Here is a 144,179-nt window from a genome sequence, read left to right on the forward strand (position 1 = left end):
CTGTTAAATAGCCATCACTAGCCGACTTCCACCCAGTTACGCAACCCTGCACCTTAGCTGCTTCCTATATACATAGACTTAGAATCACTGGCCACTTTAATAATGGAACACTAGTCACATTAATAATGATCATGTTTAAATAATGTTTACATACTGCTTTACTCAGATCATATGTATATACTGTATTCTACTGTATTTTAGTCAATGCCACTTGTCGTGGAAGATTCAGAATTTGTTGGTAACATATGTAAGGTGTTTTTATGTTCATCAAATGGGTGTAAGTTACTTCTCATCAGAATGGTATTTTTGTATAATGCTGTGGCGAGGTTGCAGTTATCTGTTCTATGTCAAAATTAAGTTGCATGGGCCGCTGAGAGGGGAGAGGTCAAAGTGTCATCATGTGTAAACATATCTTTCACTCCCTACCTTTTTCTAGTGGAGAAAGGAGGGTGGCAGTGTCTGGAATCATTCTATGCTCCCTCTAATGTTGTTTCTATCTTAACCTATAGCCTCATTCTCCTCTCTGTGAGTTTGTCCAGGAGTTTGTATTTAGAGTGGATTGTATCTAAATGACAATTTGATATATGCCTGTTGATTTGGAGGATTGGTTTATGGTTCTGGGGTTTGGGAAAGGAGACAAAGCTGAACGATGAATTATGTCTATGCTGTCTGACTATGTGTGATCTTTGCTATAAAGGATCCCATTTTGCCATTGTGTGGGAGCTCTCAACTTTTCATTAGAGATACTGAAATGTTGAACGTCAAAATGCTGTATAGCTTATATGATTAAAGATGGACTTTTATAACTAACTCTGACTTGTGTGTGTGGTCTGCTCCCATGATTTGGTAAATAGAGGGCATTTCCACGACACACTCCGACATTGCTCAATCTAATGTTTATATATGTCTTAATTCCATTATTTTACTTTTGTCTATTGTTGTGAATTGTTTTTAGATACTACTGCACTGTTGGAGCTAGGAACACAAGCATTTCAATACACCCGCAATAACATCTGCTAATATGTGTATGTGACCAGTAAAAGTTGATTTGATTTGAAGCCACTCCTGCAATGTCTTGGCTGTGTGCTTAAGATCTTTGTCCTGATGGAAGGTGAACCTTCGCACCCAGTCTTAGGTCCTGAGCGCTCTAGAGCAGGTTTTCATCAAGGATCTCTCTGTACTTTGCTCTGTTAATTTTTTCCTAGATTCTGAGAAGTCTTCCAGTCCCTTCCTCTGAATAACATTCCCACAGCATGATGCTGCCACCACCATGCTTCACCGTAGGGATTGTGCCAGGTTTTCTCCAGACGTGGCGCCAAAGAGCTCAATCTTGGTTTCATCAGACCAGAGAATCTTGTTTCTCATGGTCTGAGAGTCTTTAGGTGCCTTTTGTCAAACTCCAAGCAGTCTGTCATGTGCCTGAGGAGTGGCTTTCATCTGGCCCATCCATCTTCCATCTGGCACATCTACCATAAAGGCCTAATTGGTGGAGGGCTGAAGAGATGGTTGTCCTTCTGGAAGGTTCTTCCATCGCCACAAAGAAACACTAGAGCTATTTCAGAGTAACCATCAGGTTACATCCCTGACACTTCTCCCCTGATTGCTCAGTTTGGCCGGGCGGCCAGCTCTAGGAAGAGCTTCCATGTAAGAATTATGGAGGCCACTGTGTTCTTTATTTTTATTTATTTTTTACCCCCTTTTCTCCCCAATTTCGTGGTATCCAATTGTTTTAGTAGCTACTATCTTGTCTCATCGCTACAACTCCCGTACGGGCTTGGGAGAGACGAAGGTTGAAAGTCATGCGTCCTCCGATACACAACCCAACCAGGCCGCACTGCTTCTTAACACAGCGCACATCCAACCCGGAAGTCAGCCGCACCAATGTGTCGGAGGAAACACTGTGCACCTGGCAACCTTGGTTAGCGCGCACTGTGCCCGGCCCGCCACAGGAGTCGCTGGTGCGCGATGAGACAAGGATATCCCTACCGGCCAAGCCCTCCCTAACCTGGACGACACTAGGCCAATTGTGCATCGCCCCATGGACCTCCCGGTCGTGGCCGGTTACGACAGAGCCTAGGCGCAAACCCAGGGTCTCTGGTGGCACTGCAGTACAGCGCTCTTAACCACTGAGCCACCCGGGAGGGCCACTGTGTTCTTGGCGACCTTCAGTGCTGCAGAAATGTTTTGGTACCCTTCCCCAGATCTGTGCCTCGACACAGTCCTGTCTCGGTGGTTTTTGGTCTTGGTTTTTTCTCTGACATGCACTGTCAACCATGGGACCTTATATAGACAGGTGTGTTCCTTTCCAAATCATGTCCAATCAATTGAATTGACCACAGGTGGACCAATCAAGTTGTTGGAACATCTCAAGGATGATAAATGGAAACAGGATGCACCTGAGCTCAATTTCGAGTGTCATAGCAAAGGGTCTGAATACTCATTTAAATAAGGTATTTCTGTTTTTTTATACATTTGCAAAAAAAAATGTTTTTGCTTTGTCATTCTGTGTAGATTACTGAGGAATTGTTTAATTTAATCCACTTTAGAATAATGCTGTAACGTAACAAAATGTGGAAAAAGTCAAGGAGTACTTTCCGAAGGCCTTGTATGTCTTAAAAGAAGTACTGACCATGTTTGGATGTAGCCTTCCTATCTTTCAATCTAGGTGTGCTAAGTATGTTAGCTAAGCTAGCTAGGTGTGAGTACTAGTTAGCTAGCTAGCATAGCTAACGCCAATGCAAGCTGTTTGGACCCTCTGCCCCTAAGCCCTTTATCAAGTGGCCACTTACTACTGATGTTTTCAATAGCGATCACTGGAGTCTGCAAGTGTTTTGGCATTGAGACAATGCGCACTTGAAGTCCCAATTGCCACTATCAGTATTCCAAAATTCTAAATCCATTCAGGAGCATCGTCTCCCATGACCTGTCTTGCTATTGTCCGCTGTCTCATGCATTGTTTCAAGTAATGTCAATAGTATTTCCCTACATGGCCAGCCCACCAATTAGGCAGGATTAGGCATATGTCTTGAGCAGCAGTTTGAAGAGGGCGGAATTTTCCGAGCTAAACTGACCAAGACGCGCCTCCAACTACGCATAACACCTCATGTAAGGGCTATTTAGGTGAGTGCTGTTGCCGCCCCAAGGAAAGCAGTGCCGACTTTGCCAAAGGTAGGGGCACACAATATTTAGCTTGACCGTGACCTGCGTTTCTCTCCAGGGTGCTGTTGGAGAGGCTCAGCAGCACTCCACCAAAATCATGTAGCTTATGGTAGAAAGAGTAGTAGCCCATGTGGTTTTTCTGTAGCCCATAGACTGGAGACCACATGTATTACAATGTCATGAGACAGACACTTTTTAAATCATTAACTTATTAATGAGGAGAGAGAGTGCAGGAGAAAGTCAACTAAAAAGGCAAGTGGGCTTTGGAGAGACTGCAGCATAATCAACCAGTGGTGGACAGCAAATGGTTCTAAAAGTAATTAATTTCAACAATTGTCTTCATTTTAATTCGACATCACTACCAATGAGGTCTTTGTTGGAGACTATTTCTTCCTATTAAAAAAATAAGTCGTAGGCCTACATGTTTGGCAGACACAATTATGCTACCCATAGATTTGTTGGTATAGCCAAATCCTCCAATACTGACACCATGCACTCCTTAAATACCGCAGTGTCTGGGAGGGGCTTGGTGTGTTTGTTTGAAACCAGAGCTCTAATTTGAGTGAGGGTATGCCATACCATTTGTTAAAGAAAGGCAAAAAGGATATATACTGTGTTGTTAGCTTTATATTCTTTAAAAAGTATCCAGATTATATCAAGCGTTCTATAACAATGCTTAACTCCGTGATGCCTTATGCTAGAAACAAGCTTTGAAATTCTCACGAAAGATGTGACTCAGATGCATTTGGGGATATTGATTCATCTCTATGACATTCTGAAGCTGAGCTGTAGCCTTCAATATTCAAAAATATACAAAAAATGGACTATTCTGTCCCTATTAATTGAGCTTTTCACTTTCTGAAAAGAGATGTTTAAACCCAGGCAGTTTTTAGGGAAGCACTTCTGTTAAGCAATAGACGAGTAGCCAGCAGTCGAGCCTTTGGATGGAAAGCTAACTTTTGAAAGTTCCATACTTAGATTCATAAGCATGTCTAACATGCTGACCAGACCGGACACGTCGCATGCGCGACCGTTGCAAAATAAATGTAGAAATCCATGTTATTCAATTATTGCAAACACACTGCTCGCGCGTGCCAACGAGCGTCTGCGATGCCAAGGGCTAAAATAGAACTCATTCCTATTTCTGACGCAGATCGCGCTGCAAGTCCTGCCTCTCCCATCTCCTCATTGGTTTATAGAAGCAGGTACCCATGTGCCATCTCCTCAGTGGTTATACCCAGGTGGGTGATTGAAAGACGAACTGTTGCCGGTCGTGGTGGTAATACTATGAAAGTTTAGATGCCGATCACCATATAAGTTAAAACATGAAAAAGCCTGGAAGGAGGAGAGATGACTAGAAACGATTTGGTTGGCCGTTTTATGTGTGAATTAATTGTTGGAGTAGAGGACCTTGTGCATTTCAGGTGAAATAACAACTCAATGTTCATATCCCAGGACAAATTAGCTAGCAACAGCATTCTAGCTAAATAGGACAAATTAGCTAGCTAGTGCAAGCTAACTAGCTAAATTGACATACATGTTTAATGCTTTTCGACCTGCCCCCAAATTAATGTCATTGGTTCAGAGTTTGTTTTGATATTTTAACCTGCATGTCGTGATCACGTTTGGTGTGAGGGGACAAAATAAATGTATGCACGATAGCGCGCGCGCAGTCGGTCTGGCTAAGACCAGGCACACGCACGGCTCAAAAGCAATTACTTTAAATCTAGCAGATTGTCTTTTGAGCTCCCCTTGGTGACATCAGCAGACAAGTTTCCTATCATCTGTCGTCTAGTAAGGCGGCCTGGATTCCAGGCCCTCTGGGACGAGGTGGGGATGCTGGAAAACAAACTGCAAGAGGGACCTCAGCAGGGATTGGCTTTAACATGTGCGCCAATTACAGTGAGCACAGCGTGCGTCCTTTTCCAAACACCGCTGAGCACGCCACACGCTCCCTGAGGAAACATCTGGTCCTGTACACTCACACTCCTCCACTCCCCACAGAAACACATTGTTCCAATACATACACATCCACAGATATTTTATTTTTTTACCTTTATTTAACTAGGCAAGTCAGTTAAAAATAAATTCTTATTACAATGACCCCCTACCCCAGCCCAATTGTACGCCGCACTATGGGACTCCCAATCACGATCAGTTGTGATAAAGCCTGGAATTGAACCGGGTCTGTAATGACACCTCTAGCACCGAGATGCAGTGCCTTAGACTGCTGTGCCACTCAGGAGGAATAGATACATGCACTGTACATGTGTATGAGGTGTGCGTAATCTGACAGCGTAAGAAAGTATTCTTATTTAATTACTTTAATGATTGTAATATGTATTGTACTGTAGACACCATGGTTGGCAAATTGCAGGCCTTTGAAATGTGAAAAAATAATAATAATACTAATTTAAATATAATAGCTGCTATTTGTTCAAACCAGCCCTATGGAGTTGTAATTTATCTCAGTTTAATCCAACTACCAAATCAGACCTGCAATGTATAGAGAGGGGCCACCTGCTCTAGTTAAACAATACTCTGCAGAGCTTTGGTCAATTCAAATTGAAGGCAGTCAATTCAAGATAAAAATATATATACATTAATTTTTAAAAATTAAACAACTTTTGAAATAAATAGCATCTACTCCTCAGTTTGTCATTAAAACGTTGAATTGTTATTTAAATGTACTTCCTGAATTTACTGCCTTCAATTCAAATTGAACCCAGCCCTGATACTCTGATAACATTCATGCAAAGTACACATCACTCAAACCTCCCACCAGCTGTTTGACAAATTACTTCAAAAATTAACAATGATTACATTCATAATAAGCCGCAAACCCCGTTACGTACCTATCACAGTTTGAACGCCAATGAATTTGATTTCTCTTCTCATCAGTGCTGGTGAAGAGAGAATGACGTACTGCCCTCAGCACTTAGCCCTTCCATGTTGGCAGGTTCCTAAACCCTTCCACAAATAACACATGTAAGAGGAATTATTTAGAGCAGGGGTGTCAAACTAATTTTGTCCCGGGGGGACGCATTCAGTCTTCAATGTGGTCCGGAGGGGCCCTGAAAATGGGTTATATTTCCTTGCAGTCAGTATTTGCTAAATAAATTCCTCAATTCATAGTATTTCCTGCCTGTCTAGCTTTGATTTTGGGCAATATAAGCAAGCTGGACACAGTCAAGAAACTGTATGAATGTAGGTCCATTTTCATTTGTACACAGTTTCAATTTGGTTTTAGTTATTTGAAAGTACACTACCGGTCAAAAGTTTTAGAACACTGACTCATTCAAGGGTTTTTCTTTATTTTTTACTATTTTCTACATTGTAGAATAATAGTGAAGACATCAAAACTATGAAACAACACATATGGAATCATGTAGTAATCAACAAAAAGTGTTAAACAAATCAAAATATATTTTATATTTGAGATTCCTCAAATAGCCACCCTTTGCCTTGATGATAGCATTGCACACTCTTGGCATTCTCTCAACCAGCTTCATGAGGTAGTCACCTGGAATGCATTTCAAATAACAGATGTGCCTTATTAAAGTTAATTTGTGGAATTTCTTTCCTTCTTAATGCATTTGAGCCAGAAGATAGCCCTATTTGGTAAAAGACGAAGTCCATATTATGGCAAAAATTCTCAAATAAGCAAAGAGAACAACAGTCCATCATTAATTTAAGATGTTAAGGTCAGTCAATACGGAAATTTTCAGTCGCAAAAACTAACAAGCACTATGATGAAACTGGCTCTCATGAGGACCGCCACAGGAATGGAAGAACCAGAGTTACCTCTGCTGCAGAGGATAATTTCATTAGAGTTACCAGCCTCAGAAATTGCAGCCCAAATAAGAGTACAAGTAACAGACACATCTCAACATCAACTGTTCAGAGACTCTGTGAATCAGGTCTTCATGGTCAAATTGCTGCAAGAAGCCACTACTAATTGACACCAATAATAAGAAGAGACTTTCTTGGGCCAAGAAACACGAGCAATGGACATTAGACGGGTGGAAATATAGTTGAAGTCGGAAGTTTACATACACTTAGATTGGAGTCATTAAAACTCATTTTTAAACCACTCCACAAATGTCTTGCTAACAACTGTAGTTTTGGCAAGTCGGTTAGGACATCTACTTTGTGCATGACACAAGAAATTTCTCCAACAATTGTTTACAGACAGATTATTTCACTTATAATTCACTGTATCACAATTCCAGTGGGTCAGATGTTTACATACACTAAGTTGACTGTGCCTTTAAACAGCTTGGAAAATTCCAGAAAATTATGTCATGACTTCAGAAGGTTCTGATAGGCTAATTGACATCATTTGAGGTGTACCTGTGGATGTATTTCAAGGCCGACCTTCAAACTCAATGCCTCTTTGCTTGACATCATGGAAAAATCTAAAGAAATCAGCCAAGAAATCAGCCCAAAATTGTAGACCTCCACAAGTCTGGTTCATCCTTGGGAGCAATTTCCAAACACCTGAAGGTACCACATCCATCTGTACAAACAATAGTACGCAAGTATAAACACAATGGGACCACGCAGCCGTCATACCACTCAGGAAGGAGACTCGTTCTGTCTCCTACAGATGAACGTACTTTGGTGCGAAAGTGCAAATCAATCCCAGAACAACAGCAAAGGACCTTGTGAAGATGCTGGAGGAAACAGGTACAAAAGTATCTATATCCACAGGAAAACGAGTCCTATATGGACACAACCTGAAAGGCAGCTCAGCAAGGAAGAAGACACTGCTCCAAAACTGCCATAAAAAAGCCAGACTATGGTTTGCAACTGCACATGGGGACAAAGACCATACTTTTTGGAGAATTGTCCTCTGGTCTGATGAAACAAAAATAGAACTGTTTGGCCATAATGACCATCGTTATGTTTGGAGGAATAAGGGGGAGGTTTGCAAGCCGAAGAACACCATCCCAACCATAAAGCACGGGGGTGGCAGCATCATGTTGTGGTGGTGCTTTGCTGCAGGAGGGACTGGTGCACTTCACAAAATAGATGGCATCATGAGGTAGGAAAATTATGTGGATATATTGAAGCAACATCTCTAGACATCAGTCAGGAAGTTAAATCTTGGTCGCAAATGGGTCTTCCAAATGGACAATGACCCAAAGAATACTTCCAAAGTTGTGGCAAAATGGCTTAAGGACAACAAAGTCAAGGTATTGGAGTGGCCATCACAAAGCCCTGACCTCAATTCTATAGAACATTTGTGGGCAGAACTGAAAAGCGTGTGCGAGCAAGGAGGCATACAAACCTGACTCAGTTACACCAGCTCTGTCAAGAGGAATGGGCCAAAATGTACCTAACTTATTGTGGGAAGCTTGTGGAAGGCTTCCCGAAACGTTTGACCCAAGTTAAACCATTTAAAGGTAATGCCACCAAATACTAATGGAGTGTATGTAAACTTCTGACGCACTGGAAATGTGATGAAAGAAATAAAAGCTGAAAGAAATAATTCTCTCTACTATTTTTCGGACATTTCACATTCTTAAAATAAAGTGGTGATCCTAACTGACCTAAGACAGGGAATTTTGACTAGGATTAAATGTCAGGAATTGTGAAAAACCGAGTTTAAATATATTTGGCTAAGGTTAATGTAAACGTCCAACTTCAACTGTATGTCCTTTGGTCTGGAGTCCAAATTTGATATTTTTTGTTCCAACCACCGTCTTTGTGAGACGCGGTGTCGGTGGACGGATGAGTGATGGCAGAGAGATGGTCGTCTCGCTTCGAGTTCTTAGGAAACTATGGAAACTTAGGAAACTATGGAAACTTAGGAAACTATGCCGTATTTTGTTTTTTATGTATTATTTCTTACATTGTTACCCCAGGAAATCTTAAGTCTTATTACATACAGCCCGGAAGAACTATTGGATATAAGAGCAACGTCAACTTACCAACATTATGACCAGGAATAGGACTTTCCCGTAGCAGATCCTCTGTTGGACCACCACCCAGGACAATGGATCTAATTCCAGTAGTCGACCCAAAACAACGGCACCGCAGAAGGGGCAGACGAAGTGGCCACCTGGTCAGGCTCCGTAGACGTGCACATTGCCCACCGCTCCCGAGTATGCTACTAGCCCATGTCCAGTCTGTTGACAACAAGGTAGACAAAATTCAAGCAAGGGTTGCCTTCCAGAGAGACATCAGATATTGTAACATTCTCTGTTTCACGGAAACATGGCTCCCTCGGAATATGTTGTCGGGATCGGTTCAGCCACCGGGTTCTACATGCATCGCGCCGACAGAGATAAACACCTCTCTGGGAAGAGGAAGGGTGGGGTTGTATGCTTCATGATTAACGACTCATGGTGTAATCATAACAACATAGAGGAACTCAAGTCCTTCTGCTCAACAGACCAAGAATTCCTTACAATCAAATGCCGGCCATTTTACCTTCCAAGATAATTATTGTTATAGTCACAGCTGTGTACATTCCCACTCAAGCAGACACCAAGACGGCAATCAAAAAACTTCACTGGACTATATGCAAACTGGAAACCATATGAGGCTACATTTATTGTAGCTGGGGATATTAACAAAGCAAATTTGAGAACAAAGCTACCTAAATTCTACCAGCATATTGATTGTGCTGTGCACATGGGCAATATTCTCGACCACTCTAACTCGGCTACTCTAACTTCCACAATGAATACAAAGCACTCCCCTGCCCTCCATTCAGCAAATCCAACCATGACGCCATCTTGCTCCTACCGTCTTATAGGCAGAGACTCAAACAGGATGAGAGGCGAGAACCATTCAACGCTGGTCCGACCAAGATTGTTTTGATCACACGGACTGGAATATATTCCGGTCAGCCTCAGAGAACAACATCGACCTATATGCTGACTCGTTGATAGTGTTTATAAAGAAGTGCATTGGAGACGTTGTACCCACTGTGACTATTAAAACCTACCCTAACCAGAAACCGTGGATGGATGGCGCCATTCGCGCAAAACTGAAAGTGCGATCCATCGCATTTAACCATGGAAAGAGGTCTGGGAATATAACTGAATATAAACAGTGTAGTTATTCCCTCCGCAAGGCAATCAAACAAGTGAAATGCCAGTACAGGGACAAGGTGGAGTCACAATTCAACGGCTCAGGCACAAGACGTATGTGGCAGGGTCTACAGGAAATCACGGACTACAAAAAGAAAACCAGCCACGTCACGGACACCGACATCACGCTTCCAGACAAACTAAACACCTTCTTTGCCCGGATAATACAGTGCCACCGTCGTGGCCCACTAACAAGGACTGCACCCTTCCCCCCTCTCCTTTTCCGTGGCTGACGTGAGTAGAACATTTAAACATGTTAACCCTCGCAAGGCTGCTGGCCCAAACGGCATCCCTAGCCACGTCCTCTGTGCATGCGCAGATCAGCAGGCTGGTGAGTTATCGGAAATATTCAATCGCTCCCTATCCCAGTCTGTTGTCCCCACATTGGGGAACACTGTTGTTCCTGTACCCAAGAAGGCAAAGACAACTGAACTAAATTACTACCGCCCGAAGCACTCACTTCTGTCATCATGAAGTGCTTTGAGAGACTAGTCAAGGATCATATCACCTCCACCTTACTGGCCACTCTAGACCCACCTCAGTTTGCATACCGCCCCAACAGGTCCACAGACGATGCAATCACCATCACACTGCACACTGCCCTATCCCATCTGGACAAAAGGAATACCTATGTAAGAATGCTGTTCATTGACTACAGCTCAGCATTCAGCACTATAGTACCCTCCAAGCTCATCATCAAGCTGGAGGCCCTGGGTCTCAACCCTGCCCTGGACTTTATGACGGGCTGCCCCCAGGTGGTGAAGGTAGGAAACAACATCTCCACTTCGCTGACCCTCACCATTGGGGCCTCAGAAGGGTGCGTGCTCAGCCCCCTCCTGTACTCCCTGTTCACCCATGACTGCGTGGCCATGCACGCCTCCAACTCAATCATCAAGTCTGCAGATGAAACAACAGTAGCTTGCTTGATTACCAACAACGAAGAGACAGCCTACAGGGAGGAGGTGAGGGCACTCGGAGTGTGGTGTCAGGAAAACAACCTCTCACTCAACGTCATCAAAACAAAGGAGATGATTGTGAACTTCACGAAACAGCAGAGGGAGCACCCCCTATCTACATTGAAGGGACAGCAGTGGAGAACGTGGAAAGTTTAAGTTCCTCAGTGTACACATCACAGACCAACTGAAATGGTCCACCCACACAGACAGTGTGCTGAAGAAGGAGCAACAGCGCCTCTTCAACATCAGGAGGCTGATGAAATTTGGCTTGTCACCCACAACCCAGAATTTCTTTTACAGATCAAGAGCCTCCTGTCGGGCTGTATCACAGCCTGGTAAGGCAACTGCACCGCCATCAACCGCAATGCTCTCCAGAGTGTGGTGTGGTCTGCACAACCCATTACCAGGGGCAAACTACCTGCTCTCCATGACACCTACACAACCCGATGTCACAGGAAGGCCAAAAAGATCATCAAGGACATCACCCACCCGAGCCACTGCCTGTTCACACCGCTACCATCCAGAAGTTGAGGTCAGTACAGGTGCATCAAAGCTGAGCCCGAGAGACTGAAAAACAGCTTCTATCTCAAGGCCATCAGACTGCTAAACAGCAACCACTAACTCAGAGAAGCTGATGCCTACATTGAGACCGAGTCACTGGCCACTTTAATAAATGAATCAATGGTCTCTTTATGCAATGCCACTCTAAATAATGCCACTTTAATAATGTTTACATATCTTACATTACTCATATCACATGTACATACTGTATTTTATACCATATTTTGCACCTTACCTATGACGCTCGGCCATCACTCATCCATATACTTACATGAACATATTGTCATTCATCCCCTTAGATTTGTGTGTATTAGATAGTTGTTGGGGAATTGTTAGATTACTTGTTAGATATTACTGAACTGTCAGAAGTCGAAGCACAAGCATTTCTATCATTTGTTTTTCAACAGGACAATGACCCAACAAACCTCCAGGCTGTGTAAGGGCTATTTTACCAAGAAGGAGAGTGATGGAGTGCTGCATCAGATGACCTGACCTCCATCATCCCCCGACCTCAACCAAATTGAGATGATTTGGGATGTGTCGGACCGCAGAGTAAAGGAAAAGCAGCCAACAAGTGCTCAGCATATGCCCGAACTCCTTCAAGACTGTTGGAAAAGCATTCCAGGTGAAGCTGGATGAGAGAATGGCAAGAGTGTGCATAGCTATCATCATGGCAACAGGTGACTATTTGAAGAATCTCAAATACCACATATATTTTTGAACACTTTTTGGTTACTACATGATTCCATATGTGTTATTTCATTGTTTTCATGTCTTCACTATTATTCTACAATGTAGAAAATAGTAAAAAATAAAGAAAAACCCTTGAATGGGTAGGTGTTCTAAAACTTTTGACCGGTAGTGTATATTGAGTTATTATTATAATAGTTTTTCTACTTAAACCACCTGCGGGCCGGATTGGCAGCAATTTTTGTGTGGCAAATATTCCCGCAACAGCCTTTGATGTAATTACTTTCCAAACAGCTTCCCACTAGTCATTACACCACTCTGAATTCATGGCCTGGCTTGTTTGCATCTTCACTGGAACCTAACCGTTTGACATCCCTCCCTCACCCCAGGAAGGATAAAGTCGCCCTGGGCCCTGCAGAGACGGGGATTGGGCCTGAGTGTCCATCCAGTGCTTTACAATAGGAACTGTGGGGAAACATATTATAATGTTCAGTCAACACTAAACCCAATACAGCTAATAGAAAACAAGGGAGGGCACGAATGTTTTATGAAGAATGTGTATTAACAAATGAATCAGCTGGCATACAAAATCAAACCAACATTTCCCCAAATTAACTCAAATGTATAGGCTCAGTCTATAAATTACAAATTAAAATGCGAAATCAAGTATTTTTTTGGTTTAGCAGTATTGTCTCTGTTCTCCAATGAAATAAAATGTTTAATTCAGTTCAGTCACAAAATCCAGCAAGATATCCAAAAACAAGCAGAAATTGAAATAATCCTGCAGCCATACTTGAAGTTGTGTGTAATAATCCAAAGTAAACTAGTAGTCATAGAATAAAACAACCAAATACATAAGTAGGCCTTAGAAATAGCCTTCCAAAGTCAATAGTCCACACAAAGGACACATTTGTTCATGTTCTATACAATATCCAAGTCCTTGAGAAAGTTCTTACTTGTATTGAGTGAAGAAATGGGCTTCTAAACTATAAACAGTTTCCTAGTTACAAAAATGTCTGACATGCAGTCAGGATGGCTGCCCTCTTCCTTCTTCTTCCTGTGGATTTTTGGCAGACTAGACACTTTTTGCATATTGCCGTCTTTCACAGGTCAAAGTGAGAATTGCACATTTTGGTCACAAAAAAAAATCGAACAGGGGAATGGGAAAAAAGAAATTGCACCACCATATAACCTTACATATACACCACTATCCCAACAAACCCACCACCCCTTCCCACTACTTTGGGCCTATCAGATGGAACCCCTTCTCTCAAAACCCCCTGTAGCTCTTTTGCATTAAAATCTGTGACATCCCAAAACTTCTCTGCTGCTGCTATGAGCAAATCAATCTTCTGGGATTTCCATTCCATTTGTGTGGTACAATTAATAATCATAGCAATAAATGCCAAGAAGCCAACCATACTAAAGCACAAACTGTTGGGGTCACTCTGTACTGGCCTACTACTCACAGGGATCCTCTCAGACTTCCTCACCCTTTGCCTATCATCCTCTACTTTACTCACCGCCTCATCATATGACACTTTCTGCACTGCTCTCACCCTGGCAACCTCAACCTCTCTCCCGCACTGGACATTTCTGATCCCCAGAAACATGGCCACCCTCACAAGACACAGCTTTTTCCATTGAAAATAAAAAGTTGGAACTATACTAAATATATTCACCAAATACCTGAGGCAGGTAGCCTAGCATTTAATTAAGAGCATTATGCCAGTAACTGAAAGGTCGCTGGTTCTAATCCCTGAGCTGACAAGGTGAAAAATGTGTTGTGTCTTTGAGCAATTGTTCCTGTAAGTCGCTCTGGATAAGAGCATCTGCTAAATGACTAAAATGTTATTAAAATACAGTAGTCTCAACAACACCCTCTAGGGATGCGCCATGATGTAGCTGGAGGATGGCTATTTTCTGTCCTCCTCTGGCTACATTGACTTCTCTACAAAACCTAGGAGGCTCATGCTCCTCACCCCCTTCCATAGACCTACATAGTAATTATGACGACTTCCAGAGGACGTCCTCCATTTGCAGTTTAAACTGGCATGTTGTCAATCCAATCAAAGGATCAGAGAATGAATCTAGTATTATGTGTGAGTTAGAAGCTTGGTGAGATAGAAATAGTTTAGGATAATATTGATGTGTGGAGTTAGTGCCATTTATTTAAATTTGATATTATTTTTTATATTTGAGGATATTATGTTGTGTGCTGAATGCTGTTTTCTCTGCATAGGTAATTACACGTTACGATGCTTAACTTGCATATGGATGTTTCTACTGTCTTCTCTGGGATATCAAAATCAATTCAGAAGGATTTGGATGATGCATCCATTAAAAAGTGAGACACTTTGATATGTCTGTGTTTGACTTTGTGAATTCTGAGAGGTCGGAGTTTAACTTCATGGAGAAACTTGTTACCCCAAAACTATGATGGCGCTTCTGCAATGGAATGTATCTGCTATTTGTATTTACAGCTAAATCCCCTCCTGTTCCTTGATTAAGAGGGGATGACCATTCCACTCCACTATCATTGTCATGTGCCCTCTCATCCACTGGCACATTAAATGTTTTCGCCTCAAGCACTGATAGTAGCCCTGTCAATAGTCTCTCATTACTGTATGTAGTGTCAATCACATAGACAAACACAATAACATTATTACACATCAATGTGATTTTACTCCTTGCTTGGACTAACTCATTCTGAGCTTTTTTGTCTAACTGTTCTTATTGTGTTTTGTCTACTCAGTCAAATCCTGTCCTGTACTCAGTGGAAGATTTGAGCTCTTCTCCAACACCATTCATCCATGATGAGCCTGTCCTGCACTGAAGCCTCTGATCACCTCAACCCTTGTCCTGCACTGAAGCCTCTGATCACCTCAACCCTTGTCCTGCACTGAAGCCTCTGATCACCTCAACCCTTGTCCTGCACTGAAGCCTCTGATCACCTCAACCCTTGTCCTGCACTGAAGCCTCTGATCACCTCAACCCTTGTCCTGCACTGAAGCCTCTGATCACCTCAATCCCTGTCCTGCACTGAAGCCTCTGATCACCTCAACCCCTGTCCTGCACTGAAATCAAATCACTGAAATACCCTCATTCAGTCACTGCTGTGATAACTTCCTAATACTGTGTAAGTAGCCCTCTCATGTTTGGATAAATACCATAGTAGGCCAGCAACTAACACAATCTAATTATTACGCATACATATCAATGATTTGCATCCCTTGCTTGGACAAACCCGTTCTTAGTTCTTTTGTCTAACTGTGTTGTGCTATTGTTTTTTGTCTTCCCAGTCAAATCATGTCCTGCCCTCAGTGGAAGAGTTGAGCTCTTCTCCAACACCATCCATCCCATAATGATGAAGAAAAATGACAGAGTAGGGCTGTCTTAACCTGTGATAGCAGTATATGACAATACGCTCACCATTAACATCAACATCTGACTGTTCATATTCCCTTTCTCAGTTGTTGTGAGCTGTTATGACATGTCTCATGGTGTTACACTGTCGTACTACACACCATTTCTCATTTGTGGTCGACGCAATCAGCAGTTAAGGCTCAAATGAAGGGAACTTTAAAACTGAATCAGTTGAGATCTTGCAATAATGCCATTGTCTTTTACAATATGAGTGGAGACAAAGAAAAAATCTGATAAAGGCACCTTACACTTGCATAATTCTGGTCTTATAACTAGACAAATTGAGCTTCAAGGATTCTATTTATATCTTGGCATATCTTGGAGGGAACTGAAAATATTCAACAATTCTCTTGCCTTTTGCCAGTGGCTTAGTGTGACATATGGCTAATCTGGTTATTATACAATTTATCAACCGTCTCACTTTAACAGCCGCGCCACAGATATTATGCGGGTTTCTTATGTGCCATGCTGCAATAACTCTGCAAGAAGCTAATGAGCAGCCGACACCACAATGGTAATACATCTCCAGTCAATTCAGGGTACTCTTGTTGCAACAACTTGTTAGTGTAAGTCACTCCATTAAACTAACCAAATTTTCTAATGATAGAAGAAGGCTCTCGAGTTGGAACCAATGAATTGTGACCAAAACAAAGAGAGGGAGAAACCCTCAGCCAAGTCCACTCAGAGAGAGCACATAAAACACCCAACCACGTCAGTATCTGCAGCAGCGATCCGTTTACTGACAGGTGCCAAACATTTGAAGAAAAATCTATAGTACGAGCCAAGCACCAGGACATAGTCATTGCATGCCTGCATGCATACAGTGGTGCAAAGGAAGCATGTCAGCTGAATTCGTCGTTGGCATTCCCCGGGATGTGACATTTGAGCGCCACTGTAAACGCTGCTTGCAATGTGAGCACTGCCTGATATGGATGGGTGAGTGAGACTAGCATTGAGCGAGGGAATGTCTGTTTCCTGTTCCTGGGATGGAGATATAGATGGACACCCTTTCCAGCTGGTCCCTGCATGCTGCTTTCGCACCGTCAGCTAATTACAGGTGGGCTGCCATTAAAGGGGTATAAATCAGGCCCAAATGTGACTCTGGTGTCTTTGTGAGATACTGGGCGGGGAGAGCGTGGCCCTCTGATTTAATGGGCCCTGAGCTTAAGGGGATATAAGTCTCGATAATGATGGCAGATGCCCAGTGTATTGATCATCGCTCCCTCTGGTGTCTGTGTGGGTAAAAGCAGTGAGGAAGGAAATTGAACTGGGATTTCTGAACAGTGTAAAGCAAGTGTGTGTGGAGAGGGGAGGTGGGAAGGGGTCAAAACAACTTGACTAATGTATTTATATAGGAGCACTTGACTCCTCTTTGTCAGATCGGCAATCATTTCCACTCGAGCCCATCTGGATACAGCTCCAATAGAAACAAGGCAACACTGGATTGGTGCAACAGACACTCACGTTTTCATTGTTTCCTTGATATTTTTCCATAATACATATTTAAGTTGGATTCAAAGTGAGAAACAGTCATGACATTTGCACACACATGAACATGCGCACAATACAGTAGCTTGATGCCGATCTTTTCCCCTTCATTTCCGGGCCAAATGTAGGCACACAGGCAACATATGAACATTGTTTGCGACTGTCAGTGCCTGATCTAATTACAAAACAACAAAGAGGATGAAGTTGGGCTGTTAAAGACCGTTTGTGGTTGGTATTTTGCTTTCCCATCATTATTGTAATGAATTATGAAATATTTATCCTGCATGAGTCAGTGGGGAATCATTTCACCCAGTGTCATTAAGGTTCCTATTAATTACCATAACCCATTGGGTCTAACGCCTCCTGCCATGTGCTTCTGCACTCCGTCCATCACCAGACGCTATACAATTAAACACACTCCATCTTCTCCACCCATAGCACTGTTAGGATTTAGTCTTGAAAAATATTTAGAATTACCTCCCTAAATATGTTTATCTGGCAAATAAGGTAATTGGAATCTATTCTGTTATTGTGCAAGTTGTGGAAATCAAAAGGCATTTGTGAAGCCACAAGGGAGCCACTATCTGAAATGACTTGCATCTACACACTTCATACAGTACCTCACAAACAATATTTACAGAGCACACAGCACTGTGACTTTAAAGTAGAAGTACCATAACACCCTTCCACATTAATACGGATATATTCTTTATTCAGGTAAGGGTAAATGGTATTATATAATGTTTCCACTGTACACATTTCCCTTCCTTTGCCCGATAAATCCCACCATGTCTCACATTAAATGAAATACTACATGAAATGAAAACTTGTTTTTCAACAACATACTGAAGATTGTTAATTAAATAAAAAAATATTTGTATTTGTTACTAATGTTATGTAGCTAGCTTATTTATTTGAAATGGCACCCTTCAACCCAATGGCACCCTTCAACCCAAATATCTAGAATTGTAAATATGTTGAAGGACTAAAAACAGTACAGCACATTTTCAACATCCTGTTCATCATTATAAAAGGCTCCAAATCGTGACTTTGCAGTTCTTTTGAAACATCAATGAATTCCTCTGATAATAGACAATATTTCCCTCACATTACCTCCTTCATCTACGGTACATATTTTAAAATCAAGAACACAGAACTGTCACCTGTGCTCTGAAGTATCTCCTCCACTGTAGTGTCTGTCAAGTGAGGTCTGACCAAAGGAGGGATGAGACAGAGCGGAATAGTTCTCTGCCTCATGGCTCTCCCCTGATGAGATGTGATTGCAATTGGTGGCGAGCTAACTTGTCATGTTACATGTTGCCTATCATGTGGATGCATGATGTGCTATGTCTTAATTAGATGTCTAGCTGTTGGTAACAGATTCCTTCATACAGTATATCTCTCTCCCACTATGGCTCATCCCTGCTTCCTGTGATGAATCTACTCCATCGGGAAAAAGCAGGCGTGACCTCCCCCGCCTCTACCTCTCAGAATGCCATTACCCAGGATGCCGTTGGTCACATGGCCTGCCTGCCCTCGTCACTATGGCATCATTTGGCCAGCTGTCAGTAGATAGTGTAATGCTGCGACATCATCATGGTTGGCCTGAAGGGGAGGGATCCGTGATGACTCAGGGATCAGCACACAATTACACAGATCCCATAGGCCACTAGTCCTGTGTTTTGTAGCTACGCCATACTGAACCCCCCCCCCCCCCCCTCCCCCCCACAATGTGTAACTAAGTGCCACATCTCATATTAAGAAGCAGACTATGTTAGACATCCTAAAAATGACCAGAAGACATGTTATCTCATTCCATTCACATTCACTCAAAATCATTTTTAATCCCTCAAATCTGTGCATGTGTCCAACATGGCATAAAACAAGACCCTCTGTAGAGCAGCCAGGACAAAATGAGATGTTCTGAGACTGGAGGACAAACCACAAATGACTTTAACATGCCAACTCTGAATGTATGATAACAGTCTAAAACGTCCCACAGACATTCCTGGTGGATGACAAGGGACAATTGAAAGCAACAAAATGCTCAGACCGCTAACAATGTTCCATGACTGCTTACTGTATGTAAAGCAAGATGAGAAGCGATGGCTGTTAAGTGAGGACAATGTCAATTCTGAGAATGGCGTTTTTCTTTTTCACATAGATACACAATGTAAAATCCCCTCAAGGTGATTTGTTACTCTGTCATTGTTATGCTGCAGCCTCTGAGTCTGTAATGCCATCATGTCATCCATCACTCTTATCTGGGACGACATGGGCAAGAAGTAAATGGGCCTTGCCTCTATATTTATCACCCCACCATCATTAGTAGAAAATCCAAAAAAGACAGACAATAGAGGATTGATTGCAGAGAATAATGCATCAACAATCCACAAAGGTAGAGAGAAAAGTAAATTGTAAATCCACAATTGAGTTTATTGTCCTAACCTTCATAAAAGTGACAAAGTGGCAGGGAGAAAAGCAACAAAAATGCTGAGAGTACAGGCTGCATTCTTTAGGTTGTTGTTGTTCTGAGAGGTTTATCTGTATTGGAACAGTGTACTGTACTGTACTGTACTGTACTGTAGGTGTAAGCATAGTTTTTGCTGCATGGATAGATAGAGTGTTGCTGTAACAAAGTCCCTGAGGCAGCCAGAGGGTTCATCTTTCAGGACAGAGGGTCCCGGGAGAAGAACAGAACAGCATGTTGGGGTATCAGGAACCCAGCGCGGCTCACTGAATTCTGGAACGCTCCCAAACTCCCAACAGATTGTTTCCCGACTTGGAGTGGATACTGAGATAGCCCTCTCCCCCAACTCTTATAGAACCCTGCAGCCTCTTTAGCTACCGCACTGTATGAAGGTGCTACAACCACATTGCTACAGTATGTGGGGTTGTTGAGCTGCACTGCCACTTAGACATACAATACCGATGCATATTAAGTAGCTTGAAGACAATGCTTGAAGAGGACAGTAATGCTGCCATGACCTGTGTTGGGCTTGGGGTTAGGTTAGCTCATATGGTTGAGCCGATTACCCTTTCAGGGTTAATTTCTCCATGGTGAAAACCACACATGACACTGTGCTGGCCCCTTTTAAACACCTATCACACGAAGACAGCCGTTCCACATAGCATCCATGCTTTCCTCTGGTGCAGCTTTCATGCAATTGGCAGCAGGTCAATATTTTGAGACATGCAGAAGAAGTCAGGAGTTTCACCCGTTCCCCTGTGAGGAGGACTGAACTAATTGCATCATCCACCACAGCTGTCACAGCCACAGAAAAAAAATACAGAATGAAAACAAAACAGAGATCAGACCTGAGATATACAAATGAAATGACCTGAAGTTCCCTATCTTTAATTTTGTCTTCCCCCTATGCATTTGGCAGAGGAGATAAGAAGGAAGGGGTGATGTGGAGGAATACCAATCACCAGCTGTGTTTATTCATTACTCTACCCATTGTGATAATCTAATGTTTATCTGATAAACAAAGCTGTGGGCATAGGTGTTCCACAGGGGAAGTAAACTGGGTTTTTTGGAAGGGAAAAATACAGTGGCCTGTCTGTGCATCTGCATAAAAGTCCCCCCCCCCCCCCCTACTTCCTTAGCCTCCTGCACACACACCGAAGCCTAATCTTTTATTTAACAACCTGAATATCACAAACGAGTTTGTGCATCTTTATTTGTAACACTCAAAGGGACCAATCATTATCTTTTAATTACCACTACCCAATATTGGGAGCCATTATAGGAACATAATTAATCTTCCACCATGGCAAACTAAAGGGACTGGGAGTGGGAGGGGGATTTGCACAAACAACATGTTCATACATAGCAACTCTTTTGAGGTACATTATTTGCACACGAACAAACACTGAATAATGAATTAATGGAGCAGCCAACAGCCATAAAGAGGCAGCATTGAATGATTACGGTACTAGGTGAATTGGCTGTTCATTACATGCACAGCCATTGTGTGTTCCTTACAAATCAGACACATAGGCCCAGCACATTTCTGTATTACATTTTTTTATTCAAGGCTATCATGCATTTTACAGCCTTCTTAGCATTGCAGTCCCAAAAAGGCAAATAACAGAAATAATTAGGTAATTGATACAATTGCATTAAGATCAGGCACACCCTAATGACCTGTTAGGTCCATCTTTCTGTAGGCCTAAATACAATGTGTATCAGGTCTGGGGTGAATTTGAATTGAAGGCAGTCAATTCAGGAAGTTACTTAAACTTAAAATCCAAAAATGTAAAAACTTTTGAAATAGAGTAAATACTTTCTACTCTTCATTTTACTGACGTTCTTGAAAATAGATCCCATATTTTAAATATATTTTTTGTTTGTTTACTTAACAATTCGAATTGACACCATCCCTGATGTGTATGCATTAACATTTTACTTAGAATAGTCCAGTGCTTGGCTTGGACTGAAAAGGTTTTGGTACTCATTTTGGGTGCCGGTACTGTTTATATTTAGGTGCAGGAGCACCACAATTCTTTTGAGCTGATATTATATTAAAGGAACAGAAGCTCAAGCAGTAGAAAATGTGAGGTGCCGGTACTCAGCTCCGGTGAGCTCCTGCCCAAGTCAAGCACTCCGGTAAGCTCCTGCCCAAGGCAAGCACTCCAGTGAGCTCCTGCCCAAGTCAAGCACTCCGGTAAGCTCCTGCCCAAGGCAAGCACTCCAGTAAGTTCCTACCCAAGGCAAGCACTCCGGTAAGTTCCTGCCCAAGGCAAGCACTCCGGTAAGTTCCTGCCCAAGTCAAGCACTCCGGTAAGCTCCTTCCCAAGGCAAGCACTCCAGTGAGCTCCTGCCCAAGTCAAGCACTCCGGTAAGTTCCTACCCAAGGCAAGCACTCCGGTAAGTTCCTACCCAAGGCAAGCACTCCAGTAAGTTCCTACACAAGGCAAGCACTCCGGTAAGTTCCTACCCAAGGCAAGCACTCCGGTAAGTTCCTACCCAAGGCAAGCTCTCCGGTAAGTTCCTACCCAAGTCAAGCACTCCGGTAAGTTCCTACCAAAGGCAAGCACTCCGGTAAGTTCCTACCCAAGGCAAGCACTCCGGTAAGTTCCTACCCAAGGCAAGCACTCCGGTAAGTTCCTACCCAAGGCAAGCACTCCGGTAAGTTCCTACCCAAGGCAAGCTCTCCGGTAAGTTCCTACCCAAGGCAAGCACTCCGGTAAGTTCCTACCCAAGGCAAGCACTCCGGTAAGTTCCTACCAAAGGCAAGCACTCCGTTAAGTTCCTACCCAAGGCAAGTACTCCGGTAAGTTCCTACCCAAGGCAAGCACTCCGGTAAGTTCCTACCCAAGGCAAGCACTCCGGTAAGTTCCTACCCAAGTCAAGCACTCCGGTAAGTTCCTACCCAAGGCAAGCACTTGAATAGTCACCTATACAAACTGTTGCAGATTGATTAAAAAGTCCAATTTAAATCACTGTTACAGGCCAATCTTCCATATTATTCTAAATAATAAAATATTAACTAATCATTGAATGACTAATTGCTGCAGACAACATAGACAACAACATTTTATTTCAATCCCTATTCGCAATACCCCTTTAAAACCACCTCTATCAAATCATAAGACCTGATGTTGACAGTGTACATTTAAGTGACTGTATAAATCACATAATTTATGTGGCAATCCCATTTCTATGCTGTACAGACATGAGACTTAATAATATTTAAAGTTAAAGTTACACTACTTGTAGCCTACTGTTTTAAGGTTAAATAATAACTGTACACTAAGAGGAGAACTATCTGATTCATTTATTGAAATGGCACCAGGGAACCTAGACTTGAAGGGTGGCGATGACAAATACACAACCTCCGGAGGATAGAGACATTTAGATTGATATATGCATATTTGGCAGACAATCTGTCAGAAAAAAACTAGCCCCCTCCTTCCCCCAAATCTTCATGAGGTATTTGTTTTTGCAGACAAAAGAAAACTTTGGGTCTTTTGTATTCAGTACAGATGAAATGTTTAGCCTCAGTAAGTATCGACTCAGAGACCCCCTATTTCAGCAGCATTCAAGATAGTTATATTCCAATTCTTAGACGGTTGGTGAAGCATGATAAAACAATGAACGATCAATCATGGCCCGGTTCAGATATGACCAAGAACTACATCCAAGTGGGATATTGAACTACGATATCACATTAACTTTAATACCACAGAGCAGAGAGCTCACTGTACAGTAGGTGATGTATCATATATGAAAACAATGAAGTCACACAGAGCAGGCTTGACCTTTACAGCATATCAGTTGAGGCTTGCTCTGTATCCTGTGGAAAAATATCCCCTCTGTATGGCAGAGAAGTATAGGCCGACCACAAAAAAAAGGTAGATTAACTGAAAAATATGAACAGTCCACATTTCCCTTTCAATTATATATACACTTCCTTTCAAAAGTTTGGGGTCACTTAGAAATGTCCTTGTTTTTGAAGGAAAAGCAAAAAAATTGTCCGTTAAAATAACATCAAATTGATCAGAAATACAGTGTAGACATTATTAATGTTGTCAATGACTATTGTAGCTGGAATTGTCTTATTTCTAATGGAATATCTACATAGGCGTACAGAGGCCCATTATCAGCAACCATCACTCCTGTGTTCCAATAGCACATTGTGTGAGCTAATCCAAGTTTATCATTTTAAAAGGCTAATTGATCATTAGAAAACACCTTTGCAATTATTGTTGTTCTGAATAGCGAAGCAATAAAACTGGTCTTCTTTAGACTAGTTGAGAATCTGGAGAATCAGCATTTGTGGGTTCGATTACAGGCTCAAAATGGCCAGAAACAAAGAACTTTCTTCTGAAACTCATCAGTCTATTCTTGTTCTGAGAAATGAAGGCTATTCCATGCAAGAAATTGTCAAGAAACTGAAGATCTCGTACAACGCTGTGTACTACTCCCTTCACAGAACAGCGCAAACTGTCTCTAAGTAAATTAGAGTGTCTAGTTTGAGAAATAGATGCCTCACAAGTCCTCAACTGGCAGCTTCATTAAATAGTACCCGCAAAACATCAGTCTCAACATCAACAGTGAAGAGGTGACCCCGGGATACTGTTCTTCTAGGCAGATATGCAAAGAAAAAGTAATATCTCAGACTGGCCAATAAAAGGAAAAGATTTAGATGGGCAAAAGAACACAGACACTGGACAGAGGAACTCTGCCTAGAAGGCCAGCATCCTGGAGTCACCTCTTCACATTGAGACTGGTGTTCTGCAGGTACTATTTAATGAAGCTGCCAGTTTAGGACTTGTAAGGCATCTGTTTCTCAAACTAGACACTCTAATGTACTTGTCCACTTGCAAAGTTGTGCACTACGGCCTCCCACCAGAGCCAGTTTGCCTCCAGATGTGACGCTTGGCATTCAGACCAAATTGTTTTTATTTAACTAGGCAAGTCAGTTATTTACAATGACAGCCTACCCCGGCCAAACCCGGGTGACACTGGGCGACACTGGGCCAATTGTTCACTGCCCTATTTGACTCATAATCACAGCCAGATGTGATACAGCCTGGATTTGAACCAGGGACTGTAGAGACACCTCTTGCACTGAGATGCAGTGCCTTAGGCCACTGCGCCACTCGGGAGCCCTAAGAGTTCAATCTTGTTCAGAGAATCTTGTTTCTCATGGTCTGTGAGTTTTTAGGTGGCTTTTGGCAAACTCCAAGGGGACTGTCATGTGCCTTTTTCTGAGGAATGGCTTCCGTCTGGCCACTCTACCTTAAAATGCCTGATTGGTGGAGTGCTGCAGAGGTGGTTGTCCTTCTGGAAGGTTCTCCCATCTCCACATAGGAACTCTTGAGCTCTCCCAGAGTAACCATCTGGTTCTTGCTCACAGCCCCGGTTGCTCAATTTGGCTGGGTGGCCAGTTCTAGGAAGAGTCTTGTTGGTTCCAAACTTCTTTAATTTAAGAATGATGGAGGCCACTGTGTTCTTGGGGACCGTCAATGCAGCTGAAATTACTTGGTACCCATCCCCAGATCTGTGCCTCAACACAAAACTGTCCCGGAGCTCTAAGGACAATTCCTCTGACCTCATGGCTTGGTTTTTGTTCTGACATGCACTGTCAACTGTGGAACCTTATATAGACATTTCCAAATAATGTCCAATCAATTGAATTTACCACAGGTGGACTTCAATCAAGTTGTAAAAACATCTCAAGAATGATCAGTGGAAACAGGACGCACCTGAGCTCAATTTTGAGTTTCATAGCAAAGGGTCTGAAAACTTACAGTGGGGCAAAAAGTATTTAGTCAGCCATCATTTGTGCAAGTTCTCCCACTTAAAAAGATGAGAGAGGAAAATCACATTTTATGATTTTTAATGAATTTATTTGCAAATTATGGTGGAAAATAAGTATTTGGTCACCTACAAACAAGCAAGATTTCTGGTTCTCACAGACCTGTAACTTATTCTTTAAGAGGCTCCTCTGTCCTCCACTCGTTACCTGTATTAATGGCACCTGTTTGAACTTGTTATCAGTATAAAAGACACCTGTCCACAACCTCAAACAGTCACACTCCAAACTCCACTATGGCCAAGACCAAAGAGCTGTCAAAGGACACCAGAAACAAATTTGTAGACCTGCACCAGGCTGGGAAGACTGAATCTGCAATAGGTAAGCAGCTTGGTTTGAAGAAATCAACTGTGGGAGCAATTATTAGGAAATGGAAGACATACAAGACCACTGATAATCTCCCTCGATCTGGGGCTACACGCAAGATCTCACCCCGTGGGGTCAAAATGATCACAAGAACAGTGAGCAAAAATCCCAGAACCACACGGGGGGACCTAGTGAATGACCTGCAGAGAGCTGGGACCAAAGTAACAAAGCCTACCATCAGTAACACACTACGCCGTCAGGGACTCAAGTATTGCAGTGCCAGACGTGTCCCCCTGCTTAAGCCAGTACATGTCCAGGCCCGTCTGAAGTTTGCTAGAGAGCATTTGGATGATCCAGAAGAAGATTGGGAGAATGTCATATGGTCAGATGAAACCAAAATATAACTTTTTGGTAAAAACTCAACTCGTCATGTTTGAAGGACAAAGAATGCTGAGTTAAATCCAAAGAACACCGTAACTACTGCTTTTCTGCAAAGGGACCAGGACGACTGATCCGTGGAAAGGAAAGAATGAATGGGGCCATGTATCGTGAGCTTTTGAGTGAAAACCTCCTTCCATCAGCAAGGGCATTGAAGATGAAACGTGACTGGGTCTTTCAGCATGACAATGATCCCAAACACACCGCCCGGGAAAAGAAGGAGTGGCTTCTTAAGAAGCATTTCAAGGTCCTGGAGTGGCCTAGCCAGTCTCCAGATCTCAACCTCATAGAAAATCTTTGGAGGGATTTGAAAGTCCGTGTTGCCCAGCAACAGCCTCAAAACATCACTGCTCTAGAGAAGATCTGCATGGAGGAATGGGCCAAAATACCAGCAACAGTGTGTGAAAACCTTGTGAAGATGTACAGAAAACGTTTGACCTCTGTCATTGCCAACAAAGGGTATATAACAAAGTATTGAGAAACCTTTGTTATTGACCAAATACTTATTTTCCACCATAATTTGCAAATAAATTCATTAAAATTTGATTTTCTGGATTTTTTTTCTTCTAATTTTTTCTGTCATAGTTGAAGTGTACCAATGATGAAAATTACAGGCCTCTCTCATCTTTTTAAGTGTGAGAACATGCACAATTGGTGGCTGACTAAATACTTTTTTTGCCCCACTGTATGTAAATAAGGTATTTCTGTTTTTTATTTTTAATGAATTTGCAAAAACGTCAAAAAACCTGTTTTCACTTTGTCATTATGGGGTATTATGTGTAGATTGGTGAAGATTTTTTTTTTTTCAATTAAAATTTTAGAATAAGGCTATAACGCAACAAAATATATTTGGATAGCTAATTGGCATTTTCTGAGAACTTTCCTTTTTCAAATCAGTGCAAGACAGAAAAGGTATCATTTCTTTTGGAAAATACAACAGCACTGAAAACAAATGGGCAAGCCCTGTGGCAATTTGTCAGTGTCATTTTCCACAAGTGTCTCTATGCTGTCCCCACAAACATTTCATACAGGAAATAATTCATCTGCATCCAGAAGAAAGGGCGAGAGAGCGCCGTCGCTGAATTAGCTATGAGATATCTCCTCAATAACTTCTAATCAGACTGCTGCCGTTTCCTCCACTGGAAACAAAAGTCATTTCAGTAGATGTGATGGAGGGAGAGAAGGAGACAGCTTCTGCATGCTCAGGACCAGTGTCGAGCTAGCTAGCTAGCTGGCACTGTAGAGCGGAACACTTTAATTAGGTCCAGACTAGCCCAGCACTACTGAATGAGCCTGACAATAGCACACGCTTCACTTCCTAAAATAAGGCCCACCAATATTGGTCTTGAGATTCACCTCAACGAAAATGCAGAAACGCTGTTTGAGGAAAATCCTGTATCTTACCTGGTTTCATGTGATCATGATTAAGGTGAACTCAAAAAAAGAAATGTGCTCTCACTGTCAACTGCATTGATTTTCAGCAAACTTAACTTCTTGGATATAGCGGGCGCTCTTTTAATTTATGGATAAAAAACGTGCCCGTTTTAAGCGCAATATTTTCTCACGAAAAGATGCTTGACTATGCATATAATTGACAGCTTTGGAAAGAAAACACTCTGACGTTTCCAAAACTGCTAAGATATTATCTGTGAGTGCCACAGAACTCATGCAACAGGCGAAACCAAGATGAAACTTCAAACAGGAAATTAGCAGAATTTTTGAGGCTCTGTTTTCCATTGTCTCCTTATATGGCTGTGAATGTGCCATGAACGAGCCTAAGCTTTCTGCCGTTTGCCCAAGGTGTCTGCAGCATTGTGACGTATTTGTAGGCATATCATTGGAAGATTGGCCATAAGAGACTACATTTACCAGGGGTCCGCCCGGTGTCCTTTGTCTAAATTGGTGCGTAATCTTCAGCTGCAGGCATTTTCCCATGGGATTCAGAGGAGAAAGCACACTTCCACGAACGATATATCATCGAAGAGATGTGTGAAAAACACCTTGAGGATTGATTCTAAACAACGTTTACCATGTTTCAGTCGATATTATGGAGTTAATTTGGAAAAAGGTTCGGCGTTTTGATGACTGAATTTTCGTTTTTTTTTTGGTAGCCAAACGTGATGTACAAAACGGAGCGATTTCTCCTACACAAAGAATCTTTTTGGACAAACTGAACATTTGCTATCTAACTGAGAGTCTCCTCATTGAAAACATCTTAAGTTCTTCAAAGGTAAATTATTTTATTTGAATGCTTTTCTTGTTTTTGTGAAAATGTTGCCCGCTCAATGCTAACGCTAAATGCTACGCTAGCTATCAATACTGTTACACAAATGCTTGTTTTGCTATGGTTGAAAAGCATATTTTGAAAATCTGAGATAACAGTGTTGTTAATTAACAAAAGGCTAAGCTTGAGAGCTAGCATATTTATTTCATTTCATTTGCGATTTTCATGAATAGTTAACTTTGTGTTATGCTAATGAGCTGCGGGGATAATTACACTCCTGGATACAGGTTTTTTTCGTAGCTAAACGTGATGAACAAAACGGAGCGATTTGTCCTAAACAAATAATATTTTTGGAAAAACTGAACATTTGCTATCTAACTGAGAGTCTCCTCATTGAAAACATCTGAAGTTCTTCAACGGTTAATGATTTTATTTGAATGCTTTTCTTGTTTTTGTGAAAATGTTGCATGCTGAATGCTACGCTAAATGCTACGCTAGCTATCAATAATCTTACACAAATGCTTGTTTTGCTATGGTTGAAAAGCATATTTTGAAAATCTGAGAGAGATGACAGTGTTGTTAACTCCATAGGGATAGGGGCAGGAGGGCTGGGAAGTGGAAACGACAGGACTTTATCCGAACGCCCACGGGCAGCCAGCAGGTTGTCGAGACGGATAGCCAAGTCAATGAGTTCATCCAGTGTGAGGTTGGTGTCCTGACATGCTAGCTCCCTGCGGACGTCCTCCCTGAGACTGCATCGGAAATGATCTATCAGGGCCCTGTCGTTCCACCCTGCTCCTGCGGCCAAGGTCCTGAACTCCAGGGCAAAGTCCTGCACGCTCCTCATCTCCTGACGCAGGTGGAACAGCCGTTCACCCGCCGTACGACCCTCTGGTGGATGGTCAAACACAGCTCGGAATCGGCGGGTGAACTTGGGGTAATGATCCCTCGCCGAGTCCGGACCATTCCACACTGCGTTGGCCCACTCGAGGGCTCGCACAGTCAAACAGGAGACGAGGGCGCTCACGCTCTCCTCTCCGGAGGGAGCAGGACGCACTGTAGCCAGGTACAGTTCCAGTTGTAGAAGGAAACCCTGGCACCCAGCCGCCGTTCCATCATACTCCCGTGGGAGCGTCAGCCGAAGAGCCCCGGAGCCAGATGTGGTAGCAGGAACAGGAGGTGCTGGAGGAGGGGGTGCTGGAGATGAGGTGGGAAGGCCACTCCTCTCCCATCGATCCATCCTCTCCATCATTTGGTCCATGGCCGAACCAATCCTATGAAGAACGCTGGTATGATGGAGGACCCTTTCCTCCATCGATGGGAGAGGAGATGCAGCTGCTCCTGCTGATTCCATGTGTCTGGTGCGGGATTCTGTCACAGCCTACTAGGATTGGTGGGTTGGAATCAGGGGGCAGAGAGCAGGGTTCAGTAAATCGTGATTTATTCTCCGGGCCGAAAAACGGTCACGCCAACATACAGGGCAAACAGACCAGCCCAAACACAGGACCAAACAGTCCGGAGAATACAAACAGGAAAACCACAACCAACAGAGTAACAAAAAACAATCCCGCACAAAACAAGGGCGGGTCAACCTACTACATATAGGGAAGCTAATTAAACCAAAATACACACAGGTGAAACTAATAAGACAAAAACCAACAGACAAACGAACGAAAAAGGGATCGGTAGCGGCTAGTAGGGCGGAGAAATGTGAGTTTTTCAAACAGGCCGTTTCCTTCCTGGGTTATCGTATTTCCATCTCCGGGGTGGTGATGGAGGATGACCGCGTTACAGCCGTGCGTAATTGGCCGACTCCGACCACGGTGAAAGAAGTGCAGCGGTTTTTAGGGTTTGCTAATTACTACTGGAGGTTTATCCGGGGTTTAGGTCAGGTGGCTGCTGGACCGGTGCGCTTGCGTTGGTCAGCAGAGGCGGGCAGAGCTTTCAGTCATTTGAAGGAGCTGTTCACCAATACGCTCGTGTTGGCACATCCGGACCCCTCTTTAGCGTTCATAGTGGCGGTGGACGCGTCTGAGGCGGGGGTCGGGCCGTGCTGTCCCAGCGCTTGGGCGTGCCACCCAAGCTCTGCCCTTGTGCCTTCTTTTCGAGAAGGCTCGGTCCAGCGGAGCGAAACTATGACGTGGGGGACCGGGAGTTGTTAGCTGTAGTCAAGGCTCTGAAGGTGTGGAGACATTGGCTTGAGGGGGCGAAAACACCCTTTTCTCATCTGGACTGACCATCGTAATCTCGAGTATATCCGGGCAGCGAGGAGACTAAATCCACGTCAAGCTAGATGGGCCATGTTTTTCACCAGGTTTCGGTTTACCTTCTCATACCGGCCACGCTCCCAAAACACTAAAGCCGACGTGCTGTCCCGCCTCTATGATACCGAGGAACGGTCCGTTGAGCCAACTCCCATCATTCCACCTTCATGTCTCGTGGCACCGGTGGTATGGGAGGTGGACGCGGAGATAGAGAGGGCCTCACGGTTAGAGCCGGCACCCCCTAACTGTCCATTGGGGACTCAGTACGCGCCGAGGGGGTCCGGGATAAGCTGATCCGGTGGGCTCATACTCTCCCTTCCTCGGGTCATCCTGGCATCGAGAGGACAGTGCGGAGTCTTAGAGGGAGATACTGGTGGCCCACGCTGGCTAAGGACGTGAGATTTTATGTCTCCTCGTGCTCAGCGTGCGTTCAGAGCAAGGCTCCTCGGCACCTGCCTAGAGGGAAGTTACAACCCCTCCCCGTTCCACAACGGCCGTGGACACACTTATCGGTGGACTTTCTTACCGACCTTCCCTGGTCGTTGTGGATCGGTTTTCTAAGTCCTGTTGTCTCATCCCCGGTCGTTGCCCGGTCTCCCTACGGCCCTGCAGACTGCGGAGGCCTTGTTTACCCATGTCTTCCGGCACTATGGGTTGCCTGAGGACATCGTTTCTGATCGGGGTCCCCAATTCACGTCCAGAGTGTGGAGGGCGTTTATGGAGAGACTGGGGGTCTCGGTCAGCTTAACCTCAGGTTTTCACCCTGAGAGTAATGGGCAGGTGGAGCGTGTAAACCAGGATGTGGACAGGTTTCTGCGGTCCTATTGCTGGGACCGGCCTGGTGAGTGGGCACGGTATGTTCCTTGGGCTGAACTCGCTCAGAACTCCCTACGCCACTCCTCAACTAACTTGTCCCCTTTTGAGTGTGTGTTAGGTTACCAGCCGGTCCTGGCCCCATGGCATCAGAGCCAGACCGAGGCTCCTGCGGTTGAGGAATGGGTACAGCGCTCCAAGGACACCTGGAAAGCCATCCAGGACTCGCTAAGGTTAGCGGGAGAACAGCAGAAGAGGAGCACTGACCAGCACCGCAGTGAGGCCCCCGTGTTTGCACCGGGGGACAGGGTCTGGCTCTCGACCCGAAACCTGCCCCTCCGCCTGCCCTGTCGGAAGCTGGGGTCGCAGTGTGTGGGGCTGTTCAAAGTCCTGAGGAGAATAAACTAGGTGTGTTACAGGTTACAACTTCCAAGGTATTACCGTAATAACCCCTCGTTTCATGTGTCTCTCCTCAGGCCGGTGGTGGCTGGTCCCCTGCAAGAATGTGAGGTGCCTGAGGTCCCTCCGCCCCCTCTGGACATCGAGGGGTCCCCGGCGTACACGGTTCCTGGCATTCTGGATTCGAGACGCCGGGTGGGGGGCCTACAGTACCTCGTGGACTGGGAGGGGTACGGTCCAGAGGAGAGATGCTGGGTTCCGGTGGGGGACATTTTGGACCCTTCTCTCCTGTCTTTTGCCAGTCCTGTCTGGTCCAGCGACGGTGGGTTTGTGCCCATAGGCGATGTTGTTGCCGGTGATGTCTGGTGAGGACCTGTCTTACAACAGGCCTACAAGCCCTCAGTCCAGCCTCTCTCAGCCTATTGCGGTCAGTCTGAGCACTGATGGGGGGTTTGAGTGTGCCTGGTGTAACTCGGGCAGTTGTTGTTGCCATTCTGTACCTGTCCCACAGGTGTGATGTTCGGATGTACCGATCCTGTGCAGGTGTTGTTACTGTGGTCTGCCACTGCGAGGACGATCAGCTGTCCGTCCTGTTTCCCAGTAGTGCTGTCTTAGGCGTCTCATAGTACGGACATTGCAATTTACTGCCCTGGCCATATCTGCAGTCCTCATGCCTCCTTGGAGCATGCTTAAGGCACGTTCACGCAGATGAGCAGGGACCCTGGGCATCTTTCTTTTGGTGTTTTTCAGAGTCATTAGAAAGGCCTCTTTAGTGTCCTACATTTTCATAACTGTGACATTAATTGCCTACCGTCTGTAAGCTGTTAGTGTCTTAACGACCGTTTGTAACGCTCGTCCTCTTCTTCTGACGAGGAGTCACAAGGATCAGACGAAAGCGTAGCGTGGCACGTGTTCATGACGATATTTATTCAACTCAGAACACTAAAACAAAAATAACAACGAGAATGATACGAAACGAAACAGTCCTGTCTGGTGACATACACAAAGACAGAAAATAAACACCCACGAAACACAAGTGGGGAAAGGCTACCTAAGTATGATTCTCAATCAGAGACAACTAACGACACCTGCCTCTGATTGAGAACCATACCAGGCCAAACGCAAACACAACATAGATAACGGAACATAGACAACCCACCCAACTCACGCCCTGACCATACTAAAACAAAGACATAAATAAAATAACTAAGGTCAGAACGTGACACCGTTCCACATGTTCATTAATTGTTTATGGTTCATTGAACAAGGATGGGAAACAGTGTTTAACTCTTTTGGGATATGGGGCAGCATTTTCACTATTGGATGCGTGCCCAGAGTAAACTGCCTCCTACTCTGTCCCAGATGCTAATATATATGCATATTATTAGTAGTATTGGATAGAAAATACTCTGAAGTTTCTAAAACTGTTTGAATGGTGTCTGTGAGCATAACATAACTCATATGGCATGCAAAAACTTGAGAAAATTCCAACCAGGAAGTGGGACATCTGAGGTTTGTAGTTTTTCAAAGCTTGGCCTACCGAATACACATTGAGATATGGATAAAGTTGCACTTCCTACGGCTTCCACTAGATGTCAACCATCTTTAGAATCTAGAATGAGGATTCTACTATAAAGGAGGGGCTCATGAGACCTCTTTGAGTCAGTGGTCTGGCAGAGAGCTTCGGTCTCCTGACGCGCGCTCCCGACAGAGTTACCTCTCGTTCCAATGCTTTTCTGAAGACAAAGGAATTCTCCGGTTGGAAAATTATTTGTTTTATGTTAAAAACATCCTAACGATTGATTCCATACATCGTTTGACATGTTTCTAAAGGACTGTAACGGAACTTTTTGAGTTTTGTCTGGATGAAATGCTCGCGCCTCATGAAGATGGATTACTGGGCTGAACACGCTAACAACAAGTGGCTATTTGGACATAAATTATGGACTTTATGGAACAAATCAGACATTTATTGTCGAACTGGGATTCCTGGGAGTGCCTTCTGATGAAGATCATCAAATGTCTGGTATGGTTCTGTACACACTTGGTTCCCATTACATTATTATTTCCCTATTTAACCCTCTGGTTCTCATTATGTTTTGTGCGTGATTGTTCCCGGTTCTGTGTTAGGCTGTTGTGTTAGGGTTTGTGATCCCTGCGTGGATTTATTTTCGCTGATTATTTTTCCTGAGTAAAAGTACGTTATTTTACTCAGTTCTGTGTCCTGCGCCTGACTCTGTTCTCACCTCTGCACAACTAACACATGCCAAAATAACTTCAGATCTTCATTGTAAAGGGAACCCCTGCACAACATTCCGCTGAAAAGGCAGTGAGCAAAATTCTAAAATATTTTTTTGAAATATGTAGCTTTCACACATTAACTACAAACCTCAGATGTCCCACTTCCTGGTTGGATTTTTCTCAGGTTTTCGCCCGCCATATGAGTTCTGTTATACTCACAGACATCATTCAAACAGTTTTAGAAACTTCAGAGTGTTTTCTATCCAATACTATTAATAATATGCATATAATTGCATCTGGGACAGAGTAGGAGGCAATTCACTCTGGGCACGCTATTCATCCAAAAGTGAAAATGCTGCCCCCTATCCCAAAAAGGTTAAACTGAGAACTCTATGGTTATATGGCTTGTGTTCTCAAGAGCTGGCATGTTCCTAAGAAGACAGCCTACTTACCAGGATCCAGGGCGAGCTCTGTCCTGACTCTCTAGTCCACCAGCCCAAAAAGGTTGCAATGTTCCTAGATGGTGACCAAAATAATATTAACATACACAAAATAAAACAAAAAGGAAATCCATAGCAAAAAAGTATCAAACAAATAAGGTAAGACCCTGTTCGGCCAGAAGGCTCCTCAATCCACCTCTCCCTCAGCCATCACCTGCCAATCCCTACTCTCTCTAGACAGATGTGCCTCCCACAATGTACCAATCTTTCGGTTTGCATGTCACTGCCTACGTCACTGATTTATCCGCTTGTTGCCCACATCCCCAGAACACAAAATAGTAGCTAGGAAGATGAAGATCACAGATGTTATTTTTAATGAGTGCATTCTGCAAATGGCTGGTTTGCATCATCTACCTTCACTAAAACAACGCAAAGAACGCCTGCAAACTTTGGATGTGAATTGCAGTGTTCTGGCATGTCTGCCTCTTGATTTGTTGGGGGAGTTGTCTGTCTGAAGAGGACCTCCCCCAGATTTTTTTTGCCCCCTTCAAAGTTACCAAGAGTCTGTCATTAATCCCAGACCCTAGTCACTGCTGTTGCCTAGGGTCTGGATTTCAGAGACTTGCCAATCCCCAACACATGAACAATCATCACGTCCTGGCTATCAAATCAAATTGTATTTGTCACATGCGCCGAATACAACAGGTGTAGTAGACCTTACAGTGAAATGCTTACTTACAAGTCCTTAACCAACAATGCAGTTTTAAGAAAATACCCCAAAAAAGTAAAAGATAAGAATAACAAATATTTAAAGAGCAGAAGTAAATAACAATAGTGAGGCTATATACAGGGGTTACTGGTACAGAGTCAATGTGTCAATGTGCGGAGGCACCAGTGTCGAGGTAATTGAGGTAATTACATACATGTAGGTAGAGTTATTAAAATGGCTATGCATAGATATAATAGAGAATAGCAGCAGCGTGGTGGGGGGGGCAATGCAAATAGTTTGGGTAGCCATTTGATTAGCTGTTCAGGAGACTTATGGCTTGGGGGTTTAGAAGCCTCTTGGACGTAGACATGGCGCTCCGGTACTGCTTGCCGTGCGGTAGCAGAGAGAACAGTCTATGACTAGGGTGGCTGGATTCTTTGATAATTTTTAGCGCCTTTCTCTGACACCTCCATGGTTTCTGGTTGGGGTATGTACTTACTGTCACCGTGGGGACGATGTCCTTGATGCACTTATTGATAAAGCCAGTGACTGATGTGGTGTACTCCTCAATGCCATCGAAAGAATCCTGGAACTTATTCTAGTCTGTGCTAGCAAAATTCCTGCAGTTTAGCTTCTGCTTCATCTGACCACTTTTTTTATAGACCGAGTCACTGGTGCTTCCTGCTTTAATTTTTGCTTGTAAGCAGGAATCATGAGGATAGAGTTATGGTCAGATTTGCCAAATGGAGGGCGAGGGAGAGCTTTGTACGCGTCTCTGTGTGGGGAGTAAAGGTGGTCTAGAATTTGTTTCCCTCTGGTTGCACATTTAACATAGTGATAGAAATTAGGTAAAACTGATTTAAATTTCCCTGCATTAAAGTCCCCTGCCACTAGGAGCGCCAAATCTGGATGAGCGTTTTCCTGTTTGCTTATGGCGGAATACAGCTCATTGAGTGCGGTTTTAGTTCCAGCCTCGGTCTGTGGTGAAGTGTATAACCCGCCAGCTGTATGTTCTTAATGTCATTGTTCAGCCACGACTCGGTGAAACATAAGATATCACAATTTTTAATGTCCCGTTAGTAGGATATAGAGTATGTGATTTCAGTTTGTCCCATTTATTTTCCAGCGATTGAACGTTAGCTAGCAGAACGGAAGGCAAGGGCAGATTAGCCACTCGTCGCCTGATCCTCACAAGGCATCCTGATCTCTTTCCGCAAAACCTATGTTTCCTTTTCCTGCAAATCACGGGGATCTGGGCCTGGTCGGGTGTGTATAGTATATCCCTCGTCTCCGACTGAACTCCTCGTCTAATTTGAGTTGAGTAATCCCAGTTCTGATGTCCATAAGCTCTTTTCGGTCATAAGAGACGGTAGCAGCAACATTATGTTCATAACTAGTTTAGAAAATTGTGAAAAAACTAACAAAATAGCATGGCTGGTTAAGAGCCAATAAGACGGCAGCCCTCACCTCTGCCGCCATCTTGTACAGTCTCTCTAGACAGATGTCTCAGCACCTGACCTGGTAGCTGCTGCCCCCTAGGGTTGGGAGGTGTTCAGTGGTCCACTGAGGGTCTTCAATACTTACTGCCTCTCTATCTCCGTGTGGTGTGAATAACCCAGTTTTATCAGGATCAACCATCCTTTAATATCTTACATAAAGACTTAGAAACAGTCACAGAATGTCTGGTATGGTTCTGGCATTGTGAAACTGATGAAGTTGTTGTTGGACATAGTGACAAGAAAACAAAGGCATCAAATAAAACAAAAGCTTTTGATCTTTACATTTACTGGGATTGAGAGGGACAGTAAAAACACATGACATAAAAGCATACACTTAAAAGGATTTCTCATGGGTGTACTGCTTGGCAGCTAGAGTCAAGTGAAAGTAATACATTATTTTGATGCCAGATGAAATTGTATGCTTGACTCAATTATTATATGACATATCAACAGTAAAACATCTAGGAAAAGCTTTGATGCATTTATAAAAATGGGGGGGAAAAGATACATCAAAGGGAAATAAAGACAAGCAAATCATCCTATGATTGACAACTCTGCATTCCTTATGCTTACTTTATCCATGACATGCAATGTGCATTGATAAGGAGTCAAAGTTGGCGTATGTCGGCCTTTATAAATATGACTTTGTGCCCCTGGTCGTGCCCCTAATGTGACATATCAGAATGGCTATCTTTACAGAGACAAAGCCTTTGGAACATGAATGCCACAACAAATAGGGACATTATTACGGTTCCACATCTTTGTCAGAGAGCAAATGCTGCATTTCACAAATCTCTCAGATCAAAATGCCAATTCAAATGAAATAATGGCAGTTTAGCCTCTTTTTATAATTGTAATCTCTGTGCCACTTCTTCCTTCCATCCCTGTCCTCTAAAAGCGAGGCTCTGTCATCTGTCTTCTGTAAAGCCTCGTGTCAACAGTACACATCCAGTAAGCCTGCTTACCATTCAGAGGGGAACAGAGTAGTGTTAGCGATTCACAGGTGCTTTCAAACTTTTTTTCCTTCCCAGCATGATTACATACTGATGAGGAATATTTATCTGAGCCTCTATTGAAACTGTTTTGTCCTTCAAGATATACCGTCCCGGAGGTAAAACACTATGAAAGAACAAACTTTCCCTTTTGAAAATGGAAGCCTCTCTTCTCTGTGAGCATTTGGTCAACTGTGGACTACCAATCTCTCCCTTGTGTGACCTGATCACCTTTCAAATGACAACAACATTGATCTACTCTGACAGTACAATTCAGGGGGAAGCGTTGCAACATAAACGTGCTTTCAAACCTTGTTTTCATGTTTTGATTGATGAGCAGCGTGTTCGATTCGGTATTTTTGCCCATCTCTTCCTCAGATCTGTCAATGTCTTGACAATCCTGACCGTTTTCTCCATGTTTACTTATGTCCTAAAAAATGTAGAGGTCCAAAGGATGTTGATGGGTACTGTTTTCCCTTTTAAATTCCCATTACAACGTTTTAATAAATGTGCCTCTCTGTCATGAATAATTACCCAGAAAATCAAAAGTATCAAATCAAATTAAATCATAACTATTAAGTCAGTTCAAAAACTATGCTGGATAGTCAAGATTGGCTTTTGGAAATGAATCTTCACAAATAGTTTAATCGTGTGTTTTTCTCTGTCTAGCGGTGGGTATAACACCCTGGAGCATGGCTGCTACCAGTAGTTTTTCATCTATTATTGACTATATTGCGCTTTTTAAGCACCATGTGCTAAAGTTTCAAAGACACTTCTCTTGTCCCTTGGTTACCAACAGCTGTTTTATTGATTGCTTTCTTTCTCCATACTAAATACACAACTCAATCCCCCTGGTGAGAGGAGAACTATACAGTTTCAAATGTCGGCTGTGAGTTTTTCTCCATTGCTCAACAAACTGTGACATTCAGGTTAACTTTCCACTTATTCCAAACAACACAATAGAACAAAAAAATCTGGCTACAGACTCCGGACTCTAGAAAAGCATTTAATGCAAATATGTTTACAGTGAGTAATCTTGATTTGAAAGTGTCTCTACAGTACAGTACCCACTGGGCACAGACATCCGTTCAATGGCTAACTTTGATTTGCATTTGGTTGAGTTGTTAACTAACGGGAATTCAGTGTGAAATCAACAACAAAAAAATGTCATTCTATTTAGGTAAAAAATTGGGTTATGTGATGACTTTTTGCAAATCTAATTAGTTTTCCACATTGATTCAACGTCATCAGATGGATTTTTTGGGGGGGTTGAAATGACATGGAAACAACGTTGATTCAACCAGTGTTTGCCCTGTGGGGGAGCTTCTCTGTTGGGGAACCTACTTCCCAATGAAAAGAGGCCAGACTCTGACATGATGAGTTAAATACTTGAGGAGTGACTGGGAATCTACATCAATATGAAGGGAAGTGGATCATTTATAGGGCTAACAAGCCATTCTGATTTGCCAAAAATCACAGAACCTACAGAGTGGAAGTGAAAGTGATTTGAAATTACAGCATTGTGCTATGTGTGACAGTCTTCCAAATGAATGAGGGCTCGGCGTTTGGTCCACTTGTCTCGCTAGAATGATTTTTCAATCTCAAGGTGCAACAACAGTGTCTAAAGTAGCACTCAGTGACAGGACCAGTCATTGAGTCTGGTGAAGAGTTCATGCTCCATCTCAGCTTGATGGAATTGATGGGAGAAGGCCAAACTTACAGAGACATTGAAGTCTGAAGACGTTTTATGAAATAAATAAATAAAAATGTGTGAGTTTGGTTTCCGTTTCCCCTGTTCGTTACTCATTCTAGCACAGTAATCACCACATGCCATCTACCCCCTATTCCTCACCTGTAAGATTTAGAACTCCTTGCAGACATCCTGAATTTAGGGAGGCCAGGCAACATAGTATAGACTTTGAAGTAGAAACTGTTTCAAGGCTGGCATTTTCTTTCTTAAATCCCATGACATTTCCTCAATGCTCCTGAATGGGAGAATGAGAGTGATACAGAGAGGGGGCAACCAAATAAACCCTTCCAAGGAGCTGAAGCCACTAATCTGTAATTTAATTTCAAGCGGGTGTCTGGGCCATGAGGACACATGGCAAGGTCAAGGGCTACTGTACAGAGAGCGAGAGACAGATGTGGATTTGGAAGCACAGCCTTCGGTTTGATCAACAGCTTCATCCAGCTTAGAAGGAATAGTGATGGGCTGGGGGGGGGGGGGTAACCCTTCCTTTCCTACCTCTCAGAGACAGCCACCCTGTCTGTTCCACCAGCCCAACCGCAGCCACTTATTTCACACACGGCAGTAGCAAATACTCCTGGAGGAAATTCATTATTCAAACAACTAAGATGTTTGGGATGAATAAGCATCTGCAAGTCCCTAAGAACGTGAGAGCGTAACTGGTAATTTAACACGTCCGGCTAGATCCACATGTAAATGAAAGATTTGTATTACTTTTCACCATTATTCTTGTTTTCCTCATTATGTAGAGGAGTGTAGTCTGCAGATAAATCAGCTCTAATGGAGAAGTGGAGGTATGAATTGTGAGCAGTGTGGCTAATCCCATGGGTAAGGAGATATGTGTAATGGAGTGGACCTTGTTCTCCATGAACACACATGCAGTGGCCCTGGAAATGGACGCAATAATTACCAGTGACCGCTCGGGAACATTTTCACCATGTCTCTTTAATGCGAATCGGCACTGGGTTCTTTTATGGACGGCTTTGGCATTCATACGCACATTGACATTTGGCACAAGGACCTGCTCGAGTACCTGTATACTGTAACAGAACTTATACAATCACCCACCCACCCTCCATCTTGAATTCATAAAACATTCCACCTTGGCAGTCAAGAGTAGCTGAGAAGAGTCCATGTTCATTAAAAACCTTACATATAAGGCTGCTGTCAGGTCACTGAGAGAACCAGGGTGTATCCCATGCACCATTTGCAGTTTGTTCGAGCTTAGCTGGCATTCAATTTCAATTCCCCCAAGTTATTGAATATACGAGAACGGTAGACACTGACAGGTACAAGTTACTCCACGGGCAACCATTAATTAGTGAGTCGAGGAGTAAATGGAGAGTTACACAGCTACACTCTGTCTCTGGCAGGTAGGCAGCTAGGGAGACGCTGATGGCAGCCTCAGCTTGGTCATCTCTTAAGCTGTTCACTTCCTATTAGAAATGAGATTCTGGGCCTCTCAAACTTCCTACCTCGATACATAGTGAAGAGAAAATGTTGTCCAGGTTTGAGACAGGGAGCCTGTCAAATCCAATGGCCTTCAAGTGGAGCTTCTCTTTAGCCTATTGCATAGAAATGAATACGACTCCACACCCGCGTTCATATACTTTGTTAATTGAAGGAGTAGCAGGGGAAGGGAAATGTAGAGTGCTGTAATAGAATATGATGGGTTTATGTCTTTTTGGAAGCCCAGGAGGAAGTGGTCCTGTAGGGATGGGTATGATAGACTCATTGTCAGCTCAGTAAGGACTGGAAACTGTGTGGGTAGGAGACAGTGGAACCAGTCTCTCCGTTGATGGATAGGTGTAGTGGGATTAAATATAAGTCTCATCGCTGTCTCACCGTCTGCCTCCTCACTGCTGAAAAAAAAATAATAATAATATTGTGTTAGAGAGAGGGAGGTTGTCAGACCAAAACCTTATAGGGATTTGTGCTGTGGAGAAAAACCATTACCGAGACACTTTCTTATTCCAACAGGACAATATTACGGTTTGTTCCTTTTGATGACTGCAACATCCCAGTCTTTATCCACTTTACCTGTTTTCCATACTACAGGTAACTCTTCTAAACTTTTAATGTAGTTTACCCACTCCGGTCCCAATAGACCCCTCCACACCACTGCTAATGCTACCACAGCAAATTAAACTGCTCTCCCTGAATCATTAAACTGGTTCGAGAATTAACTCAGACACACAGGGTTTATAATGGGGCGGCAGGTAGCCTAGCGGTTAGAGCGTTGGGCCAGTAACCGAAAGGTTGCTAGATTGAAACCCCGAGCTCACAAGGTAAAAATCTGTTGTTCTGCCTCTGAACAAGGTAGTTGACCCACTGTTCCTAGGCCGTCATTGTAAATAATTATTTGTTAGTAACTGACTTGCCTAGCTAAATAAAGGATAAATAAATAAAATAATGTCACACGTGAAGCTCTCCTAGTTTCAGATTTTAAAAAGCAATATAGCAGGGTATAACCGCAGAGGTTCAGGTTAGATATGTAATTAGAGTGGATTACCCAGAACTACCTGAAACATACTGCTCTGGATTTCCAATTGAAAATAAAATATTTCCAAAAAATTATAATTAGTTGACATTTTTCAGTAAAATTATAATTTAAAGATGTACATGAAAGGAAATATATATATATATTTAAAAAAAGTTTGAGGAAGAGGAATACTTAATGCATTATGACATTTTGCAGTAGCCTACATGCTCTTTGTTCCAGAAAAGCCTCATCTCTACTTCCTGTCCAAACCTGTCATGCTTATAAAGCTCCTTTTGATTCTGATCTGTCTGGAAGGACTGAGATTGCAGACCATCAGCAGATGTAATACTCTTACGCTTGTAGTGTATGCTGTCTTGGTCACTTTGGCTGGAAAAATGGCTGCTGCCACTGTTTGGAAACGTCTCTATCACTTCTTAATCATGACATATTTTCCCCTGACTGTATCTGTGGCACGTGATATATCTCTATGAAGTGGGGAAACTGTAAATAAAACAACAGAGACGACTTGATGAATTATACAAGTCAAAAGAAGTCAGACTGTTGACATCTGAGTCCTGCCAGTTTCCTAGAGGTCTCTGTAAACTCGGTGGCTCTGGATATCCATATATATTAAACAGCAGCTCTCCATTTGAAAACTCACTCCAGTTCCCACTTTCCTTGCCTCCTCTCAGAGGGCAGTGCAGCTTGCCTCCTCTCAGAGGGCAGTGCAGCTTGCCTCCTCTCAGAGGGCAGTGTAGCTTGCCTCCTCTCAGAGGGCAGTGTAGCTTGCCTCCTCTCAGAGGGCAGTGTAGCTTGCCTCCTCTCAGAGGGCAGTGCAGCTTGCCTCCTCTCAGAGGGCAGTGTAGCTTGCCTCCTCTCAGAGGGCAGTGTAGCTTGCCTCCTCACAAAGTGCAGTGCAGATTGCCTCCTCTCAAAGGGCAGTGCAGATTGCCTCCTCACAAAGGGCAGTGCAGCTTGCCTCCTCTCAGAGGGCAGTGCAGCTTGCCTCCTCTCAGAGGGCAGTGTAGCTTGCCTCCTCACAAAGGGCAGTGCAGCTTGCCTCCTCACAAAGGGCAGTGCAGCTTGCCTCCTCTCAGAGGGCAGTGCAGCTTGCCTCCTCACAAAGGGCAGTGCAGCTTGCCTCCTCACAAAGGGCAGTGCAGCTTGCCTCCTCTCAGAGGGCAGTGCAGCTTGCCTCCTCTCAGAGGGTAGTGCAGCTTGCCTCCTCTCAGAGGGCAGTGCAGCTTGCCTCCTCTCAGAGGGTAGTGCAGCTTGCCTCCTCTCAGAGGGTAGTGCAGCTTGCCTCCTCTCAGAGGGCAGTGCAGCTTGCCTCCTCTCAGAGGGCAGTGCAGCTTGCCTCCTCTCAGAGGGTAGTGCAGCTTGCCTCCTCTCAGAGGGCAGTGCAGCTTGCCTCCTCTCAGAGGGTAGTGCAGCTTGCCTCCTCTCAGAGGGCAGTGCAGCTTGCCTCCTAATCCATCATAAAAATGAACACAACACAATATTTTCACACCTGCATGTTCTCATCGGATTCAAATCTACTTTTAGATATTCCCCCTTTGGAAATGCATGATGTGTGTGTTCAAACAGGGGGTCATTCTTATTGAGTCCAGGACAGCAGCATCCTGAAATGAATTTCAGAAATGAAAGACCACCCCAGACCTTTACCAAAGGCTATAGAGATTGTTTGGCTGTATATGCGATACGAGCATACACTAAAAAACTCTCATATCTTCACGTCAGACTCCTGACTGAATAGACTTGGAAGTTAACACAGACTATCCAAACTTGAAGAAAACTTTCTCTCTATCCAAGAGCTCCAGCAGACAGACATCAGGAGGACAGAACCATCCTATCCCACTTCTTCTTAGCAGGTTGAGACGCTGCATGCTGACGGACAGTTTCATTTACAGCCAGTGCAGGGGATTGCACACTAATTTACTCAGGCTATAGGAGACTGTTCACTTAAAGCAGCAGCGTGCTGGGTCCATTCTAATGAACCACTGTAAATCCACACTGCACTCATTTCAGTCCTCATTTGCATTGAAATGGAAGTGCCATATTTCATTCTCTTCCTTGGTAACCTTCCACCACTTATTTATATATTTGGAGAACTCTGTACAGGGAGCCACGGGCACGCTGTTTTCAGACATTGATGTAAATGACAACAATCTGAGTCATTATCAGAGAACAACTCCAGCTGGGGGGTTCTGACATAAACACAGACGTTTCCAGAAGTCGATATGCAGCTTTGGAGAGATCTTACAACGGACAAGGTAAGACAGGTTGTCCATAAGGCATTATGAAATACACAGTGTCCTTATAAAGATTTATTGAACACTTCATTTGTATACATTTGTATAATTTGTATAAATGCATGTGGTTTATGCTTTGCAACACTGCTGGTGGTAAGCACACCACAATGAAATATTACAGACATGACAATGATAAACAATGCTCAGAGTAAACCGTTCCGTCATACATACCCACCAAGACGTCGCAGTCACAGCTTCACTGACTGTCACCTCAACGCAGCCTCACACATCGCACACACGCCAAATAAACGTCATATGTGCCTTTCCCCGTATTTTTATTATGTTGTGTGATTTCCCCCCTCCAATTTCCTCCAAGCCCCCCCTGGTGTTAATTATCAGGCTTCTTTCCCCTAGAGCAGCACAGAGCTGTGGAAGTGCATTAATCTTGATTCTACACTCCAGTACAAAGCCTTGTTTGAAGAGACTCCTGTGGTAAGCCCCAAAGGCGGAGTGATTCAGAGTCAGAAGAAGAGAGAGGAGAGGGAGAAAGAAAAGAGTCGCAGATCGCTCTGTGTTTACACTGGGAAACCTGGTCGCCTGGCAAAGCAGCATGCAAACCATTCGTCCCCTTCTTCCTCAGTGTTATAATCATCATCTGTATGATGAATATCAAGCTGTGCGTCTATGATGACATCAGAAGGGACCATGGGCTGTTATGGTTTATTGATTTGGTCTGTGGTGGAGTAATGAGGTCACTTTCATGTCATCATCCCATTCCCACTCAGTGGACTGATGGCTGCTGAGTGGACCTGTCGGTGTTCTGGGGACTAACTAGGAGCTCTACAATTAAATCTGACCCATTTCTATGTTCCAAATTGTCTCTCCAGCCATGTAATTTAATGGTCTGCTCGCATTGCTTTAGTGTAATTACAAGGTTTTCAAAACATGTTCCTTCGTTAAAAATGTAGTATATAGTGAGCCTTGTCCATGGATCCTGTGCAGCTAGTAATTGGCGGCGAATCAATGTTAGTGAATTTTTGAGGCTACTATACTGTTCTGTAGCTGCTGGTCTGCTGCTGGCTGGTCACTCTGTTCGCTCTCATCTAATATGTTATCCACATCATTGCACAGATACAGACAGAAGCACACTCTCTGACAGACACGTCTACCGCCCTCACCTAGGATTTTATCTTTAATTAACACAGGTCATTCCAGATATTTCCACCAATGGAAAGACAGAGATTGTATTACGATTTCCATTTCAGGAAGTTGTTTTAAGCTTGTGTCGGGTCAAATAATCATTAATTGCACTGTCATCACTGTGGCTGAGTGACAGAATTCATGAGAGCTCATTAATTTAAACAATCACAGTGTCTAGGTTGAGGAAGGTGATCCTTTTGAAACCTTCTAGAACTGGAATTCAGAGGGCTTTTAATGGCAAAAAATGTTATGCCCTTGATTTCTTGTAAATCGTTAGTCCTCAGTTCTAGAATAGATTCTCATTATGAAATATAGTTCTACAGTATTGAGGCACTAAGCCCAGTTTGTCAACACAGTGATACACATCTTTCAGCTCTGACGCCTTTCATTTGGAGCCATGTATTTTCTCCCTGAGATTTATAACACTGACTCACATAAAAATATATCTTAGGCTGCATTTACACAGGCAACCCAATTCAGATTTTTTTCTCTCACTAATTGGTATTTTGACCAGTCAGATCAGCTCTGGAAAAAGATCTGATGTGAAAAGATCTGATGTGATTGGTCAAAAGACCAATTAGTGGAAATAATATCAGAATTGGGCTGACTGTAAACGCAGCCTCACAGTCTACAAATCCAGCATATTTGTGCCTATTCCCATTTGGGTATGCTAACTACTCTATTTACATTTCTGCCTTCTGTAATTCTCTTGATGTTCTCAACACACACCTTTCCTTTGCTGACAATAGTTTAGCAGTATGTATTTCATTTAGCCAATTTAAAAGAACAGTGTTTCAACACAATTATACCAGCTCATATTTGAGATGACATTTGTAAAAGCTGTAAAAATGTCTGAAGGTGTGTGCTACTGTGTACTGTATGCCAGTGGAGGCCTCTATAAAAGTCCCAACCCCAGTAGGACACCTCATGTGGCCAATGAGAGAAGAGACAACAGTGCAGGTGCCAGGCTCCCGGCCCTCTGCCCCAGCAGGGGTGATGGAGGACATGATGAATGCTCTGGAGGAGTATCTCTCCATCCATGTAATGCAAGGGGGATTGGACAGTCAGGCCAGGGGCATCAGGACAGCAGCGACCAAAGACCCTGAGCCAGGTATATTAAGTGTTGCTGACAGCCAGGTGACACCCGAGCTGTGTTGTGTTGACTGCACACGACTCAGTACCATGTCACCATGATGGAGTGATAAACAGCCTTCAGGATCCATAGATCACCTGAGACACTCCATATATAATGTATATATGTACCTCTGCATGCATACCGCAGCCCACCGCACTGCACTGTCACGGGGCCCCAAGGCATAGAGTTGTAGTGAAGGAGGAGGGAAGGTGAGTGGTCTCCATGCTGTGTATTACATACCCAGGCTCTCATCTGCATTATGAGTAATCTGTGCTAGTTAATTGAGCCCAGAGGCAGTTGGTTTCAATGAAGCCTCCTGTATTTTTTTGGGTGCAAAATAGAAGAAAAATATCTCTCAGAGGAGCGGGGCTCTCTGTCGAGAGGCAAACAGAGCAGAACTCCTGCCGTGTTCATTAGCTGTCATTGATCAGTGATTCAGTCCCCACACTCCCGCTGCCTGCCACTGCACACTGATATTACGAGTTTCTTGTCATGAAAATCGTTATTAAGGTCCAAAAGAAAGTACAGCCAGCCCAGCAACTTTGGTCCTTGTATTTTATTTTTCACTGCACTATTATCTCCACTATTCTGATGCGTATGGCTCCGCGCCAATCCTCCCCAAGCAAAGCTACAAAATACTATGCAGTCAGTGATATTCTGAGCAGCACAACTATCCATCCTAGACCATCCTCCAATATCAATATGATGCAGTTTTCTGCACATCTCTTTATTGGCTTTTCCTCAGTGGTCATCATCAGGTATCTGGTGCTTGTCACTTGGAGAAATGTACAGTACAGTATTATACGCTTGCAGAGTCATTATCCTGATAAATGGCTGAGACAATAAGCTAAATAATGCACAGATGTGAGGATGAGGAGAGCGAGTCGGAGAGGGTGATTCCATAGCCAACACCTCCCAGGAGAGCTCTAGCCCAGCGTAAGTGTCCTGTCTGACATCATCAACATCAGATGAGCCTCGCCGCGGCGCTGAGACAACAGTAACCTGAGGAGCCGCGTCGCCGCCTGGCGCCTGCCCTCTCCCCAGAAACACCCAAAGGTCACACCGACACGCCAAGCGAAGCTTATTCCTCACCTCACGCCAGCTCTCTTGCTCTCGCTGTCTCTCTCACTCTCAACGACGAGCCACAGCACAGCAGCTATACTTGAAATGCTCCAGGAACCATTTCCCATTTTTATATCTCACTTTATTTCTTCGCCTCGTTATCTCTTCCTCATTCTTATAAAAAAGAGAAGAGTGCGGCTCCTCAAAGTGATGTGTCGTCTCTGCTCCCTAAAACAGGACAGAGACAGAATAAGCCCCTTGGCCAACACTGTAAAACATAACAATGAGATAGATTGACAGTCCAGAGTTTAAGTCCAGAGTTTAAGTAGATATACAGGGGAGAATTAAATCAATATTTTAGAGCTCTAGTAGAAAAGAAGGTTGAGAGGGCCATTATCTAGAGCTAATTGTACCTATAGGGCCTGTCCTATTAGACATATTAATATCTACTCTCTCATTGGAATTCATTTGTGGTAGTCTACTGGCTGTTGCTGGATGACTAGGCCATATCTGTCTCTCTGCCTCCTCTCGCACATTCACACTCGCAGGATTTCCTTTATTCGCTTTGTGTCTGGCCTTGACAATTCATCCTCCTTCCATTGGCAGATATAATATCAGGGCATGTGTGCTGCAGCTCCCAGTACAATGGGACTCTGAAGTTCTCTATGCATGACTCATTTGGAGTGATATGTCCTCCTGATTAACATGGATCATTAAATTGTGTCAAACGTACACGTTTATACTGCATATCTCACCATGCTATAGCCGATAACAAACGCAATCAGGCTGTCTATTAGCATTTTCTGGTAAAAAGCCTACTAGTAGACAAGGTGAGAGTCTCCACAATGAATGACACTTCCCTCAAGGACACACAGTCCTCTGTGAGGAATTACAGGAGATGCTTCACCATTGTTCAATGTTTCAGGGAGCACTCACTACGGCTAATTACTAACCATGGCAACAGCTCTCGGTGTGAACACAGTATGGACACGCAAGGTGAGTGAATTCCATACCCAGTGGCCTGCAGTTGTTGTATGAAATATAAGAATGAAGCATAGAAAATAATAATGAATCACATACAAACAGATATACCAAGAAGGTGGTAAAAGGTTTTATGAAAACAAAAATGTCCCATGACACTAAAGCAAGATAATCAGATGCACTGAACTTACGTTATTTAATAAGACATGCTGCACTATGCATAAATGAGATAATCTATAAAAAAATGGCCACAGAAATATTAAAATAATTGATTGGTGGTGATTCAGCAGGAGAATATGGTTTACAGGATATTGGCCTGCGACAGTGATAGGACTGAACGTGAAGGTCAGGGCGTAGTAACGTCAGATAACCTCACAGACAGTGGCTCAAATGGCACCCTATCCCCTATATAGTGCACTACTTTTTAGCAGGGCTTATAGAATTCTATAGGAAATAGGGTGCCATTTTGGACTGAGAGTGACTCTTGGTGCCTCTACTTTATTTGGGGAAGTTAGAAGAAACGAGTTCCTCCGCCCTCTGTCATCATGGTTGGCTGTCACGGCCGTCGAAAGAAGTGGACCAAAGTGCAGCGTGTTGAGCGTACATTTTCCTTTTATTTAAAATGTCGCCAACAAAACAACAAACAAAGAAACAACCGTGAAGCTTACAGGGCTAAACCTGAACCTGTAGGGGATGGTTTGGGTGGGCATCTATCCACGGTGGTGGCTCTGGTGCGGGACGTAGACCCCGCTCCAACTCTGGCTCACCCCACTTTGGTGGCGCCTCTGGTGTGGGGACCCACTCTGGGGGCCCGGACTGGGGACACTCTCTGCGGGCCCCGGACTGGGCACCCTCGTTGCGGGCCCCGGACTGGGCGCCCATGGAGCATGCACCGGACTGGCCCGTGGAGCAGGCAACGGACTGGGCACCCTCGCTGCGGGCCCCGGACTGGGCACCCTTGCCGTGGAGCAGGCACCGGACTCAAATCTACTGAAGGCCTGGTCCGTGGAGGAGGCACAGGATAGACCAGGCTGGGGAGACCTACTGGAGGCCTGGTCCGTGAAGGGGGCACAGGATAGACCGGGCTGTGGGGGAACACTGGAGATCTGGTGCGTAGCCTTGGCACCACTCTTCCAGGCTGAATGCCCACTCTAGCCCGACACCTCCAGAGCACAGGCACAAGTCGAACCGGGCTGTGGGGGAGCACTGGAGCTCTGGTGCTTAGCACTTGCACCTCACCTCTTGGCTGCATGCCCACTTTAGCCAGGCACGTGCGGGGAGCTGGTGAACTGGGGAAACCGTGCGTAGAGCCGGCGCAGAACTCACCGGGCTGTGGAGGCGCACCGGAGGTCTGGGGCACCAAGCTGGCACAAGACGTGCAGGGCTGGGGAGGTGCACAGGAGGCCTGGTGCGTGGGCATGGCACAGTCTTCACCAGACGGCTAGCACGCACCTCAGGACGAGTATGGAGAGCTGACTCAGGTGACATCAACCCGAGGACACGCTCCGTAGGGCGAATGTCGTGCCTCATGCAACAACACAGCAGCTCTCTAATAGCTCTCTCCTCCAATCTCCCCATCAACTCCTTCACTGTCTCTGCTTCACTCCCTTCGCTCCCCTCCAATTTCACCCGACTGGCTCTGGTTCCATCCTCGGCTCCGCCGACCGTCCCGTGTGCCTCCCACCAAAGTTTTTTTGGGGCTGCCTCTCCTGGCCATGCTGCTTGGTCCTTTGGTGGTGGGAAGTTCTGTCACGGGCATCGTAAGAAGTGGACCAAAGTGCAGCGTGGTGAGCGTACATTTTCCTTTTATTTAAAATGTTGCCAACAAAACAACAAACGAAGACACAACCATGAAGCTTACAGGGCTATAGTGCCACTAACAAAAGTCAACTACCCACACTGAAAGGAGGGAAAAAGGGCAACCTAAGTATGATTCCCAATCAGAGACAACGATAGACATCTGTCCCTGATTGAGAACCGTACCCGGCCAAAACATAGAACTAAAGAAACATAGAAAACAAAACATAGAATACCCACACAAATCTCACCCTGACCAACCCAAAACAGAGACATAAAAAGCTCTCTAAGGTCAGGGCGTGACATTGGCCCTCTGTGAATAAAAACATACTATGACCGTATATATACTGTCACGTTCTGACCTTTTATTTCCTTTGTTTTGTCGTTATTTAGTATGGTCAGGGCGTGAGTTGAGGTGGGCAGTCTATGTTGGTTTTTCTATGATTTTGGGATTTCTATGTTTCGGCCTAGTATGGTTCTCAATCAGAGGCAGGTGTCATTAGTTGTCTCTGATTGAGAATCATACTTAGGTAGCCTGGGTTTCACTGTTTGTGGGTGATTGTCTATGTTAGTTGCTTGTGTCAGCACAGTTCTCATTATAGCTTCACGGTCGTTATTCGTTTATTGTTTTTGTATAGTTTGTATTCAGTGTTCAGTGCTTTCTTTTATTTGAAAAATCATCATGAACACATACCACGCTGCATTTTGGTCCGCTTCATACGACAATCGTGACATATACGCACAATAAAGATATTGATATCACTGTCTTGACACCAAATAACTTTGCTTTGCGTTTTTACAGCAAGAGAAACATCTGTATTATTTGCATAGTAACATAATATGTGTGAGTTGACAAAGCGTGTGTCAGCTGAAATGCTGTGTCAGCTCCTTCACTCCAGCTGGCCCTTGTGATTATTCTCCAAATGTGATGAATATAATTATAGGGAAACTATCCCATCGTCTTATTAACAGATCCATGTCTTGAACCCCTAAACCTGCCCTATGAAATCCAGCTATTTTATGGATGGAAGGAAAATAAAGAGGAAGCTCTCACACTGCATTCATTGCTTCCTTTAATGTGACAGGTTCAATCTTAGTTGGGTCAAAATTGATGGAAAGCTTCTGAAACGCCTCTAAAAATATCCACGAGCAATATCAAACATGCTCGTCATAATGAAAGAGGAAAATGTAAATTTCACAGAAAACGCTGTTGTAACAAAAATGTGCTTGGCATTCATAACCTCCCTCTGTCAGCTAGTGAAGCTTTCCTAAAATAGTCAGAACACGGTACCCAAGCTGGGCTTCCTGGCCTGGGCAGTCCTCTCCTTCAGGCCTAGGCAGGAAGGGTAGGACCAGGGGAGTGAGGTGGAGCCTGACACAGCCTCCCAATGCTTGGCCTGCCGATGGGCCAGCCCATCCCTCTCTAAAGACAGGCAGCAGACCAGGGGCCACACAGGCCAGGCTCCAGTCACTGGGTGATGGATGAGGCCTCACAGTCTGCCACTGCATTACTGGTGTGATCTGTGGATGGTCCACCTGACCCTCACTACAGAGAGACAGGCAGACAGACAGATAGATAGACAGAGTATACTGCACTGGGCTGTTCTGTTCTGGGAGAGGAAATACACCACACCACACCATCCAGACACTCCATAAGTCTCTCTAGACAGTGTCGTTACACAGCTGCATGGTAGGTAACCATACTGTACATCCTCTTCAGATACCAAGCTGAATACTATAAACTGAACATCAGAGATATTTCTCCAATAGTTAGATAGCTAGCTATTTAGCGGCTTGCTTTTTGAGGAGTGTGTATGTCTACATGGCAGGGTTTGGTAGGTTACTTTCTAAATGTAATCCGTTACTGTTACTATTTACCTGTCCAAAATTGTAATCAGTAAAGTACATTTTGGATTACCCAAACTCAGTAGTATAATCGGATTACTTTCAGTTACTTTTGGATTACTTTCCCCTTAAGAGACATGACAAGAAGACAAACAGGATCCATAAAATGCATTTGGTGTGTCCTCATAGTGGTCTCTGGCTTGTGGTCAGAGAAAAAAATGTAACTTGCTTCTTTTCTCAATACTGAATTGAATGTCATAAAACAGAAAGGTGTCATAATGTATTTTTATTTATTTTCTCAAGATCCTTTCTGGATTCCAACATAATCCAATAAGTAATTATCTAGTTTTTCAAAAGTATCTATAATCTAATTACTGTTTAGAGTAACAGTTTTTTTGTGTAATCAGATTACATGTAACTGATTACATGTAATCATCAGTTACTCCCCAGCCCTGAAGGTAGTGTACTGTACTATAGGTTGGTGGGCTGAGCCGACAAGCATCATCCCTCTAAATGATTTAAGCAGTCAAATTCCTCTCACTTTTTTTTTACGTGTTAGATAAATACAGTGTGCAAAAGATTGGCATAGTCGAATTCACTAAAGGGAGCAAATAAACTGTAAGAAACAGGTTATAAATAGGCTGACTTGTTGAGGTCACGGAGACTATTATCAACACCTACGTGTCTGTCTGGCTGGGAGAGAGAGAGAGAGAACGAGCGAGAGAACGAGAGAGACAGAGAGAAAGTTGATGCTTCTCACTTTACAACCAGCATTTCTATTTTTAACCTCCTCCTGTATTCTTGTGTCACTCACGTCTCCCACAGAGACACACAAACACACCTGGTGCTGGCAGGTTAATGAGTCATCGCTACAATGGTTATAGGTCCAATGCGGCCTCAATCTCAATATCAAATCATAACATGTTATAATTTAGGAAAATCACGTGTTTCACATTAATTGGGCTTTAAGGGGGGTTAGGAACGAGCTGGAATATTCAAAACCCACTTCTAATGACATTGCACAGAAATACATTTGTCATGGCAACCAATGACCCTGTGATTTTGAGAATCAAAATATCAAGACTTTTCCCAAATTCCTGATTGTCCTTCACAGAATGAATGCAGCCTGAGGCTCATTACAGAAGCAGTTACCCACAGCCTCTGCAGACCTTGGGGCCTCGAGAGCACATACTGCCTCCTGAAAATACATTGCAATCGCTGGAGGGGGAAATAAAATGCAAAGGCAACCTGATATGACACACAAACACACACACACACACACACACACACATACACACGGACACACACATGAAGGGTGTGTAATGACGTCGTCGTATGTGATTCTTACCTGTGTTCTTTTATCTTTAGCTTTTCAGGTGGGTCATGGCTGAAAGACAGAACAACAGAGGAATATGAGCTTCGTAATGCCAGTAAGACAATTAGGATGATAGAACAATACAACATTGTACAGTAGAACTGTTGGCTATTAGCAGCAGAAAGTGGTTCCCAGTAGCATGGCATGTGAACATGTATGTAGCCAGCCTTCATACCTTCTTTGTAATCTGTGGGTAGGGCTGTTGTGGTGCCTGTATTACCGCCACACATGAGCCATGTGACTGTTGAGTCACGGTAATCTCCTTTTATCTCCTTTTATGCACTCTGGACATGCACTAGTAGTACCCAACTTGCTAACGACCATCAGGTCGCTAATGGCCTGGTACTCAGGGCTCTATTGTCCCTCTAACCACTCTGACATTAATGCAAATTAAATTGAAAATCCCATCAAACACATCATCAAAACAGAACGTGCCTTTAAAACCTCACCTCACAATCACCTCACTGTGATTGATCAATTTGAAGAAAGAAGTTCAACAACAGGTTGAAACTGAGTGGAAAACATGGTCATTGTGGATGTTGTTTCAAAGCCTAACACAATTAAATGGGCAGTGCTTTGTAAGGTGATGATTAATTCAAAACACCAATATGCATATTAGAGTTTATGCATACGCATAGGCCTGTGAGCCGAACCCAGGCCCGCCCCCCCAAAAAACGGAATTAAAAGAATGATTGTGCCGTTTCTAGTCATCGCCTTCGAGTGTGGACAGTATTACTATGCATACTGGATGAACTAGTTACCTTATGCTAAGCACCAAACTTTCTATCCATGAATCAGGGAGAGAACGTACAGGCCTAGGCGACGCTGTTGGTTAATTGATTGTGCAGGACGGCTTACAGAGTTAGCCTACAATTATAGTGAATTTGTATTCGATTTTGAATAGCCTAGTAATAGGGCATTTTTAATATCTAATTAATAGGCTTTACTTTTAGCTACAGAATAACTCACCACCGTGCATTTCCACCTCCTCTTCTCTCTCCTTCATTCCTTTATCCATCACGCAGAGAGAGGGGCTGTCAACAGTTTAATGAAATAAGTTTTGGTGTGAATACATGTTATTATCGATGTTCCTGATCCGATTTCACTAGGTTTCCCAAATTAAACACTTGGTAGCTGTAGGGACAGGGTTGGAGAGAGCATGGCATACAGAGTTTGGGCAGAATATCACCTGTCGCGCAGCGAGAGGCTGCATGCTCCTCAAACAGTGTGTTGATGCATGGGGTGAAATTACCAGAGTAGCCTGAAAAACGTACCTGCGGGAAAACAGCCTCCATTTGCAATTAAAACCTTTTGTGACTAGGGGGCAGTATTTCATTTTTGGAAAAATAACGTTCCCATAGTAAACGGGATATTTTGTCAGGACAAGATGCTAGAATATGCATATAATTGACAGTTTAGGATAGAAAACACTCTAAAGTTTCCAAAACTGTAAAAATATTGTCTGTGAGTATAACAGAACTGATATTGCAGGCGAAAGCCTGAGAAAAATCCAATCCGGAAGTGACTCATCTTTTGAAAGCTCTGCGTTCCAATGCGTCCCTATTGAGCAGTGAATAACTTTTTTCCCGTATTCCCCAAGGTGTCTACAGCATTGTGACGTAGTTTTACGCATTTATGTTGAAGAATACCCGTAAGCGGCTACATTGCGCAACTGGTCACCTGATGGCTCCCAGAGTGATTCTCGCATAAAATACAGAGGTAGCCATTATTCCAATCGGTCCTACTGAAAAAACAATTGTCCCGGTGGATATATTATCGAATAGATATTTGAAAAACACCTTGAGGATTGATTATAAACAATGTTTGCCATGTTTCTATCGATATTATGGAGCTAATTTGAAATATTTTTGGGCGTTTTTGTGACTGCAATTTCCGGCCGATTTCTCAGCCAAACGTGAAGAACAAACGGAGCTATTTCGCCTACAAAAATTATATTTTTGGAAAAAAGGAACTTTGGCTATCTAACTGGGAGTCTCGTGAGTGAAAACATCTGAAGCTCATCAAAGGTAAACAATTTAATTTGATTGCTTTTCTGATTTCCGTGACTCAGTTACCTGCTGCTAGCTGGACAAAATGCTATGCTAGGCTATTGATAAACTTACACAAAGGCTTGTCTAGCTTTGGCTGTAAAGCATATTTTGAAAATCTGAGATGACAGGGTGATTAACAAAAGGCTAAGCTGTGTCTCAATATATTTCACTTGTGATTTTCATGAATAGGAATATTTATGTCCGTTGCGTTATGCTAATTAGTGTCAGTCGAAGATTACGCTCCCGCATCAGGGATGGGGAGTCACTAGAGGTTAAAGTGCATATGGATGACCTGAACAGAGCGCAAGCCTTCTTTGCTACTTTCTCAAACATCAATAGCCTATAGTCAGTCGTATAATGCAGCGCCATATTTGATTTGATTTCTAAGACATTCTAAGGTTTGTATCATTCACAACTAAAGTTGCCAAATAACTCTAAATCTAGTGTATCTGACCTGTTTCAAATCACTTTTATGCTCAACATAGCCACTTCATATGCGCACACTCGCTCCAGAATGGGAAAAATATCCTTTCATTTTATTCAGCTAAGTGAAATTATATTAATCTTACTATAAAAATATATAATATAAAATAATGGCAGAGGACTTATCAGCATATCTTGTCTGCTAGCCAGATAACATACAGTAGTCCAACTGTTCACAGTGTTTCTTTAGACCTGCCTAAATAACAGATTTATTGTGGTGGTGTATATTCAATTTATTTTAGATTTGTTTTCATGAAGATGCATGGAGGCCTGGAGATGCTAAAAGTGTTTATGTTAATTAGCGGTCAATTACCATGAGACCAGCAGACTTTTGCATGAAAATAACCGGCAGAATGTCATGAACGCCACAGTCCTATCTGTGGGGTTATAGGTCCAAAACATCAGACCACTCTGGAGGCTCTCACATTACTTAGAGTATTTAGCCAACCTTATCATGACTCTCCCTAATGAACGAATGAGGAGGGATTACAATATAACAGTTGTCTCTCTCTTTAACCCCCCCGTCCCGGGCCACCGTCCCTCCCTCTCTCCTCTCCTCTCCTGTGTGTGTGTGCACCAACCTTGCCCAAGCTAACAGGAAGCAGAGGGCACAGTGCTTTATTTAATTAGCCACTGCAGCGGAGTGCTCATGTGGAACCGACGCGTGGCGCACTCTGGAACACTAAGGGGAGGCAGATCAGGGGAGTGAGATGGATTGACGACACGTCGCCTCCCCCATGGGCGCTTCACTGGGCTGCAGGGGTATGGGTCACATGACAGGGAAGGGCCAGATGACGTCTGTGGACAGGAATTCACCCTGGTAATGCTTGTTGCTGTCCCCTAAACCCTGCTTTACTAATGTAGAGCCCTGCCCCTTGATGTACTGTACACCTCTCTCCTCTTCTCCCAAACACACATCCGATCTAGCACGCTCTATGAAATTACTTTAATATTACCCTAATATTCAGATCAGCGCTACATGCCCTCAATGGGCCTTCATGTTGTTGTGATGCAGAATGCTGCTGACTGCTTTCATTAGGTCTGACAGCGCTCATTATTCCATATGATTTAGGAGCAGCTATCCCTCCGTTATCTCTCTCATAGTGTGACAATGGCCTTCTCTTCCCGGACCAACAGATAACCCTTGAGAAGAGGAAAACACACACCATTAATAGTTCAAAGAGGCGAGAGGGAAATCCTCTAGCAACACACTACCTAACAGGATCTGGCCCAGTAGTACGGTAATATATGAAAAGCCAATGAAAAATCCAACACTGTAGGGACACAATTAGCAGAGTCAGGTGCTGGTCTTCTCATGTGTTTTGATTATAGGAAAGGTCCCACCCACAAATTATTATTTTATCTTTATTTAACTAGGCAAGTCAGTTCAGAACAAATTCTTATTTACAATGACTGCCTACCTGGGAACAGTTGGTCAACTGCCTTGTTCAGGGGCAGAACGACAGATTTGTACTTTGTCAGTTCAGAGATTTGATCCAGCAACCTTTCGGGTACTAACCCAAACGCTCTAACCACTAGGCTAGAGACAGAATATTACAGTCCTCATTCCGATGCAAATCGTCTTTTGACACCAAAACCCTATTCCCAGGATGCAGGTTGATAGTGTTGAAGTAAGGACCCTCTTGAGGAAGGAGTGTACTGTACTGTATTAAACTAGTGAGGAACACAAGCAGAAGCACACAAGTTATGCAGAGGAACACTTAGCCGTAGAGCACAGGGACGTCTGTTAATTAGCTCTCCTGAAGTTCTTCTGTGGCCCACATCCACTAATGAAGGAATCATAACGACTGTATTTACATATCTTTAAGCAGTAATATGTGACCACTGGGACAGCACATGAGAAGAGGAGCACCACAGACTACACTGGCTGCAGTGGCTGTTTAAAGAGAGGCCTGTCGGGTTTGACTGGGGCTGGGGAGAGAGGCTGGGTCTGGGTCTGGGGAGAGAAGTGAGAGACTTAGGCTGGGGAGAGAAGCATGAGCTGGGGAGAGAGGCTGGGACTTGGGAGAGAGACTTAGGCTGGGGAGAGAAGTATGAGCTGGGGAGAGAGGGTGGGGCTGGGTAGAGAGGTTGGGGCTGGGGTGAGAGGGTGGGACTTGGGAGAGAGGCTGGGGAGAGAGGCTGGGAAGAGAGGCTGGAGCTGGGGAGAGAGGGTGGGACTGGGGAGAGTGGCTGGGGAGAGAGGCTTGGGCTGGGGAGAGAGACTTACGCTGGGGAGAGAAGCGGAGGCTGGGGAGAGAGGCTGGGGCGAGAGGTTGGGACTGGGGAGAGATGCTGGGGCTGGGGCAGGGGTTGGGGCTGGGGAGAGATGCTGGGGCTGGGGGGGAGAGGGTGGGGCTGGGGAGAGAGGGTGGGGCTGGGGAGAGAGGGTGGGGCTGGGGAGAGAGGGTGGGGCTGGGGAGAGAGGGTGGGGCTGGGGTGAGAGGGTGGGGCTGGGGGGAGAGGGTGGGGCTGGGGAGAGAGGGTGGGGCTGGGGAGAGAGGGTGGGGCTGGGGAGAGAGGCTGGGGCTGGGGAGAGAGGCTGGGACTGGGGAGGGAGGGTGGGGCTGGGGAGAGAGTATGGGACTGGGAAGAGAGGGTGGGGCTGGGGGGGAGGGTGGGGCTGGGGAGAGAGGGTGGGGCTGGGGAGAGAGGGTGGGGCTGGGGAGAGAGGCTGGGACTGGGGAGAGAGGGGGGGCTGGGGAGAGAGGGGGGGGGCTGGCTCTCCTCTAGACTCCTCTCACCTTCTCCTCATCAGTATTACTGAGTAGATCAGTGAGGATTGCAGCTGGACTCCAGCGTTGAGCTGATGTGTGTTATAGGATACAGGGCTTAATTTTCATGACTTTGTCGTTCTCCTAATTCCCATGGTCATGGGAATATGACTATTTCATAAAAGGACACAAAACAATGTGCAATCTTGGTTCCCTGAGGAAAGGGAGGGAGATGTAAGCCTAACATGAGAGATGGAGATGTGAGAGTTTCTCTAGAAATCTCGTGGTCATGCCTTTTCCCTTTCGTGACGTGGTCGTTGAACTTTACTTTTCAGGTTTGTCATGGTTGAAGAGATTAAACAGCTATCCCACTGAATTGTGGAGGCTATTACAAACACTGCTATGGGAATACACCAACTGTGATGTGACTGAGTCTGAGGCAGCTGCCCTAGCCATTTCCTGTGCAGTGTATTAAAATCATCAAGATATTTAGGTTGATGAGCTATTGCACCTGACGATCTAATGCGATTCAAGCGACTGTCATGCATCTTTCAGCTGTTGCCTTGGAGGATGCGCGACGTGGTCTCACTCCATGGTATCAGCATTATGGAGCATAACATTAGCTTGTCTTCAACCTTGATGGCAGGTAGACTAGCGGTTAGAGGGTTGGGCCAGAACCGAAAGGTTGCTGAATCGAATCCCCGAGCTGACAAGGTAAAAATCTTTCGTTCTACCTCTGAACAAGGCAGTTTAACCCACTGTTCCCCGGTAGGCTGTCAATGTAAATAAGAATTTGTTCTGAACTGACTTGCCTAGTTAAAATAAAAGGTTAAATTGACAGCACCTTGTCTCAGCAAGCCAGGTAGGAAGATTAATTCACCTCACAAACCAGAGACCATTTTCACATCTCTCAGCCTCTTTCTGATGATGCTTCCCTCATGAAAGAACTGGGTCACGACGACGCACACTCTGCCAGTGCCCTGTTGCTAGGGCCTAGGCTAACTCCACAGAGCCCAGGATGCAGAGAGAGCAGAGCAGAGCAGAGAGACAGACAGGGGCTAGTGGTGCAAAGAGAGAGATTGCAGCCCTCTCCGAACAGTGTGCTGCTCTGGGATTACTGCAGCTAACTCTAAACTGCGCATCACGCTGAGATTACAAAACTAATTTCAGAAAAGAGGTGGGGGTTGGGGAATGTGTGTGTGTGTGTGTGTACTGTATGTGTGTGTGGAAGTAGAGGAAGGGGAATGGGTGTTGTTGGCTCTTCCAGCTGCAAGCATATCAAGGATTTCAGGCCAAGCATCTTGTTTGTAAAGCGGTACCCTGCTAGCTAGCTGCTCTAACACCGGTGAGGGAAACGCCTCGCCTTCCAAACGCAGAAGCCCAGGATGAGTCCAGGCTCCCAGTTATCACTGGTTATTGTTCCAATCAGGCTGGCTTTGAAAAGGGAGGCACGCTCTCCTCCGGACAGCTCATTAAGATAACACACAAATGCAGCTCCCCCATCATCCTGCATTTATTAAAGTGGGCTTCATTTCAGCTCCTTTGTCTCACACAGGAACCTCTCCCTTTGTCAGCACAATTGGAGCCAGATGGCAAAACAAAGCCGCTGTCTGGAGTGTTTTAAAGAGGTACCTCAGACGACAGAAGAATGAGCTGCTGAGCCCCTCTTCAGCTCACGCCCACCACAGCACGCATGGTGCACCACCGCCCGCACAGGTGTGGCTTTTGAGGAAAAGGTGAGGGGGTTGTTGTGGGGTCAGGACAAAACAGTGGGTTGAGGTGGAGGGTCTTGGAGATCTTCCTGCTCCTAGCCAGTAAGGCAGCTGTAGGTATGGTGACCCTTCCAATGGCTGCAGAGTGGAGGGAGCCATTGTCTCCCTCCACTCTGCCCAGAGACCTTCCTTCATCTCTCAGCTTATTAAAATCACATAGTATTAACTGTGGCGTTCACAGGGAGGCTAAATAATTCAATCACACTAAAGAAGGAGTCAAATGAATAACTTTAAAGACATTATCGCTGGAGGGAGAGTCGTTCAGACCTGTGCCTGGTATCCACAATGGCCTTGACTCAGAGCACAGAACTTGCCCTGCTTGCTAATTAAAACATTTATTCAGGACACAATAATAAATATTATCTCACTACTGTGCTGAAAAACGTGCTTGGTGCTCAAAAATCAGTACTGCATTTAGATATTGCCCCGGAAGAAGCAGAAATCCATTCCATGTACGTTCTTGGCAATTTCTGAATTGAATTAGAATGGGGTATGCAGGAGTAATGAGGAGTAATTAGTCTCTATGTGTATGGTGTAAAAATGTGGTGATGGTTGTTCCAGATGTGCCTTGGCTGACCTGTCTTAGACTGCTCCTCTTCCTGCAGCTCTTTGGCCTCTTCAAGCTCCTTGGCTGTGGAGAGAGAAGCCATCAGACCATTAAACACACAGATACACACACCGGGGAAAACACGCAGGCACGCAATGCACTGTTCCTCTGGCTTTCATAAGGCAGCAGCTCATTTAAACCTATGGTGTGCTCATCCTTCACGGCTCAGTCGGAGGCTGAGGCTGCATGGAGCACTGGACCACAGCTGCCCCCTGGCCTGGCCCACTCACAAAGACAGTAATCACATTAAGCTATGGCCACTGGCTCTTCTCTCTGGAAACATACTGTCAACTGGGCCAGGCTGACAGGAAGCACAGTGAAGATGGGCACACGGACGCAGACACAAACGTGCTCACACACACACACACACACACACATATGCACACACACTCCAAAAATAGACCAGAAACAGAGGAACCAGAGGACGGGTGATTTGAATTTTCTGACACCATCCTCAAGCTCCATTGTGTTTGAGAGAGAGACGGCATTTTGTGTCAGACACTTACTGCACGACCCAGATTCAACTGATCATTGGTTCAAATTAAACACGAAGGCAACAATATTGTCTATGAGGTTTTTTTGTACGTCAACTGCAATTTACAAGACTGACGGAGAGAGAAAATCATTGCAAAATCACAAAATCCCCATAATTGCAGCAGTAAAAAGATTGCCATGTTTCATTTAAATATATATGCTGCTTCTATTGTAATGTCCACAGTCCTTCATACATCGCACTATTCCATTTCCGTTCCACATTCCTTCAAGTCCATTTTGTATTCACATTTTGAAAACACCACACTCAGACAGTATGTGTATGCCCACAGGTTATAATTTCTCAGAGTGATTCATTCAAATCTCCAGCTTTTCAAGTGAGTTGTTTTCCCCCTTTCTTCGCAGGGCATAGCTACCTATTTCTGGATCCCTCCTCAGAATGATTATCTGGGAGGATTTCACAGGAATCCATTTGAGAAGGTCACATATTTGAGCAGCTGCCCTCCTCTAAATTCTGGTGCCAAGAGGACATTTAGTTTAAACAAACATTCACTAGAAACTTTTACAGCATTTGTGTTTTTTATGATGAAGACAGTCTCTCTCTCTCTCTCTCTCTCTCTCTCTCTCTCTCTCTCTCTCTCTCTCCCTCCCTCCCTCCCTCCCTCCCTCCCTCTCCCTCCCTCCCTCCCTCCCTCCCTCCAGTCTCTCTCTCTCTCTCTCTCTCTCTCTCTCCCTCTCTCTCCCTCCCTCTCTCTCTCCCTCCCTCCCTCCCTTTATCTCAGCACTATGACATCACACTCAAGCTCTAAAAGTTGGTTAGAAAATATCAATAATGAATGTGGAGTGTAAATGTTCTGTGAGAGACCTTGAGCCGCCTCTCCTCAGTTAACGGCCAACACTTCCTGTCCTGACGGAACAACCTCTGACACTATGGGAAGAGCAGCCTCAAGGGACACTTCTACAGTACCAGGATGAAACAGGCCTTTCAGAGACGCCTCTATGTCAAAGTCAAAATGGTGGCTGCCATCCACTGAGTTTGAGTGAAATTTGCTCTGGCAAGGGGAAGCGGCCATCGTAAAACACTGAGATGGATTTCAGAGTTTAGGTCCAATATAAGAAGGTTATTTAAGTGATTAGTTACATCCCATACGCATGCAGGGATAAAAACAAGTGAGTGCAGCAGCTGGATGAAGCACCTGGAAGATGGAAGCTCACAGAGGACAGATATCCCCTGTTCCCAGGGGAGTGATGTGAATCATCCATGTCCCCACGATGACCTTCATCTATCACAGAGGGCCATTCGTCCCATGTCACCGACACATAACACACTCCACATAGCACACTCCACATAACACACTCCGAGGGTATGTCTGATTAAATCACATGCTCATTTGAATGTAAAATGAGCTTCAGGAATATGGTACACTGGTCCATTTACAGCATATGTTGGACATGTATGGTATACATATTCATTATGCAAGAAAGGAAGGAAGGAAGGAAGGAAGGAAGGAAGGAAGGAAGGAAGGAAGGAAGGAAGGAAGGAAGGAAGGAAGGAAGGAAGGAAGGAAGGAAGGAAGGAAGGAAGGAAGGAAGGAAGGAAGGAAGGAAGGAAGGAAGGAAGGAAGGAAGGAAGGAAGGAAGGAAGGAAGGAAAAAGGGAAGAAAAGTAAAAAGGAAGGAAGAAAGATGTGTACTGCAACAAATACTAGAATAAATTGAGCTTTCATCTCCCAGACTCCAATCCCACTTGCTGCTCTGCCCAGTTAGGATACACATCCACTGCTCCATATACATTATGACAGGGAAGAAAAATGACTTACTATGTTTTGGACTATTTTTGACCCCTCTACCCTCACTACCCAGAGTTTCAGAGGAGAGCGTCAACTTCAATCTGGCCAAACCCAAGAACACCATTAAAAGATAAGACAGCCTCAATTAGGTTGCGCTTTCCTTCTTCCTGCAGTTCCAGCAGCTGTGAATGTGCACTTCAACACATCTCCACATCTGTATTCATAAGGTATCAATTTATATGGGTGTGCGAGTCTGCGTGCTACGTGAAGAAGTCAGTGTATGTTACTCTTCAACTCGGCAAACAGGGATCATGAAGAACTTGGAAACATCCACAGACAGAGAACAGAATGAGTCTTAACCTCTCATTTAGTTGAGTGGCGCACCACCAGTTTATCAACCCTCTCTCTCTACTACTACTGGAGTAGCAGCCTGCTCCTTCTGGTTACTGGAGAACAGGTCTGCGACCCCACAAGACCTTTTGCTCATGGTATGGAATCAGTGTTTCCCCTAGGATTCTTTTCAGCAGCAGAGTGTGTGTGTGTGTGTGTGTGGGGGGGGGGGGGGCATGTAGCGGCCATGAAATGAATATCAGGGAAACACTGGGAATGTATTGTAATACTCTCTCCCTCTCTCTTTCCGTTTCATTTTGACTTCATATGTTCCATCGCGCTATAATTATTCTTGCCTCTGAGTGTGTGTCAGTTCCAGATGTATTTTTAAACCCCAGGGACCAGTGCAGACACTGGCTGACCTTTATTTAAACATCTCCCTCACTCGGGGCACATCTCATTACAGCCAGGCCACCGGCTCCCCATCATACATTCTCTCAGTCAGTCCCTGCTCTGCCTGCAAGCCGTCCCCAGCTATTCAGTAGCGCTAATTATCAGACTCTTCTAAATGAACTTCCTGCAGACAGACAGGGTCACATCATCCCTCCACAGCAGCAGCTAATCTCAAATACATACAAACACTGTCTGGGTGTTAAGGTTCTGAACCAGTTGTCCAAGACACTGGCACCTCATGTTAACATGTCATCCCTGGTAACCACCACTCTCCTCCCGCTGTCATCCCTGGTAACCACCACTCTCCTCCCGCTGTCATCCCTGGTAACTACCACTCTCCTCCCGCTGTCATCCCTGGTAACCACCACTCTCCTCCCGCTGTCATCCCTGGTAACCACCACTCTCCTCCCGCTGTCATCCCTGGTAACCACCACTCTCCTCCGGCTGTCATCCCTGGTAACTACCACTCTCCTCCCGCTGTCATCCCTGGTAACCACCACTCTCCTCCTGCTGTCATCCCTGGTAACTACCACTCTCCTCCCGCTGTCATCCCTGGTAACCACCACTCTCCTCCCGCTGTCATCCCTGGTAACCACCACTCTCCTCCCGCTGTCATCCCTGGTAACCACCACTCTCCTCCGGCTGTCATCCCTGGTAACTACCACTCTCCTCCCGCTGTCATCCCTGGTAACCACCACTCTCCTCCCGCTGTCATCCCTGGTAACCACCACTCTCCTCCCGCTGTCATCCCTGGTAACCACCACTCTCCTCCCGCTGTCATCCCTGGTAACCACCACTCTCCTCCCGCTGTCATCCCTGGTAACCACCACTCTCCTCCCGCTGTCATCCCTGGTAACCACCACTCTCCTCCCGCTGTCATCCCTGGTAACCACCACTCTCCTCCCGCTGTCATCCCTGGTAACCACCACTCTCCTCCCGCTGTGTCTTCCACATAATCTGGGCGCCAGTTTCACTATTATATAGGTCATCTCCAGGCCTACTCTGTGAGGGTTTGGGAAAATCATTGGGACAGTCATTTTGCATTTGAACTAGTGTCCTCAGAAGGGTCTGAAAGCAGGACGGGTCTGTACATTATTCACCTCATCAACTCTACACACAATAGAAAAAAGAAGAAAAAAAAATAATAATCCCTATTTTAATGTCCAGGGGTATTATATCATCAATGTTTCTCTCTCACTTTCATCACTTTTGGCTCTAATAAAGTTCTCTCTAATCTTTATACTGTTATGCTTGTGCAAACACTAAAGAAAGCACCCAGTCACACCCTTCTTTAACCTTGGAAGATTCATGTGTGATTTTAGGAGTTGTGAGGCCGCCCAACTATCTCCATTGAAATGGGTGTTCAAGCGTAGTCTCTGCGTGTGTTTATGGAACGGCTCAGTGTGTTCCTGTGAAAAGTGTTGTTCAGAAAGACAACCGAGCGGTGCTGTTGAGACAGACTGCAGAGTTGAGTGGGCCTGCTCTGTCCACCTCACAGTTGTTCAGACAGACAGACAGGTACCTGCTCTGTCCTCCTCACAGCTCTCCTTGATCTTCCTACGGCAGACTGCAGCCAGGGCGATGAGCAGACCCAGCAGACACACAGCCAGGCCCACCGTCACCCACAGAGCCACCGGGGGAAACACCATGTTCTGACCTGGGAGAGGGGGAGCGAGAGAGCGAGAAATGGGGAGGGAGGGAGATAGAGAAAAGGAGACTGTTACAGTTAGTAGAGAGGAGGGCACAAAACATGGTCATCACCATGACTACCACCACCATCATCTTCACCAGTGCTATGGCTGCCTATCACCATCCCTATAACCATCACCATCATATGTGCCCTAACCACATCATTATTGTCACTATATTACAGATTATCATCATCATCATCATCACCCTCCTTATATCATGCCTGTATCCTCTGTGCTTCAGGGGAACATTTTCTTTATTTGAAATGAACAAGATGTGGTGATTCATCAAGATCCCTTTAACAAACAGTGGAGTGTTAAAAACATGGCCAGATGGCAGAGATATCTCAGCAGTACTTTGTGTTGTCTTTTTTTTGCCTACCTCCTCTCTCTCTACCCAACAGCCTTGGCACTGCGAAAGAGGATGTGGGCACTAGGTATCCTCATGCCTTCTGCTGCATTCACTATCTGTCATCTGGAGTAATGATGCCCAATGACATCACTCAGTTTTATCCTGTTAATCATAAATATAAATGAAATATGATGTTACATTTGTATAATTCTGATGTTACACTGCCAACGTAAAAAGAAAAACAGAGGCGGAGCATTTCTCTGACGGTTGCGAGGATGACTGTCTATCAGACAGCTTAGCGCATAATTCACTCTAGAGAGACAATTAAATATCAAAGTGAGAGACAGCATCTTGACAAGATAAAACCGACAACAAACTGGTCAGCAAGACAAAGATATTGCAGACATCCCCACATTTCCCCAGGGCATTCCAATGTAACGGAATAAAGTTGAGATGGAAAAACAGCTTGAGACACTAAATAGCTTGAAGGCTGGCTATAATACAAACTGGCCTCCTTCAGAGAACCCACTCTGGGAAAATAATTGTAAAAAGTGTTGAAATTGACTAGCGTTGGGATGGAGAAATGACCAAGCATCTGTAAGGACTTGGCACAGGACAGACGGAGAGGACAGAGACACACTATTGCACAGCCAAGATGGAGGTCAATAAGAAGCCTCCTTCCTATTGAGAGAGAGAGAGAGAGAGAGAGAGAGAGAGAGAGAGCGAGAGAGAGACACAGAGCGAGAGAGAGACACACAGAGAGAGAGACACACAGAGAGAGAGAGACACAGAGAGAGAGAGAGACACACAGAGAGAGAGAGACACAGAGAGAGAGACAGAGAGAGAGAGAGAGAGAGAGAGAGAGCGAGAGAGAGCGACACAGAGAGAGAGAGAGACACAGACAGAGAGAGAGACACAGAGAGAGAGAGAGACACACAGAGAGAGAGAGACACAGAGAGAGAGACACAGAGAGAGAGAGAGAGAGAGAGAGAGAGAGAGAACTGCTGTCCATTGCATTGGATGAGGAGGGCCAGCAATGTGTCATAATGGTAGATGAGACAGGATGCAGAGAAATGGAGAGCTCTAGGGGTGGCATTCTCTGAGTAAGACAGAAAAGGTTCTTTTCACTGAATTTCACCTCCTATCTATTTGTTTACCTTTATTTGGCCAAGTAAGTTGAGTGTTTGAATCAAAACATGTTTTGACAGTATGTGGCCATGAGAGCCTTCATAAGTATGTGATTATTGGAACACATTATGGGAAGCAAGATTATGCTTAACCACGTAATCCTATTTATGATTAACCATATTACATGGCTATTGTATGATATGCCATGAAGAATCATAGGATATACACAATATATATTTTTGGCATATATTTATATATTTGATGCGATCCTGGTGCAATATCCAATCAAAAACAATCAGAGTGTTTGGGTGGACCATAATCATCATTGAAATTTGACGTAAATGTCTTTGCTGGATGTATTACTACAGATTGGCCTCTAATATCCTCTGTTCCAGTCCAAACCCATATCAACAGCAACATGTCATATAGAGAAAGGAGAAAACCTAGATAGTCCATCTTGTCATTTTGACAAAGCAGTATATAGTTCCTTGGGCCAACCATGACTGATGGACTCCACTGCCTCTCTGTAGAGCTCTTTGCTTTGTGCTATTTAAAAGATGCCCACTGTAACCATGTTAATACCAAATGCAAAGGCCAAATTACAGATGAATGCTAGGTAGTACCGTGCTCTGCTCGCTGTACTCTCTGATTCGTGCATGAAGTGTCCACATAGAGCTATAATAAGACAGAGAAGTAATGAACGTGTCTGGCACTTTGAAGCAGAGCGGAGCTGTGCTCTCAGCTTCTCCCTCTCTCTCACCCCTCGCTCCATTCTCTCAATCCCTAAGGGCAGGCTGATCAAGACAAATGTCGTAGTCGGCTATCATATCAGCGCTGGGGCCCCAAAGGGCTGAGGGATCATATTTTTCTTTTTCTCTTGTTTGATGATGTGATTTTGTTTTCTTCAGAAAGAGATTTGTCCCTAATGGCTCTGTTTACCTATCGTCTCCTTCCCCTCCTCTCATTCCTTCTCTGCTGGGGTGAGGATGGAGTGTTTTGGGCTGCCTGTCACATCATTGAATGTCGGGAGATTGCACAGCTGCAGTAATAGGGCCACAGAGGTGCAACTTCTGGGCTCTCCATTGAACTCAACACATACAGTTTATAGAAGCAAAACACAGGTCTATTTATGGAAACATCACTTTACAGCAATTACAGTGAGATGAGACTTGGAGTTTGGACCGGTCTACAGCCCTTAAATATTATCAGGTAGGTCGACTTGGGTAGGTGTTCGAAAGGAAGTGAAGGCATAAGGTAAAAATATGTAGTATGATTAAACACCACCTAGATATGGACTCTTAATAGAGGCCCTGCATGACCAAGAAATACATTTAACTCCCCATTCATTCTATAAGACACACAGGGGGCCTCACGCAGGCCAAGCTGAAGGTAAAAGCCCAGATTGACATTCATTTTCCCGGAGCCAGAGTGTTTTAAGTTCAGCCAGTGCCTACGGTGGAATAAAGTGCTCAGTCCTGGCCTGTCGTCTCAGATTGTCTCAGTTCTACAACGTCATGACAGACGAAGGATCAAAGCTGCTTTCTCTATCTGCGGGTGTCAGCTGAGTTTTACATGCTCAGGACAAAAAACACCTCCTTAACTGGGACCGAAGGAGAATAATGTCCCCTGACAGACAGACAGATAGATAGACACCCCACCACAGGCTAACAGGAGCCCCAGGGCTCATTCCAGGCAGGCTGGGGAATGAGGAGGAGCATAGAGGGGGTCAATAAGCTTGCTCTTTCATTGTGAGGCTAAACCAAAGGCCTAGCAGCCCTGGCCTTCAGAGCTGCTCAGGGCTGGTGTGATGTGTGAGGATCAGGGGGCTGCAGACAGACAGTGGTTCGGTGGGGATCACAGGGAGGCAGGGTGGACTGGGGGATAGCCCTAGGGTGGAGGGACACTGAGACCCACCCCTGCTGGAGGGCCTAAATACCCCAAGGGCCCAAAAAAAGAAGTCAAGGCCACACTACAGAGAGGAAGAGCAGGCATGAGAGAATGGAAAGAGAGCGCGAGAGAGAGAGAGAGCTCCACAGGACTGTTAAAAAGCATTCTGCATCTCTACAATGATGAGTGATGAGTCAGTTAAAGGGGCAGGAGAAATTCATTGCGTGATTACACAAGAGACAATGAAGCCGTTGAAACGAACGCACATAAAACCCATTGGGACAATAGCAGCTAGTCGACCTAAATCACATTCACAACCTAGTCTGCTGTGAATAATGTTCACACCTCGCTGGGAACAACAGCTCTGCAGTCACCAATCAACAATCAATACATCAACAATAAGCTGTCTGGTGATTTAGAGCTTTATTTCCTTCCCTACATTTAGAAGTTGTGAGATCTGGGAGGACTGTGATAGACTGGCAGTCATAATAACAACACTGAAGGAAACAAGGAGCCAGAGCGGTGTCAGAGGTCAAGGCTCGGCCAGACCAGAAGACAGACAGAGAGAAGACAACATGATTTCCTTTTTTATATTATTTGGGGGAATAATTTAATTTAATGGCCGACTTTGAGTTTGTTTCAGACTCACACCCATTGTCACAGTTCATCACGGTCAGAGAAGGTGATCAAAACATTGCCATTACAGCATGAAAGGGCTAGCTGCTAGAGGTAGCGCTGCCTCTCTGCCGCCTGTCCTCTGGCTGTCCCCGGGTGCATATCTCACAGAAAGGGAGGACAAGGAGGAGCTCACCTCACCGGGAGAGGAAAAACCTGGCAAACTGAGATGGATGAGCACAGCTTTCTGTCCTGTCAGCATCTTTGCACTGAGCATTCTCCCCCTTTTCTTGCATTTCAATGAATTGCTTTTCGGGCTAGATACCACAGAGCTGTCTTATTGGCATGCAGGGAGGGTAACCACCCCCTCTCTAGAACAACCCAGCTCACATTTACTCACACAATTTGTCTGACATTATTGCCCTGATTTGATGCCGTGGTCTTGTGGAAAACACAAAAATATGACGCGCACGCAGAGGCTTATTTTGGAAGAATGTTTTCAAACGCCACTGGAGGTGTCGGGCGGTGTTTTGTGTGTGTGTGTGTGTGTGTGCACGTGTGCCTCTGTGCATGTGTGTGTGTGTGCACGTGTGCATGTGCGTGTGTTGTGGGTGTGAGTGACTGGGCTGGAATAGGAATAAGGCCTGCATGCAGTACCATTAGCCCACTCTCAAACTCTAAGCTGTCTTTCATGCACATCAGGAAGTAGCTTGTGACCTTTCTCCTAGGATGTATGCTTGGCTCTAGGTTCCCTGCCTTTACTTTACCATTTAGCACAACTCTGCAGAGTTTAGAATAGTGAGTTGCAGTGGGAGGTCACCTCCTCGCCGCAATGAGTTTGACTACTGATGTGATCGATCCAGAAGTGAATATCAGTCCAGTGGCCCTCCGACCCACCCTGCAGCCTTGCACCTCAATGGTCACATTCCCTTGAGACAGCCTGGATTGAACATGGAATGGCTGTGTTTGGGTTACAATTGTCTGATATTGCCTGTCCTGAGCTAGACCTAGTCTCCACGTGTAGGCAAGTCACAAATATTGAGACATTGTCCCTAAGGGCCTCTAGATTAATTTCTCACTAAGACACTAGTGGCTCACCCTGCATAAAGACTAACCTACAGACAGAGTCAGAGCACTCATAATAATGAAAATGTACTTTCATCTCCGTTTCACTATAATTCAATACAATCTCTTTAAAAAATCCCTCCAGATAAATATCCAAAATGTCTGACTGTGCTATAAAACATTGCTTACAAATATAAAACATAGGGCCATAAAGAAATTCCCAATCTTATCTAGCGCCTAGTGAAAACAAACTGTCGGCATCAGAGGTTTTGGTTTAATACTATGCTCTCACAGCTAGGAATCATTTTCAGTGTAACACATCCATATAAATACTGGTTTGGCCGTGCATTTAATCAGTGCGTGGGGAATCTAATCCTCAGGTAAATTCAGTGGGGTGATTTAAAATCTCATTCCAGCAAGGTTAACATGATTTTATCATTTACCGTGTACCAGAATCAGACTATATACCCAGTAGGATGGCTAATGAAGCATATTGGCATCCTAAGCATGTTCCAGACTGAGGGAGGGAGTGAATGTGTGGCGGTGGAGTTGACAAACACTAGCCTAGTATGAGAAGAACTGGCTCGACCAGCCCTAGCTCCTCACAGGCAGCCTAGCGGTTAGAGCGTTGGGTCAGTAACCGAAAGGTTGCTAGACCGAATCCCCGAGCTGCCAAGGTAAAAAAATATATATATGTCGTTCTGCCCCTGAACAAGGCAGTTAACCCACTGTTCCTAGGCTGTCATTGTAAATAAGAATTTGTTCTGAACTGGCTTGCCTAGCTAAATAAAGGTACAATAAAAACAGCTCCTCACTGCTTGTCAGCTCTGCCGAGACCTCCATTAAAAACTCCTCTGACATCTCCTGCAGCTGACAGAGACTCCATCACTTCAGCATGCCCTCCTCTCAGGAGAGACTGGCATTAAGATGTCGGAAGAGGCATGGTGGACTATTGATTTCTCACCACTTCCATTTCGTGCCTCCTTCGGCCGTAACAGCTGGGGCAAACTTTAGGTTGCAATAATCAGTTTAACAAGTCTTGTTCTCTACATTTTTAATTTGTTTTTCAAACAAGGGTCTGACTACAAGAGGGCGGAAGATGTGTAGGAGGGAATCGCTAGTGACAGCTATCAGCACCTCTGCCGACAATCTGCCGGGCTGATCGTGTCTGAGATGAGTGGATAGGCTGAGAGCAAATAGACAAGGCCGCACTGCAGAGAGGAAGAGGAGGCAGGAGAGAGAGAGGCACCATTTGAATGGCTACTGTCAAGTACAGCCCTACTCCTAACCCTATAGCCTCAATGTTTCGCGGGAATAAACACTACCAAAAGCCACTCTGATTGGCTCTTCGGGCATGCAAGTTCTTTACCAGGATCTATTTAAAGGTGTGAGAGTTAACACACGACAGAGTTGACACCCCAGAGAATATCATCATCATCACAGACTCCACTACCTGATATAGTATAGCATGAAAGGTTGATGTGTTTACCCCCCCGCCACTCAGCAATATCAACATTTGTAGACACCCACAACATTAAAGATGTTCTTGCATCCATCCTAAACCCTCAGTTGAGTGAGTTTGTTCTTTAGTATGCCTTCTCCTCTCTGCAGTATCACTAGGAGAATATATAATGACAGGATTTCTTAAAAAGACATGCCTCTGTATATCTTTGCCTAAGGCTCTCATTATAAAACAACATTTCTCATTTTGCTCTGCTGCAGTCTTTGGTGGTTACTGAAGAGATGAATATTCTCAGAGCACTCGGGAGTAGCTGGCTACGACCCTGCCACTGCCTCTGTATCAGGCCAGAACTGTCTCCACCAACCACACAGCTGCACATCTTTAGGAAACAGCTACTTATTCTCACATTCACAATAAAAACAGTCTTAATAAGAATGATTTGAACCCAAACATAGTGGTGCAATCGGTTGTTTCTTGTTTCCATAGAAATGCAAAGCAATGCTTTGGAGTAAAACATGCTAATTGGTGACTTCTTCTACTGCATGACTAATTTCCTAGTCTTAAATACAGATTTTTGGGTGGGTGGTGATAATATGGATGTTTTCCTGAGCTGACAGGGACATAAGGTCCAAAAAAGGTAGATAACAGAAGCCTTAGTTTGTCAAATGTACTTAAATTCAATTTGTATACGTGTATGAGAGAGAGTGAGAGGGGAAGAGAGAGAGAGAGAGAGAGAGAGAGAGGGAGAGGGAGAGGGAGAGGGGAAGAGAGAGAGAGAGAGAGAGAGGGAGAGAGGAAAAGAGAGAGAGAGAGAGAGAGAGAGAGAGAGAGAGAGAGAGAGAGAGAGAGGGGAAGAGAGAGAGAGAGAGAGGGAGAGAGAGAGAGAGAGGGAGAGGGAGAGGGAAGAGAGAGTGAGAGAGAGAGGGAGAGAGGAAAAGAGAGAGAGAGAGAGAGAGAGAGAGAGAGAGAGGAGAGAGAGAGAGAGAGAGAGAGAGAAGAGAGAGAGAGAGAGAGGGAGAGAGAGAGAGAGAGAGAGAGAGAGAGAGAGAGGAGAGAGAGAGAGAGAGAGAGAGGGAGAGGGAGAGGGAAGAGAGAGAGAGAGAGAGAGAGAGGAGAGAGAGGAAAGAGAGAGAGAGAGAGAGAGAGAGAGAGAGAGAGAGAGAGAGAGAGAGAGAGAGAGAGAGAGAGAGAGGGAGAGGGAGAGAGACTTGAACTGCTTGGCAATTGACATGCAGTTTGGCTGTGGATGTGACTTACTGGAGCCTCCGCTCCACTGAGATGGCAGAGTAAGGTGGAGGAGTTCTGTAACCTCCACTTCCACTCAGAGCATTACTACACTCACTTCTTCCGTCACCCTTCACTTAAAGAGCATGATGCTCCTGGCTGCTGCATTAGAAGAGACCACAGTATGAATACCAACGTCAAGCTAAATGTATTTTAACACTCTCCAACATTTCAACTTTAAGACTGTATGCCATGAGACTACCCTGGTTTAAATCGTGTAAAAATGTCGTCAGTCAGCCGTCCACCAGCGGGTGGTCTCTAAAACACAGCGTGCCAAACGATTGGCAGATGAACACCAGATCAACATATGGTGCGATGTGTGCGAGCCTTAATGAGGCCTTTTTCTCTGTCATACTGAACAAGAACCAATACTTTCATTCGAGAACAGACATTAGTAGCATATGGAAATATGACAATGTGAAATCTGCTCAACACATAATCCCATTGACCATTATATTATGACCATAATGGTGAATTTTTGATTCATTCATGGTGATAAGTATGCCAATAAAAGGAGTAATCCTAACCTAACTGTTCAGACTGATGCTGTTCTGAAATGTTTTTCAGGGCCATAACAACCAATCATATTGCTGAGGCTTACAATGTGTGGGCTAATCTTAAATAGTGTGTTACTGCTATTTTTCAGCACCATTACCACAGTGTCTGATCATTAGGCTACTGTACGGCTTCTGGGAATCAGGGCCCCAGGCCTTTGAAGCCACTGGGAGGTGTTTTTGTTCTCTCTCTCTCTCTCTCCCTCTGCACTTCTCTAAATAGAAATTAACTGTGTCTTATGCAATGTTCCATCTTAAACACATGCCCTCCAAATCCTTCATTAGCTATATAAATAGCACACTGCTCCTTACTGTTGCATTAACTACAAAATATACAAGTATGATCTATTACCATACCCAGGGGCGCAACTTTCACTGGGGATGGGGGGGTCATGTCCCCCCTTCATTCTGAATTTTGGACCGTGGACACCACAGAGTGGGCTAACAGGCTGTGTGAAAGTAAAGCTTCTGGAAGGCTGGCTGGCTGGACCAGCACGGGAGAGTTGAGCATAGTTCAGTGTGTATGTGTTGTGCTGTTTCATCGAGTTGTAAAAGCAAGCAGAGTAGAAACTGGCTACACTTTAGTGTACTGATGTAGCTGGCAAGGTAAACTGAATACCATGCACTCATAAATGTAATTCCTCTGCTGGAGGTGTAAAACACAAAAAGGGACAGATTTGCCTATGTGTTTGTCATGTGAAGGCTGGCTAATTTCTGGTATGTACTTTTATTTCAGCCTGTCTACAGATTCTCCCTTCACTCCTGTTTTTGTTTGCTTGTAAATGTTGATACTGGTGACTAATATCTGGAGAAACTGTGTAACGAAGCTGTGTGGCTCAGTTGGTAGAGCATGGTACGTGCAACGTCAGGGTTGTGGATTTGATTCCCATGGGGAACCAGTACAGAGGAGAAAGAAAACAAGTATGAACATGTATTCACTTGCTACTTACTGTAAGTCGCTCTGGATAAGAGTGTCTATAAAACATGTATAGCTGCTAAGAAATTCATTGGAAGGTTGGTTATCCTCCCACGATGTCAAGTTATCTATCACCAGATTTGATTTATTACAAGATTAAAGGTATACTGGGCAACTTTCATAAGGTCGGGATGCCTTATATGGAATACAATATGACTAAAGGAGTCTGTATTGAAAACATGCCCACGTCTGGGGAGATACTTATTTAGGCAATCCTTAGCTACTGGGTTGCTCAGTCCTGGCCCTCAGGGTCTGCCGTCCTGTGAGTTGTCATTCTGGCCTTTTACGTAACACACACAAAACCAATCAATTAATGTTTCACTAATATCCAAAAGCTGAGTGGGGTGTGTTGGTTTGGGGTGCTGCAGGGCCGTAGACCCCTAGGGACAGGACGGGGGGACCCAGCTATATTGTTTGCAAGTAAAAAGAGCTTTACAGTACCATTAGGCCCATGATATTAATTATATGGATGATTTGCGGTTTCTGTGTGTTAATGTATATTTGAGGTGTACAGTATGTGTTTTTTTTGTTGACTCCAAACCTTTCCCTTGGGAATTAAAAAAAATAAAGGTGGGAACTGGGAAGGAAATTGTGTTGGGAGAGAGTTGAGTTATTGACTAGACTGGTGGTGTCGGGCGTGCAGGCAACTCGGGCTGGCTGGGCTGGCTGGGCTGGCTGGCTGGGCTGGCTGGTCGGTCTGGCTGAAATTTGATATAGTGGATGTCTTAATAAAGACAATCAAAAGTCTTAGTTTTGTTAGGCTATTGGTTAAAGGTGGAACACAATATGTATTATTGAATTAACTTTGATCTAGTTCAGGCTTATTAATCATTTAAACATATTTAATAATGATCTCTTACCTAGCTTGTGTAAAAATGCAGGAAATGAGCTTTAGATGCACCAAAAATTTCTGTGGGAGGACCCCAGATCCCCCGCCAGGTTATGTCCCTTCCCCCACTTCTAAAACCAAAGTGGCCCCCCTGACCATACCCCTCAAGTCATTTTGAATCAAAAGGAAATGGAAACATTTCCAAGTTAGTATAGCACAGCCATACTATAACTATCACAGTCTCAGGCAACATCATGGTTGCAGACGCATGATATGATACATTTGTCTCCTGAAGGAAGAAGTGTATCACCACTGCAGCCAGGACCTTCACCAAGACCACACTGAGTGTACAAAACATTAAGAACACCTGCTCTTTCCATGATAGATACTTACCAGGTGAATCCAGGTGAAAGCTTTGATCCCTTATTGATGTCACTTGTTAAATCCACTTCAATCAGGGAGGAGACAGGTTAAAGAAGGATTTTTAGCCTTAAACATGGATTGTGTATGTGTGCCATTCAGAGGGTGAACGGGCAAGACAAAAGATTGAAGTGTCTTTGAACGGAGTATGGTAGTAGGTGTCAGGTGCACCGGTTTGTGTCAAGAACTGCAACACTGCTCTTTTCCTGTGTGTATCAAGAATGGTCCTCTACCCAAAGGACATTCAGCTTACTTGACACAACTGTGGGAAGCATTGGGTATCAACATGGGCCAGCATCCCTGTGGAACGCTTTCGACACCTTGTAGAGTCCATGCCCCGAAATGGAGGCTTTTCTGAGGGCAAAGGGGGGGATACAACTCAATATTAGGAAGGCGTTCCTAATGTTTGGTATACTCAGTATATGTGGCCATAATGTTGTATGTGCTTCCATGTGCTGTGATATAATGGACAGAGGGCCTCAGTCTTTACCTAGAAGTAATTTAGCAGAGGTGTAACTAATCACTACCAGTCATTTATCTCATCCCTATCTCTATAGCCAGCCAGCCAGCCAGCAGGCCAGCCAGGAGTCTAACAGAAGGCACAGCCTATGGCTAAAGCGCAGAGGCCTTGACTTGGTTAGCATTTAGCTCAGTTGGCATAGGGCTCAGATATATACTGGTTGCTCTGGAAAGTCTATCCGGAAATTGTCATGCTCTCTGTGTCTAATGTAGGATCATGCTGGAGCATTCAAATGAAGTTGCATTAATCTTTAAGCCTTGGGTTGGTTATTTTTCGTTACCAAAGATATTAAACTATCTATCTTATTATGGATTTCAATATCATTTCGCTAGAATCGCTTTAATTTTATCTTGATATTTCTCTCAAAGCCATTTCTGCTACGGATGCCCGCGGTAATGTTTTTAAGGCAAACATAATGGAATTGCATCTTATTTGATAACGTCTACCGTACACGGTTGAGGCCCCAAATAACCACAGAAGTAACAGAGCCATTGGAGGCGACAATGACACTAACAACGGCATCAGAAACCTTCACTACCGCAGTAGACTACAGCTTTGCTGCTCATCCCCCAGCAGTACAGTAAATGGCTGGAAGTAGGCAGACAGATACATTATAGATATGACAGGCAGTATAAGTCGTCATTTCCCTGTGGACAGTTTCTCTGTAATGAGGTGCAGGTTGTCATGCAGGCGTTTAGAGGCGTGGGTTTGGGGAGGGAGTCAGAGACAAAGGCAGGCATGGCTAAAGAGGACCAGCCAGACCAGCAGGAAGGAGATGTTAATGTGACCTGAAGGCGATCCTAGCCCTCACAGCTTCCCTCTTTCCACACCGGTCACATTTGGCTATGTCAAAGATGGCTGCCATGTTCTAATCAATGCTTTCATCACAAATGTAGGACCATAATATTTGGTTTCGAGAGTTAAAGGGCTGTGATGACAATGTCCCTGCAGATGAAGGCAGATGACTGCAGTACTAAATGTTGAGTCTACTTGAGTCATTTCAGTCACATTTACAGACAGTAAACAAACTCTTTTGAGTGGTTTAAGTCCATGCTGCAGGGAGGGAAGTAAGAAAAGTCCTGGGCCAGTAACACACCTCTACAGGGAGACGGACACACTAGCTCCATGCTTAACTTTCATTCATTTCACACTTTGTAATCAATTACTGGTCTCTAGAGCTATCAGTGAGGTGAGCTACCTTTTTCAGGAACGGGCCCAAGTCTCTCAGCGCCTCCTAATTCAAAAGACATTACAACGCTAGACAATACTCTTTGTGTATGGGTGGCCATTGATTTGGACTGTTTCAAGGCACCAGAACAAAGCGATTTACGGAGGTTGCAAAACATATTTTGTGGGACAACAATGCATGGTCGTATCTGGTGTAGAGTTTAAGCATAAAATAAATGGATATGAATAATTAAACGACCAAGCCTTTGAAGGTATGCCCAACCGTTTTCTCTGGGCTACTCTCTGCCCAATGTCTCTCAAAAGGCTGCACCTAATATGATTTGAAATCGTAAAGCAGAGGCTGACGCCAGGCCTCCAGAAACCAATCCCTCTTACAGGATAAAACAGCAACTGTGTGAAATGTACACTGCAGGCCCCTTGGCTCAACCCCACTGATAGTCAGTCCCCCCTCACTGTGACTCTGGGAGGGAAAATAAAAAATGAGCCTGATCAATGACAAAATAGGACTTTTGCCCTTTTACTGCAGCCATAAATATAATCTGTCTTGAAGAAGAAAGAAAGCAGGAGAGGAGTACAGGGCGTAAAGAGACAGGTTCCCTTCAGGCTCTGGGCAGGCATAAAGATGTCACAGTACTCCACAGTGTGGAGAGGAGAGGAGAGGAGAGGAGAGGAGAGGAGAGGAGAGGAGAGGAGAGGAGAGGAGAGGAGAGGAGAGGAGAGGAGAGGAGAGGAGAGGAGAGGAGAGGAGAGGAGAGGAGAGGAGAGGAGAGGAGAGGAGAGGAGAGGAGAGGAGAGGAGACGTGCCCAATGTCATGCCATGGTGGCCTGGGACTGGGGCCGTGGACACTTATAGAGTCATGTACTGGTGATGGCTCCCCTGTGGTGAGGGGGAGGACAGGACAGGACCACACAGCAGGTCCAAACCCACACACACACACAGAATACCAGACAGCCACTCACAGCCGCAACGCTCCAACATTGTATTTTCAACTGCAGACATAAAATACATTTTGACATTCAGCCATCGCAAAGACCTTTTATGCCAAAAGGAGACAGTGAAGACGACAACAGTGAACAGAAACAGGAACAGGAAGGCATAAATCCTCAACACAATGAGAGGGAGCTCATTTTATCTCTGTGATTGTTGAGATGCTACAAGAGCAATGCAGTGAGCAGGAACTGGCCCGGCCCTAATCCCTCATTCAACCCAACAATCCCTCAGAGCTGCAAACGACAAGACTGAGAGCATGCCAAATAATACTGTGAAGCCATAATACAGGGATAAAAGGTCCCCATGTTGAAGGCAAGGGAGGGAGGAAAACATTCAAACAACTTAACAACTCAACATGGCAGTGACAGGAGCAAGTGGCCCCTTGTTCATAATCCTGAGAGGAAATAATATGCTTACAAAGACTACCTGAATTTGTTTTAGACTGCTCCCTCCATTACTCCATCTCTCTATTTGGTTGTTGTTGCGCTAGGGGGTCGTGATAAGATAGTGTGTATTCAGGGAGGGAGGGAGGTAAAGATAGATAGAGAGGGGGAGAGAGGTAGAGAGAGAGAGAGAGAGAGAGACCCGTCTGTGCGTTTGGACAGTAATTAATACAGTGTTCCCCTCGCTGCTCTGCTGACAACGGATTCATTCATACTGCTGTTTTCCTCATGTTCCAAAGGCTTCGTTAATTGCATTTAAATTAGCCCTGTAAAAAAGTTGAGTCGAGAACAAGGAGTAATACAGTGTTTTGTTTTTAGCTTGCTTTCGTTTGCTTACTTGTTTTTTTAGGCTTGTGTAAGCTTGGCAAGCAGGGCACTGGCAGGTACCAATTTAGACGGCAACATATGTCAGGAACAAGCACCCAGAACAGGTAATAACACAGTCAGGGAAAAGGGAAGAGGCTAGCACAAACGTAATGAAGGAAAAACACAGCAAACCTTTATGCTGTCTGCTGCAAATGGAAAGGCTGTGCTAGGACTGCCCATTAGCACCTGTGTGACACTGTCTCTTCTGCCTATTAAGAGTCATGTTGGAGTGTGCATGGAGCTATTGAGGCATGGATGTGAGTGTGAAAGGGAGCGAGGTGTAAAGTGTGTGTTTGAGAAAGAGGAAGAGAGAGAAACAGGGAGAGAGAGAAAACGGGAGAGAGAAACAGAGAGAGAGAGGCTGAGAGAGAGGGAGAGGCTATGAGAGAGACAAACATGGAGAGCCAGAGAGAGCGAAACAGTGGGGGAGGGAGCGATAGAGAGAGAGGCTGAGAGAGAGAAACATGGAGAGCGAGAGAGTATTGTACTGTAATTCTGGTGGAGAGTTGGTTCTTTCGGAGCAGGGGATGAGGCCTCCCATGAAGTTGATGGAGCTGGCCAATCCTCTGGAGAGCAGAGCAAAGCAGATTGGACGAGCTCAGCAGCACAGCTTGGGCGATCTCCCTCTCTCCCTCGGTCTCCCTCCCTTCACCCATTTACAATACATTTACATTTTAGTCATTTAGCAGACGTTCCTATGCAGAGCAACTTGGAGTAAGTGCATTCATCTTAAGATAGCTAGGTGGGATAACCACATATCTCAGTCATAGTAAGTCAGTTTCTTCTCAATAAAGTAGCTATCAGCAGTCAGAGCTAGTAGGGGGAAAAAGTCAAGTGAGAGTGTTTGTCCCCTCCCTCCCTCCCTGTCAGTGACTCCATCTCCCTGCCTGCCTGTCAGGCCCTGGTACCACGGCTCAGAGCTTAGCAAACACGCTCTGCTCTCGTCTCCATCTCCCTCTCTGTCATCAGCCCAAACCTCACTCCCCCTCTCTATCTCGATCTTATCCTGCTGCTGGGAGCTGCGGAGAGACAATGGTGCTCTCATCCGCTGAGCAGAGACAGAGGGCTTGGGCAGTGACAGGCCTAAACCCCCCACCGCCACCACAGCTATATTGCCATCTCTCAGCTCCCACAGTAGGGATACATATCTAAAGCTCTGCGTTCTGCCAGCGGCGCTAAAAATGATAATAGTCAGACAGCATGTCCATAAAGCTCAAAGGGCATTATTCTTTTTTGAGGATAGCAAAGTGGCAGAGAGGGTGGGCAGGGAGGGGGAGCAGAGGTGGGATTTAGTCTGTCTTAGACTGAGCTGCTCAAACTGCCTATGCTGCTTTCAGCCAGGAGGATGGTAGTATAGCCGAGCAGGCTGGGGAGGCAGAGGAGGGAGAGGAGGCTGAGGAGGGAGATGAGGGAGAGGAGGCTGACGAGGCAGAGAGGAGGCTGAGGAGGGAGGCAGCCTGCCAGCCTGCCTGGGTTCATACAAGGACTGCTGCAGCTGCTGCCTCTTGTCTCGTCCATGGACGCTGGATGCCAGGCATCTCTTTGTGTCTGTTCCAAGTTGGATCCTACTGTATCCTGCTGCTACATCCATCAATATCCTACTACCAACACACATTGTGGTCTCTCTCCCAACAGCTGTTGAACCAACACATGATACGGTCAGTCAGGGCTCAAGCGGGACATGACCTCTTCTAACCTGCACCGAGATAGTTCAGTTGTAAATGGCAGTATTGTGTATGCAGTATTTAGCCAGGCAGGTGTTATGTCATGGGGGAGGTACTACTATTGACAGTGGTGCTAATGATGATGGTGTGGTTCACAAGCATAACTTCTTAACCCATACCGTCTCAACACATGGCTTCACACGCACCCCACACACTGTTCCGTACAGTTAGAGGTTCATTGTCTCCAAATTAACCTTGTCAAACTATTTCTTTTCCCAGGGGAGAGTTGTATTACTATTGTAATTTTTCAATCAGAGATTGAGGAAAGTGTGAAATGTTCATGTGCTTGTTCTCCCTCCCTCCCTCCCTACCTCTCTCTCTCCTATTGGGTGGGGAATAGTCCATTTGGAATCTTAAGGAGATTTCACCCCTCCCTATAATAGGATTCTCAGTCTGGTGTGTGGTGGGTGCAGTGCTGTGATTATCCAGTATATTTACTATATAAACTCTGCTCAGCACACACTTAGAACAGTTCTGCTAGGTCAAAATTAATTACAGAAGTTGTTAAGCATACAGCAGCTGTTGTAAACAAATGCAAATACATTTTCATATCAAACAAGCCCCTTGTATACCGGCACACCAAAAATAAATCTGCCACTTGTTTACTAACAAGTTAGGCCATCATCAAGCTGTGCTGGTTAGAGTGAGATAAATGAATATTCTCCAACTAGCCCCAGAGCGCTCAGATCCTGGCCACTCCATGGCTTTAATCAAAAGCTTTGCAGCTTTGTCTCTGGGTTTGTTCCATCCTTTCTCTCTCTCATCCCTCTGTCTCTCTTTCTTCTTGGCTGGTCTATTCCCTTTCATAGGTTGGCTGTGTTATTCTCCGTAGCCTTGCCTGGTTTTTCTCTAGGACAGCTTCAGAGCGTGGGTAATTCCTTCCTTTCCACTGAGCTGAACAGATCACTTTTCGTTATCAGCAGGTTTCTGCGCTCGACACAAACTGCCTCTCTGTGGAGAACAAAGGCTTTCCACTAGTCTAACAGAACAGGTGCTCTGCTGGGTTTCGGGTTGGATGAGGAACAACTGCTCAGTCTGAGAGGAACTCTTCCTTGACACACCGACTGACGAAGATCACAACCATACCTAGTTCTCAGTCCTTTCATACTGCTTCAGATCATCGCTCCTATGTCCATTTCCTCCTCTCCTCTGTCAGGATTCACCTCTATCTTCCCCATCACCTCTATAGATCTGGACCACTGAAATAACTCTATGATCTGAAACAGTTCACCGCCTGAGGCAACGTCTAGAATGCCTTAGACAGACACCTAATCAGCCTTACGTTCTCTCTTAACAGAGAGAGCATATCTATGCATATCTATGTCCTTTACTAAAACTACAAGATGCAATAGTCTCCAGTAGTTCCATTTTTCGAAAGTCTACTGCAACATGTAAACAGTAATCATACTATGGTCTTAACGGCCATAGTTGTTGACTTGTTTGTTGTTGACTTTATGACTTCTTCATGTCATGTCTCTTCCTACTGTGGATTTAGCAACATTGTAATACCCCGGAGGCCTTGTCATGACTGTAGAGTGTGGAGCTGTGGAATAGGCCATCAGGCTCAGGGCCCTGCCGGCCCCAGCAGCACGGAAACAGCAGTCATTTCCCAGCCCAGCGGAGCGGCACTTACTGACCTGACACACACAGCACACAGACAAACACACACGACACACACACTCCCTGACCTGGGCGTAGGGTGACCTCCCCCTCCCCAGCTCTGCTCCAGTCCAGAGAGCAGGTCCCGGCCACCTCTTCTTATTTATGAGCCATTTCACACAGCACTGCTCCCATTAGAGAGCCAGCCTTGGCTGGTCAGACACACACTAAACACTCCAAACGCTAAACATTACGTACACCAGTAAGGCAGCCTGGGGACAGGGACTGGGGATGGGACAGAGAAGATCCCAGGGCCACCACACAAAGCCACCACTCACACAGTCCAGGAAGAGAATACACCACTCACCCCAAAAGAGCAATGTAAACATATTGATCCACTTCCTGGTTGGCAGACATTGGCTGTAGCTTCAGCTGAGAGACAGGCTAGAGCTGGGAGTCTGCTCTGTAGGCTGTACAGCTGCTGCACCACCATTACTTCCATTTAGCTCTAATATTATTGTATATCCTTTATCACCTTCTAGCATTACCAAATGTCAGATGAGTAGTTATTTTTGTTTCATAGGAATCATCTGGGAAATAATTACCCACTGATGTGATTTAACGATGTGTGGAAACTGATGGTTAGGCTTATTGGAGCATAATTGAACATTTCATTATTTCCCTTCAGTTCTGTGGCGCTCTGAACAGCTAGCTGAAAATTCAAGGCATAACATTTGACTGACGGATTGATTTACAAATGCATACAAGACTTTAATAGGCAGCTGTGCTCCTGTGTGACTGAAAACAAGATTATCCTGAACTGGCAACATTAAAACCCTGTGGGAAGTCTCTGAATGTTAGCTGGTTTACTTTCCAGAAAGTAGGCTAGGGCCTTTGTTAGGGGAAGACAGACAGCAATGGGACACACAGACACACAGATACACATAGACACACTAACACACACACCTGTGATGGTGACGGAGGCGTGGCCGTCCTCGCCCAATAATGGGTTGGTCAGTCTGCAGCTGTAAGTGCTATTGGGCTCCAGGGTGACAGTCAGGACACTGAGCATGCTGAACAGCCCCTCCTCATTGGCCACCAGAGAGGTGGTGACGTTGTCTGTCAGGTTGTGCCCGCCCCCGTCCTGCCACAGTACGTCAGCCTCAGGGTAGCCACCGTACGCCACGCAGGTCAGCGCCACCTCGTCACCCGGCCGCAGGTTGGAGTCCGGCTCCAGGGTCACCAGAGGCTTGGAGTAGGGGGCTGAGGGGGGATAGGAGAGGGGACAAGAACAGACACACACAGAGTTTTAAGCCAAGTCGCCAGAAGCTTGGAGTAGGGGGGGGGGGGCAGAGACATACAGAGTTTTAGCCAGATTATCACCAGTGAGGGACACCCAGGGAACTGTTTGACATGATTCCCATTAAATTGTTAATTACATTTAGGGAGCTTAGCATAACATTGAGCTTAAGATCCCAGAGACATCATTTGCAGCATATCCTGGTGCTCCCTTCTGTCCTCCTCCATCTCCTCCCTGAAGAGAGCCACGGCTCTGAGCCAAGCCGCCTCACAATGCAACGCAACCACCACAGCCTGGCCCGGCCCGGATGGCGGGCCTGGGGGAAATAGGCACAGCTCCGAGAATCTGGGACTACTGTGCTCTGTTCAGGGGTTTGGCAGGAGGGGGCGTGCGGTGAGGAGGTGAGGAGGGTGAATCCTCAGCCTGGAATGAATTCACGGCTCTCCAATCCCCTGAGCTAAAACACAACCAGAGAGGTGGCGGGCAGAGAGAGGAGGCTGTATTCCCTGAGCCAATCATAACACAGCAAACAATGGGGAGGACAGGGAGGGAGAAGAAGGAGATTAAATAACTTCATGCGAGTTGCCTTTTGAAAAGTGGACTCTCTCGCTCTCTCTCTCTCAGCACTAAGACGGAATGTCAGCCTGCCACTAACCTCCCTGGCTATCCATTTGACTGACAGGCAGATTTCCACAGAGACCCATCATTTTCTCAGAGCACTGTGGGAAGGGAGCTCTATGATGTTGACTGTAAATGCCAGCTAAAAATAATACATCTATGAATCGAATGCATGACAAGGGGACAATTTGTCACTGTTTGAGCTACTGTGTCATTGTTTATCTTTTCTCTACCCAGACTAGCCAGCCAAAAGGAAACCGGTTGAACGTTAACACTGCTTAGAGGAAAGGACCGATTTAACAACAAAACATGGAAATTAGTGGTGAGGGAGGGAGGAGTTCACCAACACTGTGTGTGAAGCCATGAAGAATCATTATAAATAAAAGTGCAATCAGTTGTGATGATGGTCCTCTGATGGAACAACCACCTTCATCACCGAGCTGTTAGTAACAATCAATCTTGGCAGGAACTAATAATCAAAGCCAGTGATTGACCACAACCAGAGGACCACAATCTGGAAGTATCGACCAATCATGTTATCGTGCATCCCTGACGGAAGTGTTTCATGACCAATTTCTGTGTTGTGTTAGGCATCGATCCTAAAGGTCTCACATGATTACCAAAGAAGGGCCTGTGATGTGTGATCAAATTGCCCTCTAGTGGCTGGAATGGATGGAATTATTTAATAATTCAATAATTGATAAACAGGAATAAAAAATTAAAAAATTCAAACGAAAATCCGGTGTTTCTATGTCAAACGGTTTTGTTATAATTCAGTCTTCTGTAACGTAAACTCAGCAAAAAAACAAAAGTCCCTTTTTTTTCAAACTTCACAGATCTTCATTGTAAAGGGTTTAGACACTGTTTCCCATGCTTGGTCAATGAACCATAAACAATTAATGGACATGCACCGGTGGAACAGTCGTTAAGACACTAACAGCTTACAGACGGTAGACAATTAAGGTCACAGTTATGAAAACTTAGGACACTAAAGAGGACTTTCTACTGACTCTGAAAAACACTAAATAAAGATGCCCAGGGTCCCTGCTCATCTGCGTGAACGTGCCTTAGGCATGCTGCAAGGAGGCATGAGGACTGCAGATGTGTCCAGGGCAATAAATTGCAATGTCCGTACTGTAAGATGCCTAAAACAGTGCTACAGGGAGACAGGACGGACAGCTGGTCGTCCTCGCAGTGGCAAACCACGTGTAACAACACCTGCATAGGATAGGTACTTCCGAACATCACACCTGCGGGACAGGCACAGGATGGCAACAACAACTGCCCGAGTTACACCAGGAACACATAATCCCTCCATCAGTGCCCAGACTGTCCGCAATAGGCTGAGAGAGGCTAGACTGAGGGCTTGTAGGCCTGTTGTAAGGCAGGTTCTCACCAGACATCAACGGCAACAACGTCACCTATGGGCACAAACCCACCATCGCTGGACCAGACAGGACTGGCAAAAAGTGCTCTTCACTGATGAGTCACGGTTTTGTCTCACCATGGGTGATGGTCGGATTTGCGTTTATCTTCAAAGGAATGAGCGTTACAACGAGGCCTGTACTCTGGAGCGGGATCGATTTGGAGGTGGAGGGTCCGTCACGGTCTGGGGCGTTGTGTCACAGCATCCTTGGACTGAGCTTGTTGTCATTGCAGGCAATTTCAACACTGTGCATTACAGGGAAGACATCCTCCTCCCTCATGTGGTACCCTCCTGCAGACTCATCCTGACATGACCCTCCAGCATGACAATGCCACCAGCCATACTGCTCATTCTGTGTGTGATTTCCTGCAAGACAGGAATGTCAGTGTTCTGTCATGGCCATGGCCAATTCCATTGAGCACGTCTGGGACATGTTGGATCGGAGGGTGAGGGCTAGGGCCATTCTCCCCCAGAAATGTTCGGGAACTTGCAGGTGCCTTGGTGGAAGAGTGAGGTGACATCTCACAGCAAGAGCTGGCAAATCTGGTGCCGTCCATGAGGAGGAGATGCACTGCAGTACTTAATGCAGCTGGTGGCCACACCAGATACTGACTATAACTTTTGATTTTGACCCCCCTTTGTTCAGGGACACATTATTCAATTTCTGTTTGTCACATGTCTGTGGAACTTGTTCAGTTTATGTCTCAGTTGTTGAATCTTGTTATGTTCATACAAATATTTACACATGTTAAGTTTGCTGAAAATAAACGCAGTTGACAGTGAGAGGATGTTTCTTTTTTTGCTGAGTTTAAATAAAGTGTAATATTGGGATGCAAACTAAAAATGGAATACCTTTCAACTCTATATCTGACATGGTACAAGTGTCTTCTTTTTTTTGTTGCTGCCGATAACCATGTGTGAGAGGTGTATACTTCTGTTTCAAAGTAGATTTGTTTAAGACTTACCAAGAAACACTCTGTGTGACCCTGATTTATCCCACTGCAGTAAAAGGTTAAAGAGGGGACTCTACTTCTTGTATGTGAAGCCCTTGAGGTGTCCCCTTCTCCTCACCTCCTTTTCAACCGTATTGGAGGAGACGATCCAAGGTCCTCATCCTCTGGCCTTCTTCTCCAATGTCTTTTGAGACAGGATTCGAGGAAAGATGTATCGAGAAAGATGTGGTAGCTATAGGCCAAGAATTGGTCCGGCTTTACCAGTCTGAGGTCGTTATTGTAAAACTTAAAAGAGAATGTGTTCTCAATGACTTACCTTGTTAAATAAGGGTAATGAATTAACAGACTCACCTGCTACCTGGAGCAGTAGGGCTGCACTACCGTAGGCCTCCACCCTGACGAAGCAGGTGTAGCTACCCTCGTCGGCCACCCGGACCCCCCTCAAGAGGAGCGAAGCGTTGCCCGCGCCCAGCTGAGAGGGGTACAGGCTGGTGCGGTTGGCGTAGCGCTCTCCCTGGTCTGCCAGCTGGTCCTGGCTAGCCCAGTAGCTGTGCACACTGCGCTTGGTGTCCGTCAGCTGCCAGAAGACACTGAGGTCAGACAGGTTGAAGGGAGAGGCGTGGCTGAAGGAACAGTTGAGGGTGGTGTCCATGCCATACAGCGCCACCACTGGCAGCTCTGGGACATACACTTCCAGGACAGCTAGATAGGAGAGAGAGGAGAGAGAGCGAGTATGTCAACAACAGCAAACATAGACCTGTGGGTTTAGCCATGTAGTGGAGAGAGATGTCTAAATAAGCTTTAGGGGGATGAATAAACTGCAATAAAGATGTAGCTCCTAAATATCCACTTGGAGACAGTGGTGAGTTAATAATCTAGATAGTGGTCTGTCTGGTGAGAAAGAACACTCTCCATCTCTCTCCAGAGTGTTGTGTCTCCCTCAACAGAACACTGGGCTAAGTTGCTCAATGTTGAGTGTGATATGTTTTGTTTTAAAGCGGAAACCCTCCTTAAGGCATCTGATCTCCAGACTGTCTAGACTGGACGCTTCTGTTCTCTCCTCTTCTCTCTTCTTCTCTCCTCTCCTCTCCTCTCCTCTCCTCTCCTCTCCTCTCCTCTCCTCTCCTCTCCTCTCCTCTCCTCTCCTCTCCTCTCCTCTCCTCTCCTCTCCTCTCCTCTCCTCTCCTCTCCTCTCCTCTCCTCTCCCCTCCTCTCCTCTCCTCTCCTCTCCTCCCCTCCCCTGTCCTGTCCTCTCTGCAGCCAAGAGCAGGCTCTGCATAATCATTCTGGCTTAGTAGCCATCTCAGACACCACAGAGAGAGGAGGCTACAGCTAAACCATTCTCAATTTATTCCTGTCTCCACTTCTACAGGTCTGATTGTGTGATGAACATCAGGACTGAAAAAGCCATTCCAACCCCTGAAATCCCCCTGAATCTAGTGTGATGCAGCCTGTACTTGACTGCTGCTATTCTTTATGAGAATCGCTTCTGTACTCATGTCTTTCAGATTTAATAACAATCACACACTTTTGCATGAAATAGTTGTGATTGAGGTGTAACAATTGATTTCCCCATTATCAACAAACAACACTTTCCTCCGAGTGCAATCCGTGGATGAGGATGCTCAGTCAAGGCAAAGATATTTTGGTAGACACCAAACCTCACAGGAGAGAGACCCCACATTCACCAATATCCCCCTGCACATCTATAGGCACACTGCCACCTGCTGGATCCTCATGTAACTACAGGCCAAAGGAAAACTTGGCAAACCATCCACCACATCCAGAAAACCATGGATACAGAAGAACAACAATCCCCAGTAACTAACTAATACGAGAATGTCATTCTAGGTGATGCACTACAGTTCCTCCCAACCCCTGTGAAAATCACAAAGCAGCTTTTAATTTACTGACATTAACACAGTGGTGTGATGTTTTTCTATACTCCCGTAATGTGACTACACTTCCTCTGCTGTGCCACAGCACAGTCGACAATCCAATCCAGTAATCATGGCATACCATTACAGTAGCAGGGTTTATTGTAGGGCGGTATGGCTGTCTACCAGACTAACGTTCTAGTAGTTTGTGTGTGTTTGTGTGTGTGTGTGTGTGTGTTTGTAGTGCTTTCTGGGTAATGAATAGGCAACAGGCACTTTGGTAGGACTGTAGTGGAAGTGACGGCCCCCATAGAGGCATGCACACAGAGGAGGGAGGAGACACAGCAATTAGATCACTCCCAGAGCAGACCGGAATGACTCACTCCAATGGGTTCACAGCGGAGGAGAGAGAGGTGAGAGGGAGAGAGAATTGGAGAGGGGGAGAGAGGGAAGAGAGGTGGGAAATGATGGAAGAGAGGGGAAAGGAAGGAGAGTGAGAGGGCAGCTTTGAGCGTGCACTTAAAGATAATATCAGGAAACAAGCCAGGAGGGGAGAGCACTGCAGCCCATCGCTAATCCCCTAACTCAGGACAGGGCCCAAGTCAGGGAAGAGATAGGTACTCATCCCTCTCTCCTTCAATCTCTTTCTCCCTCTAACCAGTGACCCTTTTCCTGGTGCCGGTCTGGTAAGGGTGCAGCAGGACACTGGGGCAGCATGTTAACACACTGACAGACATTCACAGACAGACTGAGAGCAGCACGAGAGCACAGTGTTTCACACCCACTTCACTGCACCCAGGGGGGAGGGGCTTTTAGCTCTGACGTCATGGAAACTGTGAGTAAGCATCTGATGTCCTATTCCTTCAGAGGTGAAACAAGGGTTGGGCAAACTGGTATTGTTTCTGCTTTTAACTTCTAGAAATCTCCAACAAACACAAAACAGTTAGCACATATACTGTAGTATACTGTAGTATTTGTGATAACTGCTTTGGGGGCGGCAGGCAGCCTAGTGGTTAGAGCATTAGGCCAGTAACCGAAAGGTAGTTGGATCGAATCCCCGAGCTGACAAGGTAAAGATCTGTCGTTCTGCCACTGAGCAAGGCAGTTAACCCACTGTTCGCCGGTTAGGCCGTCATTGTAAATAAGAATTTGTTCTTAACTAACTTGCCTAGTTAAATAAAACATTTGGTCTAGGAGGTTGTGGTTGAAAAAGTGTATTGTGAGAGGTGGTGTCTCCCTATTTGAGGGAGGAGGGTTAAGGGCTCTCCCCGGCCCCCTGAGAGGTGATAAAGAGATGCTCAGAGCAGAGAGTGGTGGAGGGGACGGCAGGGCAGATTTACACCCTGCTCTTTGTGTTTATGGGCCCGGCTCTTTTGAGTGCCTGTGAGAGAGACAGAGCCGTGCACTTTCACAGCCGACATGAAATAAACTCATTAAAGCCCCGTGAGCGCTGGCTGGCACTCTTCCCTCAGAGCGGAGCGCCAGACATACAGGCAGGGAGGAAGGAGGCCAGACATACAGGCAGGGAGGAAGGAGGGCAGACATACAGGCAGGGAGGAAGGAGGGCAGACATACAGGCAGGGAGGAAGGAGGGCAGACATACAGGCAGGGAGGAAGGAGGGCAGACATACAGGCAGGGAGGAAGGAGGGCAGACATACAGGCAGGGAGGAAGGAGGGCAGACATACAGGCAGGGAGGAAGGAGGCCAGACATACAGGCAGGGAGGAAGGAGGGCAGACATACAGGCAGGGAGGAAGGAGGGCAGACATACAGGCAGGGAGGAAGGAGGGCAGACATACAGGCAGGGAGGAAGGAGGGCAGACATAAAGGCAGGGAGGAAGAGGCAGGCAAGCTACAGTGGGGAGAACAAGTATTTTATACACTGCCGATTTTGCAGGATTTCCTACTTACAAAGCATGTAGAGGTCTGTCATTTTTTATCATAGGTACACTTCAACTGTGAGAGACGGAATCTAAAACAAAAATCCAGAAAATCACATTGTATGATTTTTAAGTTATTAATTTGCATTTTATTGCATGACATAAGTATTTGATATATCAGAAAAGCAGAACTTAATATTTGGTACAGAAATTCATACATCATACATTTCCTGTAGTTCTTGACCAGATTTGCACACACTGCAGCAGGGATTTTGGCCCACTCCTCCATACAGACCTTCTCCAGATCCTTCAGGTTTCGGGGCAGTCGCTGGGCAATACGGTCTTTCAACTCCCTCCAAAGATTTTCTATTGGGTTCAGGTCTGGAGACTGGCTAGGCCACTCCAGGACCTTGAGATGCTTCTTACGGAGCCACTCCTTAGTTGCCCTTGCTGTGTGTTTCGGGTCGTTGTCATGCTGGAAGACCCAGCCATGACCCATCTTCAATGCTCTTACTGAGTGAAGGAGGTTGTTGGCCAATATCTCGTGATACATGGCCCCATCCATCCTCCCATCAATACGGTGCAGTCGTCCTGTCCCCTTTGCAGAAAAGCATCCCCAAAGAATGATGTTTCCACCTCCATGCTTCACGGTTAGGATGGTGTTCTTGGGGTTGTACTTATCCTTCTTCTTCCTCCAAACACGGCGAGTGGAGTATAGACCAAAAAGCTCTATTTTTGTCTCATCAGACCACAAGACCTTCTCCCATTCCTCCACTGGGTCATCCAGATGGTCATTGGCAAACTTCAGACGGACCTAGACATGCGCTGGCTTGAGCAGGGGGACCTTGCGTGCTCTGCAGGATTTTAATCCATGACGGCGTAGTGTGTTAATAATGATTTTCTTTGACACTGTGGTCCCAGCTCTCTTCAGGTCATTGACCAGGTCCTGCCGTGTAGTTCTGGGCTGATCCCTCACCTTCTTCATGATCATTGATGCCCCACGAGGTGAGATCTTGCACGGAGCCCCAGACCAAGGGTGATTGACCGTCATCTTGAACTTCTTCCATTTTCTAATAATTGCGGCAACAGTTGTTGCCTTCTCACCAAGCTGCTTGCCTATTGTCCTGTAGCCCATCCCAGCCTTGTGCAGGTTTACAATTTTTATCTCTGATGTCCTTACACAGCTCTCTGGTCTTGGCCATTGTGGAGAGGTTGGAGTCTGTTTGATTGAGTGTGTGGACAGGTGTCTTTTATACAGGTAACGAGTTCAAACAGGTGCAGTTAATACAGGTAATGAGTGGAGAACAGGAGGGCTTCTTAAAGAAAAACTAACAGGTCTGTGAGAGTCGGAATTCTTACTGGTTGGTAGGTGATCAAATACGTCATGCAATAAAATGCAAATTAATTACTTAAAAATCATACAATGTGATTTTCTGGATTTTTGTTTTAGATTCCGTCTCTCACAGTTGAAGTGTACCTATGATAAAAAATGACAGACCTCTACATGCTTTGTAAGTAGGAAAACCTGCAAAAACGGCAGTGTATCAAATACTTGTTCTCCCCACTGTAGCAATGGCCCTGTTGGATATTTACATCGCTCACTCCTCTCAACACCTCCGCTCCCCTCATCCCCTCCGCTCCCCTAATCCCTGGGCTGTCTCTTCAACCCCTACCTCAGCTCAACATAACAGTGATGCTGTCACTGGGCCCTGGCTAGCCTAGTGCTAAGCTCACCAGTACAGATGCAGCCTCAAGAGTAGTGATGGGGTAAAAATCTACACAGTTCCATATCAGGATAGTAGTGTTTTCAGCACTTTTATTTCAAACCTATTTTTCACATGGCTCTCTCTCATCCCTCTGCAGCAGACATGTGGTGAGCAATATGTTTGGACCATGGAATCACAAAATCTCAGTATTGAATCGCAAAACATATAGAATTGTGAGAATCGCAATACATATTGTATCGGCACCTAAGTATCGAGATAATATCGTATCATGAGGTCCCCGGCAATTCCCAGCCCTACTCGAGAGCCACCCGGAACTTGTGAGCTTAGATGAATGGTTCGCTGCACGGATATCCCTGCTAGTACAGATTAGCCCCGGCTAGTGCTAAACTAAGCTATACAGATGAGTGGAGAAGAGGGGCTGAGGGGCCTGCTGAGTGTGAAGCAGTATGGCAGGCATGGCAGGCAGCAGGCTGACAGGGGCCGGAAGGAGAACCACAGGCTTCATACATAGGCAGCTGACAAGGTGACACAACAAGGCTCTTGGTAAACAAATTCCTTAGCCACAGCGGCAGTGACATTTCACCTCCGTCCTCCAGACGCAGGCAGGTGCACACAAACACACACACACACACACAGCCAGGCATACGCACGCACCCATGCACGCACACACACACACACACACACACACACACACACACACACACACACACACACACACACACACACACACACACACACACACACACACACACACACACACACACCCACAAGCAGAGGGCATTGTTATTCAGCTCAGTCCTGGCTCCTGACAGCTCCACAGCACTGTGAGAGTCAGTCTTAGACACAGGGCATTCTGACACTACAATATTCACTGTCATAGTACTGCTCCACAACAGACAGGTCCCAATTAGCGTGTTCAGTGACACCCACATACACACCTATACGCAGGCACACACAAACACATTAACATCTCACTCTGCTTGCGATCACTAAAGTTGAATTCACTCGGTTCAATAGAATGTACCCCCATATCCACATCTAGTAGAATGCAACACATAGCCTACACATTCCGTGTTGATGTTCCATTGCCATTCAGCTGACCCTGGTCAATGGAACACAACCCTGAACAGAAATACCTAAACCTGTAATAACCAGATCCCTTTAACAACCTGGGCTGTTAAACACAAGGGCTTCAATAAGACCACAACTTCCATTTCCCTCCAGCTTCTGATGCAATAACCCACACTGTTTAATAACCTTGGTTCATAACTGCTTCGCCAATAAAGGGGCGGCAGGTAGCCTAGTGGTTAGAACATTAGGCCAGTAACTGAAAGGACGCTGGATCAAATCCTAGAGCTGACAAGGTAAAAATCTGTTGTTCTGCCCCCGAACAAGGCAGTTAACCCACTGTTCCCTAGTAGGCTGTCATTGTAAATAAAAATGTGTTCTTAACTGACTTGCCTAGTTAAATTAAAAAAATTTAAAGACACAGTAGAACTCAGGGTCAAGTGAACTGTGCTTAATAACATTGAACAGCACACAGGTTATCACCTACTAGGCCAATAGGCACCTTACACAGAGGTTAAATGACCCCTGCTTGATAACAGATGGCAGAGCTGCCAGTACTACTGTTCATTAGAAGACGTTAGGTACACATGTTCAGCGATATGGTAAAGCCTCTTTGTCGAACATGGCATAAAGGAACAGCCATGATAAGAGTGCACAGACATACATACACTGGAAGGCATATTGTGGTGGTAATATTGACTTAACTAAGTAAACACACACAGGCAGTGTAGTTAGTGTTCTGTCTGGCTGAGTAGTGAGCTGCTTAAAAAGCTGTGGCAATAATGCCCCCATTGGGTGGTAAACAGTACTGCAGCTACAGACATGTTGGTCTTTACACGAATGGCCCACCTGAATATCTAACGAACAGGAAGTTCACAGATGCTTAGTGCCCTTTCACAACAGCTATTCTTTCAGTAAATGTTGTTGTTCAAACACGCCAACTGAAGCCTTTCTTCAAAGCGTTTCTAAATCACACTGCCCAAAACCTTTCAAATACGTCCAGGGGAACACAAATAAAAACCAACATCTGGAATACATTGAGAAATGTAGTAGTATTTTAGACATGGTAAGCTTAACACTGCTTGGAATTAGCCCCCACGACACATAGGGAATCTATTCTAAAGCTGAGCCTTTCGTCCCCTTCTGAAAGAGAGACACAAAATGGAGGGGATTATGTAGGTCTCTGAGCCTTGAATAATGGGGTCACTCATGACATTTACCAATTTAACACTGTCTCCCCATATCTGGGCTACAGTCATCATAGTGTGAAAGCCATCTCTGTCTGTGAGAGATATATGAGGTGCAGATAGCTAGTGGAGCAGACAGGAGCTCAGGTTGCTTATTTTCAGCAACATAATAAATCAAGATGCACCACACTTCCTTTCTCCTGACTCTGTCTGTCTATCTCTCTTTCTCCCTCTCTCTTGTCGTTTATGCTCTCTCCATCGTCTTCTCTCCACAGACAGGGCGGGCGGGTGCTTTATCAGGGGGAGCTGGTCTCATATCCCGTCAATAAGCTGTTAATGGGCTCTGACAGGCAGATAATGGGGGGCCAGTTGCAGAGGAGCTGCCTGGGAGATAAGGACAAGCCTAACCTTCCTCCACCACCTGCCTGAGAGAGAAGAGAGAGAACACAACCTGGGATGAGTATGAGGAGCGAGCCATAGGAGCAAATCCATCCCAGCAGGAGAGGGGGTGGGGTGGATTTGAGTTTGTGCAGCTTAATCCAAATGACTGGGGTTAAGGTGAGCCTATACGCTATGCATACGAGCCCAGCTAAGTTGATCAGAAAGCAAAACTGTATTATTGTAGGGGTGGCAAAGGTTTGGGTTCTATAATCCCTCAGATAGACAAGTGTTTGACACCTGCTGGCCCTGGTAATAACCAAAGCCATGTCTGGGAGGGCAGAGTCCTTGCTCAAATCTCAGGCTGCAATTTTGTTCTGCCTTATGAAGGGGTCGGGCAGCAGTGGATGTCTACATTAATGCAGGGGGTTAAGAGGTTAAAGGCTCAGTGGCTGGGGCTGTGTGTCTGGATGTTAACCTGAGCCCGTTTCCTCCTGAGACATAGTGACCTCACTCAGGGGCCGGTAACCATGGCAACACCTGACCCCGCCTCTCCTGAGACACAGTGACCTCACTCAGGGCTCACTCAGGGCCCGGTAACCATGGCAACACCTGACCCCGCCTCTCCTGAGACACAGTGACCTGACCATAGAAGCACCTGGTAACTGTGGTAACAACCTATAGGTAAGTGTCTGCTCTCTCTGTGTGTCAGGCAAGGAAGCTTCTTACTCAGTCCCAGGAAATGATGCTGCTTTCCAGGCACAGATCAGAGCGGTGGTGGTGGGTCATTCATCCTGTTCATCACAGCCCACTAAACACAAAGATATTTGGCTCCAGGCCCCAGCAGCCCCCAGGCCCAGCTCAACGTTCACTACGCAGAACTGCAATCTCCACACGTTACCCGCATCAATGTTTAAGCGATCCCACAAGATAGCTTTTTTAGGACTTGTTCAAATAATCATGAGGTGCTTGATGGGTAATGCACTCTGTTTAAATGGCTAGGCTACAGTGCAGAGTGAGCGGGGAGAGAGAGGGAGGGGCGAGCAGCTCAGTGCAGGAGCCAACCTGCTAGTAGACTGACTGGGCATTATGTATGCATCGCAGCGGAAGCAATCTTTGTCGAGCCTGTCCTTGATTGTTTTTAAAAGGATACTTCACTGGCCACAATCAAATTAGCTAGAACATCACTGATACGGGGTAATAACCCGAAATTGAATTTCTGCGCGGGCCAAAGAGTCCCCTCTCTACAGAATCAATTGCTGTGAAGAGAAAAGGGGGACAGGGAGAGGGCATTCCTAGTTAGCAGACCTCAAAGGGTACACCAGAGATGCGGGCGTGAGCAGGCTATTTACATGCTTCAGGGCCTTGCCATAACGTCTGCCGCTCTCTGACTGCCACACTAGATGTGATCTATTCAATTATGCTAATTAGTTAGAATTTCCTCCCAGCTCTCGTCATTAAAACTGAATCCGGGTCAGCTTGCCATTTTAGCATTTGCATGAATACAATTTCCCTTTTAACGTGGAGATGCTAGGAGCGGGCAGGTGGGCGCAAGCAGCAGCAAATGGCAGAGGCCTGGCAGGCTGGTGGCAGTGCTGACAGAACAGAGAGCATGACAACAAGCAATTAGCCAGACAGCATCCTGTTAATGCTTCTGCTTTACACTACTGGCTCTACTGCCTCTCAGCTGCTAATGCTGCTTATGGAGCCTGGATGCTAGGCCTACTTACTGTCCTGGTGCTACTGCTGGTGCTTGCCTGTTACCTCAGAACAACCCCACAGAGAGTACTACTACTAGTCTAGTGCAATTCAGGGTTATTAACGGCCTCCAACTCAATCATAAAGTTTGCAGATGACAGTGGTAGGCTTGATAACCAACAATGACGCTCTCGGCGTGTGGTTCAGGAAAAGAACCTCTCACTCAATGTCAGCAAAACAAAAGAGATGATCGTGGACTTCAGGAAACAGCAAAGGGAACACCCCTCATCCACATCGACGGGACAGCAGTGGAGGTGGAAAGTTTTAAGTTCCTCGTGTATATATCATCGGCAAACTGAAATGGTACATGCACACAGACAGTGTAGTGAAGAAGGCACAACAGCGCCTCTTCAACCTCCTGAGGCTGCAAAAATGTGGCTTGTCCCCAAAAACCCTCACTAAGTTTTACAGGTGCACAATCGAGAGCATCCTGTCGGACTGTTTCACCGCCTGGTACGGCAACTGCACCGCCCACAACCGCAGGGCTCTCCAGAGGGTGGTGCAGTCTGCGCAACGCATCAACGGGGGCAAACTACCTGCCTTCCAGGACACCTACAACACCTGATGTCACAGGAAGGCCCAAGCCACTGCCTGTTCACCCCGCTTCCATCCAGAAGGTGAGGTCAGTACAGGTGCATCAAAGCTGGGACAGAGAGATTGAAAAACAGCTTCTATCTCAAGGCCATAAGATTGGTGAACAGCCACCACTAGCACAGCGAGATGGCTGCCTACCTACAGACTTGATATCATTGGCCACTTTAATAAATGGAACTCTTGTCACTTTAATAATGCCACTTTAAGAATGTTTACATAGCTCGCATTACTGATCTCATATGTCTATACAGTATACTGTATCCTTCACAATCTATTCTATACTATCTTTTGCATCTTAGCAGCTCTGTCACTGTTAGATATTAGGTTTTGTTGTGGAATTGTTAGATATTACCTGTTAGATACTGCGTCACTGTCGGATCTAGAAGCATAAGCATTCCGCTACACTCGCAATAACATCTGCTAACCATGTGTTTGTGAGCAATAAAAGTTGATTTGATTTGTATTAAAAGTACACTAAGTATAGCAAACATTGACTCTACAAGGTGTAGAAAGCATTGTTGACTCCAATGCGTCCCACAGTTGTGTCAAGTTGGCTGGATGTCCTTTGGGTGGTGGAACATTCTTGATACACACGGGAAACCCAGCAGCATTGCAGTTCTTGACACAAACCGGTGCGCCCGGCACCTACTACCATATCCCGTTCAAAGGCACTTACATTTTGTGTCTTGCCCATTCACCCTCTGAATGGCACACATACACAATATATTTCTCAATTGTCTCAAGGCTTAAAAATCCTTCTTTAATTAGTCTCCCCCCCTTCATCTACACTGATTGAAGTGGTTTTAACAAGTGACATCAATAAGGGATCATAGCTTTCACCTGGTCAGTTTATGTCATGTATACTCAGTGTATATGTATACTGAAACAAAGAAGCCTGTCACCGCCACATAAAGCAACAATTCCACTGGGGACGAGTACCTCTGCAGAAGAACTGACAACAGCTGTGCTAAGCAACATTTTCTTATTTTACGCACCAAGACAATGTTACACACCAACAGCTTAGACGGGGACTACCTCTGTACTCAACTAGAGGTTGTCTTGGGAGAGTGCAGCGGCAATGTGGCAGCCTCAGAGTGTAATCCTGCGTGGAGATAGAGGTATTTAATGGTGCAGCATAGGAGTGACACTGATACGGTTATTTAATGGCGGAGTAGAGGAGAGACACTGTAGAAGACAAGTGGGATTAGCAAGGACCTATAATCCTAATCAGAGGCCTACTGGAGACAACAGGCCCAGAGGACCCCAGGTCTCACACACACACACACACACACACACACACCAGCACATACACACGTGCACACCCACTCACTATTTCCACATGACAGTCTGTCTCTATCGACAGACTTTCAAAGCACATGACTTAGTGTATGAACTAAAACATGCTGTACAGTGTTACCTAATACTGTAAATCCTTAATTCAACAGTAAATTCCAGTAAGTAAATAAAGGACAATCATATAGTTTGTGAGGCAAAAACATTATGAACTACAACTTAAAGAGATCAGTCTGAGACGCCTCCTTCCCTCCCTCCCAGTGAGAGGGCCGAGGCAGCCGCCACAGCCAGTAATGAGCAGGCCAGAGACCCATTAATCTGGAACAGTACTAGGCCCCAATGAAGCCCTGCTCCTAGCTCTCTCACTCTCAGAGTCTCCGTCTGGCTGCTGACTCCAGCACACTGCCCTGAGCACTACAACAACCCTGCTGCCTAGTGCCCAGGCTACACCAACCACAACTCCCCCTTCTTACTGGAACATGAGAGGCTGACTCCCCCACCACACTCTCTGACTCACTGGAGAAAAACTACACTCTTTGCAAGTCTCTTCTCAGGCAGGACCTCACCCTACTAACTACCCCAGGGCTCCATTCTAGCTCTGGCTAGAGAAGGACAAACCCAACAAATGTTCCTGTCCGTTAAGTCACAGAGTTCTAAATGTTCCCATTCTGTAAGGTTTTCATTGTCTTGACTTTTTTTTGCACTGTTAAGAATATTCATTTGAGCTGTTGTTTTGTCTTCCTTGTAATTTATTTGAAGGGAATGACTAAAACCCCTGTTGAGCGTATTGTTTAGATGGCGGTGGAATTACACTTGGTGGTAGCTTTGATCTCTGGGTAATGGTGGGCTGTGGAGGGGGACAGGGGGACACCACCCACCGAGAGCTTGCACAGCAAGCAGAGTGGGCAGCAGGAGGGACAGCATGGTCTTCCTGAGGGTCTCGGCAGCACGGGTCAGCCTCGTCAGACACAGCACTGTGGAAACAAACACAGAGGCATGATCCGATTCACTCTGGCCCAATTCATTTAAATATTACATTTCAGACAAGAAATCATCAAAAGAAAGACAGGGGAGTGCAAACAGCTACCGCTCATGTCAACTAAATCAAATGTCAACATTAAACCAGCGGTTGTGTTGTGGGAAATCCTGCAAGAGAGAGGGAAAGAGAGAGAGACAGAGAGAGAAAGAGAAATAAAAGACAGAGGGGAGAGTGAGTGAGAGAGAGAGAGAGAGAGAGAGAGAGAGAGAGAGAGAGAGAGAGAGAGAGAGAAAGAGCTAAATTGTGACCTGTTGCCACAAGAAAAGTGCAACCATTGAAGAACAAATACCATTGTAAATACAACCCATATTTATTTTCTCCTTTGTACTTGAACTATTTGCACATAATATGACATTTGAAATGTGTTTATTCTTTTGGAACTTTTGTGAGTGTAATGTTGACAATGTTAACATATGTTTCCCATGCCAATAAAGCCCTTAAATTGAAATTGAATTGATAGAGAGGGACAGATAGGGAGAGAGATAGGGAAGAGCGAGAGAGAGAGAGAGAGAGAGAGAGAGAGAGAGAGAGAGAGAGAGAGAGAGAGAGAGAGTAAAAGAGCAGTACACAGTACTAGGCATTTCTTTCAGGTCATTAGAGCTGAGTGAAGGGAACTTCCATTCTGACAGGAAACAACCGAGTTATTCGTCTAGTGGCTTCAGGACGCCCACCAGTGGGAAAACATTAGAACTCTACTGACTCCTACCACACAAAACTGTCTCCTGTCTTCCACCACTCTATTAGTGGGAGACGGCAGAGACACTGTGTGTGTGTGTGTGTGTGTGTGTGTGTGTGTGTGTGTGTGTGTGTGTCAGGGTTTCCGTTAGCCAGTAATACCTGGCTTTTGGCCTTTATTTTTTTTTTGAAAAGCCGAAAAATATATATATTTTTATTTAATCCTCTTTGAAATGCAAGAGAAAGGCCATCATATAATATTGCAGTTTAGGAGCAATTTAGATTTTGTCCACAAAGTTTCAGAATGATCCAGTGAAGCATTGCAATACTGGACAATATTTTGTTTCAATTCCGCCAAATTGGTCAATTGATGATATGGTAATACAACCTTTAAGTTTACACACTCCCAGGAATGTCATACATGATGGAGCATTAGCTTATACAGTTCACTAACTTTCACACATCTAGATGGCCGGGCAGAGTGGGTATATTTAGTATTTGCTATTTTATTAGGAACCCCATTAGCTGTTGCTAAAGCAGCAGCTACTCTTCCTGGAGCCAGAGACAGCAGAGGTTCAAACTGTAGAACCCAGTTCCTACATTTGAATATAAAACTTGATTTTATCAAACAAAACTACACTACATTTTATCCCTGGGACTCTCAGGAGGACAAATCAGAGCAAGATTACTGAATGTAAGTACATTATTTACCTTCAGAGGTGAATGTATCAAACTAGTTGCCGTGATAAAAGTTTGTTGTTATTGTGCACTTTCCTCAAACAATAGCATGGTATTTATTCACTGTAATAGCTCATGTAAATTGGACAGTGTAGTTAGATTAACAAGAATGTAAGCTTTCTGCCCATATAATTGTTTGTTATTTACAACGTCATGCTAATCACATTAGCGCACGTTAGCTCAATCATCCCGGTATAGGGACACCCGTAGTTAACATTTTGTTTTTGGACAATCAAACTCCTCCAGTTTAGTGTCTCCGATTCTCATAGGCCCATTATATGGACAACGTCACTTTTATTGATCTGTTTGTCGGTGTCAGCAGAGTAAGCTACCCTGTAATTTGTCGTATTAAAAAAGATTCTGCTAATGTCTCCAGTCATATACATTAAAGTGTAGAAGAAATGCATAAAATGTTTTTTTTCCCATGCAATGAAATAAGAAACGTATCGGATATACCCTATAGCCCACGCCTCTAAGCTATACGAGCTCAGCCGTGATTAACCGGTATTTTTTGCAAACAGGGATTTAAATTAAATTATTATATTTTACATAGGTTTGCAAATGCAATGATGCATGGAATGCTTTATTATAAAGGTGCAGTTTTATGGTGAAAATATGCTTCCCCAAACTTGAAACTCACGCGCAGTCTTGGGATTTGGCGGTTCGTTAGTCGTGTTGTTGGCTGAGGAAAAGTACATGTGGACAGTAATTCTAACATCTTCAAAGTAGGCGGTAAGAAGGACAAGCGTTATTGCATCCTCGACTTGCATGTTCTGTTAAGATTAAATTCCGTAATCTAAATGTGATTTCTGTCATTCTGAGCACCGTGAGTGGACGCCCTAATCAGGTGACGCACCCAATGCATATGGGTCAGGTAAATGTCTCAAATGTCCAGTAAATTAAAATGCTGCGGGTCAAATGTCCGGGGCCACGTTTCCACAACGGAAACCCTGGATTGTGTGTGTGTGTGTGTGTGTGTGTGTGTGCACTAACAATGACCCACATAAAATTGGGTAAAGAAAATTAGAATAAACACTATAAAATGACAGCAGGGGCACAACAATCATGTGAATATAAAATTTTGGGGATACTGTACATAGACGGGACGGGTGGACACTGACCAACTACTGAAATACTCCCATAAAGCCCCTGAAAGTACATGCCATATTACAATGAAATACTAAAACTATCCAGTATACTATAATAGCACAGACCTAACAGACTGGACAATACTGATTATGATTAAAAGGATACTGTCCACAAAAATGGAATTATGTGTATAGTTATTCTATTGCATATTGTGCCAGGTAAACAGAGATCTGTTTCCGCTCTGTTATTTAACTCCTCATTTCCCTTTGGCATATAGTATATCCTGTACTGTATTCTCCCTCAACACTCATGCCCTCTCCTGCCTGCTATTCTATCTACCTCCCTTCCTGAATCGTGACACAGCTAGCATACCCTGCTGACAACCCCCAGAGAGAGAGAGAGAGAGGCTGTGAGGGGAGAATAAGGACTATAAGGGGTAATGCCAACTGGGTTCAACATGACGGCATGGTATCAGGTGGCTTGTGGGTAGACAGGCTACAACATAAGCAGACAGCACAAAAGGGAATGGTACACTAAGAGGTATAGTTAATGCAGCCTTCACCCATGGTGACCAGATTTGTCTGTCCACAAAGAAGAAAAGTACTGCTGTTAACAACGTTACTGAGATAGAACAAAACTAATCCCCACCAAATACTGCATCATAACCAATGTAAACATAGCCTACCTCTTACAGTTAGAGAGCTAAATGCATTTGTAATAAATTAATTACACACAGTTTCCAACTATCCAGGTTTGTGCATTGCCAAATGTTCTGAGTCACATCAACACTGCTATGGTCACCAGCTTAATTCCTTGGCTTAGATGAAAACCTAAGATGAAAGACTTTCCATGAAGTCTCCAGATGAGCTCAGCAGAAAGACAGGATGTGGGTAGCAAGGTAACTTCCACACAAAGCTACTTCCATAATAGGACTGTTCCCTGGACCCTGGCTGTCTGTCAGTCTCTCTCTGGTCTGATAGCTGTCCAGCAGGCAGCAGCAGCCAGCCCATAATTAATTTAGCACACTAGGACTAGGGAGCTCACCATCTAGAAATATTTGTCCTGATCACTGGCTTCAAGTTATTCATGGCAAGGCTGATGCATTGTATGTGTCATAACATACACTCATGGCATGCATAGAAAACATTACAACAAACAGATGACATACCTAAGAGCTTTTCATAGTCACAAGTCAAATTTCCTGACACACTATTCAGTTCCTGTATAATTCAGCCAATATGAACTCAGACATTCTTGAGAATGACTGGTACGCAGTGTGAAAGACACTGTCTGTCGAGGCTGTCTGGTACTCCCATTTTTTGTATTGAATTACACAACGTTATTTCCTTTCCCCCTGTCTACCTTCTACACCAGGACTGGTAAATCCCCCTTTTTCCTCACTCCCTGCACTACCCAGCTTATTTTGGCCAGCTTAATGTCAGAGGTCAGACAGATCAAACTAATTTGACCACACCTGCAGCATGAGACATGCATAAGGCAGGAATTATTTCAGCACACTAACGAGTGCAATAAATCTGTACTCTATCTTCACTCAGCAGAAACATTTACATTTGTTGTGGATATATAGGTTGTGGTATCACATACACAAATGGTATTACCTAAACTTAAGGTGTTTGCTGGAAAAGTCTGATATTGCTCATACTTTTCCCTCTATTTTAAGTATCAAGTATTTCTCTTGTCTTTCCCCAACGTCAGTTATCATTTCATCTGTAGCTAGTTTAGTATCAAAGATTATCGTATCTCTCCAGGATGCTGTACCTGCCAAGAAAGCCCAGCTGCTCTGCTCTGACAGTCATATGATAGACATCATCAGACCAGTGGTTCTGAAGCCCAGTCCTCTAACCACTGGTCTGATGATAACTCTACCCTCAAGGAGAAATTAAAAGCAAAGCCTTATATACAGTGCCTTGCGAAAGTATTCGGCCCCCTTGAACTTTGCGACCTTTTGCCACATTTCAGGCTTCAAACAAAGATATAAAACTGTATTTTTTTGTGAAGAATCAACAACAAGTGGGACACAATCATGAAGTGGAACGACATTTATTGGATATTTCAAACTTTTTTAACAAATCAAAAACTGAAAAATTGGGCGTGCAAAGTTATTCAGCCCCCTTAAGTTAATACTTTGTAGCGCCACCTTTTCCTGCGATTACAGCTGTAAGTCGCTTGGGGTATGTCTCTATCAGTTTTGCACATCGAGAGACTGACATTTTTTCCCATTCCTCCTTGCAAAACAGCTCGAGCTCAGTGAGGTTGGATGGAGAGCATTTGTGAACAGCAGTTTTCAGTTCTTGGATTCAGGTCTGGACTTTGACTTGGCCATTCTAACACCTGGATATGTTTATTTTTGAACCATTCCATTGTAGATTTTGCTTTATGTTTTGGATCATTGTCTTGTTGGAAGACAAATCTCCGTCCCAGTCTCACGTCTTTTGCAGACTCCATCAGGTTTTCTTCCAGAATGGTCCTGTATTTGGCTCCATCCATCTTCCCATCAATTTTAACCATCTTCCCTGTCCCTGCTGAAGAAAAGCAGGCCCAAACCATGATGCTGCCACCACCATGTTTGACAGTGGGGATGGTGTGTTCAGGGTGATGAGCTGTGTTGCTTTTACGCCAAACATAACGTTTTGCATTGTTGCCAAAAAGTTCGATTTTGGTTTCATCTGACCAGAGCACCTTCTTCCACATGTTTGGTGTGTCTCCCAGGTGGCTTGTGGCAAACTTTAAACAACACTTTTTATGGATATCTTTAAGAAATGGCTTTCTTCTTGCCACTCTTCCATGAAGGCCAGATTTGTGCAATATACGACTGATTGTTGTCCTATGGACAGAGTCTCCCACCTCAGCTGTAGATCTCTGCAGTTCATCCAGAGTGATCATGGGCCTCTTGGCTGCATCTCTGATCAGTCTTCTCCTTGTATGAGCTGAAAGTTTAGAGGGACGGCCAGGTCTTGGTAGATTTGCAGTGTTCTGATACTTTCAATATTATCGCTTGCACAGTGCTCCTTGGGAAGTTTAAAGCTTGGGAAATCTTTTTGTATCCAAATCCGGCTTTAAACTTCTTCACAACAGTATCTCGGACCTGCCTGGTGTGTTCCTTGTTCTTCATGATGCTCTCTGCGCTTTTAACGGACCTCTGAGACTATCACAGTGCAGGTGAATTTACTTGATTACACACAGGTGGATTGTATTTATCATCATTAGTCATTTAGGTCAACATTGGATCATTCAGAGATCCTCACTGAACTTCTGGAGAGAGTTTGCTGCACTGAAAGTAAAGGGGCTGAATAATTTTGCACGCCCAATTTTTCAGTTTTTGATTTGTTAAAAAAAATTGATATGATTGTGTCCCACTTGTTGTTGATTCTTCACAAAAAAATACAGTTTTATATCTTTATGTTTGAAGCCTGAAATGTGGCAAAAGGTCGCAAAGTTCAAGGGGGCCGAATACTTTCGCAAGGCACTGTAGAAGTTTAGACATTGAGATATGGGTAAAGAAATTATAATTGCATTGTAACCCTCTGTAAAACAACAATGACATTACATCGGCTTGGTGAATGAACTTTTATTTGATAAAACCGATTCTAAGTGGGGAAAAAGTGACAAAGTAAAAGTACAAATTGTTGCTACAGGGAAATGAATGATAGGGTAGGTACAGTATGTCATTGTTTGGGAGTCACTGAAAGTCCTAGACATCCAGGCAGATTGTGTCATTCTTGGTGGTGGTTAGCTGTCATATTCTAGAACAGGGGTTCCCAAACCTTTTCACTCAGGCAGAATGGGGGAACACCCCTATTTGATCTGGACATTTCTAACAAGTTATAAATAGCTCTCTAAGGTCTGCAATGACTGACATGATAAGAGGAAAACTGCTGATGCACTACCCAATTTCGAATTTGCACCTTGTATTTTCTACTATTAAAACAATCAGGAGTAAGTTGAAAGCCGGACTAAGTGCATTAAACGCTCCACAGTTGAAGAACCTCTGTTCTAGAAGACCTTATCATATTTTATAATCCCCCAGGTTGTTTGCCCTATGTTGCCCTGGGCCTGAACCTTTTTCCCCCTCCCATCTCTGTGATGGGGTAATGCTGCTGTGTGTTCCAAGTTCCAACCACAACGGTCCCAACAAATAGGAGACCACCCACTGGGCACAGATGTCAAATCAAATCAAATTTGATCAGTCACATGCTCCGAATACAACAGGTGTAGTAGACCTTACAGTGAAATGCTGAATACAACAGGTGTAGTAGACCTTACAGTGAAATGCTGAATACAACAGGTGTAGTAGACCTTACAGTGAAATGCTGAATACAACAGGTGTAGTAGACCTTACAGTGAAATGCTGAATACAACAGGTGTAGTAGACCTTACAGTGAAATGCTGAATACAACAGGTGTAGTAGACCTTACAGTGAAATGCTGAATACAACAGGTGTAGTAGACCTTACAGTGAAATGCTGAATACAACAGGTGTAGTAGACCTTACAGTGAAATGCTGAATACAACAGGTGTAGTAGACCTTACAGTGAAATGCTGAATACAACAGGTGTAGTAGACCTTACAGTGAAATGCTGAATACAACAGGTGTAGTAGACCTTACAGTGAAATGCTGAATACAACAGGTGTAGTAGACCTTACAGTGAAATGCTGAATACAACAGGTGTAGTAGACCTTACAGTGAAATGCTGAATACAACAGGTGTAGTAGACCTTACAGTGAAATGCTGAATACAACAGGTGTAGTAGACCTTACAGTGAAATGCTGAATACAACAGGTGTAGTAGACCTTACAGTGAAATGCTGAATACAACAGGTGTAGTAGACCTTACAGTGAAATGCTGAATACAACAGGTGTAGTAGACCTTACAGTGAAATGCTGAATACAACAGGTGTAGTAGACCTTACAGTGAAATGCTGAATACAACAGGTGTAGTAGACCTTACAGTGAAATGCTGAATACAACAGGTGTAGTAGACCTTACAGTGAGTCCCTGACCAACAATGCAGTTTCAAAAAAAATACAGATAAGAATAAGAGATAAAAGTAATTAAAGAGCAGCAGTAAAAGAACAATAGCGAGACTATATAGAGGGGGTACCGGTACAGAGTCAATGTGCGGTTAGTCGAGGTAGTATGTACATGTAGGTAGTAGAGATGAAACGGTATGAACATTTAATTTCACCAAAATTATCACGGTTATCAGTATTATCCAGGTGTTGTTCAAATGTGCTGGAAATTGTCAAAAAGTATGAACACACTGAAATCATTTCACCAAGTTTTATACTGAAATCCAACAAACAACAAATAAAAGTATTAACACTATGCACTTTTTGTGTGCATAAACATTAAACTAATAACATAAACATTAAAGATGGCACCATGTGGCCATGAGAGGTAAAAGTTTCCCTAGTGCAGCTTTAAATGAATACAACCATAAGTAAGCAAATCAAATAAACAAACAGCAACTAAAATGAGCAGCACTCACTTTGTAGTGAGGCACGGCAACCTTCCTCAGCCGCAGAAAGCCAGGCCTGTCAACAATTTGAAATGGCATCATGTCCTTTGCAATGTAATATGAAAGGGTTGCAGTGAGGTCTTGAGCATTTTTTGATGTGGGTGCATAAGCAGCCTGCCTTTTTAAATGCTTGATCGAGTGTGTCACAACTGTAGATGAGGAGCGACCAGTAGCATCGCTGGGTTTGCCTGCTGCACGCCCACTCTGTAAACAAGGGAATAGCAAATGTATCATCATTATTATTACACACACACAGTCTATCTTCTGTGTTGCATTGAGTATATGCAATGACCCCATGCATAAATACAAATGAGTCTTAAGAAGGCAGTGATAGTAATTGCAACGAGCCCAACAATTGACATAAATAGAGGAGTCTTGAATAGGAGTCTATAGTGTTTCTCCTGTTGGAACACTTTAAACACCAAGTCGACATCTACCGGATTTGAATTGAACATAATATTTTGCTAGGGTGACTAAACTACATAACGTGGTATCGTGTGCACTGGGCGAAGAGTCCGCAGACTCACAACGCATACATCAGCAGAATAACGTGCAGTGTTTTTACAAGAGTAGGTAACACTGAAAGCTTCAGTTTACATTATTGACAAGCTATTAGCAAGTTAAACAGACAAACCATGACATTTTCCCCCATTCCAAAGTCCCCACATCATGCATTGAGCTAAAAGTTAACTTACCTTGCATTCACTATAAAGTAGTGTGTGGTGGTCACGAAGCTGACTCAAGAGATTTGAAGTGTTGCCCACTTTCGCAGTGATTTTTTTTGCATGTTCTGCAGACAGGGTGACCATCTTCAATTAAGTTTCCCTCAGCACTCTTGTAAAACCCAAAATACGACCACACTTCCGATTTGGTCCTCTTAGAAGGCTGAAAAAACTCCCGAGCACTGTCAATGCCCTCTGCTGTGTTTTCACACAAAACTATTATTTCAATTTCAAATGGTAATACTAAACGCTGGGAATTTTACTGTGGTTTATCGTGAAACCGGTAACCGTTTCTTCCCTAGTAGGTAGAGTTATTAAAGTGACTATGCATAGATGACAACAGAGTAGCAGTGGTGTAAAGAGGGAGAGGGGGGGGGCGATGCATATAGTCTAGGTAATTGACTAAATGTTCAGGAGTCTTATGGCTTGGGGGTAGAAGCTGTTTAGAAGCCTCTTGGACCTAGACTTGGTGCTCCGGTACCACATGCAGTGCGGTAGCAGAGAGAACAGTCTATGACTAGGGTGGCTGGAGTCTTTGACAAATTTTAGGGCCTTCCTCTGACACCACCTGGTATAGAGGTCCTGGATGGTAGGAAGCTTGGCCCCAGTGATGTACTGGGCCACACGCACTACCCTTTGTTGTGCCTTGTGGTCGGAGGACGAGCAGTTGCCATACCAGGCAGTGATGCTCTCGATGGTGCAGCTATAGAACCTTTTGAGGATCTCAGGACCCATGGGGGGATAAGGATTTGTCGTGCCCTCTTCACGACTGTCTTGGTGTTTTTGGACCATTCTAGTTTGTTGGTGATGTGGAACTTGAAGCGCTCAATCTGCTCCACTACAGCCCTGTCGATGAGAATGGGGGCGTGCTCGGTCCTCCTTTTCCTGTAGTCCACAATCATCTCCTTGGCACCACACGGCCAGGTCTCTGACCTTCTCCCTATAGGCTGTCTCATTGTTGTCTGTGATCAGACCTACCACTGTTGTGTTGTCTGCAAACTTAATGATGGTGTTGGAGTCGTGCCTGGCCATGCAGTCGTGGGTGAACAGGGAGTACAGGAGGGGCCTGAGCACGCACCCCTGTGGAGCTCCAGTGTTGAGGATCAGTGTGGCAGATGTGTTGCTACCTACCCTCAGCACCTGGGGGCGGCCCGTCAGGAAGTCCAGGATCCAATTGCAGAGGGAGGTGTTTAGTCCCAGGGTCCTTAGCTTAGTGATGAGCTTTGAGGGTACTATGGTGTTGAACGCTGAGCTGTAGTCAATGAATAGCATTCTCACATAAGTGTTTCTTTTGTCCAGGTGGGAAAGTGCAGTGTGTAGTGCAATAGCGATAGCGTCATCTGTGGATCTGTTTGGGCGGTATGCAAATTGGAGTGGGTCTAGGGTTTCTGGGATAATGGTGTTGATGTGAGCCATTACCAACCTTTCAAAGCACTTTATGGCTACGGACGTGAGTACTATGGCTCTGTAGTCATTTAGGCAGGTTGCCTTTGTGTTCTTGGGCACAGGGATTATGGTGGTCTGCTTGAAACATGTTGGTCTTACAGACTCAATCAGGGACATCTTGAAAATGTCAGTGAAGACACCTGTCAGTTGGTCAGCACATGCCCGGAGCACACGCCATGGTAATCCGTCTGGCCCCGCAGCCTTGTGTATGTTGACCTGTCTTAAAGGTCTTACTCACGTCGGCTACGGAGAGCGTAATCACACAGTCGTCCGGAACAGCTGATGCTCTCGTGCATACCTCAGTGTTGCTTGTCTCGAAGCGAGCATAGAAGTGATTTAGCTCATCTGGTAGGCACGTGTCACTGGGCAGCTCGCAGCTGTGCTTCCCTTTGTAGTCTGTAATAGTTTGCGAGCTCTGCCACATAAGACGAGCATCGGAGCCGGTGTCGTATGATTCAATCTTAGCCCTGTATTGACACTTTGTCTGTTTGATGTTTCGTCGCAAGGCATAGCAGGATTTCTTGTAAGCTTCCGGGTTAGAGTCCCGTACCCTGAAAGCGGCAGCTCTACCCTTTAACTCAGTGTGAATGTTGCATGTAATCCATGACTTCTGGTTGGGGTATGTACGTACAGTCACTCGATGCACTTATTGATAAAGCCAGTGACTGATGTGGTGTACTCCTCAATGCCACCGGAAGAATCCCAGAACATGTTCCAGTCTGTGGTAGCAAAACAGTCCTGTAGTTTAGCATCTGCTTCATCTGACCACTTTTTTATAACCCGAGTCACTGGTGCTTCCTGCTTTAATTTTTGGTTGTTAGCAGGAATCAGGAGGATAGAGTTTTGGTTGGATTTACCAAATGGAGGGCAAGGGAGAGCTTTGTACGCGTCTCTGTGTGGGGGGTACAGGTGATCTAGAATTTTTTTCCCTCTGGTTGCACATTTAACATGTTGATAGAAATCTGGTAGAACTGATTTAAGTTTCCCTTAATTAAAGTGTCTGGCCACTACGAGCGCCGCCTCTGGGTGAGTGGTTTTCTGGGTGAGTGATTTCCTTATACAGCTGACTGAGTGCGGTCTTAGTGCCAGCATCTGTCTTTGGTGGTAAATAAACAGCCACGAAAAGTATAGCTGTAAACTCTCTAGGCAAGTAGTGTGGCCTGCAATTTATCACAATATACTCTACTTCAGGCGAGCAAAATCTAGAGACTTCCTTAGATTTCGCTGTTGTTTACAAATATGCACAGACCGCCCCCTTGTCTGCTATTCTGTCTTGCCGGTGCAGCATATATCCCATTAGCTGAATATCCATGTTGTCATTCAGCCACGATTCCGTGAAACATATGATATTACAGTTTTTGATGTCCTGTTGGTAGGATATTTGTGATCGTACCCCGTCTAATTTATTGTCCAATGATTGCACGTTGGCGAGTAGTATTTACGGTAACGGCAGCTTTCCCAGTCGCCTTCTACAGGTCCTCTGTCCTCTGTACCTGCATCGCTTCCTCTTGCAAATAACGGGGATGTCAGTCCTGTGGTGTGTTTGGAGAAAATCTTGTGCGTCGTCTCTGTTGTGGAAAAAATCTTTGTCTAATCCGAGGTGAGTGATCGCTATCCTGAAATCAAGAAGCTCTTTTTTGCCGTAAGATACGGTTGCAGAAACATTATGTACAAAGTAAGTTACAAATAATGAGAAAAAACCCACACATAATAGCACAATTGGTTGGGCCCCCGTAAAACTGCTGCCATTTCTTCTGGCTCCAGTTTCAAGCTTTACAGTCTATAATTAAGTTTGGAGCAGTGGGTGCTCCTCAGAGGAGGAAGGGGAGGTCCATCCTACTCAGTGAATTTCAGATAAATAAAAATAGTGAAACATTAAAAAGTTATTATTTTTTAGATACAACTATACTAAATATATTCAAGTTACCAAATTACTGATGAAAACACAATGAAGGTCTACAATAGCCTCATAAGCACTCTCAGGGGTACCACCACGGTGTAGTCGTAGGACAGCTATTTCCTCCTACTCTGGGTACATTGACTTCAGTACAAAACCTAGGAGGCTTAAGGTTCTCACCACCTTCTATAGACTTACAGTACAGAGTACCGATTAATCGGAATGGCCGATTAATTAGGGACGATTTCAGGTTTTCATAACAATCGGAAATCTGTATTTTTGGACACCGATTTGGCCGATTACATTTTTTTTACACCTTTATTTAACTTGGCAAGTCAGTTAAGAACACATTCTTATTTTCAATGACGGACTAGGAACAGTGGGTTAACTGCCTGTTCAGGGGCAGAACGACAGATTTTGACCTTGTCAGCTCCGGGATTCAATCTTGCAACCTTACAGTTAACTAGTCCAACTCTCTAACTACCTGCCTCTCATTGCACTCCACGAGGAGCCTGCCTGTTACACAAATGCAGTAAGGAGCCAAGGTAAGTTGCTAGCTAGCATTAAACTTATCTTATAAAAAACAATCAATCAATCAATCATAATCACTAGTTAACAACACATGGATGATGATATTACTAGTTTATCTAGCGTGTCCTGCATTGCATATAATCGATGCAATGCAGGGGGATGATTTAACAAAAGCGCATTTGTGAAAAAAGCACAATCGTTGCATGACTGTACCTAACCATAAACACCATTGCCTTTCTTAAATCAATACACAGAAGTATATATTTTTTAACCTGCATATTTAGCTAAAAGAAATCCAGGTTAGCAGGCAATATTCGCCAGGTGAAATTGTGTCACTTCTCTTGCGTTCATTGCACGCAGAGTCAGGGTATATGCAACAGTTTGGGCAGCCTGGCTCATTGCGAACTAATTTGCCAGAATATTACGTAATTATGACATAACATTGAAGGTTGTGCAATGTAACAGGAATATTTAGACTTATGGATGCCACCCGTTAGATAAAATACCGAACAGTTCTGTATTTCACTGAAATAATAAACGTTTTGTTTTCTAAATGAGAGTTTCCGGATTCGACCATATTAATGACCAAAGGCTCGTATTTCAGTGTGTTATTATGTTATAATTAAGTCTATTATTTGATATTTGATAGAGCAGTCTGACTGAGCGATGGTATGTAGCAGCAGGCGTTCATTCTAACAGCACTTTCGTGTGTTTTGCCAGCAGCTCTTCACAATGCTTATGACTTCAAGCCTATCAATTCCCGAGATTAGGCTGGTGTAACCGATGTGAAATGGCTAGCTAGTTAGCGGGGTGCGCGCTAATAGCGTTTCAATCGTCACTCGCTCTGAGACTTGGAGTAGTTGTTCCCTTGCTCTGCAGGGCCGCGGCTTTTATGGAGCGATGGGTTACGCTGCTTCGAGGGTGGCTGTTGTCGATGTGTTCCTGGTTCGAGCCCAGGTAGGGGCAAGGAAAGGGACGGAAGCTATACTGTTACACTGACAATACTAAAGTGCCTATAAGAACATCCAATAGTCAAAGGTATATGAAATACAAATGGTATAGACAGAAATAGTCCTACAAATACTATAACTACAACCTAAAACCTCTTACCTTGGAATATTGAAGTCTCATGTTAAAAGAAACCACCAGCTTTCATATGTCCTCATGTTCTGAGCAAGGAACTTAAACGTTAGCTTTTTTACATGGCACATATTGCACTTTTACTTTCTTCTCTAACACTATGTTTTTGCATTATTTAAACCAAATTGAACATGTTTAATTATTTATTTGAGGCTTCATGGATTTTTATTGATGTATTATATTACGTTAAAATAAGTGTTCATTCAGTATTGTTGCAATTGTCATTATTACAAATAAATAAATAAAAACCGTCCGATTAATCGGAATCTGCTTTTTTTGGTCTTCCGATAATCGGTATCGACGTTGAAAAATCAATCGGTCGACCTCTAGTACACAGTTATTATGACAACTTGCGGAGGATGTCCTTCAACCTATCAGAGCTCTTGCAGCATGAACTGACCTGTTGTCCACTCAATCAAAGGATCAGAAAATGAATCTAGTACTGAAATCATAAGCTACTGCTAACTAGCAGTGCAGTGAAAAAAATGTGGTGAGTAGTTGACTCAAAGAGAGCGATAAAGACAATAGTTGAACAGTTTTGACCAAATTAATTTCTTCAAAAATTAAGAAAGAGCATCAGAGAGAGATACCTATATTTCGTTGTATTTTTTCACCTTCACTTTCACTTACTTAGCTAGCTAATGCAGCTAGCTAGTTTAGCCTACTCAAACACCTGGCTCTAACAGAGCAATGGTATTTATGTTACCTAGCTAGCTATGGCTATCCAACACTGGAACTCTTCCAAGTCAAGGTATGCTTTCGGTTTTGCGGGTTTACTAGTAGCTATGTTGACTATGACGTTAGCTAATATGGTGACAACGAAGTAGGCTGTGTGTAGCGGTTAGCGGTTATGGTTTGGCTTGGAAAGGTTTTATTGCCTGGTCACAGACAGCTGTTGTGTTGTGCACGGAAGTCCACAAGCAAAGGGAAAAGATGAGAGGAGGAGAGTGGGTAGATGCGAGAAGGAATTATACAATGAGCAAAGTAATGACCCTGTTTGTATGTGGCTGCTATGAAAGTGAACTGTGTGTGTGGGTGATGAGAGGTGTACTCATTCCGCCAATTAAGTTGAAAAACATTTCTTAAACGGAAGCAAGTAGAACGAAATGGGGATAAATCTACCTGAATGTGTCTGTTTCAATTAAGAAGAGATCTAGGTAAGTGCTTTGGTAAAATGTGATATACAAAACCGCCATTGGGACATTAACTTACTGAGACTTAAATCAAAGTTACTTAACAGTGTATTAATTGTTAATGAGTTTCTTAAACGAGTCTATTGTCTTTTGTTCGAATAAGATACAGTAGTAGCCATATATCCAATCATGCGGCGTTTCTGCTTCATTCACTCCAGCTGTTGCATACATCTGCAAGCACAACGAAATGTTCGTGGCTCATTCTCAAAATCAACAGAAAATCGAAACGACGCGTTATTACATGGTTACTACACCACGTTTCACTTAATTTTCTCTGACTAATGTAAATAAAAAATTGTGTGAAACTTACCATGTTAGGGGAACGCAACTTATGAATCACCAACCATCCAGCGGCAGTGACTTGTTAGACAAAATAAGCGCTAATAGTGTTCCCTTAAACCCTTTTGACTTGACAAAGTAATAGTTCGGCTACAGGAATTGAAAAACCTTACATTCAGCAGGATTCATTCGATTCTAAGAAACCACTCCCATACGGTGCTTTGTCCAGTATGATGTCACGCGTACGACAAAAGTGTTTGCCCCCGACCCCCACCACCGGGTAATGTTAACCCTTTATTTAAATGTTGTGTTATTTAACCTTTATTTAACCCTTTAGGTTGAAGGCAAGCATACAGTATATTAAACACCAGTGGTGCTCGTCAATTTTCATATTCTATAATAGTTTGTACATCTCAAATTCTTCATAAACAACTATATCGTTTTGAATATACTAAGGCTAATAATAATACGTGTGATACCTTGATTACACATTTTTGTCTGGTGAAGGGTCATATGCTTTGATGAAAATAACAAACTGGATAGGCAATAGTGTTGTATGAACTAGATGCCATTGTTGAACTGGACGTTTGCAATAAATGTCACTACAACAAAGAGAGCTGGTTTTACACTGCAAGAATATTCACTCTTTGTCCCAGACATGAAGGCTGGATAGCTGTGTTGGAAAGAACATCCTGAGCCAATGCATTCAGCAGGAAAAGTAATCTGGGTATTTTGAGACATTAAGATTTCCTGCTTTTCTCCTCAACAGCTCCTCTGTTATTATTACATTTTGATACTCCAAGAACACATTAGACACTATCACTTCAAAGGATGTTATTTCGCTACACCCGCAATAACATCTGCTAAATATGTGTATGTGACCAATACAATTTGATATGATTTGATTTTGATTTGATGGGCTCTGCTGATCTCAGCTGTGTGAGAAATTATGCTGGATGCAAATAATGAACCCTTCTGCACCTAAATGAATAACACAATCTTACATCTGAATCCTGTCTGACTCCTGATGCTTCACACCCTCCTGACAAGACCTTGGAGTCCATCACCTTACAAATTGTTACTTTCATTTTCAATATCACATTTAATTGTTACAACAACAAGGAATATTTTTATTTCAAATTATGTTTTGATAAAAGCCTAAAAATCATTCAGTTTTTTTGTTTAATCTTGGGGGCAAAATGACTCCAGCTGGTAATAATCATGTAAAATATGTTGGAAGTTTGAGGGTTGAAATAATTTGTTAATGGCATAGAAAAGTTGGAAAGTTTGGAAAGTAGGCTTTGCGGCCCAATAACTGACCTAATGTGCAACAAGGGGTGTGGAGGGTCTTGAAATTGCTGTAGAAAATGTATAGTAAGTTAGAATTGCTACATCTACATTGCAGTTGTTGCATTTTGCTTCAGAAAGGACCGCGATAGCAGATAAATTATACATTCGCCATCAATGCTCCTTATGGGACACATCACTGCACTTTATACTCCACTGTAATCTGGTCATCTCTGTGTACCTGTCACAATACACACTGTTTGATGCTATTTGATATAAATCCTCTTAGGCCTCACTCCCCCATATCTGAGATATCTGCTGTAGCCTTCATCGTCCACACACAACACCCGTTCTGCCAGTCACAATCTGTTAATGGTTCCCAAAGCACACACATCCCTGGGTCGCTCTGCAACAAACAAGCTGCAACAATAAACGAGCTGCGACAAACACTCAAACTAGGCGGTTTTATCTCAATCTCTTCATTCAGTCATGTTCAGTTGACAGTTGTGGCTGCTTTGTGTGATGTATTGTTATATCTACCTTCTTGCCCTTTGTGCTATTGTCTCTTCCCAATAATGTGTGTACCATGTTTTGTGCTGCTACCATGTTGGGTTGCTACCATGTTGTTGTTATGTTGTGTTGCTACCATGCTGTGTTGTCATGTGTTGCTGCCTTGCTATGTTGTTGTCATAGGTCTCTCTTTATGTAGTGTTGTGTTGTCTCTCTTGTTGTGATGTGTGTTTTGTCCTATATTTATATTGTATTCATTTGTTATTTTAAATCCCAGGCCCGTCCCCGCAGGAGGCCGTCATTGTAAATAAGAATTTGTAAATAAGAATCTTAACTGACTTGCCTAGTTAAATAAAGGTTCCATAAAATAAAAAATACATGGTTGCCATCATGTATATTCTATTACTTCCGCTTTGGTCAGCGTGATTGTGGACCACGTGAATAACACGGAAGCAGATCGTGTCAACAAAGCAAATCGTGAGTCTGCAGTACAATTTTGCAATGAGTTTCATGTAAATCCATTCGTGGATTTTATACATTTTAGTGGATGCCATACGAACGTTATTTTTGAAAACTTCATCCAAACGGCCTTTACTTGCTAAAAATGTTCATGCCTAATGTTAGTGGCATTATAGAAGCGATAGCTAGCTTGATGGCTAATAGCTAACGTTAGCTGTGCATATCAGAAGATTAGACATTACTTATCCAAACTTTAGCTCGTTTTAGATTCGTGAATGTGGTGCTGACTTCACTATGTTACCAATGTAGATTGTCGTTGTTCCTGTCTAGCAACAACTCATGATGTCGGAGTGGCACCTGTCATTGAAGCTGGTGGATCAGCCCAAATCCACCTTCCACTTCCCTGAGACGATGCCTGGAGACGTATCTCCCGGCGGGTACCGAGTCTCTACTCTGAAACAGCTCGTTGCAGCACAGCTTCCTGATTCCCTACCGGACCCCGAACTCATAGGTTTGCATTGCATAAGTGAACAACTCACATGTCAACTAACTTAGCTAACTTCTGTACTGTATTTATGATTTGTGTCTAAAAGTTTTTTATTTATTTCATATGTCAGAGCTGGTACACTGTGGTCGCAAGTTGAAGGACGACCTGACTTTAGACTCCTGTGGGATCCAGCCTGGATCCACCCTGCACATCCTCAAAAGGACCTGGCCTGAACCAGACGTCAATCCAGGTGGGTTTTGACAGACTATCTCTAACCCTCTTAGAAGCGCCATGTCACTAGACATTTTCATGTATAAGGTTACTTCTATAAAGAACCATAGCAATTTATCTATCCTGTCTTTCTCCCTTTGTCTGTAGAGCCAGTGAACAGGACGACTGCAGCCAGGGAGTTCCGTGTGCTGCAGGCAGCCCTCCACTCCAACTCCACCTACAGAGATTCGGTAATAACATTGTTATGGTGTTGCGAATGAAAACGTCGGGTCCAAAATGATTGACAACCTTGAGGGTAGCCTAGTGGTTAGAGCGTTGGACTAGTAACCGGAAGGTTGCAAGTTCAAACCCCCGAGCTGACAAGGTACAAATCTGTCGTTCTGCCCCTGAACAGGCAGTTAACCCACTGTTCCTAGGCCGTCATTGAAAATAAGAATTTGTTCTTAACTGACTTGCCTAGGTAAATAAGGGTAAAATAAATAAAAAATAAATAAAATGAGCAATAATTCATTTATAAAATACACTGAACAAAAATATAAACACAACATGTAAAGTGTTGGTTTCATGAGCTGAAATAAAATATCCCAGAAATGTTCCATATGCACAAAAAGCTTATTCCTCAAATGTTGTGAACAAATTTGTTTACATCCCTGTTAGTGAGCATTTCTCCTTTGCCAAGATAATCCATCCACCTGACAGGTGTGGCATGTCAAGAAGCTGATTAAACAGCATGATCATTACACAGGTGCACCTTGTGCTGGGGACAATAAATGGCCACTCTAAAATGTGCAGTTGTCACACAACCCAATCCGACATAATGCTCTGCCCCATGTCGCAAGGATCTGTACACAATTCCTGAAAGCTGAAAATGTCCCAGTTCTTTCATGGCCTGCATACTCAACTTGCATACTCACCAAACATGTCACCCATTGAGCATGTTTGGGATACTCTCGATTGACGTGTAAGACAGTGTGTTCCAGTTCCCGCCAATATCCAGCAACTTAGCACAATCATTGAAGAGGAGTGAGACAACATGCCACAATCAACAACCTGATCAACTCTGTGTTACGCTGCATGAGGCAAATGGTGGTCACACCAGATAGTGACTGGTTTTCTGAGCCAAGCCCTTTCCTTTTTTTAAGATATCTGTGACCAACAGATGCATATCTGTATTCCCAGTCATATGAAATCCATAAACTCATTAGGCTCTGATCTAGTTCAATTGACTAATGTCCTTATATGAACTGTAACTCAGTAAAATCTTTGAAATTGTTGAGTGTTGGGTTTATATTTTTGTTCAGTATAAATAATTAAAATACTGAGCTATATTTTATGCTCAAAAGAATGGGAAAGTTATATTATTTTATACAAATACAATTGGTCAGAGAAAGATAGTTTGTTGAATTAGTTATACTTTTTTTCTCAAAAGGTAGTGTCCAAAATTATTGACACCCCTAAAAATTGTTATAAATAAAGTAGTCAAAGATGTAGTATTTGGTCCCATATTCCTAGCTTGTAATGACTATATCAAGCTTGTGACTATACACATGTGTTTAATGCATTTGCAGTTTGTTTTGGTTGTGTTTTAGAGTATTTTGTGCCCATTTGCAATGAATGGTAAATAATGTATTGTGTCATTATGGAGTCACTTTTTTATTGTAAATAAGAATAGAATATGTTTCTAAACACCTCTACATTAATGGGATTATACCATGATTACGGATAATCCTGAATGAATTGTGAATTGTTATGAGTGAGAAAGTTGCATAGGGTCAAAGATCCTACCTCCAAAACATGCTAACCTCTCATCATTACCAATAACAGGGGAGGTTAGCAAGTCTTGGGGGTAAGATCTTTGACCCTCTGTAAATCTCACTCATCATTATTCATGATTGTTACTTAAATAAGAATATATTTATCTAGGCAATTGTATTAGTATAAAACAATGTAATTTCACAATTTTTTTATTTATCATACAATATAGCGCAGTATTGGAATTATTTACTTTATACATTATTGCTCTTCTTTATCAAGGGTGTCAATCATTTCGGACCCCACTGTATATAACGTCATTTGCTTCCCCAGGTGTTTAAGATGCTGACTAATAAGGAGTCTCTAGATCAGATCATTGTGGCCACGCCAGGGCTGAGATCTGACCCGGTAGCGCTAGGCAAGTACTGATTAGCTCTGCCCGTTATGACATGACATCATCCTCACCATGTCACCAAGGAGGTTATGTCTTACAATGCTATTCTTCTGAATCATGCAGGAGTGCTCCAAGACAAAGATCTATTTGTGCAATTCACAGACCCTAACATGCTGGATGTGTAAGTGTTTTTGTTCCATATACTGTAGAATGACTTTGTCATCCCATGTTGTGAATGAGTAACTATACTGTGGATTTGTAACATTAGGGATAATACAAAGTATTAAATGTTTTGCCTTGCAGGTTGATCAGTTCTCACCCAGCCTTGGTCAATGCCATCATCCTGGTCCTCCACTCAGTGGCTGGCAGCATGCCTGCTCAGTCCAGCGCCGGCTCCTCCCGCAATGTCTCCTCCAGCTCCTACAGTGACATGCCAGGTGAGTATCACACTGGTGGACACTACAGGGTCGTGTTCAATAGGGCAGACCATAAAAAAAAGGTTTGCAATGGAAAACAAAAATCTCTGATCTTATTGGACAAGGTTCAGGTAGCACCTATCCGTTTCATTCTTTTTCAAAACGTTTAGTCCCTACTGAACACGACACAGTAATGGCCACATCGGTCTGTCACTCACCATCACAAAGACTGGAACATGTATGACATTTGCTTTGTCTTGTCTGCAGGAGGGTTTATGTTTGAGGGCATGTCTGATGACGATGAAGATTTCCAATCGGTGAGGCAATCTAGCTTGATTGAGATTTAAAATGTAAATATAGATGGAGTATAGCTAACACCATTGCTATGTGTGTAACTAGGGAAATCCGGCAGGCCCATCCAACCGAACCGGGGGCCCAGCAGGAATGCGGCCTGTGTCCCTTGGCCATAGTGGAGCTACAGGCCCTCGACCCATAACACAGAGTGAGCTGGCCACTGCCCTGGCCCTGGCCAGTACTCCTGAGAGCAGTGCTGTTACTCCCACTGCAGGGGCTCAGGTAAAGAATGGCCCATAATCCTCCCTCAACACATACAAACACACTCCTCTACTAGTGACACAGAGCAGACACTTTCTAGCTGCGTGCCCTTTGTTCTGTGTTGCAGCAGGACCCCTCATCTGGAGTGCCTCCCATGCCAGCAGGGACTCCTGTCAGCAATGACCTTTTCAGCCAGGCACTGCAGCAGGCTCTACAGGCCTCCAGCATGTCCGGCATGTCCTCTCTGCAGGTCAGTCTCTTCTCCTTTCCCCCTCTCCTCTACTCTCTCATTCTCTCCTTTCCCTCGCCTCTCACTTTGCTACAGGAGCCGCGAGGACAGACCAGATCCACAGGTCTCGACCTTTAAAGGACAACACTGTGGATAGAAGCTGTGCTGTTAATCATAATGCCTGGAGCAATGGCACTCGCTGCGTTTATATTTGGTCTCTCTCTAGCTAGAGTAATGACAGCGTAAACCTCAATGCCTCTGACTGTCTGTTTGCCAGTAGTTTTAAGGCTAGCTTTGTTCTACTGTCTTATAGGGGCGTTGGCAGTCCCAGCTGCAGCAGCTGAGAGACATGGGGATCCAGGATGAGGAGCTGATGTTACGGGCGCTGCAGGCTACAGACGGGGACATCCAGTCAGCTCTGGAGCTCATCTTCGCTGGAGGGCCAGGACTCTGAGCCAAGCCAGGGCCCTGAGAGAGGAGAGTGCAGGGGGAAACGTCTCTACACAGACACAAGCTGATGGCTCTGGTCATTCTGCCATTAGGTTGTGATATGGACACTTATATGGACACAATGCTTCAGACATGAAGACCTCATTACTACTCCTCTACCCTTTCATACACAGCCTAAATGTAGCAACCTTTAAATGGCTGGCAAAACATTTATTTTTGTTTTGGACTTGTAATAAAGATAAACATGTACCTTATCTACCCCTGAATCTGACTGACTCATTTAAAGGTGGGTTGGTGTTAGCCCCTGAAGGCTTTAATCTCATCGCTGTGTGAATACATACATAATCAGAGGGCTGTGTTCTACCAGAAATCTTTGTTTTGTTTCAGACACTAACATTGACTCAGATCTGCTATAAAATATGCATTGGAAGAAAGAAGTGTTGAGAATACCCCTTGAGTCTAACTGTAATTCATACAGTTGTACACTAGGTGGCAATGTATAACCACTTACCATAGTTCCTTTAAAATTACATTCAATAGAGAAATAAGGAGTAGAAATGTGACAAATATGGCTAGCTAATGTTTGAACTGATTCTGAAACTGTTTCAGTTGGTCTGCCAGATCAATAAACACATAATACAAATACTACTATTTGACTTTTGTGGTTTTATATAATTCTAAGCTCATCCAACAGTTATAAGATTTATTAAATTTTTACTCTTAACAGCTGACATTATGCAAACATTGTACTGTAGAAGGATGTTATTGTGTCTGAGCTGAACATGGTCTCTACAAGCAAATGGGCTTGCTCTTTATTCAAATGGGTTTGCTCTTTAAACGACCAGACCCATTTTGTGAACTGGTTTGTCTCATTGTTTCCCATTGGGGTGCTGTGGAAGAAGATGACAAATTGTGTGCCCCCTCACCCTACCATTCTCAATCTTCAGTAATTGCCCTGCTTAGTTTTAGAACTGCGTCTTGGTGCATGCGGCTGCTCAATCAGTGAACGGCCCTTTCATGAGCGCAGCACCCAAACAGTGCTTTGTGTCTTTCCCGTCCCAATTACCATTTTACATGCCATGCACACCTGCTGGCAATTTCCCTCTGAATATCTCCTACAGAGTTTCAAAAGTGAGGTCTCTCCCTGGACTCTTCAGAACTACTTCAAATTATGTCGAGTCTTCAATTGGTTAATACAACATTTGATTGCCTTTCAAGCTAATTTAAGTAAATAATGATGCACCATAGGAATTGATTTACTGTAGGCTTAGACAATATATTGGTGTTCTTTGTTTGATAGATCACGTTAAAAGCATTACAGTAATGGTAGAGGTATTGTGATTATTAAACAGAAACGGTTTATTCTGCTGGTCCGTTGCCATGTCAGACCTATCCTCTTAACTGCAGCAAGCATCACATCCTCAAACCTCCAACAATATACCGTCACAACATCCAGGGAAGTTGCCATGGAGATGCATTTATCTGATTCAGATGGGGATATGTAATCACATTGCACATCTTCACATATTGCTGTCATTGCACTACATTTAGGTTACAAACATTCTTTCTCTTTTTTTTTCTCCACTCGGAGGACAATGCAAAGAAGATGAAACGCCTTCCTCATCTGCCCCCTGTGCTGCAGATGAGGAAGGCGAAATGGAGGTGGAAGAAGGTGCTGTCCAGACAGATCTGCTCAGTTTGTACCTGTGGCTGTATAGTGACCTCTCTCCCCCTTCTGTCCATGCAGACAGGCTTGTGTGGGACCTAGGGGGGATGAGGGTGCAAATAGGGTGTTATTTGTGGATGAAGGCAATGTCTTGGCTGGGTAGGAAACTGCACTTAATCAGTAGAGTCACTAATGTTTGACAAACTGTAGAGGGACAGAATAAATGCAGGGAAATAGGGGAGGACAGTCATTCCTCCCATCCTTTCTCTCCCCATTACCCCTGTCCCCCAGAGTCTTAGGTCATTATAGCTCCTCTTTTCTCATGTATTCTGCTGCTCTGTGAATGCCTGACTATATGCAGACTGCAGACACAGCGACTCAACCCAGGTTCAATGCGGGTTCACATGACCCTGAGAAGAAAATTACCTTTCATGAGTACAGCAGCTCCAAGCTCTGCACCACTCTGCTCCAGCTCTCTTTCATCTCAACCACTGTTACGACAACATAGTTGGTTGGAAGAAGCTGTAATTCAAAAAGGAGGACAACAAATGACATAGAAAAACCCAGCCACCAGTCTCTGAGTATAGTGGCTTTGCTCTGCAGCAGACAGAACTATCCACATTGTCCAACACAACATTGACCTGTAGATTCAGGGATGGATTAGGACAGTCCTACTTAATTATACTGTATGTCTACACAGGGGAAAACTCTGCAGCCATGATAGACCATTTAAAGCAGAGTAAAAGCTAAGTTCATCTAACTGCCAGAGACTGCAGAATAATAACAGGTTTCACTTCGGGTCACCTCCTCACACGTGTCAGAAGTGAATTGGAGGGGAGTTGTTTTATTGTCTCCCCATTTTGTTTTTGTCTTTTTAAATGATACAGTTCATGTGTTATTAGCATCAAGTCTGTTTACCTGAGCTTGCTTTCTGTCAGGCATGACTGGGCTGAATATGAAATGAGTTGGTGATGGACAAGGGCCATTTTTTCTATCCGTCTGTGGAACGGATGCGTTCATTGCTGCTTTCAAGCCGTCTTTCAGGCCTGTGGATGCTCTTTTGTCCACCAAAGGACGCTTTGATGCATTTCCTCTCAGGTGTTTTAACCCTTGGTGGGTGTTTTAACCCTTGGTGGGTGTCTAATCCCTGGGAGAGGGTGATATCGCAGCAGTGGGAGAAAGGTTAGAAATGACACATCTCTCCAGAGCAGCTGGAAGGACCGTCATGGAGATGCTGTGTGGTAGAGAACGATAAGAGTGTCTGAATAAGATTTAGACGTTCATCTAAACAAAACAGCAATACCCTGAATCACCTTGGATGGGTTCTCAGGAGAGTATATGAACATCACCTTGGATGGGTTCTCAGGAGAGTATATGAACATCACCTTGGATGGGTTCTCAGGAGAGTATATGAACATCACCTTGGATGGGTTCTCAGGAGAGTATATGAACACACTTCTGTTCAAGCATCAACAAACTAGTTCATTGCAGTTATGTTAACTTTGTGTGGAAAATATTTCTCCACACTTTCACAAAAGAGGTGGATCACACATTCCCCGCCTTCTCCTTATTGCTTTTGGTTGTCGGTGGTAACATCCATCTGTCTGTCCTCTGTCTCATCATGCAAGCTGTGTGTAATAGAAAACACTGCAGACTTTATAGGCCAGCTTGGCTCCATTGTGAGGCTCTGAAAGGATGTTTACACATTGATCTAGCCTCACCTACTAACAGAAGGCAACAGGAGGAGAGCTGGGGAGAGGAGCATGCTAACTTAAACACTTCTTCCCTTTCAGGAGCAGAAACTCTGAGCATTCAGACAGACATATATGGGCGTGTGTTCTCCAACAGTAGAGCATCAAAGCCACGTGGCCCGAATCCCCAGGCTGTCTGGTCTGCTTGTTAAAGCCACGCTGTGCGCTTGTGTTTAGATGAAGGATTCTCTAGCACCATCACCATCAAAGCCCAGGGTGTGTTCTCTGTAATCTCAACCGCTGTTCTCTGTCTCTCAGAGCTCTCCTGTAGTTGTTTATTAATACATGAATTAAGTATGCTCTCGAAGAAAGACGCTAGAGACCGACTCAGACCGTGTTTGGCATACATCGCAATTAATACATTTCCTCTGTACAGATCTTGGGTTAGTTAATTAAATCAAATAAATTGAAATTTCATCAGTCACATGCGCTGAATACAACAGGTGTAGACCTTACAGTGAAATGCTTACTTACGAGCCCCTAACCAACAATGCAGTTTAAAAAAAATATGGGTTTAGAATAATAAATAAAAGTAACAAATAATTAAAGAAAAGCAGTAAAATAACAATAGTGGGACTATATACAGGGGGATACCGGTACAGAGTCAATGTGTGGGGACACCGGCTAGTTGAGGTAATATGTACGCTACCATTCAAAAGTTTGCGGTCACTTAGAAAGGCCATATCTCAGACTGGCCAATAAAAAGAAAATATTAAGATGGGCAAAAGAACACAGACACTGGACAGATGAACTCTGCATAGAAGGCCAGCACCCTGGAGTCACCTCTTCACTGTTGACGTTGAGACTGATATTTTGCGGGTACCATTTAATGAAGCTGCCAGTTGAGGACTTGTGAGGCGTTTGTTTCTCAAACTAGACACTCTAATGTACTTGTCCTCTTGCTCAGTTGTGCACCGGGGCCTCACACTCCTCTTTATATTCTGGTTAGAGCCAGTTTGCGCTGTTCTGTGAAGGGAGTAGTACACAGTGTTGTACGAGATCTTCAGTTTCTTGACAATTTCTCGCATGGAATAGCCTTAATTTCTGAGAACAAGAATAGACTGACGAGTTTCAGAAGAAAGTTCTTTATTTCTGACCATTTTGAGCCTATAATCGAACCTACAAATGCTCCAGATATTCAACTAGTCTAAAGAAGGCCAGTTTTATTGTTTCTTTGATCAGCACAACAGTTTTCAGTTGTGTTAACATAATTGCAAAACGTGTTTTCTAATTAACAATTTGCCTTTTAAAATGAAAAACTTGGATTAACTAACACAACGTGCCATTGGAACACAGGAGTGATGGGTGCTGATAATGGGCCTCTGTACGCCAATGTAGATATTCCATTAAAAATCAGCCGTTTCCAGCTGCAATAGTAAATTACAACATTAACAATGTCTACACTATATTTCTGATCAATTTGATGTCATTTTAATGGACAAAAAAAAAAGTACATTTCTAAGTGACCCCAATCTTTTGAATGGTAGTGTACATGTAGGTAGTTATTAAAGTGGCTAGGCATAGATGATAACATGGAGTATCAGCTGTGTAAAAGAGGGGGGGGGGGTGAAAATAGTCTGGGTAGCCATTTGATTAGAAGATAACACTATAATATCACGGCCGGCCGGTGTGCAGTGAGAACTGGGTTGGGATCGTGTGGTGGAGCAGATGACCATTCACTACTAGGTTGACGGCAGTGACTTTATCCTCTTTCACTATTCTTGCAATACCCCGTCCTTGACTCAACCAACAGAGAGAGGCTCTATGGCACTTACCATTGAATAGACCTTTAACCATGGTAACTGGTAACCACAACAGTTTTGAGTTATTTACCAAATACCATTTAGATGCAACTCTCTTTTGTGACATGTTTGTCGCAGCATCAAGAAAGAGCCAAAAGACAGAGGGTTTGGACTCAAACTCTACTTTATTTAGGTTGAAACATGATGCCTCTATGTCCCCATACAATACATTCAGTATATACATTTGGCAATGAGGGACTGTACAGATATGTTATAGTAGTGAATACATACACGGGAAGAAAATGTACACAAAAGCATTAAAACCACTTGACCTCAGAGTGGCTAGAGAGACACCGAGTAAGTCGATGGCTGATGGCAACACACTTCTCTGAGGGTGAGAAGGACTATTCCAGGTTCCCAGAGAGACATAATGTGAAGAGTGAGTCTGCTGATTGAGACAAAGCTCCTTCTCTGCCTTCCAGAATCACCTCCCTTCCTCCCTCCTAGTCAGGTGAGGGGACTTCGTCCGTGCAGCGTGGACAACGTACGTGGGACCTTGCCTACAGTAACATGCATCTGTCAGCAGCCCTGAATAAAGATCCTCCTCTTCTTTATGTTTCATCTCCGCCACACAGGAACATTAAGACATATAGTGCATTCGGAAAGTATTTAGACCCCTTGACTTTTTCCAAATTTTGTTACATTATAGCCTTATTCTAAACTGGATTAAATCGTTTTTTCCCTCATCAAATCTACACACAATACCAATAACGACGAGGCAAAAACAAATGTAAACATTTTTGCAAATTAAAAAAACATGTAAATGTGATATTTTCATAAGTATTCTGACGTGCCACTCAGAACTTTGTTGAAGAACCTTGGCAGAGAATACAGTCTTGAGTCTTCTTGGGTATGACGCTACAAGCCTGGTACACCTGTATTTGGGGAGTTTCTCCCATTTTTTTTATGAAGATCCTCTCAAGCTCTGTTAGGTTGGATGGGGGGCATCGCTGCACAGCTATTTTCAGGTCTCTCCAGAGATGTTTGATCGGGTTCAAGTCCGGACTCTGGCTGGGCCACTCAAGGACATTCAGAGACTTGTCCCGAAGCCACTCCTGCGTTGTCTTGGCTGTGTGAGTCTTCGCCAAAGAGTTCAATCTCGCGTTTATCAGACCAAAGAATCTTGTTTCTTACGTTCTGAGAGTCATTAGGTGCCTTTTGGCAAACTCCAAATGGGCTGTCATGTGCCTTTTACTGAGGAGTGGCTTCAGTCTGGCCACTCTACCACAAAGGCCTGATTGGTGGAGTACTGTGTAGATGGTTGTCCTTCTGTAAGGTTCTCCCATCTCCACAGATGAACTTTGGAGCTCTTTCAGAGTGACCATCGGGTTCTTGGTCACCTCCCTGACCAAGGCTCTTCTCCCCCGATTGCTCAGTTTGGCTGGGCGGCCCAGCTCTAGGAAGAGTCTTGGTGGTTCCAAACTTGTTCCATTTAAGAATGATGATGGAGGCCACTGTGTTCTTGGGGACCTTCAACACTACAGAATTTTTTTGGTATCCTTCCCCAGATCTGTGCCTTGACACAATCCTGTTTCATAGCTCTATGGACAATTCCTTCAACCTCATGGCTTGGTGTTTGCTCTGACATACACTGTCAACTATGGGACCTTACATAGACCCGTGTGTGCCTTGCCAAATCATGTCCAAACAATTTAATTTACCACAAATGGACTCCAATCAAGGTGTTGAAACATCAACGATGATCAATGGAAACAGGCTGCACCTGAGCTCAATTTCGAGTCTCATAGCAAAGGGTCTGAAAACGTATATACATATGATCTTATTTAATTTTTTATAAATGTGCAAAAATTCAAAATCTTTTCACTTTATCATTATGGGGTATAGTGTGTAGATTGTTATTAATAAATTATTTAATCCATTTTAGAATAAAGCTGTAACGTAACCATTTTTAACAAAGGGGTCTGAATATACACATACACACACGTGGCCAAAAGTTTTGAGAATGACACAAATACAAATTTCCAAAAAGTTTGCTTCTTCAGTGTCTAGATATTTTTGTCAGATGTTACTATGGAATACTGAAGTATAATTACAAGCATTTCATAAGTGTCAGATTGACACTTTATTGACACTTACATGACGTTGATGCAAAGAGTCAATATTTGCAGTGTTGACCCTTCTTTTTAAAGACCTCTGCAATCTGCCCTGGCATGCTGTCAATTAACTTCTGGGCCACGTTCTGACTGATGGCAACCCATTCTTGCATAATCAATGCTTGGAGTTTGTCAGAAATTGTGGGTTTTTGTTTGTCCACCCGCGTCTTGAGGATTGACCACATGTTCTCAATGTGATTAAGGTCTGGGGAGTTTCCTGGCCATGGACCCAAAATATCGATGTGTGGTTCCCCGAGCCACTTCATTATCACTTTTGCCTTATGGCAAGGTGCTCCATCATGCTGGAAAAGGCATTGTTCGTCACCAAACAGTTCCAGGATGGCTGGGAGAAGTTGCTCTAGGAGGATGTGTTGGTACCATTCTTTATTCATGGCTGTGTTCTTCGGCAAAATTGTGAGTGAGCCCACTCCCTTGGCTGAGAAGTAACCCCACACATGAATGGTCTGAGGATGGTTCACTGTTGGCATGACACAGGACTGATGGTAGCGCTCACCTGGTCTTCTCCGGACAAGCTTATTTCCGGATGCCCCAAACAATCGGAAAGGGGATTCATCAGAGAAAATGACATTACCCCAGTCCTTAGCAGTCCAATCCCTGTACCTTTTGCAGAATATCAGTCTGTCCCTGATGTTTTTCCTGGAGAGAAGCGGCTTCTTTGCTGCCCTTCTTGACACCAGGCCATCCTCCAAAAGTCTTCACCTCACTGTGCGTGCAGATGCACTCACACCTGCCTGCTGCCATTCCTGAGCAAGCTCTGTACTGGTGGTGCCCCGATCCCGCAGCTGAATCAACTTTAGGAGACAGTCCTGGCGCTTGCTGGACTTTCTTGGGTGCCCTGAAGCCTTCTGCAGAAATGTTAATTAATATTTGTCATTCTCAAAACTTTTGGCCACGACTGTGTATATGTGTGTTATATATATATATACATATACATACACATATATACACACACACACACACACACACACACACACACACACACACACACACACACACAGTACCAGTCAAAAGTTTGGACACACCTACTCATTCAAGGATTTTTCTATATTTTTACTATTTTCTACATTGTAGAATAATAGTGAAGACATCAAAACTATGAAATAACACATATGGAATCATGTAGTAACCAAAAAAAGTGTTAAACAAATCCAAATATATTTTATATTTGAGATTCTTCAAATAGCCACCCTTTGCCTTAATGACAGCTTTGCATATGCTTGGCATTCTCTCAACCAGCTTCATGAAGTAGTCACCTGGAATGCATTTCAATTAATAGGTGTGCCTTGTTAAAAGTTAATTTGTGGAATTTCTTTCCTTCTTAATGCGTTTGAGACAATCAGTTGTGTTGTGACAAGGTAGGGTGGGTATACAGAAGATAGTCTTTCACCAAATAGGGTCCATATTATGGCAAGAACATCTCAAATAAGCAAAGAGAAATGACAGTCCATTATTACTTTAAGACATGAAGGTCAGTCAATGCAGAACTTTTCAAGAACTTTGAAAGTTTCTTCAAGTGCAGTCGCAACAACCATCAAGCGGTATGATGAAACTGGTTCTCATGAGGACCGGCACTGGAATGAAAGACCAGAGTTACCTCTGCTGCAGAGGATAAATTCATTAGAGTTATCTGCACGTCAGATTGCAGCCCAAATAAATGCTTCACAGAGTTCAAGTAACAGACAACTCCAGCAGTCTCTTTGAGAGACCCAGAGTAGGTGAATGGATGATCTCCACATTTGTGGATCCCACTGTGAAGTATGGAGGAGGATGTGTGATGGTGTGGGGTGCTTTGCTGGTGACCCTGTCTGTGATTTATTTAGAATTCAAGGCACAATTAACAAGCATGGCTACCACAACATTCTGCAGCGATACGTCATCTGGTTTGCACTTAGTGGGACAATAATTTGTTATTCAACAGGACAATGACCTAAAACACACCTCCAGGCTGTGTAAGGACTACTTGACCAAGAAGGAGAGTGATGGAGTGCTGAATCACCCGACCTCAGCCCAACTGAGATGGTTTGGGATGAGTTGGACCACAGAGTGAAGGAAAAGCATCCAACAAGTGCTCAGCATATGTGGGAACTCCTTCAAGACTGTTGAAAAAGCATTCCTCATGAAGCTGGTTGAGAGAATGCCAAGAGTGTGCAAAGCTGTCAAGGCAAAGGGTGGCTACTTTGAAGAATCTCAAATATATTTTGATTTGTTTAACACTGTTTTGGTTACTACATAATTCTATATGTGTTATTTCATAGTTGATGTCTTCACTATTATTCTACAATGTAGAAAATAGTAAAAAAAATAAAGAAAAACCCTTGAATGAGTAGGTGTGTCCAAACTTTTGACTGGTACTGATATATTTATTTAATTAATAAAATGTGAGCAGAATTTCCCTCCATTACATACAATGGCCCTCTCTGTCAACATCAGTTACCTCCTGAAGGTGTGGGATAGTCTAATCATGACATTGACAAACTCCTAAACCTGCCATGAAGAGTCATATACTGTATGCCAGTGGTTCACAACCATGGGTACTAGGACCCCTGGAGGATACTTGGTCTATCCACAGGGAGTACCTTGAAAAGACTCATGAGACCATAGGCCTACTTGTAAAATGCACATGAGGGGGTACTTCAGGTGTACTCCGGGCAGAGTACAGTTCAGTTGGTGGTACAGTAACCAAAAAAGTTTGGGAACCATTGCTGCTGTATGCAACCCTACTTGACTTGTTCCCTTATCTTACCAACAGAATCAATTCACCTCCAGCAAACACTCATATAATTCCCTGGAAATGCCAATTGGAGGACAGCCTTTGATTTCCACATCTGCAATGATGCCACCCACTGGCTATGGGATTGCATAGCATGCTTCAGCACTCTCCTTATTAACATTTAGATTTTAAAGGACACATCAATCCCTCTGGTTCAGGGGAGAAGTCAAGGTGTGTATTAAATAATTCCAACAAATAGATGGGTTATGACAGACTGGAGGTCTGAGTTCATCCAGGAAAATGGAATCCTCCGATTGGTCCATGGGGCTTCTACAGACAGTCTTTATGTGAGGCTGGACAATCCCATTGGTCACGAGACACCATCACTCATCAGTGTCTCAGAGTCAGAGTCAGGCCACAGAGGCAGTTGGACACATGAAGCAGAACTTACTAAAACACAAAGCGAAGCACCACAGTATATGAGACCAGGTCCGGGGTGTTCAAGCTCTGGCCAAACACGATCACATGGCAGAGAATAGTGAGGGCTGGATGCCACGAGGCAGGCCTTCACAGAGAGGAGTAACACATCTGTAATAAGAAGAATTACCCCAGAATAAATTACAGTCACAGAACAATCGTTGAAAGAAGCAGAACTCTAGAAATCAGCGGATCTAATCCGACTGATTCAACCCATGCATTATAAGGCATTAACCAAACATTTGTTACGGACATCACACAATTTCATAGTGACTATACATACAAATGCTGATCTGTAAAATGTCGTTTTTAAAAAAGAACCAAAAACATTATCTGATTGACTGGTTTATGCAAAAACATATTCTTAAACCATAGATGCAATTTGTTGGGAATCGGAGTTGCATGGTGGGGGTTGGATCAATATCTGCAATCCCATTGTACCTATTGATCTGCAGATTCACGAATGAAATTGATTTTCTGAGGTAGACAATGCAGGCATATTCCATTCTACCCATACAAAGATGATGGCAGATTGGGAAGGTAATTTAGCCCATTTTGAGACTAGGCACCCATCTCTGGCTCATTTAGCCAATGGTGCTACTGCTGTGTAACATAGTTATCCATCTATCAGTCTGCTGACTGTCAAACCAGAGCTGTACTTACACTGTCCTACCAATGGGACACCCGTGGTGAAGGATATCAGAAATTACAGTCCCGGGATTAGACAGAGACAGACGTCAGTCTGTAGACCTTACAGCACTTAAACACTAAACTGTTGTTGCACTGATGGGTAAAGTATTCACACAGGGCAGGTTTATTGAGTTTGCCGGCCACTGTAGAGTGCCCATATATAACCCAACTCCAATACATTAATGTGCCTTCCCCACTTCCTTTATAAAGGTCATTACAATCTTTAGCTTCCCCTCACTAAATAAACACTTTCAGCATAACATGGAGCCAAATCCAATATGAACAGGTCTTGTGTGGAGGAGATTGGTACAGAGTGGTACTGTTGAGGAAGCAGCTGTGGGATCAGTGAAACAATGCTCGTCAGCAGATAATGTGTCAGTCAATGATGCAATGATAATGTTGTAGCAAGTACAAACAAAAAGTTAATAGCTGGTCTGCGATCAGGCGGGTGATGACAGGTGAGCTGTGTTATCATCATCATCATCATCATCATCCCTGCCTCCTCCGCCAACTTGAACTCTGTCCTTCAGACCAATCATACAGAAGGAGAAAGGCAGAGTGACAGGGTTTCCCATGGGTGGTGGCAGGAGAGGGCATCTGACCCCTGACCCCTGTGTGACCTTTGGGGAAGGACGTGTCACTATAGTGTCCTGATGGCCACGGGGTAGAGAAGGGACATGTGCTCGGCCCCCTTGATGGGCAGCTTGCGGCTGGAGTAGAAGTGGATGATCTCGGGGACACTGTCGAAGGGACAGCTGTTCTGACCCAGGATGTACTTGTTCTCCTTCGTCCTCGACAGCTTCATGTGCATGAAGCCCTGGCTGCTCCTAGAAGGAGAGAGAAAACATTATTTCAGCTCTAAAAACGATGAATGCTTTATCTCCCAGCGGTACAGTGTGACAGATCATTCCCAGCCGATGCAGTACAGTAGGGCTGGTTTAGAACCCAGGTCACATACTGCGTGCTCATACGTACAGTAAGTAGAGAGTGCTACAAGTCTAATGAGCAGCCAGGAAGAATCACTTAGGCTACACCAGTTAATAAATGCAGAGCAAATGAAAAGCTCCCTGGGCTGTGCTCCCTTCGGTATTTCTAGGGCTGAGCCGGAGCCTTGCATCTGTGTGCTTTACAGCTCTTAAGTAATCTCCTGCTCTGGAGCCTTGTCTTAATGAGAAATGTGGCTGTATAAAACCCATTATGCTGCACTAGACAGAAGCTGCAGGGAGAAGGGCAGTGACACAGGCCTTTGATCACATAGAAGGAGAGGAGGAGTGGAGAAGAGGAGGAGTGGAGGAGAGGAAGAGAGAGAGAGAGGGGGCGGGGGAGGAGAGCGAGAGAAAGAGGGGCATGATGAGGTAGAGGGGAAAAAGAGAGAGAGGAAGATAGCGAGGAAGAGGGGGAGAGGGGGAAAAGGGAGAGAGAGAAGAGGTAGATGGTGAGGTAGAGGGGGTAGCGGAAAAGTCCTCAGGAGACCATTTATCAGAAAACTTTTTTTTTCTTTCTTTTTCTTTTTAAACACAGACTCATGGTCCCAGAGAAAGTTTTTTTTTCTTCTGTTTGCATTGTGCAATGCCAAAGATACTGCAGAATCAGCTCACCCGGAGGATTTACACAGTTAGGAAAAATATACAATATTTAGCAGAGCCGGTGTCGCCTCTCCTGTCAACAGAAATAAAAAACAGTGGAATAAAGGCCAGACAGTGATGGACTGCAATTACTTCCTGTTCCCATAAGAGGGGAGTGGCATTCGAAGATGGAAATATGTTTTCTTATCCATTCTGTCTCTGTGTGTGTGTGTGTGTGTGCATTATCAGCAGAAAGCACAAATTGCTGGGCATCTTAAATGAGATGTCCATACTTCCCTTATCTTATAAATACATTTGGAAAGCCTGAAGCCATATTCATCTCACTAAGACACCAGCAGAAACAAAGCTATGGAGAGAACTTTAGGATCAAGGGGACATTTAACAGGTTCAATTAAGGGACAATAACAATTAAAAATGACATTTCTCAAAACAGAGGCAAATACTTACTGTAAGTCAAATCTTTCATCAGTTCATGAACCAAGAGACAAAACCTTAGTGTGACACGGTGAAACTAGTAAGGACCAATGCAGATGAAGGACAGTCAACAAGAATTCTCTCATATCTTCTCTTCAACACATTGCTGCTGTAAGACTGGCAAGTCACAGCCTTGACATGTATAGTTTCTGCACTAAAATGATGGTTAGAGAGGGGGAGATGAGAGGAGTCGGAGAGGGGGAGACAGAGACCCTAAAAGAAACGAGGGAGATTGAGAGCATCTAGCGTGAGGAGAGGTGGATGATCGTTTTATAAGAGAGCTGAGGGAGAGGACTGCAGGGTTTCTCTGCTGATATAAAAGTGAAGTAAATACAGCTAGTTTCAGCCTCCTCCATCACTGATCAGCCAGCCAGCTCCTCCAGTTAAATACATCTCTGTCATTACCAGGATGTTCATCAAATCAAAGTTTATTGGTTGGAGTAGATGAGGACAGATATCTCTAGTCACACAGCCTGTTCACTGCCTACATCCCAAAATACACCCTGTTCCCCATTTAGGGCTTAGGCCAAAAGTAGTGCACTATATCGGGAATTAGGGTGCCAATTTGGGATGCAGTCACTGTGTTGCTGCTTCTTAAGCTGGGCCAGGAGAGGAGAGGCCACTCTGAAGGCAAAGTGTGTTTGATTTATCAACAGCTTGAGGAGACAGGCCTTGGGTTACACGAGCACACCACTTAAAAAGCTAAACACATCAATAGGAACATTTTTAAAATCCCCCTAAGATTTTCTTCCCCGTCAGCGTTTAGCTACGCTTATCGCGTTTCAGCTCCGTGGAGACTCAGAGACAATGGCGCAATAGACCACTACTCACTGCTGTCTGATAACAGAAATGTAGGGCTATTTTTGACAATACTGGGCCTTTTGTGTTTGTTATCGTATCCTATTTAGTTGTGCGCTTTTATTGTCTAATCGGGATTAATTTCCCTCTGGAGGTCTGGTGTCCTGTTCACCGGGGGTCTATGACTTTCACTTGAACCCTCTCATCCTCACAGCAGAGAAATAGGCTGACAGCCATCATCGTTTATCTCTACCTACCTCTCTACATATATTAGACTGCACCACGAATGATGCTTCAACGTAATAAATCCATGGCTTCAGAGAAGCCAAAACTCACCCAACAGAAGATACTGATCCAGAAAGAAAGCCATGACCTTATGAAGCATTGTGGGACAGGAAATGTCCTGAATAGCTATTCTTCCGGTTTAATACATACTGTGGCAGCCACAAACAGAGCGTGTCTGACTGGAAGGATTACAGACATGATCAGGACATGACCACACCTGTTCCTCGTGGTTGAGAGTGACTTTAGAAACAAGAATGTGGTTGGTTCTGATCATTATAGGTCAACTATATTGTACATAACACAAAGCTGTGTTGTTGTCGTGTTTCATTTGGGAACCATTCCGGTTGTGGTAATATCCAGGAAGAAAACATGCATTAATAAAACGTACTGAACTGTGCACTGAACTGCACGCACACTGAACTGCACACTCCACAACAAACTGGGAGAAACTGTCTCTCACAAGAAAGACAAAGACACTTTCCTGAGACACTTTTGCCTCTCCTGACATGAGTTCAACTGCCAATGCGGAGAGCTTTTGTTGTTCTTTCTACAACTCCAAGGCTTTATAGTTTCTCATGTGTTGTAGCATCAACACATTTTGTTGCATAAATCTTTGTTTTCCTCTTTCATCAACAGTTTATTTTCTACCTCAGTCAGCCCGTAAACCCGGCTGTGTAAAACCCCTCCCTGGGGGAGGAGGGAGAGCTACGGCTCTCAGAGACCAGTGAGAGGCTAAATGTGTTTTATGCACCTAGAAGACCACTCATCTTCAGAGAGAGAGAGAGAGAGAGAGAGAGAGAGAGAGAGAGAGAGAGAGAGAGAGAGAGAGAGAGAGAGAGAGAGAGAGAGAGAGAGAGAGAGAGAGAGAGAGAGAGAGAGAGAGAGAGAGAGAGAGAGAGAGAGAGAGAGAGAGAGGAAGAGAGACAAACAAGGTACCCTCTCTCCCTGTCAAAAGGCTCTCGGGACTGGTGGTTAGTGAAAGTCTGGGCCTTCATCAATGATGCAAAGCACAAACGTGTCGCCGAATTGGCCCCATGAATATTTCAGCAGCTCCAGACATGGAGTATCTAAACACAGGGTCTTCTAGCCTCTGCCACAGAGGTTTCAGCATCTGCCAACATGGTGTATCTGGCCTACACATTGGGTTTCCAGCCTCTGCCACAGAGGTTTCAGTAACTGAACTCTGTCACCCCCTCCCCACTGCCGACTCCATGAATCAACCCGCTGATTGTTTACTGGGTTGATCTGAATGACCCTACAACCTCCTCTGCTTCCTACCAGTACTGCACAACTAACAGTCACGCTGGCAGGACACCGGCACATGATCCACCACACACACCAGAGCGGTTTAGAAATATCTGCCTTCCTGCCTTTGCCCTCTGTCCTGTGTGGATGACATCTCCACTGATCTGTGCAGGAGGTCCAACAAAGAGTGTGTTGTAAACAGCCTTTTACACAACTATGATGTATGGTTCACAAGCACACAGACACGGAGCAATTCATTCCATCACTCCTTTCTGGATTAGTCCCATTATTCTGGGATTGACATTGGTGGTCCTAGACACACTCAGAAGTCTACGTGTTTGAACTTTGAACTCAGAGTCAATATGACTTTCTACTACAGTGACTGGCCATGGAGGCAGCCGGACTGACAGGGTCAGAGGTTCAGTGCTGCTGGCTGAAAGGTCACAGTTCGTGGGCTCTAGCTGAGAAGGAAAGCTGCTACTGGAGATCAACAACACTCCTCTCCTCCACCCCCTCAGACACAGCATGGGACGTGTCCTAGTGACCTTCCGAGTGACACAGCGGTCTGAGGCACTGCATCTCAGTGCAAGAGTCATCACTACAGTCCCTGTTTCGAATCTAGGATGTATCACATTCGGCCATGATTGGGAGTCTCATAGGTTTCCGCACAATTGGCCCAGCGTCGTCCGGGTTTGGCCGGGGTAGGCCGTCATTGTAAATAAGAATTTGTTCTTAACTGACTTGCCTAGTTAAATAAAGTCACCACAAACAACCCCAGCCCCGTCTATCCAATAAGACCTACCAGCCTACTGCACCACAGTCCAGCCAATGGCCCAGCACTGTCTGTCCAATCAAGCCCACCAGTCTAATTCCCTGTGTGTGTCCCCTGGCAGGCCAGAGCAGAGTCCCAGAGCTCTGGTAATGAAATGAGCAGTCAGTCAGTGTGAGGAGCAGTGGAGCAGCTCTGGACAGCATCATCTCCTCCTGCTGCAACGTATCTAATCTATCGCTGACTTTATCGACAGATATGTGCTTTATTGTGAATAACAAAAGAGCACAAATGTCAGTTTCTATCTGAAGAAAGGTGACAATAATAGTGTACAACTGTCTTCCATGGCCATAACTCCAGCGGTTATCCTCTCTGCAGCTCATATCAGAGGCACTTTCTCTGCCCCTGTGGTGAAATGTTTTTCTCAGCCAGGGATTGCTGTGTGCTGGTGAAATGGCAGCCCGCTGACACTCATCAGTTGGCTGGCTCCCTGCGGTAGTGTGAGCCCTCAGAGCCTTCGGAGTCGATGGGATGTGACTGCCCTGTGGAGGTGAATGCCAGCTGTGCAGCGAGACCCTTTAAGCTACCCTCCAGCTAAATGTCAGACCAGACTAAACCAACCAGGGCCTGTCCCCTGGACCCTCCGCTGGCCTGTAGACAGGTCACAGTCAGGGGGCAGAGGTCAGCTAAGGGGGCATTATGAATTCAGTTCTGGGCAAGTCCACGGGGCTAGAGATGTTACCTGGTGGAGGTGGGAGGGCATCATGTAGGAAGGACAGGGTTCTTAAAGGTGATGTGTATAACCATACTGAAGAGACAGTCAGCAGGTAGGTAGGAGGTGAGGAAGACCTGTGGGTCCATGAGATATTTCCGTATTTCATGTTCAATAAGTTTGCAAACATTTTAAAAAAAACATGTTTTCACTTTGTTATTATGGGGTTTTATGTGGATTAAATCTAAATAATAAATGTTGAATTCAGGCTGTAACAACAAAATATGGAATAAGTCAAAAGAGGTATGAATACTTCTGAAGGCACAGCAGGTGCTGGATATTCTCTAGTGTGTGAGAGGGTGTCATCAACTGTACACAGATTACTTGTGTGTAGTGGACAGTATGTATGGGAAGGGTCTTACTTGAGTGAGAGGGAGAAGTCGTTCTTGCTGGTCTCACTGTTCCTCACCAGGTAGCTGGCCTCTTTACACAGCCTCAGCAGAGACTCTGCATCCGTCCTGCTGATCGCTCCATGGTACCAGCTACAGGGTGAGAGAGAAGAGGGAGGATATAGCAGAGTTTCAAGTGGAGAAGGTGTCTTATCTAACATCAAAAGACAATCAAATATCTCCACAGCTCTACCTCAGAAGAACCAACACAAAAGAACCAAATCCATAGAGAGAATCACAGGAATAGAATGACTAGTCATTATAATTCTGTGGATAGAAAGACGGTAGGGGAGGATAACTTACAATTGGCTCTCCAGGGACATGGAGGGGTCAATGCGTTCCCCCAGAGCAGCACTGCAGTGGTCCAGAGAGCTCATCTTGGTGTTGACCAGACAGCAACTGGAGTGGATGCGTGGCGGACGCCCTCCTTTACCCTCCCTGGTGGGCGACATTCTGGACTTCTCCGCCCCTTCAAACTGGACTGTAAATGAAGGAGACACAGCCAGATATGAGAATCACAAGACAACAGCATCTCAATAGAGACATCCTGGAGACATTTCAAACATCAGCCTTGGAACACTGGACACCCCGCCTCCGTTTCTGTATAAAGCTAAGGGACGGGCCTCGAGAAATGGAACCACTCAAATTCATAGGGCTATGGATGCAAGGACAGACCATCTATGATATCATAATTACAGTTTTAACCATGTTTTGAGGCAATTCAGTGTTTGTTTACATAGTTTGTAAACCGAGTGAAAAACAAGCTGATATTTTGGAGCCTGACGGGGTACGACAGTTGAACTAAGCTCATGACACATTTACAAGTTATATTGTTCAAGAATCAATGGGTATATCTCATGACATTATAAGTCTAAAATGGAAGTAGCAACTAAGGATTCTAGCTTCAACAATCTGACCATTGAAATCCATCTTGTGTTTCCTGCACTCATCAATTACAAGCAATGCAATTGAAGTGGCGTTGAGTTCAGAGAAGCATGTGTTCAAAACATCAGGCATATCTGTGAAACACTGGGCCGCTGTGACTTCATTTTCATGATTCCTCCTGGTCTTTCCCGGCTTGTATGCACTGTTCTGCAGTGAGACGTGTTAATGAGAGGAGACAACCATGCCTCAGTGTTTAAACACACACCGCACCACTCTGTACAACACATCCCCCTCAAGGAACTTCACAGATGAAGGCAGAGCGAGACAGAAATCAATCCAGCCACACTGTGTACACAATGCCAGACGGGAGGGAAAACACAACATGCACAAACTAGTCCAGGTTAATCATTGAGCCAGGCCTTGAAAAGTGCCAAGGTCACCAACTAGAGAATAGACAGGCTCCTTTGGAAGTTGGCACTTCTCAGGGCTTTGCTGCTCGGCCTGATGGGGGATCGGAGGTGATCCATCCAAATCTTGACACGACCCTGACAGAGTTAGAGATGTGCTTTTAGACCAAACAGAAACACGCTACTCAATCTCCCTATTTACACAGTCTGATGTGAGATCAGAGGGTGGGAGGGGACCAGGAGTAGAAGTTGAAACCTCAGAACTTCCTGGTAGTGGTCAGCGGTCAGAGACACTGACACAGGAGAGTGGGCTGTTTTACTCCACAGGTCATTTCTGTAGTTGATGTCACACTATCCTTTGGAAAGAGCCCCATTTCCAGTTGCCTTGGCTTGCTACCCCCAACAATAAACGGAGGACACCCTTCAACATCAAACACATTACCAGTCTGTCACTGACAGAATGTTGAAGACCGCTTTAGGGCTTCAAGAGGAGTGGAGCAACATCAAACGATGAGCCTCTGATGGAAGCAGTTCATTTAGCATACTCTTAGTTGTGATTGTATGCCCCCCGCCACCACTCATCTCAAGGGCTAATCTCACTCCAGGCCTGGGTTTAACTACACTGAGTGGACATAGCTCCTCCAGACAGACAGACAAGAGCCGCTGGAATCACAACTTATCGATGGAGAGAGGTGGAATAAGCTTGTCTAGTCTCGACCACACCTCCAGTCAAAGGCTAGCGTTTCACTTTCTGTAAAGCTATTGTAACATTGAGAGTCCTTACAGTCCTTCCACCATTATACACTGAACAAACGTATCAAACGCAACATGTAAAGTGCTGGTCCCATGTTTCATGAGCTGAAATAAAAGATCCCAGAAATGTTCCATACGCACAAAAAGCTTATTTCTTTCAAATGTTGAGCACAAATTTGTTTACATCACTGATAGTGAGCATTTCTCCTTTGCCAAGATAATCCATCCACCTGACAAGTGTGGCATATCAAGAAGCTGATTGAACAGCATGATCATTACACAGGTACACCTTGTGCTGGGGACAATAAAAGGCTACTGTGCAGTTTTGTCACACAGCAAAAGTCTCAAGTTTTGAGAGAGTGTGCAATTGGCATGCTGACTGCTGGAATGTCCACCAGAGCTGTTTCCAGTGAATTTAATGTTAATTGCTCTACAACAAGCCACCTCCTATTTCATTTTAGAGAATTTGGCAGTGTGTTCAACCGGCCTCACAACCACAGACCACGTGTAATCACGCCAGTCCAGGACCTCCACATTTGGCTTCTTCACCTGCGGGATCGTCTGAGACCAACCACCTGGACAGCTGATTAAACTGTGGGTTTGCACAACCAAAGAATTTCTGAACAAACTTTCAGAAACCGTCTCAGGGAAGCTCATCTCATCATCCTCACCAGGGTCTGGACTTGACTGCAGTTCGCTGTCGTAACCGACTTCAGTGGACAACTGCTCACATTCGATGGCCACTGGCACGCTTCATGGCTGAATCCCAGTTTCAACTGTACCAGGCACATGGCCGACAGCGTTTATGGCGTTGTGTGGGCCAGCGGTTTGCTGATATCAACTTTGTGAACAGAGTGCCCCATAGTGGCAGTGGGGTTATGGTATGGGCAGGTATAAGCGACGCACAACAAACACAATTGTATTTTATCGATGTCAATTTGAATGCTCAGAGATACCGTGACGAGATCCTGAGGCCCATTGTCGTGCCATTCATCTGCCGCCATCACCTCATGTTTCAGCATGATAATGCATGACCCCATGTCGTAAGAATCTGTACATCATTTCTGGAAGCTGAAAATGTCCCAGTTCTTCCATGGTCTGCATATTCACAAGACATTGGCACGTTTGGGATGCTCTGGATCGACGTGCACGACAGCATGCTCCAGTTCCCGCCAATATCCAGCAATTTCGCACAGCCATTGAAGAGGAGTGGGACAACATTCCATAGGCCACAATCAACAGCCTGATTAACTCTATGCAAATTAGATGTGTCGCGCTGCATGTGGCAAATGGTGTTCACACCAGACACTGACTGGCTTTCTGATCCATGACCCTACTTTTATTTTAGGTGTCTGACCAACTGATGCATATCTGCATTCCCAGTCATGTGAAATCCATAGATAAGGGCCTAATGAATTTATTTGAATTGACTGATTTCCTTACATGATCTGTAACTCAGTAAAATCGTTAAAATTGTTGCATTTGTTTATATTTTATGAATCAATAAATGTAGATGTCTTCTAGAAACAACCTCATGTAAATGCCTGACATGCACAACTAGAAGCAATTAACTCTGCCTGATGCTAAGCTACATACTGAAGAGCAGAAACCTATTCTGAGCATCCCTGAAGCATGCACAGCATGTGCTTACCACTGGAAAAAGCTACATCATACATACATGATCATGTTGTTCCACCAGTGACCACCAGGGGCTCCCCTTAACCTAATTTCTATTGTTCATGTGAATAAGTATTTATTTTATTTAATAAACTAAGG

The 144,179-nt window shown here is 44.4% G+C and overlaps 3 protein-coding genes across 9 annotated transcripts in view; 1 reads left to right on the forward strand and 2 right to left on the reverse strand.

Annotated features, from left to right (window-relative positions):
* Positions 1 to 38,824: 38,824 nt before the first annotated feature.
* On the reverse strand, positions 38,825 to 116,256 carry LOC109874495 (CD276 antigen-like). Of its 2 annotated transcripts, none has more exons than XM_031810326.1 (8): positions 116,071 to 116,256; positions 100,631 to 100,726; positions 88,342 to 88,692; positions 84,660 to 84,956; positions 66,125 to 66,259; positions 61,509 to 61,562; positions 53,885 to 53,923; positions 38,825 to 41,641 (listed from the first exon to the last, which is right to left on the reverse strand). In XM_031810326.1, exons 2-7 carry the CDS (start codon positions 100,674 to 100,676, stop codon positions 53,901 to 53,903), a joined length of 906 nt encoding a protein of 301 aa, XP_031666186.1. In that variant the 5' UTR covers positions 100,677 to 100,726; positions 116,071 to 116,256; the 3' UTR covers positions 38,825 to 41,641; positions 53,885 to 53,900. The 2 variants fall into 2 exon arrangements, with proteins under 2 accessions (XP_031666186.1, XP_031666181.1); XM_031810321.1 differs by having other exon boundaries at positions 38,825 to 41,644.
* Positions 116,257 to 118,225: 1,969 nt separating this feature from the next.
* LOC109886944 (ubiquitin-like protein 7) lies at positions 118,226 to 123,457 on the forward strand. Of its 4 annotated transcripts, none has more exons than XM_020478479.2 (11): positions 118,226 to 118,313; positions 118,626 to 118,806; positions 118,913 to 119,032; positions 119,161 to 119,243; positions 121,099 to 121,183; positions 121,283 to 121,340; positions 121,463 to 121,596; positions 121,843 to 121,892; positions 121,975 to 122,151; positions 122,258 to 122,380; positions 122,673 to 123,457. In XM_020478479.2, the coding sequence occupies exons 2-11, from the start codon at positions 118,635 to 118,637 to the stop codon at positions 122,811 to 122,813; spliced, it is 1,143 nt and encodes a 380-aa protein (XP_020334068.1). In that variant the 5' UTR covers positions 118,226 to 118,313; positions 118,626 to 118,634; the 3' UTR covers positions 122,814 to 123,457. The 4 variants fall into 4 exon arrangements, with proteins under 4 accessions (XP_020334068.1, XP_020334079.1, XP_020334074.1 ...); XM_020478490.2 differs by having other exon boundaries at positions 122,261 to 122,380; XM_020478485.2 differs by having other exon boundaries at positions 118,245 to 118,313; positions 118,605 to 118,806.
* A 10,684-nt stretch (positions 123,458 to 134,141) lies between these two features.
* LOC109886935 (SH2 domain-containing adapter protein F) overlaps positions 134,142 to 144,179 on the reverse strand; it is a 115,011-nt gene continuing 104,973 nt past the window's right edge. For all 3 annotated transcript variants that reach the window (XM_031810358.1, XM_031810344.1, XM_031810352.1), the window contains 3 exons: positions 140,662 to 140,839; positions 140,332 to 140,451; positions 134,142 to 134,867 (listed from right to left, as the gene is read on the reverse strand). In XM_031810358.1, the coding sequence (XP_031666218.1) occupies positions 134,681 to 134,867; positions 140,332 to 140,451; positions 140,662 to 140,839 (485 nt within the window). In that variant the 3' untranslated portion in view covers positions 134,142 to 134,680. The remainder of the gene's footprint in view (positions 134,868 to 140,331; positions 140,452 to 140,661; positions 140,840 to 144,179) is intronic.

This window comes from Oncorhynchus kisutch, linkage group LG3, assembly GCF_002021735.2.
Source record: "Oncorhynchus kisutch isolate 150728-3 linkage group LG3, Okis_V2, whole genome shotgun sequence".
NCBI classification, from domain to species: domain Eukaryota; kingdom Metazoa; phylum Chordata; class Actinopteri; order Salmoniformes; family Salmonidae; genus Oncorhynchus; species Oncorhynchus kisutch.

Excerpts from the sequence above, each read along its gene's own strand:
- LOC109874495 (XM_031810326.1), bottom strand. The coding sequence starts at position 100,676 with ATGCTGTCCCTCCTGCTGCCCACTCTGCTTGCTGTGCAAGCTCTCG. Across the intron at positions 88,693-100,630 it reads GCTTGCTGTGCAAGCTCTCG|CTGTCCTGGAAGTGTATGTC; the intron begins GTGGGTGGTGTC and ends TCTCCTATCTAG. Across the intron at positions 84,957-88,341 it reads CCTACTGCTCCAGGTAGCAG|CCCCCTACTCCAAGCCTCTG; the intron begins GTGAGTCTGTTA and ends ATCCCCCCTCAG.
- LOC109886944 (XM_020478479.2), top strand. The coding sequence starts at position 118,635 with ATGATGTCGGAGTGGCACCTGTCATTGAAGCTGGTGGATCAGCCCAAA. Across the intron at positions 119,244-121,098 it reads ACTCCACCTACAGAGATTCG|GTGTTTAAGATGCTGACTAA; the intron begins GTAATAACATTG and ends TTGCTTCCCCAG. Across the intron at positions 121,893-121,974 it reads ACGATGAAGATTTCCAATCG|GGAAATCCGGCAGGCCCATC; the intron begins GTGAGGCAATCT and ends GTGTGTAACTAG.